Genomic DNA, 134,515 nt, shown 5'->3' with positions numbered 1-134,515 from the left:
GTGTCTAAAAATTAAATTAAAATTTCTCCTGGTTTGAAAGTTGTTGGAAACAGTCGGGATAATGTAAGTACACAACTAAAAAAAATATATAACAGAGATATAGTGATTTTTGCTAATTTTAAAGCAAAAAAGTTACATACTGTGGCATTAAATGTCCAGCCCGCAGAAGTCACACTTACCCTGAAACTACATGAACAAGAGTATATTTCTCCAGTATTTAAGCAAAAGTTGCAATAGTTTTAGTTCTCAGTGCACTTTTGTTAAAAGAAAGTCCTGTATAAATGCACAGATATGCACCTATAATTTTAAAAGCCTATATGTATTGGTATACTGTTATTACAAAAAAGTTTGTAGTGTATGTTCTTGTTAAATTTCTCTCAAATGTGAGATTGTTGTATCATAATTGTAGAATAAGTAACGCTTAGTTCTAAAATATTGACAGTATAAATAATTTGTTAATTCCTCTGGTTATTACCCCTTTATTCCTAAAACTTTACATGTTGTAGGTACACTATAATTACAGAAAGTTACACTGTAAATTAGTTTTAAATATGCACTTCTTTGCGGGCTGTAATCTAAAGCGTTACCAAGCAAACTCCAGCAGCTCGAGCTCTTACTAGAACCAGGAAGTGTGATCATATTAGCCCGGCTCTGTCAACACTGCGTTTGCTCTCTATCAAACATTGCATACATTTAAAAATCCTGATGATTACTATAAACTACTATTACTAAGATCAGAGTTTAGAGTGGCTGAAATAAACAATATCATAAAGCAACAAAAAGAATTTTTTTTCTTTAATTTAATTTTGTCATTAAAAACAGGTGAATCCAATAGTCTATTTAACCCTTTCACGCGTGATTCTGACTGGGTGAGTTTTTTCAAGGCGACATTAATTTTAAAACGTTTCCACATTATTGTTTCCATGGCGAACCGTCATGATCTTGATTTAAAATGTGAGATGGCGCCGCCATGTTTGTTTGTGCCGCAGTTCAAATTGTCTGAAGAGTTTGAATCTGACAGTTATGTGACATCACTGAACATTCCAAATCCCAAATGTGGGACCGTATCACTCAAAAGGTTTACTCACTGTAGACATCGAGATGAATACTCTTGATCTCACTGTTGATCTGTAGTTTATAATATCCAGTATGTTCAGATCTGGTGTTTGTGATGGTCAGAGATCCAGTTTGATTGTCCAGCTTCAGTCTGTCTCTGAATCTCCCATCAAGAACATCATCATATACTGTGATTCTGTCGGATGTTACATTGATTTCAGCTATTAAAGTGTTTTCATCTCCAAACCTCCACTGAATCACATCATCATCCTTCATTTCAGTAAGACCAGAGTTTAGAGTGACTGAATCTCCCTCAATCATGCGATCACCAAACACTCCTGAAGAACAGAGTTTTTCACAGTTTAAAGCTTTAAAATCACTTGATGTTGGTTTGATGAAGCTTCACTAAAATACTTGTAATCGTGTAAATGTGAAGTGATTAATATTCTGCAGCAGTTCAAAGACAAAAGATGATGAATGAAAATGAGAAATAGTTAAACAAGTTTTATATAGTCAATAACTGCATTAAAAACAGTGACTTTAATCTCAAATAATTTTTTTTCTCAGCAAAATCACACATTATTTGTTTCTATACGAGAATAACAGTGAATGTTGATCCTTTCTAACTAATTTAACCAGTAATTTATCACATCAGAACAGAAACAACTGAAACCAGAAAACCACATTTAAAACTCACCATCCAGACGCCACAAACACAAACAGAGCAAAACTAATTTGAGGAACATTTTCTTCATCGGTTCACTGAAAAGCCCACGATAGTAACTCTTAATGTCTGAAACACTCAGATTGCTCTGAAAGACTGAACTGAGATATTTATCTGGTTGTGTGTGAATCCTCCCCCAACCTCAGTCAGTTTCCGCTCACACATCCGTCTCCTTTAACATCACGAAAATCAACAAGCTTTTGCTGATCTTACATTTTCAAATGAATTCTGGCCCTGAATGAAAACTAATAACAGAAGAGTGAAATATTGGATTAGATATCTGTATCTACTGGTGTGTTATTTAGTGCTGTGAGCTGTCAATCATATTTGACCTCTGACCTGTGACTCTTATTTGACTGTTGATGGATTCACTTTATTTCAGTGTAAAGATGTTTTGTGTGGAGTGGAAGATTGTGAGCTTCTTATTAGCAGGAGAGAAAATGAAGAAACGCTTCAGCCACAAACTACTGACACACACAGAGACGACAAACATCCAGCAGAAGCTGTTTATCCACCGACAGATCAAACCAGTCACACAGATGTTTGTACAGATAAAATAAAAGAGAAAAACCATTGCAGGGTTAATTTGACGCAAAAGCTAGTAAATTACGTCATTAAGTAATTTTTGCTTGTGTTGCTACAACAAGAGTCAGAGTTAAAGGAACACACAGTAACCTGTAAATGTAATTGTTCATTTAGAGAAATTAGCATCTCTGATGATATTATTATACTTGCTCCAAACCAACAGACACATGATCAGAGACGACATGCAGTCTAGCGGAGGCTCGTAGACTGTGGATTGACACTCAACATAATACAATGTGAACAAGCTAGTGTTCATGGGAATGTTTCTTTCTGAAAAGGGGATTGACCGACCGCTGAAAGGGTTCATGCTGTGGTTGAGGCCAGAGAACCAGAGAAACACAGAAGTTTAAGTGCCTTAAAACAGAAATCAAGCATTCTGCGTCTTTCTTATGCTTTATCACTATGCATTTTTGTGGGTCTGCTTTATCAATTCATTAAGTATTAACCATACACAAGGTTTAATTCCTAGATTTTGTACAGCAGCATGTATACAAATTCAGACTGTATGTTAGCGAAATTCATCAGCAATATATCGCTAGCAGATTTTGCGGTTTTGTAGACACTGTGTGTTTGCTCAATTATTTGCACATTATCATGATTTATTATGCAAACAATGTATTCTAATATAATTATAAAAAACTTTTAAATGAAGTTTTTTCGTGTTTAGTTTTTGAGGTAACGAGCGCGTTCGCGTTCCATGTGGAGATTAGCATGTGAATCTCTTTTGCGCGAGTGGGCGTGGTAAATTAAAAAATAATTAGGAAGCGTTTGAGAAGCTGGACATCTTGTTGGTTTTATACAAATTACTTAAACAGAGAATATTTGTTTTCAGTTTGAATCCGATCATTTAAAAGGACACACTTAAATGTTTATAAAGGTATATGGCTCATAAATGTGTGACAAGTATTCGCTGAGTTTTGTTTCAGTTTATAGACGTGCTCAAGAAAAAAAAGTTCACCGCGACGGAGAGGCAGAACGCACACCCTGTTTATTTTCTTTATTTTACAAAAGCACAATGTTTTGATTTGATTGTAAGTGGACACATACAAAAGAAATATCACATATTCTTTTTTTATATTTCTTTTTTCTGTATGACCATAAATGACGGAGTAATTTAAGTTTATAGTGCTACAATGTGAAGAAAATCCGGCAAAACGCGCCGGCGCGTTTGCCGACCTCAGAGGGTTAACGTTAGTGCTTCACAAATGATTTTTATTTCCCCTCATAGACTTTGGTAGGTTTGTCCCTCACTTTCTAGAGAGAACTCATTTTTAACGAGTTTTGTTTTTCTTTGTTTGATTTGTTGCAAATGGCATGATGTCTGATAAAACACTGCAGCTCGTTAACGAGTTTGACAAAGTTGTAACGTCACCAATTTTACCTCAAAAACAAAGCACCAAACTTCATCAGTCTCTGCTTTTCGTCGAGTTTGGAAGACATACTGTGAGATAAAGTCAGCTTACATTGGATTTACCTCAGAAGAAGAAGAACGCGATTTGAAGACAAGAAAGATGTAAGGTAAGAAATGTATTCTGAATTAATATTAATATTAATGTCATTGTTGCATAAACTTCACATTGCAGTTGAACTGTTGCTAGATATATGCTGAATATTATAATGTTTAGACCCGTGTTCACTGTTAAATACTGTGTTTGTGGATATCTGCTCAAACGTAGATATGTATATGGTTACAATAATGTTTCATAGTTTGGAGCGGCTCGATCGCTTCAGTAAATAACGCGCTGTGCGTTTGAAAAGCAAAATGGACTTCAATGGCAACCAACCATTCAATTGTTCAAAGAAGGTTCAAATGTCTGTCTCAATGCAGCTTCAAAGTCTCGACACGATCCCAGTCGAGAAATAAGGGTTTTATATAGCGAAACGATCGGTCATTAAAAAAAAAAACTAAAAACAAAAACAATTATATACTTTTAAACCATAAATACCCGTCTTGTATCATCTCTGAGATGAGCCACGTTGAAAAGGTCACGAAAAAAATATATAATAATAATGATTTAAAACAAAGATGTCAGACGATTTTGAAGTTGGAGGAGGAAATGAGATGGAGTTTTTCGCCCTTCCCTACCTTTTTGAACCAGAGGACACAGACACAGAACTCAGACAGATGGTGCGAGACGTGACCTTTCCAACGTGATGACGCAATGCGTGGCACATCTCAGAGATGGTACACAATGGGCATTTGAGGTTAAAAAGTATATAATTAGATAAGACCCTTATTTCTCGGCTGGGATCGTGTCAAGCCTTTGAAGCTGCATTGAGACTGACATTTGAATCTTCAAACCGTAGAAGTCCATTATATGTGATGCGATCTGGGAAAACCCACCACATGGTGAAATTTTACCTATTACAGGTTTTGATATCATGTGGAAGCTGGTATCAAGCCCTTTCCAAATCTGTTTTTATTTTTATCATAGCTTGTTGGTAGCAAAAGTTATGTTTATCTGAAGTCGGCCGATCGCTATGATTTTCTGGAACGGAATTTTGAGAAAAACAGGTTTAATTAACTGTCACCGTCGGGACGTCGCGAGATTGTTATAAAACTGCGTGACGTTATAGTTTAAACAGGATTGGCGCGAAATGCGCACTATACACATTCACTGTACATGTTATGTGGTTTATTTTAAAGGTAAACTATCTTTGTAGTGTTAAGAGACGGACAGGTGTATGGGATATATGGCGATTGTTTTTTTTTTTCCTCTGCCGGGCGTTAGAGAAAATGGTCGCATAGAATGCATTAGAGAAAGAGAGTATTTTCAACTTGACACTATAAATCGCTGTTTTTCTGCACTAAACAAGGGAATTTTGCCAGGATATTTTCAGAGATAAGAGAAAAGATGTTATAGAATAATAATTTAATGGAAAAAATTTTGACAAAAAAACTGACATTCAAACTGTTTTCGAATTTACTGAAAACGGCCCAGCGCGACATCCGACGGGTTTTCCCAGATCGCATCACATATGGAGAAAAATCCTGGAATGTTTTCCTCAAAAACCTTAATTTCTTTTCGAGTGAAGAAAGAAAGACATGGACATCTTGGATGACATCGGGGTGAGTAAATTATCAGGAATTTTTTATTTGAAAGTGAGCTAATCCTTTAACATGTGTTGGTCCATACTGGTATAATTCTGTAGCAAAATGGAAGACAACTGAAGACATTCATTTAAATACATTTAAAACTCAACAAACATAACTAAACTAATTTTAGAAACATTTTATTCATCGGTTTTCTGAAAAAAGCCCATGATAGCAACCCTTAAAATGTCTGAAAACACTTGCTATCAAACACGACTGAACTGAGATATTTATCTGGTTGTGTGTGAATCCTCCCCCAACCTCAGTTAGTTTCCGCTCACACATCCGTCTCCTTTAACATCACGAAAATCAACAAGCTTTTGCTGATCTTACATTTTCAAATGAATTCTGGCCCTGAATGAAAACTAATAGCAGAAGAGTGAAATATTGGATTAGATATCTGTATCTACTGGTGTGTTATTTAGTGCTGTGAGCTGTCAATCATATTTGACCTCTGACCTGTGACTCTTATTTGACTGTTGATGGATTCACTTTATTTCAGTGTAAAGATGTTTTGTGTGGAGTGGAAGATTGTGAGCTTCTTATTAGCAGGAGAGAAAATGAAGAAACGCTTCAGCCACAAACTTACTAATGATTCTTGCCTCATATACTGTTTTTTCTGTTGTTTACTTGTCGCTGTGCCCTGTTTATAAATGATGCCATTGTTGATCTCTTGCACTTTATGAAATTACACTGTCGATTGATGCTCTAAATGTAATCTCTTTGCACCATTGCAATGACAATAAATAAATAATTATTATAAATTATTATTACTGACACACACAGAGACGACAAACATCCAGCAGAAGCTGTTTATCCACCGACAGATCAACCCACACACACAGATGTTTGTACTGATAAAATAAAGAGAAAAACGTTCATATGACTCAAAAGCCACTAAATCACATGTATAATGTTTGCCTGTGTTGTTGCAACAAAATTCATGAGTGACCATTAATGCAAACATACAGTAACCTGTAAATGTAATCGTTCATTTAGAGAAATATAATTTGGTTGCCAGAAAGTTTGGGACTTTTATAATTTTATGAGAAAAGCTTGAGTTCATAATCAGATATTTTGCTTTTGATTGCAGACTACCAGGTATTTCGGTGATTCTGAGCAAAATAACTCTTTTAAAACTGTTTTAAAAGTTGAAACACATGTGCTTAGCTAAGTGCTAAAGCATGCTATTATCAGCATAAAACAGAAAGTTGTTGTAACTCAAGCATGCAATGTGCAATCTCCCTCACACTTCACATGTTTAATGAATGCCCTGGCCTGAAGACACATACATGCCTAAATGTACACCCGTCGCTATGGGCGGGCCATAGGGGGCCGGGCCCGCCCCCAGAAATGCTTGTGCCCCCCCACTTGAGGCACAGATCTCTTAAAAAAATTACTTTATATTTTATATTATCATAGTTGCTAATTTTGTGTTGCATTAATGTTGTATTCTTTATCATTAAAACATTAAAAATATAAAGAATGGTGTGATTTTGTTTGATTGATGGGAATCTACACTGCAACAGCCTATCACGGACTTGCTAAAAAGAAAGTTAGGCTACGTACGTGACGTAGCCTACGTCAGTGTAGCCGCTCAACAGTGACCGCACATTTTTGAAAGCTGGATGAGTTTTCGTCAGCTTACTCGCTTCAGTTCGTCATGGATATCCGTGTTGAAACGCTGCTGTCAATCACAAATCGTGGGAGGGGCGTCCGACCGTGTGACGTCACTAGGTCGAACGGCTTGATTTTAGAGATTGGAAAACATATAAGGAGATTAAAAAAAAAACACTGGATGGATTTTTATCATTTTATGATGGTTGTGTACAGGCACTGCCAAAACACATTTCAGTACAATCAGCTTGTAAAAGTGCATGTACCATTATATGACCCCTTTAAGAAAATATTTTAGTTTGTCTTGTATATTTTTTTTTATTAGATCAGATAACATTTTAAGATGTCATATGGTCATGTTACAATGTACCCCACCTATGGGGCATGTTGTCACAGTTCACTTCCATTCTTTCGGGGTAATTCAAGAAAAAAGTATATATTGTATTAATAAAACAAAACCACATAATTGTACTAGACATGTGGGAAATTAATGTGGGAAAAAATAAATACTTAGTAAATAATAAAATAAATAGATTTACAAAAAATGAGAAAGTCAAAAAGCGTTACTTTGTGCCACGCTCTCCCCTACTATATTAGGCAATTATTTCACAAAGTACACCTCAGGAAAATACCGTGGTCCAGACCTCGGTGACCTCATAGCGGCTACGGCCATGTCTTTGAGGCATAGCTGGGGGTTGCCAACCGTTCCGGATAATACGGAATCGTCCCGTATTTAAGGCATCAATGAAGTGTCCAGTATGAAAGCCATACGGAACGCAGTTTGTCCCGTATTTTCAGGCATACGCTCTAAATTGAGAATTAACCATTTTTTTGAGACAAATCTTTGTATGATTTTGTCTGAGAACCTTTTATACATCTTTTGTTCACATATTTAACTGCAGATGCTGAAATGAAATGCACTGACTGTGTGGTACAGTACAAATATTTTGAGTGTCCCTTATTCTGTGCCTTATTTTCCTATAAAGAACCACGATTGTCCTTTATTTTCCTTTCCATAAGTTGGCAACCCTAGTTGGCTGGGTGTAATTTATTTAGAAATGTATAATTTATCATTTATTTAGTCTCACAGTGTAAAGGAGGCCAACTAGTAAGAGTTAGTAGAGGTCAGCTGCGGTCTTTAGTGTCCTTGTTAGTGTGCCCTCCTCCCATGTTGGAGACGCTGGTTCGAAACTTGCTCGAGCAGGCTGAGGAGGACCGGTCACATGTGGTGCCGTGACCCGGATGGGAATGAGGTTTGGGGGGGCGAGTGTAATGGAGGCAAGTTAGTAAGAGCTGTGAAAGTAAAGCCCCTGGTCTCGAGGCGACTGATGATAGAGACTGCAGTCTTTATCGCCCTTGTTAGTGTTCCCACACACATCCCACGAGTGCTGTAGTTAGGACGATAAGGGCCCAGCAGAACCACCAATGTTTTTTTCCATTTTGAAAATTTCAGAAGTTCCGTAATAAAATGTATAATGTTTGATTCATTGAATTGGTGCATATCTTCAGTAAAATACAGGTTTGTGTACATTTTATTTTATGTATAACATCATTACTTTGCTGTAAATCATTTCATTTTATGCAAAGCATACAGGGACACAACCTAAACGAGTGTTGCTTCAGTCTTTTCACGTCATGGAAACACCTGATGCCTTGCATAAAATAAATCATTTTATTGGGTAAGATACTAAATCTAAACACTTTGGATGATAAAATAATTTAATAAATGCTAAAAAATAAAACTATTGCTTTAGTGAATGAGACCCAATGTTTAAAATAATGTAAAGTTTTATAGCCTATGTGGAGTAGTGCAGAAATTGTTTCAATACATAAAGTTAATATTCCTCCAGGGGGCGCTCAACATAATGTAATAAAACATGGAGAGACTCTTGAACCTCAGAGTGAGAAAACTTTATTGATAAAGGCAAGCAAATACATATGGCAAATGGACAGCAGTATTATTGTCTTATCTGAGAGAAATATGTCATGTTCAGCCAGTAGAGGAGCTTCAGTATTAGAGACATCTGATCTGTACAATAATAACACTACAAGACATGTGAGAACCTTTCAAAATTAAAAAGGAAAGCAATGCGAATTATATTAACTAATATAGAGTAAGCAACGCAATATTTGGTAATCAGTATTTATCACGACTAACACTCACATTTGACACTTTTGAGTATTAATGAGAAAATATGTTGCCGTTTCTTCTCAAATTATCTTCTAGGGTGAAAATGAGCCACCTAAAAAAAAAAAAAAGTAAATGCCAACAAATTAATATAAAAAGTCATTACAAATTAATGAAGGCTAATAAATGATGAGAAAATATTGTAATATGAGAAATGCCATCATCAATCATGTACCTGATGTGTGAATATGTGCTTGATCTCGTTCAGCTCTTCTGGATCTGATCTCATAAACCACAATAATGACAGTAGCCACGCCCACCAGAGCAGAGAGGACCAATCGGATCACAGCTTCAGTAGGACCACACCAGTGGACAGAGTCTGAGGAATAAACACATCAAACTGAGATCAGATCAGTCAATAAACACTAATATCAGTGCTGACATCAACTAATATCAGCGCTGTCGTACCTGCACATGTGTGACAGAGTGTGTTGATGTCCAGATGTGTGGTCTGGTTGCTGATGGGATTGTTCAGCACACAGCTGTAGGTGTTTTTATCCTGATATTCCACCTCCAGAGGTAGAGAGAGACTGATGCTGAGATCAGACGCACTGATGCTGGACAATACACTGATTCCTGCGTACCAGGAGAGAGTCACATGACTCACATTCACCACTGATGAACACACCAATGAACATGAAGATGATGAAGAACAGTCTCTGCTGATGACAGGAACTGGCAGACGAGCTGGAAAACATGAGAGAATAAAGACAAATGAGAACGAATAAAGACATTCAAGCAGAGGAATAAACGTGAGGAACCAAGATTATTAAAAGTAGAGCATTTAAAACAATCTGAAATAGAAAGTTAAATATTAACCTGAAAAAAAAGCTATTTAGACATTTTAAGTAATTGAATACTTCTTCAGATTTGCTTTAATGTTGCAATAAATAAAAGAAATGAAAACAATAATAAACTCACCAATGACAGCGAGACTGAAACCCTTGATCGCACTGTTGATCTGTAGTTTATAATCTCCAGCATGTTCAGTTGTGGTGTTTGTGATGGTCAGAGATCCAGCTTGATTGTCCAGCTTCAGTCTGTCTCTGAATCTCCCATCAAGAACATCATCATATACAGTGATTCTGTCGGCCCGTTTATTGATTTCAGCTATTAAAGTGTTTCCAAACCTCCACTGAATCACATCATCATCCTTCATTTCAGTAAGATCAGAGTTTATAGTGACTGAATCTCCCTCCATCACTGATATTTCACCTGTATCATCAAACACACACACATGAAGAACAAATGGAAAAAGGGTTTGTCACAGATTAAGACTTTTAAATGACTGAATATAGTTTTTAATTTAATTTCGAAATGAATAATATAAAACAACAGAAAGAAGCAAAATGGTGTGTGGATTAATATTGTATTTTGTAATTAAAAATAAAACATGGTGAAACAAATATTTAACTCACTATAGACAGTGAGATAGAAATCCATCCTCATATGGTAGATCTGTAGTTTATAACGTCCAGCATGTTCAGTTTTGGTGTTTGTGATGGTCAGAGATCCAGTTTGATTGTCCAGCTTCAGTCTGTCTCTGAATCTCCCATCAAGAACATCATCATATACAGTGATTCTGTCAGCCCGTTTATTGATTTCAGCTATTAAAGTGTTTTTATTTCCAATTATCCTCCACTGAATCAGATCATTATCCAGAATTTGGAGAAAAGGCATTTTGAGAGTGACAGGTTCTCCCTGCTTCACTGACACGGACATTTGTGCACCTCTGGAAGAACCTGCACCCGAAGAACAAACAGAGTTCATCTCAGATTAACAGTTTTTATATATTTATTTTATTTTTTATTTTATTTTATAGTAAATAGTTTTAAATATAAATTTGAAATGAGTAACATAAAACAACTGAACAAACAAAAAGTTAAATGGTTAATTACAGTTTGTGGTCATTGAAATATAAAACAGGCGAAGCAAATATTTAACTCACTAATGACAGTGAGACTGAAACTCTTGATCTCATTGTTGATCTGTAGTTTATAAAGTCCAGAGGCTCTAGTTATAGTGTTTGTGATGGTCAGAGATCCAGTTTGATTGTCCAGCTTCAGTCTGTCTCCGAATCTCCCACCATTATATACAGTGATTTTGTCGGCCGTTACATTGATTTCTGCTATTAAAGTGTTTTCATCTCCAAACCTCCACTGAATCACATCATCATCCTTCATTTCAGTAAGATCAGAGTTAAGAGTGACAAAATTTCCCTCTCGCACATACACTGACTTCACTTCATCATCACCAAACACTCCTGAAGAACAGAGTTTTTCACAGATTAAAGCTTTAAAATCACTTGATGTTGGTTTGATGAAGCTTCACTAAAATACTTTTAATCATGTAAATGTAAAGTGATTAATATTCTGCAGCAGTACAAAGAAAAAATCCATAAAAACACATTTAAAACTCACCAACCAGACGCCACAAACAGAGCAAAACTAACATTTTCTTCACCGGTTCACTGAAAGGCCACAATAGTAACTCTTAAAATGTCTGAAACACTCAGATTGATCTGAAACACGACTGAACTGTGATATTTATCTGGCTGTTGCTTCAGTCAATGTTTCCGTTCACACGTCCATCTCCTTTAACATCATGAGAATCAACAAGCTTTTGCTGATCTTACATTTATGGGCCTGTATGAAAACTAAGAGTAAACTATTGGATTAGAAATCTGTATCTACTGGTGTGTTATTTAGTGTTGTGAGCTGTCAATCATACTTGATCATGTTTTCATGTTTTGTTAACAATTTTGCTCAATGCATCAAATATATCACGGACAGCTGAATCCTGGAGCTTTTCAAATTCTGTGTGGTTAGTTTGCAGCAGTGGCAGAAATTAACTTTCCCATTATGGTGAAATAGATTTGTACCTTTTTTGGGCATTTTTACCTCTATAAGGGTATTTTATGTAAACTTTTATGTAAAATTCTTTACATGAAAACTAAACACACTGAACATACTGTGACTGAACGCCCTCTCCCGGTAGGCGTGACCTCGCGCCGTAACAAGAGAAGTGATCTAGGGATGGAGGTTACTTTGGATGTGGCCGAGGCGAAGCTGCAGGCAAGGAGGCAGGAGATGGTGAAGAGATGGCAAAGGGTGGGCATGCCGGCAGAGGAAGCTGGAGGAGGTTTAGGCAGAGGACGGCTGACTGGGAGGAGACGGAACTGAAGGGTTCAAGGTGGTTCAGAATATGTTGATGGGATGGTGGTGAGTGGACGATGATCCCCTGGCGGTAAAGGTGGAGATAGTCCGCTAGCACAGACCCAGAGCTTGCCAGTGCCGACAGCCCACGGCGGAGACGAGGGACGAGGAAGGGAGGAGTCCAGGTGGTGTTGAGGCAACAGAGATGTGGATCCGCAGACACAGAGCCGAAGGAATCAAGCAACATCGCTGGCACTGGAGGCGATGCCGCGGCGACAAACGTTGAAGGTGGATCCAGAGAACCCGAGGGCTGAGGTGGAGCCGGTGTGATGGAAGACAGAGGCGACGTCAAGGGGAAGGAGGAACCCGCTGCAGCCGTAGGTGAGGAGGGACAGAGTGTAGCAGGTGGCCCACATGTCCGTGGCAGAAATGGTGTGACGACTGACCAAGGGGGAGCCGGCAGGACAAGGGAACACGGTGAAGCCGCAAGTCCGAGGGTCTCAGGTGGAGTTGAAGGTGGGAGGAGCCAAGATGGAGCCGACAGGTTGACGGGCCGAGATGGAGCGAAGAGAAAATGGTCCAGAGGCGAAGACGCAGGATCCTCTCGCACAGGGCTGTGGGACTGGCTGAGCTTCGCGGTGCCACTGAACTTGACAGAAAAACATTTAGAATAGCACAGTCCATGTAGATTGAAGAAATTATTAAATCATAGTTCATAGTGCTGTCTAGAAACAGCGATGATGAAGGTGCCAGGTGGGATAGGGTGGAAGTTGAAACTTCCTTCTTGAAGTCTATCAGCCAGTCCTCATTCTTCGTACTCACTGTTCCCTTGTCCGCTGATGTCGCTGGCTCACCCCTCTGGTCAGAAAACACCAGCCGTGCCGAATCGTACCACACACTGGAAAAGCAAAGCGAGCCGAGCTGAGCCATGCAGTGGAAAAGAGTATGTCCCAAAACAACCGACTGATTCAGGAATGAAGCAAGTGACTGCATTTAATAATGGTCTTTGAATCATCTTTGACTCACCCAATTTGTTAAAAAATACAGATTCAAACAAAACACTGCTGTGTGTGTGTTTCTCAGAGACGCGTGACTGCTCTTCTGTGGATTTGTTTGTAGTCAATATGATATAACTATATTCTTTGTGAAAAAAAAAACAGACAATATTGTGTCTAAGATGTCACTCAATGTTAACTTTTAGTTTGTTGAACTTTTACATAAAATCAGTATCACATTTACAATCATGCTGATGTTCAGGAAAAACAGCACTCTTTCTCGTGTGGTATTGCTTAACATGGTCTTACAACATAAGTGTAAAAAGATGAAAAGTCATCCAGATTTTATCCTCATATCTTGATGTTTGGGGGAATTCACACTGCATTATAAGAGGCTACATCACGCAGTGAAAGCGTGCACTCTTAAAGTGCACAAGCAGGAGTTTATCGTACTTAGAGAAAAAAACGTTCCACAAACATCCAGCAGAAGCTGTTTATCCACCCAACAGATCTAACCACATTTCTGTAAATATAAAACTAAGATGAAAACCATTGCAGCATCCATTTTGATCCCGAAACCAGTGAATAACATTTATAATGTTTGCCTGCATTGTTACAACCAAACTAATCAGCGAATAATAATGAGAAAACACAATAACCTAAATAATTGTTCATTTAGAGAAATTTACATTTGGTTACCAGAGAGATTTGGTGTTTGGAAAATTTTATCTAGAAATACTTGAGTTTATAAAGAGATCTCTTTTTTTTTTAAAAAAAGACTTTACCACACTTTGGCAAATATGAGTAAAATAACTCTTTTGAAACTAACACATGTTCCTTATCGATACGGTTCAATCGTGCTGCGTCATACATTCTGCCATAGGAACTCAGATGCCTATCCTGCTATCAAGCTGACTGATCGGCGCTCTGCAAGCAAGTTCCCGTGTGCCTCACTCTCAGGTGCTCTACTACCGCGCAGTCAAGCGCCCCTCTTCTGGCACGAGCGGCCTGGTCTCGTTCAGGGGATCTGATCTCCCTGATGACAGCATGTCATTGGCGGCTTCAGACATGGAGGACTGGTCGGGCTCGCTGGATAACCCCACCCCCCTGCCGTCTAGAGATTCGAGTGACGCTGTGTAGCTGGGCTTTGACCGCTACATGAGCTTAACCTACCAGATTCCTTCCTTGTGGTTCCGGCATACGGTCTGAGTCTCTTAATGTTGAGTGATTACCTCGCCCTACCTAGCTTTGGTGTATTCTCTGGGCCTTTATTCAAGCGTCCTGGGCCAAGGCCTTTGAAATACTGCCGTTACGCAATTATAAGCAGAGCGATTAGACTGGGTCAAGTGACGCATTACGAGTGAACTGTATAGATAGTACGTTCTAACGTAACCTCATTTCCAAGATAACAGGAATGAGCACTGCGTAACTTGCCTTGCTATCATGCTGCACACTTCAGTCGAATTAACCTGAGTTCCTATGGCAGAATGATTGCATTATATTATAGAGGGGTAGTGTTAACATATCATATCTATTCTATAGAAAAGAATTGTAGAAGTAGTTTGAATACTATACAAGCCATATGTGTTTTTGCATATGTGACTACAAAGGTCAACAAGAGAAGTGTGCAGCCACTGAGCAGTTTTAGCTTAGTCAGGGATTTTCCAGTAAACAACAGGTGATGTGAAAGATTAAGATCATTGTTAAGAGATGTCACGTGAGAGACTGTTCAAAACAGGAGAAACAATCAAAACAGTTGTTATATTACCTTGGCATTAAATTACAAAAGAAAAACTAGTAAACACTGCTGCGAGGTTGTTTCTGAGGGAGTGACGGTTAATTTGACATCTTTCTCTCTTCTGATTGCTGTAATCAATCTCTCTATATTTCCCCTTTTGGAAAGTCGTGGAAACGCTATTGGATCAAATGAAAACTCCAAAAAATTATACTTGCTGTAGTCTTGATGTTTTCATTTGAGCTCCATCAGATGAGGCCGTTTACTGCCGTTTTTCAGGGACTTATTCACAATACAGCACACTAATTGCTTACATAAAATTACTATTCCTCCAGGGGGTGAGAAAGCTTTATTGCTAAAGGCAAGCAAACAGAGTAAATATACAGCAGTCGTAGTAAATTGATATCTGTGTCTTGTAGAGAAATATAAACAAAAAAGCCTTTCAAATTGGAATTTTTTTAAATCTGACACTGAAAGAGAGAGCACAAGCACAAATAATCATCAGTATTTATGACAAAAACACTAGAGGAACAAGAACACACTTGAAGTTCAGTGTTCTGCTTTAGATTTCAATACTTTCTGAAAAAGATAAACATAAAAGGCATAAATTATTAAAACTCACAAATATATATGAAAAATTGGTTTGTGAGAAATTACATCAATTAGGTACCTGATGTTTGAATTTGTGCTTGATCTTTTTCAGCTCTTCTGGATCTGATCTCATAAACCACAATAATGACAGTAGCCACACCCACCAGAGCAGAGAGGACCAATCGGATCACAGCTTCAGTAGGACCACAACAGTTGTTCTCAGAGTCTGAGGAATAAACACATCAAACTGAGATCAGCTCAGTCAATAAACTTTAATATCAAAAGTAAAGCATTTAAACAACTTGATATAGAAAGTTAAACATAAACCTAGATGCTACTGATGTAAAATATAATGCTAATTAGTATTTTTAACTAATTAATCATGATAAGGTGACTTGACTTGTCACGTCTCATGCCCAGCAATTGTGAAAGGCCGTCCTTATCCTCATCCTTAAGGCTCCCCAGAACACAGCAAGGGACGAGAAGACGTTGTCCACTGCAGCGTGTGGATCATTATAAGTGTAACATAATGACCCACATGGGGTAAATAATCAGGCGCAAGGCGGTAGTACAGCTTTAATAAACAGGCACATTTTTATTCAAATAATTCAGCATATTAAAAAGGTGTAACAGATCGTCAATGCAAATACCCACAAAGGAAATAATAATAAATAAAAAAAGAAACAAAACAAAAACAAAATCAACCAACAGATAGCCACGGGTTACCTATATCGTGAAGACAGAGTGGCATTCAAAATGCTCTCACCACAACAACGCTCACAGCAATCACACTGCAAACCTAGAAAAAAGAAAGAAACACAAATAAAGTGACCAAACCACCACACGATCCCAGCCACCTCACCACCGCCATCCACACAGTGAGGATAACCCAGAAGCCATTGTTGGTTTGAAAAGAAATCTACAAAAAGAAAGAAAAACAAATTAATTAACAGTGGGTAATGCAAGTAGAACAAACCAGTCAGCACCATAAAACCATCCTTTTATGGTCTAGATTTTCCTTATACAATTATGGTCCAACATCCAACAAAAAAACAATAAATAAACCAAAGAAAATTAAATCTAAAGTAAACGGTAACCGTGCATCCCTGTAAGGGGAAACACAGTTAATTACAACAAAGAATTATTTACAACATAAAAAACACATCAATAAAATAAAACATTCAAAAGTTCCCTTCGAATTAAACAATACCTCTAACATCCGTTATTTTGACGGAAACTCAGGCAACAATCAGTCAGGCAATAATCCGGCCAAAACACTAAAAACAAAAGAAAATAAAATCATTAAAACATAATCCTAAAAACAATTTCATAAAATTATAAAACTACTACCTCCTTCACGGTGTGTATCATATATTCAGCTCTTAATAACGCTGCACCAGCATTTAACATAACTGCTCGTCTGCTACTCTTCTTCTGAGGTGATCAATCTGCCGCGACATTATTCACACATGACTCAATCAATGCAACAAAGAGGACACGAGAGAGCAAACCAATCTCTCTACCTACCATCAGTTGAAGTTTTAGATGTGCCGTGACATCCATTCATCCACAAGTCAGTCAAAAGCAGGAAGCGAGAGCGCAAACAAACCTCGCTACTTCCTTATATAGCGCTAGGGCTGATGGGACTTGTAGTGCCCCAACCATATCTCATTACATAAGTCTTGCTTGATGATAGGCTTCTTGCAGAAGGTTGACTGAAGGAAAAGTTTCTGAGTGAATGAAGTTCAAGCTCCACCTTATACAGTGTGGGAAGCCCGTCCATATTTCGGGTGTTACCGCTGTGATTAAATACACTGTAAAGCTGAACAGTGGGCTACTACGTCACAGTTACTCTAACCAATGTTATCAGAAGAATCCATTCAACATTGGCGAACACTCGCAAGCGACCGGAGCAAACTTAATGGAACAACTTGTAAGTAATTCAAACATCTGTGAACATTTCTTATATGCTTTTTGATTGTTTGAATATCATGATGAAAACATGTTTCAATCATTGGCAAACGCTGTTTTTACGCAGAACAGTAAAGCTGTGCTTCCCCAGTGCTTTTGATTGCACATTTTGAATGCTATTTTAGAGTCATTGCTTAGAGTGTAATTTTAACGTCAAAGCAGGGCAATAATGTTAACGTCTTGAGACTCCCCTGCTTCACAGAATAATATTGATATGCTAAAGCCGTCTGCACGTTCAAAATGTGAGTATTCTGAACTTATCGGGTTTTAGTACTTGGAGGAAGGGGTTTTCCATAAGAAAATGCAATGCCGAGGTGAACCGAATTGAAAGAGAAATGAAATTTAACTCACTGTAGAAAGTGAGAATGAAAATCATCTTCATATAGTTGATGTCAAGTTCATAAACTCCAGAGTCTGTGGTTGTGGTGTTTGTGATGGTCAGAGATCCAGTTTGATTGTCCAGCTTCAGTCTGTCTCTGAATCTCCCATCAAGAACATCATCATATACAGTGATTCTGTCGGTCCATTTATTGATTTCTGCTATTACAGGTCCATATTCAAAACTCCACTGAATCCGATCGTCATCCTTCATTTCAGTAAGATCATTGTGTAGAGTGACACAATCTCCCTTATTTACTGATATTTCCTTCAATACTGTCTCACAAAACACACACAGAACAAACAGAAACAGGTTTTTTTTTTTTTTTTTTTTATGTTTTACTAAAATAAATAGTTTGAAGTTTAAATTGGAAGTGAATATCATCAAACAACAAAAGCAAAATGGAGTTTGGAATAATAATTGTATTTCTGTACTGATTAAAACATAAAACCGGTGAAATAAATGTTTAACTCACCAGAGACTGTGAGATCGAAACTCTTTCTTGCACTGTTGGTCAGTATTTTATAATATCCAGCATGTTTCATTGTGGTGTTTGTGATGGTCAGAGATCCAGTTTGATTGTCCAGCTTCAGTCTGTCTCTGAATCTCCCATCAAGAACATCATCATATACTGTGATTCTGTCGGACCGTTTATTGATCTCAGCTATTAAAGTGATGCTATATCCAAACTTCCACTGAATCAGATCATCATCCTTCATTTCAGTGTCAGAGTTTAGAGTGATTGAATCTCCCTCTTTCACTGACACTAGCCAAACACCATTAACTCCAAACACTCCTGAAGAACAGAGTTTTTCACAGATTAAAGCTTTAAAATCACTTGATGTTTTAATGAAGCTTCACTAAAATACATTTAATCATTTAACTGTGAAATTAATAATATTTTGCAACAGCACAAACCAGTAGCGGCTCCTGGCTGTAAATTTAGGTAGGGCAGATTCCGGGTCTTAGTTTATGATAAACACTTTGTAAGCTTTATATCCAAATCGATGAACACATCAGAAACACACTTTTGGCAGAATTCTAATGTCCTTGTGTTATTCCGCCTGAGGGTGGCGCTCTAATGATGACTGACAGACTTTACACACGACAAACGCATAGAAATGCCATTATGTAGTATTTATTGCGTCCAAATGTTGTTTTAGAAAATTACAAGTTGTGTAGCCTAATTCCAGTGAGGAAAACAAAGTCATGTTTATTCTCAGAACAAACATAAAACAAACACAAAAGAACTGCTGTAAATAAAGGCTATTCACATAAGCTGGTTTAAATTAAAGGGTTTTAATTTCATACTGTATGCTACTCCATATAAAAAGTAATTGTTTACGTAATGCATGTTTACATCTGATTACATAATGCACATTACTTATAATGCATAACTTAACTCATAACATCAACAAAGTAATTTGATTGCGTTGTGTATGTTACTTGTAATGCGTTACCCAACACTGCTCATTTCAAATGAGATTGAAAACACCTGATCGCTTGGTTTTCTCAGAGGAGAGCTATGCTAGAAATGTGTCCATCTTGAACATAATCAGAATTAAGGATAATTAAATTTACCCAGAATTAAGGGGAATAAAGGCTAATAATGGTAAATTGACATACTCCGGTAAACTGGAGGGAGCATCTGAGTGGTTTCTACAGTTGTACCTTGACAGGCTGTAGAGATCTCTGATGAAATCACGTCCTCATGTTCTGATATCAAAGATACGTGAAGTTCAACTTGTATGAAGTTCAATTGGCTAAAGGCTGCTTCTGTTCTGTTTACTCTAAGTGGGGTTATTGCTGCTCTTATCCATGCTATCGGCTGCACGGATGCGCAGGGAGTTCTCGCCCAGAACAGAACCATACCGCCAATCCAAACTATATGCTAATGCTCTATCGTATTTGATGATAGTGGTCCCTCCTGACAGAAATATTTTATTTAATGAAATCAATCCCTAATAACTGAGTATAAACCTGAATTTAAACTTTTAATAAAAAAAATTAAAAATGTCAACAGATTAATTACTTCTATATGAGAATAACAGTGAATATTTTTTTAACCACATGATATCAGAACAGAAACAACTGAAGCCATAAAAACACATTTAAACTCACCATCCAGACGCCAGAAACACAAACAGAGCAAAACAGGGAGAAACATCTTCATCGGTTTCAGTCCACAAATATGAAAAGACAAACTCTTCAAAACTGGTTCAGTGATAAACAGACGCGCTGATGTGAAGCTGCTCTGTAGTAAAGTGAAGTGAAACTCTACCATCAGCTAAAATAACTGACACTCAACATAATACAATGTGAACAAGCTAGTGTTAATGGGAATGTTTCTTTCTGAAAAGGGGATTGACCGACCGCTGAAAGGGTTCATGCTGTGGTTGAGGCCAGAGAAACACAGAAGTTGGCTTCACCATCACAGGGCTAGAGATTCACAGCTTGAGGTGGAGGACCAAGATCTGATAGGACAAGAAAAGACCAAGATCCATAAACTATTGTCCAAAAAGAAATTATGTTCATGATATAAGAGTAATACCATGTTTGTGAAGAAATTATTTAGTGAGAAAGCAAACGACCCTCCAGCTGAACAGCAAAACCAATCAGACAGAACTAGTCGAGTCAGTGACAGAAGAGACTGAGCAAACAACTCCTGATAACATGTCAGTTCAGGGTGAGCCACTAGGTGGCGCTCTGCTGAAATTGATCAAATATACATAGAGTTGGATTTCCTCCAGGAGGCGCTGGACATAATAAATGTAATAAAACATGGAGAGACTCTTGAACCTCAGAGTGACAAAACTATTGATAAATTCAATATCACATTTGCAATCGTGCCAATGTTCAGGAAAACAACACTCGCTCATGTGATATTGCTTAACTTGGGCTTGTGACATAAGCATAAAAATATATGAAAAGTCAAAAATATTTTATCCTCATATCTTGACTTTAGAGGTCATTCTAACTATATTATAATAGGCTATATCATGCAGTGAAAGCGTGTACTCTCAATGTTTCTTTTATAAACTTATATAACAAAGTTTCAGCATTGTGATTCTATTTGTACACAGTAGTTACAGGTCTACACTCTTTCATAAACTCAATACACCTAAAAAAACGTATTAGGCCTATTCAATGCATTACTTCTATATAGATTTATATATTAAAGGGATGGTTCGGAGTAATTTCAACCTAAGGTCCAACCACCATGACCTCGAGCCAAACATGACGTTTTTCACATTGGTCTGCAGAAAAACAGTGACGGGCCGAATGGAAATGTAATGGACTCTCTGACAGTAGATGGCGCTTATGGATCAGCAGAAATAAAGCTGTTTCACTGGTAACCTCTGAACACAATGCAGCGTTGTGCTTATAAAAACACAGTCCAGCTCAAAAGATTGCTTTAACTTCACTGTAGTTTGCCAACATACAAGCTAGCTATAGTTGCAATGTGTTATTTAGCTAACTTCTAAACTTCTACGCTTTCATCTGAGGACGTTTCGCCCGATGCCTTTTTATCATATGACTGAGATCTGAGGATGTCCTAAAATGTAGATCGTACTGTCAAATAGTGCCATATTTAAGGGAAAAGGGTTTTGGATTTCGGACACAGCCATGATCAAGATGATCTGCTGAAGTTCAAACTGAGCGTCAGAACGGGGAAGAATGGAGATTTAAGTGACTTTGAACGTGTCATGATTGTTGGTGCCAGACGGACTGGTCTGAGTATTTAATTAACTGCTGATTTGCTGGGATTTTCACACACAACCATCTCTAGGGTTCAGAGAGAATGGTCAGAAAAAGAGAAAATATCCAGTGAGCTGTTTTTAGTTTGAGTTCACTCCTGGTATCATGTTTTGTTCAGTGATTAGAATAAAATATTTCTCAGTGCAGTTTCAACATGTCTGGTTATTTTCTCTGAACACTTCAACATGTGGTTTTATTCTTCATTACTCGTTTCACAGTATTCATCACATAATACTGAACACAGCGCCATCTAGTGGCTTTCTTGAGTAACAGACACAATCACTGGATCTCATTACAGAGACTGAGTAAATACCTCCTGATAACATGTGAGTTCAGGGTGAGCCACTAGATGGAGGTGTTGCTCCTCAGACAAGACCACAGAGACAAATCACACTAGAGATTTAAAGACTTTATCGTTCCCTGTTGGAGGAAATGGAGCATCGATATGTTGTGTTTATGTATTTCACTGTGATCTCAAAGTATATTATAATGTGTCCCAAATCAGTATTTTCTCAGGATAAAGGCCCGTTCACACCAAGCACGATAACTATAAAGATAACGATAAAGATAACTATATATGCGTCCACACCAACGACCGATAACGGCCTTTTTATTCTAAGAACGCGCGCGCCCGGAGGATCCAGATCCATTTTAAATGCACGAGACCTTTAAATTAGAATGGATTCTGATTGGCTGTCAGTGTTTTATCGTTCGACAGCTGGAAAAAAATCGTTCTGAAAGTGATCCCAACGATATCGTTCCTCATATCTTTATCGTTATAGTTGTGGTGTGAACTCTGTTATTCTTTAATATGGAGAACGATTTTTAGAATTATATCTTTATCGTTATCTTTATAGTTATCGTCCTTGGTGTGAACGGGCCTTAAAGGAGAAGTTGGGGGAAGTTGTTTGTTTATTATTGTGGATAGAAGGACAAAATGAAATTAATGAGCTAATAATGTAAACATTTAGAAATAATGTTTTAAATAATATTTTAATAATGTAAAGCTTTATATGTTCCACACTTCTGAAATCTTTAAACTGTATAAAGTCTGTATTCCTCCAGGACGCACTGGACATAATAAATGTAATTAAACATGGAGAGACTCTTGAACCTCAGAGTGAGAAACTTTATTGATAAAGGCAAGAAAAAACATACAGCAAATATACAGCAGTAGTAAAGTGAGATCTGTGTCTCTCTATTCACTTTTTTCATTCACTTTCATTCACATCCGACAGAGATATAAACAATAAAGACTTATTTTTTTTAAAAATCCCAAAATAATCAAGCTCAAATATTCAGTATTAATTATGACCAAAAAAACCCCCACTAAAACAGAAAACACACTTGAAGAACCTTTAAATTTCAGCATTTTGCTTTAGATTTCAATACTTCCTGAAAAGATGATCATATTAAGGCATAAATATATCTGACATACATTAATGTATGCAAAATCAGTCTGTGAGAAATTACATCATCAATTACCTGATGTGTGAATATGTGCTTGATCTCGTTCAGCTCTTAAAACACAATAGAGCTGGTAAGTCCTGCCCCTTCCGCTAACCCCACTGGACCTCTAGGTTGAAAAATCGTCAATGCAAGTGAATGGGAGAAAATAATTATTTTCTGGTCCCGTTTGAATTTTGGCATGAATGTGAACATATGTTGTCTGTGAATTTTTGATATAACTTTTCGTGTAAAAAATGCTACAATTTAGTGGGTAGAAGTTTGATACGGTTAGACTTTGTGTGAGAGCACTTTGTGGACTACAACTCTCGACGCGTTTGAAACGTCACCACCACTCGCACACCGACACTAGCTCACGGATCCCGCTAAACATGGCTGTGTCTTTTGTGCACTTCACCGCCTTCTTTCAGGGAGAGGACAAAATCGTTGAGGTTGGCGAAAACCACGGGTAAGTCAACTTTATGGGGTGACGTCACATAGGCGACATGTAGTCTTTCTCGTTATGTCTTTTCCACAACTGCTAGCCGAAGAATCATACCATATACTGTCAAACTCGTAACATGAAAAATTATATAAAAAAATTCACAGACAACATATGTTCACATTCATGGCACAATTCAAACGGGACCAGAAAATAATTATTTTCTCCCATTCACTTGCATTGACGATTTTTCAACCTAGAGGTCCAGTGGGGTTTTACGGATGGGCGGGACTTACCAGCTCTATAATGACAGTAGCCACGCCCACCAGAGCAGAGAGGACCAATCGGATCACAGCTTCAGTAGGACCACAACAGTTGTTCTCAGAGTCTGAGGAATAAACACATCAAACTGAGATCAGATCAGTCAATAAACACTAATATCAGCGCTAGGGGTTGCACGACTACTGATTTCTGCAAGTCGATTTCTTATCAAAACAATACTCGAGTTACTCGACTACTCGTGTTTCATGCGACTGTAAATAAAAAGACATAATTGAAATAGTTCTTGTCAATAAATGTTTATTAGCCCAGTTCATATCCTTGTTTTTCCAGGCGAAATGAAAACATCTTCTCAACTTTTCAGAATGCCACAAGCGCACCGCAGGTCATGACACAAAAACCAACTGATAAGCTTGCATTTCCGTAACAACATCGAAAGCTCGGCCGAACAGCTGATCATAGCCGTACAGGGTGGGTTTTTATTTCTCATCTCTATAAATATATCTAGTAGCCTAGTAAAGCTAATGCAAGAGCTAGAAATCATTAATCCTTTTGCTGATACTTCCTCGTCATCATGGAGAGCGCAGTTCATGGTTGCATAGCAACAACAGACGCCATGAGAGCTCAAGCACGTGTGGAAAGAAGGAGAGCGTTTTTAGACGCGATATGTGAACGGCCCCTTACAGAGTTGGCAAATTACGATATTTTTGTCATCCTTGATGAAACACTTCCACACATCTGATGTGTGGTGTCTGTTGGTGATGTTCGCAATTTTGAATTTATTTATGGCTAATGGGCGCTTGAGTAGTCGATTGTTTTCCGACAGCGCCGAATAGTGGTTGAAGTAGTCGATCTCTCGACTAGTCTGTGCAAGCCCTAATCAGCGCTGACATCAACTATTATTTCTGAATACACAGAAATATGATCAAATCTAATCAATAATCTTATATTCCAAGTGAGTTTTTATACAGTCTGTCATCTCAAACTATAAAATGATTTAAAGAATTCAACATGTAAATACTAGTAAATAAAAATATTTGAAGGAGAAGACAAATGATCTCTACTCGTCATAGACAGAAACTCTGAATGCTTTTGATGAGAATCTTCTTCTTCCTGAATACATCTGTAGTTTATAATCTCCAGCATGTTCAGTTGTGGTGTTTGTGATGGTCAGAGATCCAGTTTGATTGTCCAGCTTCAGTCTGTCTCTGAATCTCCCATCAAGAACATCATCATATACAGTGATTCTGTCGGCCGTTTATTGATTTCAGCTATTAAAGTGTATTCATCTCCAAAACCTCCACTGAATATGATAATAATTCATTTCAGTAAGACCAGAGTTTAGAGAGACTGAATCTCCCTCAGTCACAATCACATCAGCAAACCCTCCTGAAGAACAGAGTTTTTGACAGATTAAAGCTTTAAAATCACTTGATGTTGGTTTGATGAAGCTTCACTAAAATACTTTTACAGTAATAATTTAAATGAGAGGTGAATAATATTCTGCAGCAGTTCAAAGACTAATATGATGAATGAAAAGAGAAATGGCAGCTCTAGCTCAAGTTCTACCGGAAGACTCAAACGTCACTTCATTCATTAACCACAGATCTAGCCAATCGTCACTCAACATATGCAGTATATAAGTCCTGTTAACACCCATTACTACGTTCACAGATACCTACCCCGGCGTTCACCCTCATCCTTCCCATAACCATCAAGTAGGAACCAGTCCCTCACATGACAATCACCGGAGAACCTAAAGTCATTCTTGCCCCTGCCCATCGATTTTCCTGCAACAAAGAACCTTATCATTTCATCTATTTGATACTAATTTGCATACAACCGTTAAATAAATCTTATTCATACGTTCTCTTGCCTCCTGAGTCTTTCTGGTAGAACTATTTATGGAACAATGACTAAAAAAGAGACTTTTATGTAAAACTAATGCTGTTGAGTCTCTGAGCTTCATATTATTAATAATATTTTATTTAATAAATCCATGAAGAGCTGAATTCAAGCTTGATCTCAGAGTAAAATCACAATTTAATTATTTCTATATGAGACTAACTGTAACATGTTTGTTCTGTTTAGGTTTAGTTTTCTCTCAGTTTCCATTTGCCTGTGTTCTCTATCATTAGTTCATTAATCTCAGACCTGTTTCTGTTCTTCTGATTATCTCCCTGATATTTAAACACTGAGTTCTGTTCAGTTCATCGTCCGGTATCGTCTACGACGTTATGTGTTTGTGTTTCTCCTCATGATTCTCCTGTGTAATGTGTGGATTATTAGATTAAAGACCGAGTCGTGAGCTTCACTACAGCCACCGTTGCTGACACTAATAGTGAATGTTAATCTTCTCTAACTTTTTCACAGATTAAAGCTTTAAAATCACTTGATGTTGGTTTGATGAAGCTTCACTAAAATACTTTTAATCATGTAAATGTGAAGTGATTAATATTCTGCAGCAGTTCAAAGACAAAAGATGAAGAATAAAATTGAGAAATAGTTAAACAGTTTTATATAATCAAGTGACTTTAATCTCAAATAAGAGTGTTTTCTCTCAGCAAAATTACACATTATTTCTATATGAGAATAACAGTGAATGTTAATCCTTTCTGACTAATTTAACCAGTAATTTATCACACCAGAACAGAAACAACTGAAACCAGAAAAACACATTTAAAACTCACCATCCAGACGCCACAAACACAAACAGAGCAAAACTAATTTGAGAAACATTTTCTTCATCGGTTCACTGAAAAGCCCACGATAGTAACTCTTAATGTCTGAAACACTCAGATTGATCTGAAAGACTGAACTGAGATATTTATCTGGTTGTGTGTGAATCCTCCCCCAACCTCAGTCAGTTTCCGCTCACACATCCGTCTCCTTTAACATCACGAAAATCAACAAGCTTTTGCTGATCTTACATTTTCAAATGAATTCTGGCCCTGAATGAAAACTAATAGCAGAAGAGTGAAATATTGGATTAGATATCTGTATCTACTGGTGTGTTATTTAGTGCTGTGAGCTGTCAATCATCTTTGACCTCTGACCTGTGACTCTTATTTGTATAATGTTTGCCTGTGTTGTTACTGTAAAGGCCCTGAATGGTTTCGCTCCTCAGCACTTGAGCTTTTATCACTTTATAGTCCTTCACATCCACTGCAGTCTCACAGTTCTGGCCAGTTGATAATAACTGGAATATCAAAATACACTGGAGGCGGTAGATCCTTTTCCTATTTAGCGCCAAACACTGGAATAGTCTTCCTAGCTTTGTGAGGCAGACACACTCTGTCAGTTTAAATCTAGAGTAAAAACACATCTCTTTAACCTGGCATACACATAACACATTATCACATCGTGATTGCTATCGATTAGATCTACAGGACGTTGTGGCCGACTGGAGCTCAAAGTGGTGAAGCTCAGATGACATGAAATAATCAGTAAAACACATCAAAACTGTTAAAATACACATCTGCATGTACAGTGAAAGCCAGTGCAGATATAAAGCACACTGCTGCAGCGACCCGCATCTCTGCACTGTTAAAGGATCTATATTAAGATGAAGATCCTGATATAATAATGAATGCTGCTCGAGCTAATGCTCAGTGAAATATGGCTCGGTTGTGTTCCTGCACAGATGGCTGAGACTCATTGGCCGGATGCGCAGCCAATCAGAGGAGCCCATGAGTGAAGAGTCAGCGCTGTGGGCGGGGCTTCTGTGAAGCACGTGATTGGACCACGGAGGAAGTCAGTGGCGGCTTGTCCATAGGGGGTGCTGGGGCGCCGCCCCCATCAACATTTCAGAAATTAACATGTGTAAAAACATTTTATTAAAATGAAATAAAAAAAATAAAATAATAGTTTACTCATGTGCCGGCTGATAGTAAGAGCCTCAGAATGTAATAAAAACTGTCTTTAATCAATTAACTATTTACTATGTTTTTCAATACGTTTCATGGGCGAGGGACGCCGGACACATGGGTGTCTATGTGAGTACACAAATTCTCGGGCAGCATGTGACCTGAAGCTGGTCTCTGATTGGTTTCTTAAAGATCCTCCTCGGGGCGCAAGTCGTTGCGTCCCTGGCCAATCATAATTGGATACATGTTATTTTATCCAATCTGATTGGTTCTCGTCACCTGTCATTCAACTGTACGCGGCGGAAAATAACCAACCTTGCTTGCTACTACGCTGATCACTTTTTATTACGCAATGGCAGCAGTTAATCCAAATTCTGTTATTTATTAACAAAAAAAAACCCTTTCTCAATACTTTCGCTTGAAGAAAAAAAAAAAAGATTAAGGATCTCGGACCGGAACAACAAGATTTACACATCCAGCAGCAGGCAAGTGACAGAGGACGAAGCATGGTAGCGTTAAGTGTGTGCGCCATGGTGATGAAGGATTGACTGACAGCAGATGAACTCTGACACGGTGGGCATCGCAGTACAACAGCCACGTTACAACAAACAAATGCTAACTTATGAGACGAGAGACAGGAATATGATGGCAGACATCGCAAACATATGTTTCAATGTGCAGTTTTTTTACATATAACGTACGTCGTCTTTTTGTCTGGTACTAATAATCTTCACTAAGTTAGCTAAACACTAAGTTAGCATGAGTTTTATTTATTTAATATTTATTTGACAGGGACAAATGCATAGAAAATTGCTTTATGAAGAATACAAAGTAGATGCCATGCAATTCATAAAGCTTTTCTGCTGAAGGAAGCATGAAGTGCTCTAATGTCCTGCAAGTCCAGAGTCAACGCAGCCGTCTACCAGGACATTTAGAGCACAACAGGCTTCCTTCAGCAGAAAAGCTTTATGAAGATGCTTTCTGAAGATGAAGATGATTTTCAGCAGGATTTTCACCTGCCCACACTGCCAAAATAACCAAAACCTGGTTCAATGACCATGGGATTACTGTGTAACTACTACAGTGTGATTTCATGTAATATTCTAATTTTCAAAAATTTTGATTTCGTGGGTTCCATAAGCTGTAAGCCATAATCATCAAAATTATAACAAATCAATGCTTATAATATCTCACTTTGCAAGCAATCAGCCTTTTTTATAAAATTAGTTTCACATTGAAGAATTCCTAAAATAATTTAACTTTTCCATGATATTCTAATTTTTGGAAAGGGTCTGTATAAAGGAGAGCAACATTATGTTCAAGTAGGAAACATGCTTTTTGTTACTACTTTGTTGGTCTGAAATGTAAATAAAAAGAGATCAAAATAGCTTTTTAGTTTCTGCTTTGTATTTTGCCCCCCCCCCCCCCCCCCCCCCCCCCCCCCCCCCCCCCCCCCCCCCCCAAAAAAAATGCGCCCCCCCAAAAATAATTATCACCAGCCGCCACTGGAGGAAGTACAAGCATTACTTTCATGGACTCTTATAATAAAGTCACGTGTGGTACAGCGTTTTAGAGTGAACATGGAAGATATTTGTGTTTTTTGTCAAATTTAATCTACTTATCTATATATTATGATATATTAAAGCTGCAGGCGGCAAGTCTGGCAGATTGGGTCGGCTTAGCCAAAATTTTGTTTACAACTCTTATGCCCCTCCCCCACTACCAGAGAGCACCCTTCCATCGAGGTCGTGCTCGTCAGTGCGTGTGTACCTTATTTTCTGTGAACGCGTCCGTCTCTTCAGCATCAGACTCGGAGGTAGGCTGCCCTGGCTAATCTACCCAGATAGCAATAATCGAGGAATTGGAAGCTTGTTAGTAGATTTTCTCTCTGCCATCACGCTTTGTGCAATCTTCAGGCGTGTCGTGTGCATGTGATATTGTAACGTGCGCAAGGGAGGGGGGATCTGTGGCGTGTGCACGACCTGTGATTGACAGTCAGATCTCAGACTCACACCCCCCTGATTGGACCCGATGATCCGGGAGCGGTGGATTTTTGCAAAACAAATAACACGCTCCCGGGGCCGTTCTTCTTACGTTGCTTAAAACATCCGAGATCAAATTACACATCCAAGATGATATTATCGTGCTAATCATGATCTGGCTAATTAGGTTCTTCAAACACACCTGCCGGATATGATTAGTATCGCTGGATTGAGTTATCTGAGATAACTGCGCGTTCATGCGCTGGCTTAAAAGGGGATATATCGATAGTAGAAACATTGATCAGCAACGCTGCTATTGGCTGCTCAGCGTGGCCAAAGAGCGCGCTCAGTTTTTCTCTGAGAAAAAAAATAGAAAAGATCTTAGTAGCCTACACTGTAAAATAATTTTTGCTGCATTAATTTAAGGCCGTATAGTCATTTCAACTGTTAAATCTTGAGTAATGATGAATTGCTTTGACTTGTGAAAGTGAAAAATGATAAACTTATGTTAATGTAAAAATATTTTGCATTGAGTTATTGATCATATTTTTCCCGAGTGTAGTTAATTGTAATGACATTGTGTTTTCCTCTTTTGTGCACTTTTACATAATACACCAACACTTGTATCTGTTCCCAAGAAAGTGGTGGCTGAAATATGTGCAGTAAGTGGACATTTTCTAACTTTCCAAAGGAAAGAAAGTATAAGACTTTGTAATGTCTATTTGTTTCCATTGCACTGGACAGTGAATAAAGCCTTCATATGGAGGAACTAGCCTACCTGCAAGTGCATAAATAACTTTACTTCATTTATACTTGTATGCTTTATGGCTGCAATATAAGTTGCAGGATTGCACATCTACAGAAAGGCCTACAGAAGAGTCTGCACAGACAGAGGAGACATAGGCCTACAGGTGGGCAGTGTATAGCCAACTTTTCCTTTTTATTTGTTGCATGAGGCATGTGTCTAATATCTCTTGTTGCAGGCACTTGACCACTGGCTTTTCTTTACAAAGAACAATTGAAATAAAACTCAAGGAACTAAGCTTTGTCTTTTATTAAACATTTAATGAAAAGTGTTTTTTTTTTTTTTTTTTGCAATGTTGTGTAATATGGCACATGCAACAATGTCACAGGCCCTGTCAGGTGTGCAACCCTCAGTCTTCTCAGACACTGAAATCTTCCCTTTAGCCAAAGTTCATTTCATTGTGTGCCCTTGTCTAGAGCTGCATTGTAACTGGTTTGGGTCAGGGAATGGGGTCATAAAACACCTGTCTGCAGGCAGGAACATGTCATAATCACCTATGAAAAAATGCAGTTCTGTTAGGATCAGCATAAGTGTATGTAATACAGTGAGCTTGATATTTAAAGGAGAACTCCGGTCAATTTTAACATTGAGCTCATTTTTTTGTACATTTGGAGTGCTGTCAATACAGAGAACAACGACAAAAATCGGTGTTGCCTACACCGAGTTATTCTATTTTTAAAATTTGCACCCTATTGACTTCAATGGGGCAAGTAGTAAGCCTGCTTTTTAGCCTCTTAACATCCTTTAAGTGTCATTACAAGTGCACAGAAAATGTGAGTGATTCCTTCAGAGTGAACACGGTGAATCTGACTGCAGTAGATGTTAGAGATATTAATAAAAATGAAGTTAATTCAGCCAGCGCTCATACCTGTGTTTACATCCTGTTTTCGGTGGAAGGCCATAGTAATCGATTGTCGAGTTCACGCGCGTGATCATAGGCACTAAACCTATGCGCGTGAACTCGAGAATCGATTACTATGATAAAAAACTTTTATCTATAAAAAACTGCTTTACAACATTGGGTCTTAAAGCTGCAGTAGGGAACTTTTAAAAAACGTTGACTTAGCCTGAAAATTTGAACAAGCACAGCTTACAGGTCACTCCCCCTCGCTCTCTGCTGCACTACAGCCCTCCCTCCACAGCTCCTCCCCCACAACGGAGCCTGCCGTGAACGCGCAGGCTAGTAAACATGCAGGGCCACTGATGACGGCGGATTTAGTTATCGCACATTCACTGGTAGGGACGAAACATCAACAATATGCTTTACATTGACTATGGCCTGCCCATACTTTGACTACAAACTTGGTCCTCAAATCATTACGTATTTTGCAATACATGTAATGTAACTTCATAACGTTGCACTCTTTCTATAAGTTATAAATAGCTAGCAAGATAATATAATGGTAACGTTACAGTATGTAAGTAATTATTCTAGCGATGTGTAATGCTAAATAAGGTTTGCTAGTACATTATTTCAGCAACATGACAAGCCAGTGAATTAGCAGGTTTCAATTGTTGCTTTGCACAGTGCGTGACATTTTATCTGTATGTTAAGCGGCTAGAGTTTTGACACTGATCAATGGGCTCCGACAGGCTTGTTTGTCGTCATTGGTCTTTTTCCGTTTACCTGTCTTTGTTGCATGAGCAGGTGCCACTCGAGAAATTGGCAGTTTTGGTTGTTTGTCCGCCATTAGCACAGCTGCGGCACACCGGCTATCTTGATTTTGAACGACTGTAGGCGCTGTGCGAGAGAGGGGGGTGATCAGCGTGTACATGAGCTTGATTGACACTGCTAAGACACTCCTCCTGGCTCTGATTGGTTGTTTCTTTCCGGGAGCGGTGTATTTCTGCAAATGGCAATAGGATCACTGGGAGGAGCCTGAGGAGCTTGATTTTTTCACAGATTATCTGTCTCATATTCTACTGTCAGGACATAATGACAGTTTTAACAAATATGTAAAAAATACATTTTTTACAGAAGTTACCAACTGCAGCTTTAAGTGGCTTGGAAATGCCACAAAAAACCTAAAACTGTTTTTAATCCTAAAAGCGCCAGGTAAACTCCGAATGACACGACAGACAGCACTTTCCATCAAGTTCTCCGCATCTCCAATAGTGTAAAGGAAAGAGCCACTTGCATATAATCTTAGGGCAATGCAAACAGTTTGTGCTGTAGTTAAAGCCAGACTCCGACAAGTCGAAAATAAATGTGCGTTTCCAACAATTTAATAATGTAAACGACAATCTCACGAGTCACGAGAAAAAATATATCTCTCAGAAAGTGCACTATCGCACTGCGCTGGACTTCCCATATCAGCTCCGCTTATGAAGCCGCAGTCTAATCCTGTTAACATGAAATAAGCTGCTCCCGAGCAGGTTTAAGCTTGTGCACCTGTTGCTATGACAGCAAGTCCAGGATGAGCTTCGAAGAACCAAACAATCCAAGATCATGCCAAATCGCCAACAATCAAATCCAGCTAACTGAGTTAGCGACGTACGAAGAACGGGCCCCCGGTGGAGTTAGAAGCTCGGGTTTTTTTCTAAAACCACCTTATTTATGTTGTTCTGTCGGATTATAGTGTCGATTTCACTGAATATGATAAAAAAAAAATGTTGCCGACGGCAGCTTTAATCATAATTTAATCATGATCACCATTAATCCATTTAATCACCATTAATCATGACCCACATATTTTGGAGAGAACTCAGTAATTACTTACAAAGAAAAGCTGTGATTCCTGTTAACTTTGAAGAAGTTGATGTTAAAATGTTTTTCATTTGATGGTGATATAAATCTTTTGTTTATATTTGATTTAATTACTATGATTGCCTGTTACTATATTCATAAAGTCAAATGGAATGGAAAAAATGCCAAATCGTGAGATCCTTGACGTAATAATAAACAAGAACAATGTATGTATATTCTGCATGTGATGTATAACACGAATTTAACACGTATTGTATATTTTTCTTGCAGTAAATCTACAACTAGAAAATGTAACAGAGTTAGTTTTATGAGTTAATACAATTTAGAAACTTTTTTTAAAAATAATATTTTAGCTGTATGTTGTTTACCGGAATATATTGCAAAAACAAACTAATTGGTAATATTAAAAATAAATAAATAATGTTTTTACAGATAGGCTATAAGACCTTTGAAAAAAGTACAAATAAAGCTGTGTATGGTACACTGCTGAAATATTTAAAATATACAAAAAGTTTGTATTCCTCTGAATAAATCATGAGAGACTCTTGAACCTCAGAGTGAGAAACTTTATTGATAAAGGCAAGAAAATACATATGACAAATATACAGCAGTAGTAAAGTGAGATCTGTGTCTCTATTAATTATTATTATTATTTTTGTACTTGAGAGAAGTTATAAACAATAAAGTGAAATATAAACAATAAAGTGACACTGTTAAAATCTGACACTGAAAGAGAGCACAAATAATCATCAGTATTTATTATGAAAAAAACACTAGAAGAACAAAAACACTTGAAGAACCTTTAAAGTTCAGCGTTCTGCTTTAGATTTCGATACTTCCTGAAAAAGATGAACATAAAAAGCCATAAATAAATAAATCTCACAGATAATTATATATGCAGTATCAATTTGTGAGAAATGAGATCATCAATCATGTACCTGAAGTGTGAATATGTGCTTGATCTCATTCAGCTCTTCTGGATCTGATCTCATAAACCACAATAATGACAGTAGCCACGCCCACCAGAGCAGAGAGGACCAATCGGATCACAGCTTCAGTAGGACCACAACAGTGGACAGAGTCTGAGGAATAAACACATCAAACTGAGATCAGATCAGTCAATAAACACTAATATCAGCGCTGACATCAACTAATATTTCTGAATACACAGAAATATGATCAAATCTAGTCAACAATCTTATATTCGGTTCCAAGTGAGTTTTTATACGGTCTGTCATCTCAAACTGTAAACGATTCAACAATTCAACATGTAAATAGTAGATTAGAATATTTAAAGGAGAAGAAAAATGATCTTTACTCACCATAGACAGAAACTCTGAATGCTTTTGATGTGAATCTTCCTCCTGAAATCATCTGTAGTTTATAATCTCCTTCATGTTCAGTTGTGGTGTTTTTGATGGTCAGAGATCCAGTTTGATTGTCCAGCTTCAGTCTGTCTCTGAATCTCCCGTCAAGAACATCATCATATACAGTGATTCTGTCGGCCCATTTATTGATTTCAGCTATTAAAGTGTTTTTATTTCCAAACCTCCACTGAATCACATCATCATCCTTCATTTCAGTAAGATCAGAGTATAGAGAGACTGAATCTCCCTCCTTCACTGACACTGACTTCACTTCATCTGTCAAACACACAGAGAACAAACAGAAACAGGGTTTGCAGAGATTAATACTGTTAAATAGCTTTATAATGGTTTACTAATCGAATAGTTAAAAATTGACATTAAAAATAAACAATATAAAATAACAAAATTGTGTATGAATTCTTTTTTTTTTTAAATCATTAAAAAACAGGTGTAAACTTTTTTGAACTCACCAAAGACAAAGAGAACTAATCTCTTGATCTCACTGTTGATCAGTAGTATATAACCTCCAGCATGTTCAGCTCTGGTGTTTGTGATGGTCAGAGATCCAGTTTGATTGTCCAGCTTCAGTCTGTCTCTGAATCTCCCATCAAGAACATCATCATATACAGTGATTCTGTCGGCCGTTACATTGATTTCAGCTATTACAGTGTTTTCATCTTCAAACATCCACTGAATCACATCATCATCCTTCATTTCAGTAAGATCAGAGTTTAGAAGGACTGAATCTCCCTCCATCACTGACTCCAGTCCTGAATCACCAAACACACACACACACACACACACACACACACACACACACACACACACACACGCACGCACGCACACGCACACACACACACACACACACACACACACACACACACACACACACACACAGTGTTCGTCACAGATTAAGACGATCAGTTAATGATTTATAAAAGTAAATAGTTTGAAATTTAAAACCAAAAATTATTGTATCTTTGTGCTGAATAAAATATAAAACAAGTAAAACTGATATTTAACTCACTAAAGACTAAGAGCCTGAATTTCTTGATCTCACTGTTGATCTGTAGTTTATAATCTCCATCATGTTCAGTTGTGGTGTTTGTGATGGTCAGAGATCCAGTTTGATTGTCCAGCTTCAGTCTGTCTCTGAATCTCCCTTCAAGAACATCATCATATACAGTGATTCTGTCGGCCGTTACATTGATTTCTGCTATTAAAGTGTTTTCAATTCTCCACTGAATCACATCATCATCCTTTATTTCAGTAAGATCAGAGTTTAGAGAGACTGAATCTCCCTCCATCACAAACACTAACTCACCAGGCACACCTGAAGAACAGAGTTTTTCACAGATTAAAGCTTTAAAATCACTTGATGTTGGTTTAATGAAGCTTCACTAAAATACTTTTAATCATATAAATGTGAAGTGATTAATATTCTGCAGCAGTTCAAAGACAAAAGATGAGGAATAAAAAGAGAAATAGATTTATAAATGGAACAATAACTAAAAAAGACACTTTAACTTTAATGTTTAATGTCACACTGAAACTAATACTGTTGAGTATCTGAGCTTCATATTTATATTATTTTATTTAATCAATCCATAATAACTGAGTTTAGAGCTGAATTCAAACTTGATCTGACAGAAGAGAAAAATAAAAGAAAGTGTTAGTATTAACTTAAAAAGTGATGTCACGTGTTTTTTAGGCCAAAACATTTTTTGTCACATACAGCAAACATCTCCTCACCATCCGCTAGCTGCCTGTCCCCTGAACACACTGTAAAAAAACACGGTCTCTGTAGACACCCCAGGCTCCACAAACGGCAAGAAAAACAAACTGGGCTCACCCGCACCACAAAACATAAACTGTCAATAACCGACAAGAAAACTTTGGGGGCTTAGTGCGCGGATGAGGAGGAGGAGGGAGGGTCTAGCTATAGCCTCCATTTTGTTTGACAATACTTTAAATGTCAACAAGAAGTGACATCACCCAACATCACTTAGAGCACCTTTAATGGAACAAAAGAGTAACAAGCACCACTTAAATGTCCAGCCCGCAGAAGTCACACTTACCCTGAAACTACATGAACAAGAGTATATTTCTCCAGTATTTAAGCAAAAGTTGCAATAGTTTTAGTTCTCAGTTCTGTTAAAAGTAAGTCTTGTATAAATGCACAGATATGGACCCTATAATTTTTTAAAAGCCTATATGTATTGGTATACTGTTATTATAAAAAGGTTTGCAGTGTCTGTTCTCACTAAATTGCTCTCAAATGTAAGATTGTTGTATCATAATAGTAGAATAAGTAACGCTTAGCTCTAAAATACAGACAGTATAAATAATTTGTTAATTCTTCTGGTTATTACCCCTTTATTCCTAAAACTTTACATGTTGTAGGTACACTATAATTACAGAAAGTTACACTGTAAATTAGTTTTAAATACGCAGTTCTTTGCGGGCTGTAATCTAAAGCGTTACCAAGCAAACTCCAGCAGCTCGAGCTCTTACTAGAACCAGGAAGTGTGATCATATTAGCCCGGCTCTGTCAACACTGCGTTTGCTCTCTATCAAACATTGCATACATTTAAAAATCATGATGATTACTATAAACTACTATTACTAAGATCAGAGTTTAGAGTGACTGAAATAAACAATATCATAAAACAACAAAAAGGTTTCATTTAATTTTGTCATTAAAAACAGGTGAAACCAAGAGTCTATTTAACCCTTTCACGTGTGATTCTGACTGGGTGAGTTTATCAAGGCGACATTTATTTTAAAACGTTTCCCCATTATTGTTTCCATGGCGAACCGTCATGATCTTGATTTTAAATGTGAGATGGCGCCGCCATGTTTGTTTGCGCCGCAGTTCAAATTGTCTGAAGAGTTTGAATCTGACAGTTATGTGACATCATCACTGAACATTGCAAATCCCAAATGTGGGACCGTATCACTCAAAAGGTTTACTCACTGTTGACACGGAGCCTGAACCTCTTGATCTCACTGTTGATCTGTAGTTTATAAACTCCTTCATGTTCAGTTCTGGTGTTTGTGATGGTCAGAGATCCAGTTTGATTGTCCAGCTTCAGTCTGTCTCTGAATATCCCATCAAGAACATCATCATATACAGTGATTCTGTCGACCGTTACATTGATTTCAGCTATTAAAGTGTCTTCATCTCCAAACCTCCACTGAATCACATCATCATCCTTTATTTCAGTAAGATCAGAGTTTAGAGAGACTAAATCTTCCTCCATCACTGACTTCACATCACCAAACACTCCTGAAGAACAGAGTTTTTCACAGATTAAAGCTTTAAAATCACTTGATGTTGGTTTGATGAAGCTTCACTAAAATACTTTTAATCATGTAAATGTGAAGTGATTAATATTCTGCAGCAGTTCAAAGACAAAAGATGATGAATGAAAATTAGAAATAGTTAAACAAGTTTTATATAATCAATAAATGCATTAAAAAGATCGACTTTAATCTCAATAAGATCTCAAAATCACACATTATTTGTTTCTATACGAGAATAACAGTGAATGTTAATCCTTTCTGACTAATTTAACCAGTAATTTATCACATCAGAACAGAAACAACTGAAACCAGAAACACATTTAAAACTCACCATCCAGACGCCACAAACACAAACAGAGCAAAACTAATTTGAGAAACATTTTCTTCATCGGTTCACTGAAAAGCCCACGATAGTAACTCTTAATGTCTGAAACACTCAGATTGATCTGAAAGACTGAACTGAGATATTTATCTGGTTGTGTGTGAATCCTCCCCCAACCTCAGTTAGTTTCCGCTCACACATCCGTCTCCTTTAACATCACGAAAATCAACAAGCTTTTGCTGATCTTACATTTTCAAATGAATTCTGGCCCTGAATGAAAACTAATAGCAGAAGAGTGAAATATTGGATTAGATATCTGTATCTACTGGTGTGTTATTTAGTGCTGTGAGCTGTCAATCATATTTGACCTCTGACCTGTGACTCTTATTTGTCTATTGATGGATTCACTTTATTTCAGTGTAAAGATGTTTTGTGTGGAGTGGAAGATTGTGAGCTTCTTATTAGCAGGAGAGAAAATGAAGAAACGCTTCAGCCACAAACTACTGACACACACAGAGACGACAAACATCCAGCAGAAGCTGTTTATCCACCGACAGATCAAACCAGACACACAGATGTTTGTACAGATAAAACAAAAATGAAAAACTCAACACCGCATACATTTTAAAATCCTGCTGATAACTAACAAATCCCTGAATGGTTTCGCTCCTCAGTACTTGAGCTTTTTTGTCACTTTATAGTCCTTCACATCCACTGCAGTCTCACAGTTCTGGCCAGTTGATAATAACTGGAATATCAAAATACACTGGAGGCGGTAGATCTGTCACAGGTCGGGGTGGGCAACTACAAGGAGATGACCCAGCCGCACCCCTCTTGAATTTGGGACACCACTGTGAGGAGCCGATACCACGGGCACACAGGCAGACAAAGGACAACCAGACTGAATAAGATTTAAAAAGGTTTTATTTAATTTAAAAAAAAAAAATACTAACTAAAAAGAAGGAAGGTTTCGACTTCTTGCAGCTAGCCCACACTGCACTGGCTTGCTCCTCTTCATGGGGCTCAGGCGGACAGAGAATGGATATCGTTGCTTCAACAAAGCTGAAGCGGGCGCTGCTGGAGACATAATAATACCAAAAGCGGTGAAAAGAAAATCATCCACTGATTCATCTAGTCAAAGAAGTAATGGAAAGGAGTTCACCACTGGTTGATCTCATTCGTTGGATTCCGAGACAGAAAAGATATTATTTTCATAAACGGGCTGGATCTCCTCGTGCCTTCGCTATGCACTCCCACTCGTGTTTCACTACAATCCACACAGAACAGCACACGTGATTATATCAATATATAGCACTGCAAATCTTCATAACTCACAGCTTAGGGCATTGGCAGGAGCTTCCAATCCTCAGTTCTTCAATACAATCTCCTTAACATCCACAATAAAGCATAAGGTGTCCAATCCTCTCCAAAAGACAAGTTATAAGTCGTAAAGTTTCATCGTACCTTCCAAAACATCCATCACATCACAATCCAAGCAATATATAACACTTATCTCTCCTTAATGATGAATTCCTGCTGATAGTTCGATCTCCATTCTCCAAGTATCCAATTCCTCTTCCCATCCAGAACAAACACACTAGCTGGAGCACCCGACTGACGAACCCACGTTGGCAGGGACACAAACGGCTGAAGCACACACTGGAAAACACACACAGAAGACGATCCAAAAAGAACAACTTCCAGCCAACACTGACCTCGAAGGCGACACCCCCAAAAACCAGCACCACTGATCAGAATATAAAGCCCTTTTGAATCTCTTCCTCTCACTGTGATTTCCAATCACCGCTGATTTGCGTCCTTCTCACCACTAGCGGCGCCAGGATTTTGATTGTAGGTGGGCCTCCAGAAAACTGGATGGGCCAGTTAAAATAAGCCAAAAAAAAAAAAAATCTCCGTTTCAGCGCTTTTCTGCGGCACGTAGGACAGCGACTCATAGCCTACCTGAATTTAATGCGTAATACAGGTTTAACCCTCTGATGGTCTTCGTTTAGCAGTCACACTGGGGGCCTTCCCGGTCATAAATGACCGGACACCTAAAAATGAAACTTCCTCCATCCCAGTAAAAACCAATGCAATTTATTTTTGTTCTATAATATTTATTCTTTTTAATTTAGAATTTTGAGACAATTTGATTGAACTTATTAATATTTATGCAATATTTATAGTCCATTTTTTGACATTGAAAATAATGATTTTTTTTTTTTTTTATTTAAAAAAAAAAAAATTCTATGCAGTATTTTCGGGTAAAATAGAGACTAGGCTTTCAGAAAAAAAATAAAATAAAAAAAAATTCATCAATTTATTAATCATAAAATTAAATAAAACATGTTATTGCATGGGTTTACCACTAGATGCCTGTATAGCTCTAAATGGAGATGTTTGTGAATTCTAGTTGTTTTTGGACCAAATTGCTTACTTTTAAGATGTGGATTGAATGTATTTTTTTAGAAATTCTCAAATAATACTTTTTGCCAAGGTTTATAACATTTTATTAATTATTATTTTAATAATTTTAATAATTATTATATTAATTATATATACATATATTAATTATAATTATTAGTTATGTTATGTTTTTCACTCTTGATGTTTTAGAGCTTCACCCCTTCATTGCTGAGCATTTTTTTTTCTGCATCGTGGCTGATTTGTAGAGAATTTTTGTGTTTTTGTCAATTTCCCATTCATTTCCTATGGGGGTAATTTTGACCGAAGACCAAAATCATAACTCATTTTTTTACGACCACTTAGCATGCTCGGATCATGAACTCAATTTTTTTGTGTGTTCACATACCTAATGCCAGAAAAGTCACCAAGTTTCGTAACATTCTGATGAAGCTGTGATTTTTAAAAATTCAAAACAGATTTTTGTAATCTGAATTTATTGGTGTGTATGTGTATAAACGTGTGTTTGTATGTGTGTGTGTGTGGGTGGGTGTGAATTTTTTGCACTCTTGATGTTGTAGAGTGTCACCCCTTTACTGCGGTGTACTTTTTTTTTAGAATCGTGTCCAATTTGTAGATTGTACAGACAAAAATTCAGAGAATTTTTGTGTTTTTGTAAATTTCCCATTCATTTCCTATGGGTCGGTCATTTTTGACCGAAGACCACGAGTGTGACTATTTTTTTTACGACCACTTAGCATGCTCGGATCATGACCTCAATTTTTTTTTGTATTCACATACCTAATGCCAGAAAAGTCACCAAGTTTCATAACCTTCCGATGAAGCTGTGATTTTTAAAAATTCAAAACAGAAAATTATTCGGTCAGAAATGACCGAGGACCATCAGAGGGTAAAAAAAAAAAAAAAACTTAAACAGGAATTTTTTGTTGCTTTTTTTAATAAAATTACAATTTAATTGAATGTTTAATTGAAATATTTTTAGTTTATTAACAGCAGCAACAGCTGTAAAGATGAAGTTGTCGATCGTCATCTCCGTGAACGCGCCTATAGAGAGAAATGCACATCATGGATTGCATAATCAGAGAGTAGGCCTAGCCTTTTTCTTTTCGTTTTAAATTGTTAAAAAGACATTTCAAGCTTTAAGATATATTTCATGTCTGTGAGGCATATGCTGAGTTTCGTTAAGTTAGGATTAGATGCGCTCCTGTTCACGAGCAATGCAAGTGACCGCGCGGGCGCCTCTATGATTATATTGTCTCCTATATTTATCCAGGCAATTGGTTGATAAAAAAAATATTAAAATTAAGATACAATTTATACAAAACGAAATTCACTTAAAAAAGGGCTTTCTAACTTAATTAAGTGGTCAAAATCATGTCTGACCCGCTCCATGTCTCTTATTGATCTTACTCGTGCGGTTCACTTTTCATAATCAACTTAGATGAAAAAATAACATTATAATATTTTAACAAATATGAAACTAAATGAGCTTGATGGCTACAACACATATAGGCCTACAGACTCTCTATTTATACAAATTGCTGCACATTAATTTTATTCTGAATTTTGCACACAAGGCATTTGTTTGTGCATGCATAGTAAAACATATCTGCAACATTTATCAAGTTCACTGATAATTATGCGTTTATTATTATCTTAATGAATAATGTAACAAGGACGAATGAAGGCTAAACTGCGTTGTTTGTTTAGAATGGAATGGATCGCAAATAGATCCGAATGAAGGAATGTACAAAACCATAGTAGAAAATGGGTGGGCCCGGACCTAAAATGGGTGGGCCCAGGCCCACCCGGGCCCAATGGTAGCGCCGCGGCTGCTTCTCACACCTGGAATCAATCGTCAGTTAATGCTTTTGCCCGGAGTTACAGGAACCGGAGGCGATATTTTTTTTCCCAGGATGGTAGGGGAAGACTCATGAATATTCATTAGGGAAGTCATCCCTGATTGGTCTTAACCCCAGTGACGGGTAGGTTTAGGGGCGGGGTTGGGGTAGGTCATCACATAGACCCCAGTGACGGGTAGGTTTAGGGGCGGGGTTAGAGTAGGTCATCAGACCAATCAGGGATGACTTCCCTAATGAATATTCATGAGTCTTCCCCAACCATCCTGGGAAAAAAAATATCGCGAACCGGAGCGCTCTCGGGTCCCACGCCGGAAGCGCTCCCCCCCGGAAATCATGACCGTGCACAAAGGTTCCGCCCTTTCGAACAAAAGTTCCGCCTCTTCATTCGTCACCCGTGACAGATCCTTTTCCTATTTAGTGCCAAACACTGGAATAGTCTTCCTAGCTTTGTGAAGCGGACACACTCTGTCAGTTTAAATCTAGAGTAAAAACACATCTCTTTAACCTGGCATACACATAACACATTATCACATTCCTATAATTCAAATCCTTTAAAGAATTGTTAGGCTGCATAAATCATCTCAACCGGAACAGGAACACTTCCCATAACATCCAATGTACTTGTAACATCATAAGAGGAACGGCATCTACACTAATATTAGTCTGTCTGTCTCTTTCTTTATCCCGAGGTTACTGTAGTCGGCCGGATCTGGTCCGTATCCAGATCAGATGGAGGATCTGCACATAGATGAACACAACAGCCCTGAATGTCAGCAGAGATCGAGACAACTAGACGAGGCCTAGAGACAGACCGCCTGTGAAGACCTCGTCGACTAAACATCTTAAAATGGCAGATGTGCTGATGTGAAGCTCTGTGGTAAATTCATGAGAAACTCTACAATCAGTCAAATCATCATTTAACAGTTTTGATGTGTTTTACTGATTATTTCACGTCATCTGAGCTTCACCACTTTGAGCTTCAGTCGGCCACAACCCCACTAGATCTGATAGATAGTGTTATTTTCACAAGTGCCTCATAAAGTTTTCACGGACTAGAGAAGTTAAAAACATCTTAAAGCAACAGTTTGATCTTGTCATGAAATCCTGTGAGTGTTTCTCTCTAAACGTTCCTGTAGCTGACTGTATTCTGCAGGTGATTCAGACATTTTATAAGAAATTAACAACGAACGACCTGAAGACAGTCACATATTAAAATGTGCACTCGAATGTCTGTGTTTACTGCATTGCAAATCTGTTCATCATATAAAGCCATCATGTCTCTTTAAAATCATTTGATGTTAATTTGCTGAATTTGCTGAATAGGCCGCTGTACGTGAGCTGTATCGTTCAGTTTCGTTCCGACAAACGGGGCACTCATTTTTCTTTTGCTCAATATGTTCAACGTTAATAAAAGGTATCCAAGCAAAAAGTTCTCCACACATTATCCTGCAGTTAATGAGAAATTGTAATTTATTGGCGCACTATATTGACTGCGTATTGAGACATATAAAACTGTTGAGCTAGATTTTCAACCAATCAGCATCGAAAATGTAAGTAGGTCACAGCCGAAATCAAGCCAATATCACTACGCACATGTAAACATGGAGGAGGACGTAAGCAGCGCATCTTCATCTGATAGCGGCGATCAAGCTCGATTAACACCCGTAAAGTGTATTCTTCATGTCGGAAAAGATGGTGGGAAAGGTCCGCAGCCCTTTACTGAAGTCCGATGGGAAAAAATCAAGCATGGCTCAAAACATCGGACACTACGGAGCTAACGTTAGCTATTAATAATAAATATGTTGCCCTCCTGGTGGCGGGAGTCGATTTCTGAAGAAGACCTCTAAAAATGCCACAGAAGACAGACAGTCGTCCGCTCCTAGTGGAACTCCTGCAGAAATGGATGAATTTAAGTTCATACCTCAACGTAGTTCACAAAGCACGGCTTTGAGTGGACCAGTGCTCATTGAGAACCGCATTCGAAACCAGAAAAGCAAAGGTGACGGTGACCATACACACCTCTCAGAACCACAGGAGACGTTTATCTGTCCAGTCCAGCAGCGATCTGAGCATTACAGGGACTCGCTTTCTGAAGAAACCGCTGTCCGCACCTCAAGAGGAAAGGGTTCCTGAGAGAACCATTGGTCTAAATGAATATAAAGTAAGGAGAGTCAGTTTAGACCGCGACGAACAGGACATGCGAAAACTTCTAGGAGATTCTTTTAGCCTATCAGAGAGTTCCTTGCAAAATGCAGCGAGGAAGACGAGTCCTCAACCAGTTAAAAAGGTATTGAACCAGTTAAGGTGTTAGTTGACCACACATTTGACTCACCCTCATGTCCTTCCAAGCATGTATAACTATTTTTCTGCTTTTCTCTTTCTCCAGTTTGTTTTATGGTGTGTATCCCTAACCACCTTCTACCTTATTTTATTTATTCTCAGGTAAGGTAAAGTAAGTCAAATTCGATCTAAACATCAAGTATAAATTTATATACTTACAGTTCAGTCGAAAGACTGCTCCGTGGTTTAGTTCAGCTCAGTTCTTTTCTATAGTAGAGACTCAAAGCAGGCTGGTTCTTTTACATTGATTATTTGTGTTTTTATTATATCAAAATCAACTGGGTTACATACTAGTTAATAAAGAAATAAAACAAAGACCAAAACAAAAATAGACAGTTCACAAGCTTCAGCTCCAGGTGGCAGGCTTAGACCATTGAACTGAGGAGAGGCCGATGGGGTCTGTCCAGCGTCTGACGTTGACATATTACACTGTGCTTTTATACTTCGTTTCACACCCACTTATCACATATTCAATCGTTCAAAGATAATTTATCCAATCCAAAATCTTGATCTATTGTTAACCCTTTCAACTCCTTCAAAAGCTTCTTATAAAAAGCCTTCCTTTTCTTTGTTCTCCTTTTCTTCGCTCGGATCCTTTGTCGTCTTCTACGCTTGGTCTATAAAGAAACAGGTAATACTTTCCAATTCTACTTCTCTTGGATATATGTTTTTCACTACTTAATGTTACTTCTATTTATTGATTAAATACTTAAACATGAGTACATTATTGCATGCATTATTACAATAAAGATTATTATAGAAACAAGATACAATGTTTCTCTAAATACAACAGTTCAATAATAAAGACCTTTACAAAGTCGTTTCCATTGTCTTTCTTAATAAAACAATTTCACAATAAAGGCTTTTTACCAAACAATTTGCATTGTCTCTTTCTTAATAAATCAGATTCACCAATAAAAGACTTTTACAAAACAATCTGCATTGTCTCTTTCTTAATAAATCAGATTCACCAATAAAAGACTTTTACAAACAAGTTGCAGTGTCTTTTCTTATACAACACTCTATTCTACTTGGTTATACAGTTAGTTAGTAACATACATATTCCATATATGAAGATCACAGATTAATACAGAATAAATTGCATATATATATTTCACTTCTAAAACTACAATGGTGATTAATATCATATCAGCCCATATATATGAGGCGTTCTAATAGAGTAAATTGCATGTTTACTTAACAAGTTATACAAGAAGAGCAGTGAATCTTCGACAACCCCTGAAATACACAAAGTTTCTCCATCCCCCAGCAGGCCTGAGTCGCGCGTGATCCGGTTCACTGAACAGTCTGTGTCCTCTGAATCTGATCACAGTGAGATCCGGTCTTTGGATGATCTCTTTCCTGTAGACTCGGATGACACTCTGAGCGAGAGGAGTGCAGTATTGGATGGTAAAACACCTGTCGATTTAACATCTTGCAATCATCTAAACTATTCTTTAAGAATTTTATGGCCAAAAATATAATGTATGCCCAAACATTTTTTTACTCAGATTTCAAACTCAACGTAATGACACTAGATGATCTTGCCCCCATACCTTTTGCCGCAGCTGAAATATCACAAGAAAAGGTTTGTTGAATGTCTAATGTTTTTTTTCTAAAACCCCCTTTAGTCAATAAGTTTATCATTTGATCACCAAAATGACATATTTAGAATGTTTTTTCCTTGAAAAATATGATTCATGCCTTAAAATACCTTAAATGTATCTCTACACCCCTGCCTCATTTAGTATAAGCAGTTCTATGAATATGCAAATTAGCTCCGCCTCCACTCACTCACTCAGCTCAGAGATCCACTCGATTGGTTACAAGGTAGTTTGTGATGGAAGAAGCCTCGGCAGCCTACGAAAGTGATTTTGAGAGCGAGATCCCATCAGAGATGCCATCAAGTGCCAGTGAGATCTCAGAACGTCTCACAGATGAAGCTAAAGATGCCTCATTGGCAGTGTTTGGAATAACGCCGTTTAAAAAAAAAAGTTAGGCGTTAGGTAACGACGTTATTTTTTCAGTAACGGAGCAATCTAACTAATTACTTTTCCCGTCGTTACAACGCCGTTATCATTACTGGACATTAAATGCGGTGCGTTACTATGCATTGACTGAATACACTGTGAAATCCGAACGGCACCCCTGGCTCGCACAGCTAGTGAGGAGGTGGGTTAATAACGAGTTAAGCGATTATGATTGGCTAAGGCAGAGTCATGTGTTTCATGGTAGCCAATCAGAGCCAGTGTTTTTACACACATGCCAGCACACGCGCCAGCGGCGCCACACACACACACACACACACACACACACACAGCTAAACAGAGATTCGCAGCAGAGATGGCGAGTCAGGAGCAATCCGAGGAAAAGTTGGCATTTTCAAGGTGGAGATATAAGCACTACTTCAAATTCATTGAGGTAAAAGGCAAGAATGTGCATGTAATGTGTACATTATGTCCAGGAGCGAAGACTTTGTCGACATCCGTTGTAAGCAACTCTAATTTAATGAAGCATCTTTCAACGACACACGCATCTACAAAGCTAGTGGCCAAAAACACTGATACCTCCACCACAGATGATAGCTTGCCATCCACTAGCAAAGAAGGACTCGGAGCAAAGTCCTCCAAGCAGCAAAAGCTAGATCTTTCTGCCTTACAACAAAAACCTATGACACAGGCTGAAGTCAACCGTATGATAGGCAGGTATGTTGTTAAAAGTATGTTGCCATTATCGACGGTGGAGGATGATTCATTCCGAGCCATTATTGCAAAAATACCTAGAAAAGCAGGGGTCTGTACGCCATGCTCAAAGACGTTTGCTAAATACCTAGATGCTGAGTATGCCCAAATGAACACAGAGCTTAAAAAGAGTTTTGAAGAGTTGGAGTTTTTGTCTACAACTGCAGATATTTGGACTGCGCACAATCGCAGTTACCTCGGCGTGACTGCCCACTGGTTAGATCCACACAGCCTAGAGCGAAAGAAAGCAGCCTTGGCCTGCAGACGTTTCAAGGGCCGTCATACGTATGACAGCATTGCTACTGAACTGGACAATATCCACTCATTCTTTAGTATTTCTAACAAAATCACAGCTACTGTCACAGACAATGGTTCGAATTTTGTGAAAGCCTTTAAAGTTTACCAGCCAGTTCAGGGTGATGACTCTGGGGAGGAGGAGGATGATGATGATGATGTGACTTTTGTCGACCTTCATGATGCCTTACAAGACATGAATGTGGAAGAGGATGTTGTGACTTTGCCACCACACCACAGATGGGCATCGCACACAGCAAACCTTATTTCATGCTCTGATGTGGACAAGTGGCTACTTTCAAGGCCAGACATAAAAGCTGTGTACAGAAGTGCCACCTCCAAATGCACAGCTTTGTGGAACAAGGCCAGCCGTTCCACAGTGGCTGCAGAGCTCGTGGATGAAGTCCTTGAGAGGAAGCTCATTGTCCCATGTACGACCAGATGGAACTCCTTTCATGATGCCATTGCTCGTGTCTGTGAATTCCCAATCGCCGAGCTGAACACCATTTCCTACAATTTTGGGTTGAAGGCCATCACAGATCGGGAGTACCTGTTCCTCAGGGAATACTGCACAGTGATGAAGCCACTAACGGTAGCCCTTGACATTCTTCAGGGCGAAGACAATTGTTTCTATGGCACCCTTCTACCCACACTGGAGACATTGATCTCCAAGACCCTGGACTTGAAGACTGGCCTCCAAATCCTTGGTGACCTTCCAGAGGCTGTTGTCAAGGTAAGAGCTAGTATTTCTTCAAATACATTGAATACATACACCCATACATGAAATATGTATTAATTATGAAATCTAAGTAAAAGAGTGAGAGAGTGTGTGTGTGTGTGTGTGTGTTCGTTCGTTCCTGTAGCTCAACAGTACTGTCTGTGTGTGTGTGCGTGTGTGTGTGTGTGTGTGTGTGTGTGTGTGTGTGTGTGTGTCTGTGTCTGTGTGTGTGTGTGCGATTCCCAGGGAAACAAGGAACTGATCGGAATGTAAATGTTTACCTTGAAATGCAATGTAAGTCGCTTACTCGCTTTGGATAAAAGCGTCTGCCAAATGCATAAATGTAATGTGTGTGTGTGTGTGTCTCATTTCAGGCAATCAGAAACAGATTTTCAGAGGTGCTGGAAAGTGAGACTGCCGTCTTGGCTGCGGTGACACTGCCCAGATTTAAACTACGTTGGCTGCGGACACAGGAAAGGAAGGACAACGCCAAGGCAAGTCTGCTGGCGGAGTGCCGGAAAAGTGCCCAAGAAGACCAGCCAACAGGTACCAACGCACCAACGCACAGCCTCAGCACCGACTCAGCCATAGATGAATTATTTTCCTTTGAGGATGAGGAGGACACCTCTGCTTCTGTGGAAAGCCAAGTCGCTGACTATTTAAAATCAGGAGCACAAGGGATGGGCACTCTAAACGGATTCCCACTAATAAAGAAAATTTCAATCAAATACAATGCAGCCACTCCATCCAGTGCCCCAGTAGAGAGACTATTTAGCCTGGGGAAGCTGGTCTTCACCCCAAAGAGAAACAGGCTGACAGACAAGAGGTTTGAAATGCTGCTGCTTCTTAGATACAATCAGTGGTTTGAAGGGTAGGAGGCTACATGGGTTAGTTGGATACAAAACAGACACATGAATAGATGTGTTTTAGAAGGAGTGTTTGGATGGGTAGATGAATATCTAGGAGCTAAAGTTCAATCTTTAAAAGCACTTCATCTTGTTAAACTGTTTACTTTTTTAATGAAGATAAAGAAATACAGCAGCCTATGTCTTCCAGACTATTTATCTCAGGTTGTTAGAGTTTGATTTATTTAATATGCTACAGTTACTGCAGTGCAAACACACTTTATATTATTTAACTGTTTACTTATTATTTAAGAAAATAATTGAAGTACAGAATGTCTACCAGACCAGTTGTCTGATATTGTGAGTTTGAGTTATTTAATTAAGAATAAGACTACAGAGCTAAACACACTTTTTTGTTGTTTAAAAGTTTACCTTTGTTGTGAACAAAACTCTTGGAAGTTTACTTTTGTTGTGAACAAAATACTTTGAAGTACAGGTTGTTTACTTGACCAGTTGTCTCAGGTTGAGAGAGTTTGATTTAATTTGCTAAAGTTAAATGCACTTTATATGGTGTAACTGTTTACTTTTCTTACATAGATAATACTTGAAGTTCAGGACAAAACTCTTGCTGTCTGTTGACGTGCAATAATAAATATTGAAAGTTATGTACGAACACCTGTCTGTTCTACTCATTTCAACTGACTTGTAAAAACTGCTCAAAAATACAAATTCTTTGACATATAGAAACTTTTTTTTTTTTAACAGTAACGCAAATAGTTACTTTCCCTAGTAACGAGTTACTTTTATTATAGAGTAATTCAGTTACTAACTCAGTTACTTTTTGGAACAAGTAGTGAGTAACTATAACTAATTACTTTTTTAAAGTAACGTTCCCAACACTGCTCATTGGTCAGCGAGCTCCAGTACAGCTCGTACAAATCCCAGGTTGACGACAATGATGATGATCGTACCTTATCACAATCATCACTGTCATCCAGTCGCCACTCAGACTCTTCCTCGAGGTCTAGCTCGTCCAATGCGACTGTAACCCACGGCCCCAGTCCTGACCGTCACGTAAAGGAGGTTGCGGTACAGACGCAGATGGATGGATTTGCCTACACGTGGTCTTCTGGCAGGTTTCTGTAATCGGTTATTTGAGCAGTTTCTTTGGGGCGTCCCTCAGGGTTATAGTTGAGGGCCACTTTTGTTCTTGTTTTTAGGACACGCATGTGGGCGAATCTCAGAAAAATAAACTCAATAACACGTCGAAGTCATATTTCGAACTTAAGGCAAGACATCCCAAGTGAATAGGATAAATAAAATTAACTTATATCACCATTATCTCGTTAATTGATTACATTAATAATCGCAAAAAAAATTGTATTACTAGTTTTTTTAAATGTTATGTTTAAATATGCAAATGAGGTGTTATCGATTTAAATATGCACAAATTTGCATAAAAGTTTAGAACAAAAATCTGAACATTTGGTTAAAGTCAGTTTCAAAATTCTTGTTTCATTTTTTTTTTTTTTTTTATGTATTAGTCAAAGATTTTTACAAGCCGCGTTTCCATTACCTTTCAAATTGCGCAAATTGAAATCGCGAATTGAAACACGTCAATGTCGCAAAAACTCCCCATTTATCGCAAAAAAGTTTTTACGCTCGCATGAGGAGGTTTTCAGGCAATTCGAAAAATAAATATTTCGCAAAACTGCAATGGAAACAGTTTTTGTGCATTTACAGGTCACCTGACGTAGATGTCGCGGTGTGTTTATGGACAGACTACGAGACAGACTTCTTTATTAAATTCATATAAGACAAAAGAATTACAGGAATACTGGATTCTAATCCTCAAATAAATGCCACAATCAAGACCTCGAAGCAGAAATGAGGGAGAAACACCCAGAAACACCTCATATGTGCCGCTCACAAGTATAATAAGGGTCGTTCCTTCCATTAATGCTTGGAAAACACACATACGTCTCCTTCGATTAATAATAATGGCCAGTGCAGTGGCTGGGATATAGTACATAAACCTACCAATGTCCGTTGCCATGGTTTTTGGAATGATTTTACTTAGCGCGAGAGGAAAAAATTAAGTTTTAGTCACATAACATCGGTTAATGGAAACGCCGTCATCAAACGTAGTTTTTTGTCGACATTTATTAAAATTTTTTTTTTTTTTTTTTAAATTGCAAAAGTTTTGCGCAAATCTGTAATGGAAACTTGCCTACAGAGGGGATTCAGGATATCTCTATTTATCACTCCAGAAAATACTGTCTACAGTAAATTCACCTTTTTTTAGGAATAAAATGTTGTATAAAATCAGGAAAATTATATATGAACAAACCCTATGTAAAAACCTCCAAAGTGGAAATTTCTGACTCAGAATAGGAGAAAAAACGAATTTTGAGAAAACGGCCTTTAAAGATATATACTGTAATGAAAGCTACACACATAGATCAAGTGCTCTAAAATATACAGTTAAAAGTGTAGCAAAATAGCAGGGTATTCAAATACTTATTTTCCTCACTGTATATATATATATATATATATATATATATATATATATATATATATATATATATATATATATATATATATATATATTCCTAAAATGTTTCTATCATAATATCTTTCATGTTTGCTAACAGGAATTTCTTTATTCTTCCTGTAGTTCATCCGCGCTCACAGGCCGCCCAAACTAAGTATTGAAGACGCTCTAGAAGAAGTTCTACAGGAAATGCAGGACTATCATTACATGTAAATAAACAGATCAACGTTTTGGATGCATCGTTCATAAATCGTAAACAGACAAAACTTTTCAATCATTGTAAATGCTACATGTGCCTAAATAAAACAGCTTTTTTTACTACCTGTTCATCGTGCTTCACATTTATCAAGACATAAGAATTCATACATTACTTAAATGCTTAGGCACAGTGTTTATGTTTTTTAAAATGTCTTTATTTTGCTTGTACACAGTCTCAGATTAATCAAACGAAAGGGTTGTGATGATGCTGACATTTCCATGAGTTACAATATGAAGCTTTGATACATTTTACTACAAAAATGAACTGAGGGTGAGAGAAAACATCCAAACAAATGTGGAAAACAGCTTTGACATCTACAGTAAAAAAAAAAAACAGACCACGTGTGACGGTGATCACTCTGTGCTGGAGGGCTCCTGTGGGTCTCTGCTTACTGAGGACGAAACACAAACACATTCAAATTTGGTCATAAATATAAAATATGTAAGTGTGCAAAGTTTAATATTTAAGATTAATGGTTTGATCAAACCCCTAACCCCAAGTATTAGCATCAATAATACTAATGCTTGACTTGGCTATTATAATAGGGGACCTATTATGACCTTTTTCCAAAGTCTTGATTTTGTATTTTTAACTAGAACAGGTTTTCCTGCTTGAATGTTGATTATTTTCCCCATATTCTCCATTGTTGCAGCTCCTCTCTTCCCAGTCTGTCAGTAACGCTCTGTTTAGTTCCTGTCTCTATGAAGCCCCTCCTTCTGAAAAGCACACTGTGCTCTGATTGGTCGGCTGGATCAGTGTTGTGATTGGTCGAGTGTTTTGGGGAAATGTCCCGCACCTTACCATAACTGCCAGTTTAACACACTACTAACTAACTCAACCAGGCCCCGCCCCTTTATTCTGCGTATTAATTATTTAAATTAGGAATATTGTGACGTGTTCGTTCCCGGAAGAAACCCGAGACTACAATGGAGGCGTTTCAGGAGTTCAGAAACACTGACACTGATATAGAGAAGAACTCAAACAGCAACATTACACACTAAAGAAAGATGAAGATGGAAAACATCATAACAGGAACGATTTTTAAAACACAAATACCTTTTTCTCGTGCTTTCATCCTTGCGACAAAATTGTAGCTTTTGTTCCTCCTGTAGTTCACGTACGGGTCGTCCAGCGCGACTCCCACTCCTTTATACTGGTCCCACTTGTCCCGGATGTCTCCCCCTTTAATTGGATCTTGAATGCCCTGTTCTTTAACACCAAGACCTCCTGATCCGCTCCAGCCTGCAGGACGAACGGGACAACATTCAGCGCCGCATCAGTGGAGGCATCGGCTCATACGCAGTCTTCTGGATCACTTACCCATCTTCATGAGCATCTGATGGCCCTTGTTTTCTTCGCCCAGCCTGAGGTCGACGGGGATCGCGGCTGGAGCTGAACCCAACCCAGATGTGGAGCTGCGGAGAGACGGGGTTTCATGTCAACAGCACGCTAAATCAATATTTAAACTGGATTAATTTCATTAATTTTGTATCAATTTATGCATTTATTTTAAATTAAATACATTTTCTTTTTATAATAGATGGGATGATAGGGATGATCATTCAATCGCCACCAGTTAAAAATTCAAAATGTTTAAAATAAATGTGAAGCAGCATCAAATCATATATTTTACAATCTGGATGGGATTAGATTTAGAAAACACGTAATCTGCTCTGTAATTTTTCTTAAAGTCCCCCTGTGGTGAAAATTAAGTTTTTAATGTTGTTTATATGTCTATGTGGTGTTTTTAATATGCTTTAAGACAAACCATGTGTAAATTCATAAGTCGACAGCATTGCTGAGTCTTTTCTTCTTAAAACTGCAGTGAACCAAAGACAGTCTCAAAAACACGCTTTGAAATCGCTGGTGTTTCTGATGTCACAAACTACCTTGTAACCAATCAGATCAACGTGTGATCGTCAACCAGTGGATCTCTGAGCTGAGTGAGTGGAGGTGGGGCTCATTTGCATATTCATAGAACCTTGTGTACTAAATGAGGCAAGGGTGTCGAGTTACATCCAAGCTATTTTAAGGCATGAAAATATGTAATATTACATTTAAATATGTAATTTTGGTGATCAAAGATGAGTTTTAAAGGATAAAATTGACTACAGTGGGATTTTAATATATTTTGACAAAGGTTTAAATTTGCAATTAGGCTTTCTGAATTAAAGGGACACTTCACCGATTAGCATTAAGCTTTGCATCAGTAGAAACCCGGTAGTATTTTCGAGTGACTGTGCTTCCCTCCCTCATGTCCCCCTGAGACGAGAGATTTCTGTATTGTGTGTCTCGGAAAATAAACTCAGATGACGCAAAAATCGTCATTTAGCTCATCAGAGGCTTTTCTGTCCAGAGGCGAGAGACTACAGCCAGTAGGAGGAGCTCGTCCCGCATGTCTTCAACCCGCCCATAGGGGGATCTCACCATAAAACACCGTCTTTTCAGTTTCGAGTCGACTAGTAGCCTAGTTGCATCATTTCTCCCGATACTGTTGATTTATAGGCTATTGACAACTTTGACGCTGCCGTTGTTTATGCTCACTGGGAAACGCGAAGCTAACGTTATCTTGCTAATATTGCGTCCTTGTATGGGAGCTATAGTTATAGTTATATAGTTATAGGTGGCGAAACGATTTTAAGATAATGTTTCTCTTTTTCTGCATTCTGTTCTGCAGTATATAAAAGCATTTATCTAACTTGGCAACATTACACATTGAATGAAGTATCAGTAAAACTCAACTTTGTTTGTAGTGACTACTTTGACTTTTCTTTATGCCGGAAGGGAGGGGGAGGAGGGAGGGTCTAGCTAGCCTCTGTTTTGTTTGACAACAATTCAAACGTCAACAAGAAGTTACGTCTCCCGACATCGCTTAGAGCACCTTTAAGAATCAGTGGATAAGATTTATTTACAACACTTTTCCAGAACAGTAAATCCCAAATGTTCATGTGTGTGAAGTGTATTTTACGGAGGACAGTTTCTTGAACCCGGAAGAGTACAAGACCGGCTGTACACGAGATATTTCTAAAAACAATAAGGAAATTCCAACTATTCTGAATCAAGTGAGTATTTTTTGTTGACCATATCTCCATTTTTATGCATTTTTTCCAACTCCAAGCTGTATAAACCTGAATGCTTATTGGATTTAAGCATTTCAGATGATGCGTTTTTATGTAATGAGGGAGGGTGTGGCCTAAGGAGATCAACACCCAATATCAAGGTGTGAATAATTATTAGACAGCTTCTTTTCCGCAGGCAAAATGGGCCAAAAAAGAGATTTAACTGACTTTGAAAAGTAAAAAATTGTAAAAAGTCTTTCAGAGGGATGCAGCACTCTTGATATTGCTATAATATCGGGGCGTGATCACAGAACCATCAAACATTTTGTAGCAAATACTCAACAGAGTCGCAAGGAATGTGTTGAGAAAAAAAAACAAAAAAACCCCGCAAATTAACTGCTAAAGATTTGAGAAGAATCACACGTGAAGCTACCAGGAACCCATTATCCTCCAGTGCTGTCATTTTCCAGAACTGCAACCTACCTGGAGTGCCCAGAAGTACAAGGTGTTCAGTGTTCAGAGACATGGCCAAGGTGAGGAAGGCTGAAATCGACCACCACTGAACAATAAAGTTTTATGTGTTGATAGAACACACTTTTTTCAAGACCGAAGGTAAGCTGTACCAGAAATATTTTATTCTTACAGTTTTAACTAAATGTTACACTGGTTCAGTTCTATACAGAAGAGAACATGACATTTTTCACATTGCTCTGCAGAAAAACAGCGACGGGCCGAATGGAAATGTAATGGACTCTCTGACAGTAGATGGCGCTTATGGATCAGCAGAAATAAAGCTGTTTCACTGGTAACCTCTAACACAATGCAGCGTTGTGCTTATAAAAACACAGTCCAGCTCAAAAGATTTCTTTAACTTCACTGTAATTGCCAACATACAAGCTAGCTATAGTTGCAATGTGTTATTTAGCTAACTTCAGAACTTCTACGCTTTCATCTGAGGAAGTTTCGCCCGATGCCTTTTTGTCAAATATATGACTGAGATCTGAGGATGTCCTAAAATGTACATCGTACTGTCAAATAGTGCCATAACACTTCAACATGTGATTTTATTCTTCATTACTCGTTTCACAGTATTCATGACATGATACTGAACACAGCACCATCTAGTGGCTTTCTTGAGTAACAGACACAATCACTGGATCTCATTACAGATACTGAGTAAATAACTCCTGATAACATGTGAGTTCAGGGTGAGCCAATAGATGGAGGTGTTGCTCCTCAGACGAAACCACAGAGACAAATCACACTAGAGATTTAAAGACTTTATCGTTGGAGGAAATGGAGCACTGATGAGACCCAAACTAAAAAATCTGTTGTTTATATTTGATTAAATTATTATGATTGGCCGATAATATATACATAAAGTCAAATGGACACATTTGGAATGAAAAAATGCCACATTTTGAACAATTTAAAATCGATATTAAAATATATTTACAAACAATAAAAACTTAAAAACAAGGAAAACTACACAGCAGTTTAATAGATTCAAGGTTTTTTTCCTGTAAAATGACTTTCTTTTTCTCTCTTTCTTTCTTCCTTTCCCCCCTTGTTTACCCCTGACATGTATGGTTATATGTACTCCTGTATGTACATTATGTTTTGTTGTTATTGAAATGCATCAAATGTTTTAAAAACAAGTATCGTGAGATCCTTGATGTAATAATAAACAAAATATGTGGCGCTGCATGTGATCTGTAACACGAACTTAACACAGTATTGTATATTTTCTTGCAGTAAATCTGCTACTAGATAATACAATTTAAAAACATAAAAAAAATATATATATATATATTAGATGTATGTTGTTTATACTAGAATATATAACAAAAAAATCAAATTGGTAATATAAAAAAATTATGTTTTTACAGATAGGCTATAAGAAGCACCTGTTAAAAAAGTACAAATAAAGCTGTATATGGTACACTGCTGAAATATTTCAAATATACATAAAGTTTGTATTCCTCTGAATAAATCATGAGAGACTCTTGAACCTCAGAGTGAGAAACTTTATTGATAAAGGCAAGAAAATACATATGACAAATATACAGCAGTAGTAAAGAGAGATCTGTGTCTATTTATTATTATTATTATTATTATTATTATTATTTTTGTATTTGAGAGAAATATGAACAATAAAGTGACACTGTTTAAATCTGACACTGAAAGAGAGCACAAACTCAAATAATCATCAGTATTTATTATGAAAAAACACTAGACGAACAAAAACACACTTGAAGAACCTTTAAAGTTCAGCGTTCTGCTTTAGATTTCGATACTTCCTGAAAAAGATTAACATAAAAAGCCATACATTAATAAATCTCACAGTTAATTATACACGCAGTATCAGTTTGTGAGAAATGAGATCATCAATCATGTACCTGATGTGTGAATATGTGCTTGATCTTGTTCAGCTCTTCTGGATCTGATCTCATAAACCACAATAATGACAGTAGCCACGCCCACCAGAGCAGAGAGGACCAATCGGATCACAGCTTCAGTAGGACCACAACAGTGGACAGAGTCTGAGGAATAAACACATCAAACTGAGATCAGATCAGTCAATAAACACTAATATCAGCGCTGACATCAACTAATATTTCTGAATACACAGAAATATGATCAAATCTAATCAACAATCTTTTATTCGGTTCCAAGTGAGTTTTTATACGGTCTGTCATCTCAAACTGTAAATGATTCAACAATTCAACATGTAAATAGTAGATAAGAATATTTGAAGGAGAAGAAAAATTATCTTTACTCACCATAGACAGAAACTCTGAATGCTTTTGATGAGAATCTTCCTGAAAACATCAGTAGATCTGTAAACATCAGTAGTTTATAATCTCCAGCATGTTCAGTTGTGGTGTTTGTGATGGTCAGAGATCCAGTTTGTTTGTCCAGCTTCAGTCTGTCTCTGAATCTCCCATCAAGAACATCATCATATACAGTGATTCTGTCGGCCCGTTTATTGATTTCTGCTATTAAAGTGTTTTCATCTCCAAACCTCCACTGAATCAGAGTATAATCCTCTATTTCAGAGTCAGAGTTTAGAGAGACTGAATCTCCCTCCTTCACTGACACTGACTTCACTTCATCTGTCAAACACACAGAGAACAAACAGAAACAGGGTTTGCAAAGATTAATACTGTCAAATAACTTTATAATGGTTTAATATAAACAATATAAAATAACCAAAACAAAATGTTGTATGAATTGATTTAAATTGTTGTCATTAAAAACAGGTGTAAACGTTTTTGAACTCACCAATGACAGCGAGAATGAACCTCTTGATCTCACTGTTGATCTGTAGTTCATAATCTCCAGCATGTTCAGTTCTGGTGTTTGTGATGGTCAGAGATCCAGTTTGATTGTCCAGCTTCAGTCTGTCTCTGAATCTCCCATCAAGAACATCATCATATACAGTGATTCTGTCGGCCGTTACATTGATTTCTGCTATTAAAGTGTTTTCATCTCCAATCCTCCACTGAATCACATCATCATCCTTCATTTCAGTAAGACCAGAGTTTAGAGAGACTGAATCTCCCTCCATCACTGACTTCAGGACTGAATCACCAAACACACACACACACACACACACACACACACAACAAACAGAAACAGGGTCCATCGCAGATTAAGACAATCACTTGATATATTATAAAAGTAAATATATTAAAAGTTAAAATTGAAATGAATATCATCATTAAACACCAGAAACAAACTGAGTTTGAATTATTAATTGTATCTTTGTGCTGATTCAAATATAAAACATGTGAAACTGATATTTAACTCACCAAAGACATAGAGACTGAATCTCTCTCTGATCACACTGTTGATCTGTAGTTCATATTCTCCAGTATGTTCAGTTCTGGTGTTTGTGATGGTCAGAGATCCAGTTTGATTGTCCAGCTTCAGTCTGTCTCTGAATCTCCCATCAAGAACATCATCATATACAGTGATTCTGTCGGCCCGTTTATTGATTTCTGCTATTAAAGTGTTTTCATCTCCAAACCTCCACTGAATCACATCATCATCCTTCATTTCAGTAAGATCAGAGTTTAGAGAGACTGAATCTCCCTCCATCACTGACACTGACACATCAATTAACACAACAATACGCCCTTCTGAAAAACAGAGTTTTTCACAGATTAAAGCTTTAAAATCACTTGATGTTGGTTTGATGAAGCTTCACTAAAATACTTGTAATCTTGTAAATGTGAAGTGATTAATATTCTGCAGAAGTTCTTTAAAGAAGTTTTTTAAAAGCCTATATGTATTGGTATACTATTATTACAAAACGGTTTGATGTTGAATGGTATCATGATAATGCGTTTTACATTCTGGAAAATTAAGAATAATTTTCTTGCTTCAGTATTCTCGGGAAAAGGAGTTTTCCCGTAGCGTAAGCTGAACTTATGCAACACGAGAGTACTCTCGTAAGAGAACTAAAAAAGACACTTTTACTATAATGTTTAATGTCACACTAAAACTAAAGCTGTTGAGTAACTGACCTTCATATTTATATTATTTTATTTAATCAATCCATATTAACTGAGTTCTCTTACGAGAGGTCTCTCGTACTGCGTAAGTATCTTACGCTAGGGGAAAACCTCTTTTCCACGAGATATTGAAGCCAAAAAATTATCCTATAATTTTGTATTAATGCAAAACGTGTTGCAGCAGCATGCAGACATGGGCGAGACAGCTCGTGCGCCCATTGGCTGCTCTGCGGCAACTGCATCAGCCTACTGAGCGAGGCCTATAGTGACGTCAGACCAATGAGGGCGCTTCGCGCCCACTGCGTCATGTCCCACCGAAACGGGCGTGGCTTAGGCCTATAAAAGGAGGCTCGGGGGCAGCTGATCCCTGATTTTTCATCTCTTCAGCGAAGCTCACGCATCGTTGGATCCCGAGAGAGAAGCCGCACCATCTGAAGAAGCCTTTCAGCGGGACGAGCCATCATCTGAAGCCGCTGGCCACGCCGCCTTCTACTGCCGCTCCCGCTGCGCTATCCGGCGCCTGTATCCTTTTGCACGTAAACCAAGCAAAAGAGCTAGCATCGAGATGGAACTGATGCGTGTACTCGCGCTGGCCGCGGTGAGCCTCGGCCTCGAGTGGTCTACGCCTGAGCTTCCCTCTCACAACCGGCTGGATGGTTTCTTCCTTCCTGGGAAGCGTGCTTCGCCTGAGTCCAAACCGGCACCCTTTCTTCCTGAGTTACACAAAGAAGTTGCCAAAGCTTGGAATGCTCCTTTCTCAGCTCGAATGCGCTCGTCTGTTTCTCCAGCATTCTCCACTGTTGACGGTGCTAAGAACAGAGGATACCATTCACTTCTGCCGGTCGAAGAGGCGATAGCAGCACACCTTTGCCCGCCCTCTGCTGGACGGCGTGCAAAATCGGTTCTGCCCTCTAAAGCCTGCCCCATGACGTCAACACTGCTCGGTCGCGCTTTCTCCGCCGCTGGGCAGGCTGCGTCAGCGCTGCACACGATGGCCACTCTGCAGATTTTCCAGGCCGATCTCCTCCGAAAACTGGACGAGATGGGACCAGATGCAATCTGCGTGGCAGACTTGAGAAGCGCTTCGGACCTCGCTCTCCGCGCTACTAAGTCCGCTGCAAAGGCCATAGGACGGAACATGGCTTCTCTCACCGTTGCTGAGAGACATCTATGGCTGAGCGCACCGCGTTCCTCGACGCCCCACTTTCTTCTGCTGGCCTCTTCGGATCCTCTGTCAACGACTTCGTGGAGAGATTCGCCGAGGTGCAGAAAGCGTCACAGGCCTTTAAGCACTTCCTCCCGAAGCGCTCCAGTTCCGCAGCAGGCCGTGCAAAACCACCCACTCGGAGCTCACAGCCACAGCCTCCGCCTTCTGCCGCTTCATCGCAGCGTCGACAGGATCGCAGCTCGAGGCCTCGCTCTCGCTCGACTAGCCGCCGCCCTGCTCCGCGTGTGCCACGGCCAAGGATTGCGGTGAAGCCTGAAGCCCCGAAGCCATCCTAGCACGCCTAGGAAAGCGTCGGTGTTCGAGTCCCGCTGTGGCCGGACTTTCACCGAAGCTTGTCGCTCGTTCAGTTCCAGGAAATGTGACTGTTTCAGCATATTCTGCAGTGTACAAGCCGGAACAGCTGCCCGCTTGCCTGCACACAAAAGCCATTTTTACGGCTACCCAGATAAATCCCATAAAGAGTGTATTTTCTGGTGTCCCGGCCACGGCCGATGGTGCTATAAGTGTAGAGAAGATGCCCACTGCCCAGTGCCCATCCCTGCACACATGCACAGCCCTTCACACAGGGCCCGCGCTCATAAAATCGACTCAGGTCGATCGCGCACCCAACATAGTAAACGTGCCCACTGCCCAGTGCCCACAAACACTATGTTCTGCATGTCTCACGGTTTCTCGGTTAAACACCGTTGCGGGGTCAAACTCCCGCTACGCATTCTGCCCGCTTTGATCAGCGCGCTCCCCGCCTCAAATGTCACAGGCATAATGCCTATGTTACAGCGCACCGAAGCGCCTCTGCCGCCAAGCGAGCAGAGCGAGCTTCGCATTCAACCCCTGGCCACCCATGCAGATGCGTGGGCAGTGCTTCCCGGGGTTTCGGAATGGGTGCTAGACATTATAAAAGGAGGCTATTCGCTACAGTTTTGTCGACGCCCTCACCGTGTGACGGCGCGCGTCGAAACCACGGTAAAAACAGAAGTAGCACACCTACTTCGAGCCGAAATATCAAAACTGTTGAGAAAAGGGGCAATAGAGCCTTTATCTCAAGCTCAGAGCGAAGGGGGGCTGTACAGCAGATACTTCCTGGTACCGAAGAAAGACGGGGGTCTCAGACCCATACTAGATCTAAGACATTTGAACAAAGCATTGGCGAAACGCCGATTCAAAATGCTCACGACCAGAAAAATCCTCGCGCAGATTCGCCGAGGAGACTGGTTTATGTCGATAGATCTGAAGGACGCGTATTTTCAAATACAGATAGCGTCACGTCACCGGCGATACTTGAGATTCGCCTTTGAGGGCCAGGCTTATCAGTACACAGTCCTACCGTTCGGCTTGTCCCTAGCACCCCGTACATTTACGAAGTGCATGGACGCAGCGCTCGCGCCCCTCAGACTCCGGGGCATGCGAGTGTTGAACTATTTGGACGATTGGCTGATTCTAGCTCAATCTCACTCAGAGCTCGTAGAGCACAGGACCGTTTTACTCGAACACCTCGAGAATCTAGGTTTAAGAATCAATTGGGCGAAGAGTTCTCTGATCCCCAGTCAGAAGATACCATTTCTGGGCACAGAACTGGACTCGCAGTCTATGATAGCGCGGCTGTCATCACAGCGCGCACTAGACATTCAGCGCGCAGCGTGCTTTTTCCGCTGTAGCGTGACCGTCCCGCTCAGGAAATTTCAGAGGATGCTGGGTCTCATGGCCTCAGCATCATCAGTTCTTCAGCTGGGCTTGCTCCGCATGTGCCCCCTGCAGTTCTGGTTAAAAGCGCGGGTACCGCACAGAGTGTGGGCATCCGGTCAGCTTCGTCTCAAGGTCAATCAGACTTGCGTTTTAGCTCTGAAACCTTGGAAAGCGAATGACTGGTACCAATCAGGTGTAAGCCTGGGGACTTCCTCGAGGGTGAAAGTGGTGTCGACTGATGCCTCCACCTCGGGATGGGGAGCGCTGCTCGAGGGCAGACCGTTCTTTGGCCAGTGGTCAGAATGGGAAAAGCTTCAACATATAAACTGCCTAGAAATGCTGGCAGTGGACAACGTGCTGACGTGCTTCTGTCCTCAGATAAAGGGCCACCACGTCTTAGTCCGCTCGGACAACATGTCGGTGGTGTCCTACATAAATCGCCAGGGCGGTCTCAGATCCCGAAACTTATACAGGCTGGCGGAACGCCTCCTGTTATGGGCTCAGCGCAACCTGCGCTCGCTGAGAGCAGTGCACGTGCCTGGGCTACAGAATTTGGGGCCAGACAGACTGTCCAGGAACAACCTTCCGGCGAGCGAATGGTCTCTACACCCACATACAGTCGAACTGTTGTGGGAGAGATTCGGCAGAGCGAAAGTGGAACTGTTCGCGTCTCACGAAAACGCTCACTGCCCGGAATTTTTCTCCAAGAGCAAGAGCGTGCTGGCCCAAGCGTGGCCGCGCTGCCCGCTATATGCTTTTCCCCCCGTCTCTCTCCTGCCTCAGGTGATAGAACGGATCAGGGAAGTGAGATGCTCAGTGCTGCTCGTAGCGCCGCTCTGGAAGAACCAACCGTGGTTCCCAGTTCTGATGCAGCTAGCGGAGACTGCCCCATGGCCAGTGCCAGTGCCTCTCTCAGGCCAGGGGTTCGATTTGGCATCCTCACCCGGAGCTGTGGTCCCTTCATGTATCCCGCTGACCTCCCAGTGGGAGTGCTAAATACTATCACTCAGGCTAGAGCCCCATCTACCAGACGGCTCAATTCCTCAAAGTGGTCGGTATTTTCTGGCTGGTGCACAGCTCGGGGCTTTTCACCCTTAAACTGTGGGGTGACGGAGGTTCTCTCCTTCCTACAAGAGCTGCTGGATAAGGGCAGGGCCCCCTCCACGCTCAAAGTCTATGTGGCAGCCATAGCAGCGTTTTCTAAATCAACGCTTGGTCAGTCAATAGGAAAGAACGATTTAGTCATCTGCTTCCTCAGGGGAGCTAGGAGGCTGAATCCTCCCAGACCCCCTTCAGTCCCTGTGTGGGACCTTTCTACGGTGTTGGAAGCCATGAAAGGTGACCCATTCGAGCCTATCCAAACGATTAACTTCAAACACTTGTCTTTCAAAACAGTGTTCTTACTGGCTCTCGCTTCAGTGAAGCGCATAGGTGACCTACACGCGCTCTCGGTGAGCGCGGCGTGCTTGGAGTTTGGGCCGAATGACTCGAGAGTCATACTCAAACCTAGGCATGGTTACGTTCCAAAATCCCTCAACACACCGTTTCGGGCTCAGGTCATTTCCCTGTCCGCCCTACCGGTCTCTGACGAGGAAGGGGACGCAAGCTTTCTTTGTCCAGTTAGGGCGCTAAGAGCTTATGTGTCTCGCTCGTCTGCTTTTAGACAGACAGAGCAGCTGTTTGTTTCGTTCAGCGGGCGATCCAAGGGACTACCTGCTTCAAAACAGAGCCTATCCAGATGGATAGTTGACGCCATAGCGCTGGCATACACTGCCTAGGGCTTACAGTGCCCGTTGGGTGTCAGAGCGCACTCCACGAGAGGCGTGGCCTCTTCGTGGGCTTGGTCTAGCGGGATTTCCTTGCAAGACATATGTATGGCGGCGGGCTGGGCCTCACCGTCTACATTTATAAGGTTTTATAACCTGTAGGTTCCCGCCTTACAGGCCAAGCTTTTGTCGGTGTAAACGAATCAGTGCTGTCTGTTTCGCTGATTCAGGACACTGAGGTCGCTGAAGCGCTGCGCGCTGCCGACTGTATATGCTATGGGCAAATTGCGTAAGACCCGCATCTTCCCACATCAGTTCAGGCCGGATCCCGCCCTGTCTGTGTGATGTCACAATAAACACTTGCGTCTATGAACGCTGCTGTATATGGATAGAGTGGTTCCCCCTCCTCTTTCCAGGACTCTCTGTGAGTTCCCTTGGTGATTATGCACTGTGAATTAGAGGGCTGCATTGGGATTGAGTCCCGCCGGGTCCCGCGGGACCCAACGCAAATCTCGCGGGAGCGGGCGGTTTGAACTTTGCTGCGGGCGGGAATGGGCGGCTAAAAAAAAACACTGCGGGATCGGGAGGTAGCCTAGCAACATGATGGAGATGTCAATAATGGCGCTTTTCCACTACACAGTACCGGCTCGGCTCGACTCGACTCGCCTCGACTCGCCTTTGTTTGGTTTTCCACTGTGTAAAAGTTGTAACTCCAGGTACTTTTTTTCGTACCACCTCCGGCGAGGTTCTGGGCGAGCTGAGGCGATACTAAAATGTGACGTGAAAACACGGCAGACTGCTGATTGTTCAGAGAGAATCATCACCATTCACTGTCATCATTGCACGCGCCAGACAGAGTATCCTGAATAAAAAAACAGCAAAAACGAAAACAAAACCATCCAAAAACAGCATACACTCGATTTCCTCCATTGTCCTGGGTGTATGTGTCCAGAATAGCCTACATGCCGGCCAGGGAAACGAAACAAACAACCCCATGAATCTCTTTAATAATAGCAATACAAATACGTGTTTTTTCCTGCGGGACGGGAGAAGACACAAAATGAATGCATCTCTATTATTGTGCGGGAATAAATTCTCAGAGTTTTGCGGGTGCGGGCGGGAGTGGACATACATATTGCGGGAGCGGGCGGGAGTGTAACATACGTTGCGGGAGCGGGCGGTAATGGTCAGAAATTCAGCGGGCGCGGGATGAAGAAAACAGTCCCGCGCAGGGCTCTACTGTGAATCCTGGGCTTCGCCATCAGGTTTATTGGTGTTAGATCCCAGCACGCACAGCGTTTTGCATTGGGTCCCCTAGCGTAAGATACTTACACAGTACGAGAGACCTCTCGTAAGAGAACGTACTCGGTTACTAACGTAACCTCGGTTCTCTCTAGAAGAGGGAACGAGTACTACGTATCTTGCCGTGCATGCAACACACTCTGGTTCGCTTCGGCGATGAAAAACCAGGGATCAGCTGCCCCCGAGCCTCCTTTTATAGGCCTAAGCCACGCCCGTTTCGGTGGGACATGACGCAGTGGGCGCGAAGCGACCTCATTGGTCTGACGTCACTATAGGCCTCGCTCGGTAGGCTGATGCAGTTGCCGCAGAGCAGCCAATGGGCGCGTGAGCTGTCTCGCCCATGTCTGCATGCTGCTGCAACGCGTTTTGCATTAATACAAAATTAAAGGATAATTTTTTGGCTTCAATATCTCGTGGAAAAGAGGTTTTCCCCTAGCGTAAGATACTTACGCAGTACTCGTTCCCTCTTCTAGAGAGAACCGAGGTTACATTAGTAACCGAGTACGTTTTGAATTCAAACTTGATCTGACAGAAGAGAGAAAAGAAAAGAAAGTGTTAGTATTAACTTAATGGAGAAAAAGAGTAACAAGCACCACTTGCAGTTTTTTCCGATTGCTAAACAACAGTGAGCACAACTGGAGCTACATGTGCAAAACTCTAACTACAGTCTGCACAACCAACAGTCACCTGAGCTAAACAGTTCACATCACCTGCAAAACTCACTCCAAGCAACACAACTCTTAACACATGGCTCAAAACAAGCTTGTGCATAGTGTTTGGCTGCACTCAAACAGTGCAGCCAAATACTATGCACAACCCTCACTGAGATAACACCAGAGGTGGAAAGAGTACTAAAATATTCTACTCAAGTAAAAGTACTATTACTTCAATGAAATTTTACTTAAGTACAAGTCAAATTACAGGTCTAAATATCTACTCAAGTAAAAGTAAAAAATAGCTAATTTAAAATTTACTCAGAGTAAAAGTTACTGAGTTACTTTTTAAACCAGGGGGGCGGGGCGGAGTGGGGGACTCTCCCAGGTTGTAGATTTTCACAGTATGATAACCATCTCAGAAATGATCACGGTTTACAGTATTAATCAATTATTAAATAAATAAATAAACGGTATTATATGGTTGTTTATCATCAGTTAAATTAATGAAAACAGGGTTTTTTTTGGTTGAACAAATGCTTTTATTATAACAAATTCGAAAACCATTTGGGCCCGGTTTCCCAAAGCGTTCTTATCTCTAAGTAGTTCTTAACCTATTCCTTAACCTCTCTCTTAACCTTATGGCACGATTCCCGAAACGTTCGTTCGCTAAGTATATCTTCTGTAAGTCACACTTACGTAAGGTTGGTCTGGACCACTCTTAGCTTTACCTTATCACTGTTGCAGGTCTATATTCATATAATTCTTAAGTTTTAATACACCCAGACAGTATTAAATTAGGCTAATTCAAGTGTTTTCATGCAAAGAATAAAACTGTCATTACACTGATTGTTATTCGATTTTTAATTATATTATACAATATTATTAATTTAATTAAAACGCTCTTTTAAAGGCCAGTGAAAGCATAGGCTACTGTCAGTTAAGTCCTATTCGGATGCTAATATTGTTTCTCATGGGCCCGTCTGGTATTTTAAACATTTACAGGGGTAAGTCGGTGATTTTAGTGCCGTCCGAAACCATAATATCAGTGTTTTTCTCACCCAACCCGCGTAAAAATCCCTGGCCAAATTAGTACCTTCTGTTTTTTGACAAACAGGTCGTGTGGTAATTTAATTGCCATCTGAATCCACATCTCTGAGTTTACAAGAGATTCAAAATTCACGGTTTAAATCCTTTTTGATCACTGCCGAGCACCGTACGCAAGATGTAAACTTTTATTACTGAAATGCTGGAAAGTATTTACAAGAACAATATTTCATCGCAGCTCCTCCTCAGCGCACAAAAATGGGAAAGAGAAGAAGGCACGTACATTTTTGAAAAGGCTATTGTGGCAGCAATATATGTTACAATTTTAAAATATGTAGGCTAGGCTATTATAGGCTATTATAATTTGGATTATTTTTTATAATATCCAATAATCATAATAAATTGCAATTTCAACTATTTCTGAAGTGCTTCATTTACAAAGATCACCGCTTTCTCACATAAACAGCCCCTGCACGAGAGAATAATTGATTCTCGAGCCATCGATATCAAACAATTCAGCACCATCGCCACGGACAGCGCCGGGTAACGTCGCACGTAAGAAGGTATATCTTAAGCAGCTTCCTAAGGTATGGTTCGGGGAACACACTTAGGAACATAAACAACTTTGGTAAGATATATCTTTTGAGCTTTCTTAGCGCGCTAAGAGTGAGCGTTATCGGGAAACCGGGCCCAGGTTTGTTTTGTTTATTAAAATTTCAATACAACTTGTCTAACCAACTAAATTCAATAATTGATAATGAATCAGATCAACAACTTATTTTTAACATTAATAATTTATTAAAATATTTAAGAATAATAGAGTCCTATGAAATTTATTTTATCCAGAAAACTATTTTTTTTTTTTTTTTATGAATAAATACAAATATATTATCAAAAACAGTGGTAATCAAATGTTTAAACAAACTTTTATGCTTTTATTTTTTGGGGAAGTGCTGCAAAACAGATTTACTAAATCAAATCATGGACAAAAAATGTTCCTTAAATAATATTTAAATAAATTGTCTTATTATTATTGTTGTTGTTATTATTCTGTGAAGTGCTTTGTATTGAAGGTCTACAATAATATTATATTTCTTTCATAATTTCTCCTAATTAAACCTAACTTTTATTTTGACGGGTTGCAGAGAAGACCTGTTCCAGAGTGTATTTGACAATGGTTTTTCTCAAATAAAATGATGAAAATGCTCATTAGGCGTTCTCTCAGAGCAGCTCTGGAAATGTCCATGTATTCATGTCCTCGTATTGTATGTGAGACACTGAAAACACCTTGAGCTTGAGTACTGTGTGTATAGACGAAGCGGCGCAGCTCATTCCCACAGAGACACGCAGATCAAGCGAGTATATAGCAGTCTTTTCGTGCTTTAATATTCACAGACCATGTCGCGATTTGATTTAGTGCACAGCTCTACTTTCGATTTATTTATCCATCCATCAGTTTGCGTCTTTTACGTGACATCTGCTTTAAGGTCCTTGCACACAGAGTCCGAAATTCGCAACCGAAATTTTCGCATGTTAAAAAACAAATAGGCTACGACCTCACGTCTTGATTTTCTGCGTTTTTCGCATTCGTTGCAAACATTTTCAATGGTGTTTGACAATTCGTAGCCACCGAATGACGAATACAAAAAAAAGCATATGAAAATTTTGGACTCAGTGTGCCAGTAGCATAATGTAGATTCAATTTGCATGACTGGATTCCGGGATTCCCTCTGCATCTAAATATAAATGGGACATACATTTATATGCGCAGAGGGATGGTGTTCTGTGTTTCCTCCTTTTTGCATCCACACTTTTTGCAAATTGTATATCTATCCTCGAGGACAACCACGCGCAGTCGTTTACTGAAACGTACTTAAGTAAAATTACAGATTTTAAAACTACTTAAAAAAGTAGAAGTACACAAAAAAAACTACTCAATTACGTAATGCGAGTAAATGTAATTCGTTACTTTCCACCTCTGGATAACACACACTGTCACTCAGAACACACTGAGAGGAAAAACACTAGCATCAAACAGCAATACAGAAAATACAAACTTTTCATCTTTACAGTTTGAACAATTTCAGTGACTTCATACAAAGTAATATTTTCTTCAAAGAAAAGAGTGACATTCTTTCACATGATTTATTTAAATTTTTCTTCATAACAATTCTTTAAGGTAAATGAAAATTAGCAGTTTGCTTCAATAGTCTGTAGTAATTTACGGAATTACAGTAATGAGAAAAAAAAAGGTAGAAACTAAAAGTACATACTGTAATTCAAACAAATAATTGAGGGGCTAATCCTGCCTCTCTCTAGCATCAGGCCACAAGTTTTCATCAACATCACATCTAATGTTCTCTCTTGCCATGCACCTGGGGAAGAACCTTCTGGAGTGCCTTATCCATCCCTGAAAGTCCTCTGGACTCGTGTCCTCATATCCGGCACTCATGGCTTCCAAAAGAGACATTTGGTCATGTGGGTGGTGACCAAACACTTTCCACCTCCACCCATACAGAAAAAAAAAATATTGAAATATATTTTACAGTAAAGTGTCAAAAATATATGTGGCATATATTCCAAATACATTGAAATATATTTGCATTGTTGGTCACTTATATTTATCATTTATCTTAATGATACCAATTGAACCAGTGGTTCAACCTTTTTGAAATAGAGAAAATCGACTGAAATGTGTTGAAATAAAATATCTTTGTATAAGAAACATATTAAAATATATTCTGAAATATAACAAAAATATATGATGTTACTGTAAGTGTGAAATATATTTACATATATTTACATATATTTAACTAAAATATATTTATTGGGCCAATTTTGAATATTTGCATATATTCCAAAAATATATTTCAAATATATTTCGTTTGTGTATGGGAGCCTTTCAGCTGAAATTGCAGTCAGTAGTGTTTGAAAGGCACAAGGCTGAAATCTATTCTGTTTTGAATGTGTGGTTCACAGTTTTGACAGCAGTGTGTTAGCATTTGAACAAAGTGCTGTAAATCCACAGTGTTGTGCAGGTTGTGGTTAAAGTCATGGGATAAATGTGTATAGTTTTAAAAACTGTGTTCAAGTAATGAAAAACGAACTAGAGTTTGGTCCACATGAACTGCTGCTGTGCAGACTGTAGTTAAGAGTTTTGCACATGTGACTCCAGTTGTGCCCACTGTCGTTAAGCAATCAAAAAAACCTGTAAATGTCCAGCCAACAAAAGTCACACTTACCTTGTAACTACATGAACAAGAGTATATTTCTCCAGTATTTAAGCAAAAGTTGCAATAGTTTTAGTTCTCAGTGCACTTTTGTTAAAAGAAAGTCCTGTATAAATGCACAGATATGGACCTATAATTTTTTAAAAGCCTGTGTATTGGTATACTGTTATTACAAAACGGTTTGCAGTGTATGTTCTCGCTAAATTGCTCTCAAATGTAAGATTGTTGTATTATAATAGTAGAATAAGTAACGCTTAGTTCTAAAATACCGACAGTATAAATAATTTGTTAATTCTTCTGGTTATTACCCCTTTATTCCTAAAACTTTACATGTTGTAGGTACACTATAATTACAGAAAGTTACACTGTAAATTAGTTTTAAATACGCAGTTCTTTACGGGCTGTAATCTAAGGCGTTACCAAGCAAACTCCAGCAGCTCGAGCTCTTACTAGAACCAGGAAGTGTGATCATATTAGCCCGGCTCTGTCAACACTGCGTTTGCTCTCTATCAAACATTGCATACATTTAAAAATCATGATGATTACTATAAACTACTATTACTAAGATCAGAGTTTAGAGTGTGTTGAATGAGATGATGATTTTGCAATTATGCTGTCATGATTAATGCTTGATTTGCTTTAATATGATGTAACCTGAATAATAATAATGCTTTTGCTTGAATAGATATATGTAACCCTGTTATTGATGCCGGAAAAGATATGTGTTGTGTGATTTTATTGTTATTAAGAAAACTACTTACTTGCATGAAATGTATGTATTGACTGATTTAGAGTAGAAAGTACTTATGTATTAGAAATAGTTTTTATGATAAATGGGAAATGTACTAGTTAAAGTATGTGTTGCAGACAATTAGGAGAAGAAAGCAGAGAAAGAGAAGACGGAGGCGCCGTGAAGGGATACGCCGTAAACAACTGAGAGCCGTGTCGAAGGAGTTGGCAGAACTCCATTTGATGACGTCAGAGGAGAGTCTGGAACCTGCATTTCGAAGTCTGCGTATAAAAGACTGAGAGAGAGACTGAACCGGTTGGAGACTGAATAGCGCAGTGTCCCTCGACGCCTGTAACCAGCTGATTGTTGAAACTTATTATTGTAACCTAACTGTAACTTTGATATAACTATTGTTAACTTTAATAAAACTTATATTATATTATTGGCAAGAGATTGTCTGCCTGAGTTATAATTTAAGAAGCCTTAAGCAAGAACTGTCCACAGGGAAGTCTGCTGAACTAATTGTAAGTATTTTTGAATGCTTATAGTTTTGTCCAGATTCGACTTTCCTTACCTACCTGAGAATAATAAATAAATAGGTAAAAGGTGTAAAGGTTAGAAGATACACCATAAAACAAGTGACTGAAATAAACAATATCATAAAACAACGAAAAGAAAAAATGTTTGGGTGAGTTTAATGAGTTAAATGAGTTTAATTTAATTTTGTCATTAAAAACAGGTGAAATATAAATATAGGCTATATAACCCTTTCACGCGTGATTCTGACTGGGTGAGTTTGACCAAATCCCAAATCCCAAATGTGGGACCGTATCACTCAAAAGGTTTACTCACTCGATCTCTTGATCTCACTGTTGATCTGTAGTTTATAATCTCCAGTATGTTCAGTTGTGGTGTTTGTGATGGTCAGAGATCCAGTTTGATTGTCCAGCTTCAGTCTGTCTCTGAATCTCCCATCAAGAACATCATCATATACAGTGATTCTGTCGTCCGTTACATTGATTTCTGCTATTACAGTGTTTTCAATCTCCAAACCTCCATCATCATCCTTCATTTCAAAATCTCCCTCTCGCACAGACACATCATCATCATCACCAGACTCTCCTGAAGAACAGAGTTTTTCACAGATTAAAGCTTTAAATCACTTGATGTTGGTTTGATGAAGATTCACTAAAATACTTTTAATCATGTAAATGTGAAGTGATTAATATTCTGCAGCAGTTCAAAGACAAAAGATGATGAATGAAAATGAGAAATAGTTAAAACACTTTTATATAATCAAGTGACTTTAATCTCAAATAAGAGTGTTATCTCTCAGGAAAATCACACATTATTTGTTTCTATACGAGAATAACAGTGAATGTTAATCCTTTATAACTAACTTAACCAGTAATTTATCACATCAGAACAGAAACAACTGAAACCAGAAAAACACATTTAAAACTCACCATCCAGACGCCACAAACACAAACAGAGCAAAACTAATTTGAGGAACATTTTCTTCATCGGTTCACTGAAAAGCCCACGATAGTAACTCTTAATGTCTGAAACACTCAGATTGCTCTGAAAGACTGAACTGAGATATTTATCTGGTTGTGTGTGAATCCTCCCCCAACCTCAGTCAGTTTCCGCTCACACATCCGTCTCCTTTAACATCACGAAAATCAACAAGCTTTTGCTGATCTTACATTTTCAAATGAATTCTGGCCCTGAATGAAAACTAATAGCAGAAGAGTGAAATATTGGATTAGATATCTGTATCTACTGGTGTGTTATTTAGTGCTGTGAGCTGTCAATCATATTTGACCTCTGACCTGTGACTCTTATTTGACTGTTGATGGATTCACTTTATTTCAGTGTAAAGATGTTTTGTGTGGAGTGGAAGATTGTGAGCTTCTTATTAGCAGGAGAGAAAATGAAGAAACGCTTCAGCCACAAACTACTGACACACACAGAGACGACAAACATCCAGCAGAAGCTGTTTATCCACCGACAGATCAAACCAGACACACAGATGTTTGTACAGATAAAATAAAGAGAAAAAAAACATTCTTATGAATAAACAATAATGGAGAAACGTTCTAAAAGTAATCTCGCCTTGAAAAAACTCACCCAGTCAGAATCACGCGTGAAAGGGTTAAATAGACTATTGGTTTCACATGTTTTTAATGACAAAATTAAATTAAACTCCATTATTTATTTTCGTTGCTTTATGATATTGTTTATTTCAGTCACTCTAAACTCTGATCTTAGTAATAGTAGTTAATAGTAATCAGCAGGATTTTAAAAAGCCAGTAAATCACATTTATAATGTGATTTTCATCTGGAGAAACTGAGAAGTGTAGATCTTTGATGTCAATCTTTCTTTTTAAAGTCACATTTCTTTCTAGAACCAGTAAGTGTGACCATATTAGCCGGTTCTGTCAACACTGCATTGGCTCTCTATCAAACATTGCATACATTTTAAATTCCTGCTGATTACTAACAAATCCCTGAATGGTTTCGCTCCTCAGTACTTGAGCTTTTATCACTTTATAGTCCTTCACATCCACTGCAGTCTCACAGTTCTGGCCAGTTGATAATAACTGGAATATCAAAATACACTGGAGGCGGAAGATCCTTTTCATATTTAGCGCCAAACACTGGAATAGTCTTCCTAGCTTTGTTTGGGAGGCAGACACACTCTGTCAGTTTAAATCTAGAGTAAAAACACATCTCTTTAACCTGGCATACACATAACACATTATCACATTCATATAATTCAAATCCGTTAAAGGATTGTCTGTCTCTTTCTTATCCCGAGGTTACTGTAGTCTGCCGGATCTGGTCCGTATCCAGATCAGATGGAGGATCTGCACATAGAGATGAACACAACAGCCCTGAATGCACAGATGCTTCATACTCTTTCTCTGTGGAAGGCCCTGGTATCACCTCGAGTCCCACGCTTGTGTTGCCGTCGCTAGACTACCTCGACAGACACCACAGTCACGGGTTGGGCTGCGGTTTTAAATAGCCATCTAGATCAGTAAATTCATGAGAAACTCTACAATCAGTCAAATCATCATTTAACAGTTTTGATGTGTTTTACTGATTTCATGTCATCTGAGCTTCACCACTTTGAGCTCCAGTCGGCCACAGCGTCCACTAGATCTGATAGATAGTGTTATTTTCACAAGTGCCTCATAAAGTTCTCACGGACTAGAGAAGTTAAAAACATCTTAAAGTAACAGTTTGATCTTGTCATGAGATCCTGTGAGTGTTTGGCTCTGCTCTCTCCTGTAACTCTTCAGGACGTTTGTTGCTCATTTCTGATCAATTGTCTTGATTGTTTCTCCTCTCAGACTGATTTCAGAGTTTCTCTAATGGTTTTATGGAGCAGGAACAGATCGCCTGCTATAACTGTGTGTATGAAAGTGTCCTAATCTTCATATGATTAATATTCAACAGCTATGGATAATGACGCTGATGTGATGCTCTAAATGCTCACTTTGTTCAGAGTCAGAGCCGGATTATCCATAAGGGCACTTGGGCCAGGGGCACCAACCATTCACAACCACTAGGGGGGCACCACATGACACAAGCTTTAAAAATATTTTTCGTAAATTGTTATATTATTAACTTGAAATTCTTTAAAGACCATACATAACTTGTTTATGAACACTAATTTAACATTAATAATAATAATAATAAAAAATTATAAATAAATAAAGATTACATGACCACTATCACTCCCCCCCTCCCTCCCCAATCTGTCAGAGTTGAGTTGGTCCACAACTAGTACGCACAAATGTGTCTTTTTTTAACGGCTACAGAAAATTAATCTAAATCCAAAATGGACAGATGTCAATTGAGTGGTTTTGCAGTTGTTATATGTGTTAAAGATTTTATTTGGGATGTGTTCATTGTGATTATATTGGCTGGGTTTATAAAAGTTTATCAAATTGAAATGATCTTTGCTTGGTGCATTTGGAAACAAATCTTGTCTATTTCTAAATGTAATCGTGTGCATCACTGATGATTATTATACTGTCCGTGTGTTGACAAAAACTTTGATTAAACACACTCGTCTCGCAACCAAAGCGGAGACGTTACAATTGCCAGTGCACTGAGCGGAGTTTTGCCGCTTTAGTGGACACGCACCGTTACTGCTAAGCCTACTTGGTGTCGGCGATGACCGCCAGGCGAATGAGGATATTCTTCTTTGGGGAGACAGGAGCGAGGAAGAGGACATTAATGAAGGTTTTTTGGGCAAACGTGAATTGACGCTGTCAATTAATTGATGTACATTTTGAATTGAGACATTTGAATATAGTGCTCACTGCTTATATTCCTACATGTATGTAGTTGGACAAGTTAGCAAATTACATTTGAGAAACAGGGGGGGGGGGGGGGGGGCTTTGAGGTATAGTGCCAACTGGATCAACTGGATCTTACAGCAGAGTCCAGAGGAATCACAACATCTGCTGTTCATAACGGGACATATCGATACAAGAGAGTGTGTCGTCGGCCAGCGAGCAAAATCAACATGAAGTCACATCAGCACTCGCAGGTATTGAGTTGGTCCACAACTAGTACGCACAAATGTGTCTTTTTTTAACGATGAACTAGAGGAACTAACCAGCACTATGAGCACCATTCTCTCTGGGAAATTGGATATTGTTGCACCTATGAGACTAAAAAAGGTCAGAGAGAAAATTAAAGCACCATGGTACAACAATACTACGCGTGTTCTAAAGAGAGAAACCCGTAATTTAGAGCGTAAATGGAAACAAACTAATTTAGAGGTTTTTAGAATCGCTTGGAAAGACAGTACGTCACGTTATAAAAAGGCCCTAAAAGTAGCCAGGGCTGAGCATCTCCGCAAACTAATAGAAAACAACCAAAACAATCCTAGGTTTTTATTTAACACCGTGGCTAGACTAACAAATAAACAAGCGTCACCTGAACAAAATATTCCGTTACAGTTTAGTAGTAATGATTTCATGAATTTTTTCACTGAAAAAATAGAAAACATCCGAACCACAATTGTAAACGTTCAATCCTCAATCGCGCCTTATAATTCAGCCTCGATTACCCCGCAAGAACAATTACAGTACTTTACAACTATAGAACAAAAAGAGTTAATTAAACTTATCACTTCCTCTAAAACAACATGTTTATTAGATCCTATACCAACTAAACTACTGAAAGAAGTGCTACCTATAGTGGAAGAGCCTCTCCTCAATATTATTAACTCATCTTTATCTTTAGGTCATGTTCCAAGAACTTTTAAACTGGCAGTTATAAAACCACTCATTAAGAAACCACAATTAGACCCAAATAACCTAGCAAATTATAGACCCATTTCAAATCTTCCTTTTATGTCCAAAATACTAGAAAAAGTTGTGTCCGCCCAACTAGGCTCTTTCTTACAAGAAAATGACATCTATGAAAAGTTTCAGTCTGGATTCAGGCCGCATCATAGCACTGAAACTGCGCTCGTTAAAATCACAAATGATTTACTCTTAGCTTCTGACCAAGGCTGTATCTCAATATTAGTTTTACTTGATCTTAGTGCTGCGTTCGATACTATAGATCACACAATACTCTTAGATCGACTACAAAATTATACTGGTGTTCAAGGACAAGCATTAAGCTGGTTCAGATCATACCTATCTGACCGATACCATTTTGTCTATTTAAATGGAGAAAAATCGATCATAACTCCAGTAAACTATGGAGTGCCGCAAGGATCTGTGTTAGGCCCTCTATTATTCTCAATATATATGCTGCCACTTGGAAATATTATAAGGAAACATGGAATTAGTTTCCATTGTTATGCTGATGACACTCAAATCTATATTTCATCACGGCCGGATGAAAACGCTAAATTATCCAAATTGACAGAGTGTGTTAAAGATATAAAAGATTGGATGACGCGCAATTTTCTTTTATTAAATCCAGACAAGACAGAGGTAATACTTATCGGTTCAAAAAACCGCCCACAAAACCTCTTACAATACAACTTTAACATAGTAGGGTGTCCTGTTACTTTATCCTCTACAGTAAAAGACCTGGGTGTTATATTAGATTGTAACCTGTCTTTTGAAAATCATATTTCATATGTTACAAAAACAGCCTTTTTCCACCTTAGAAACATTGCTAAGCTACGTAATATGCTATCTGTTTCTGATGCAGAAAAGTTAGTTCATGCGTTCATGACCTCGAGACTAGATTACTGTAATGCTTTATTAGCTGGTTGTCCTGCATCCTCAATAAACAAGCTACAGTTAGTCCAAAATGCCGCCGCTAGAGTTCTTACTAGATCAAGAAAATTTGACCATATAACACCAATTTTATCATCACTACATTGGCTACCTATAAAGTTCCGTATTAACTACAAGGTATTGCTACTGACTTATAAAGCCCTAAACGGCCTAGCTCCAGTCTATTTAACGGATCTTCTATCGCCCTATAATCCATCGCGCTCTTTAAGATCACTAAATTCAAGGCTTTTGGTCATACCTAGGATATCCAGATCAACCAAAGGAGGGAGATCATTTTCACATTTAGCTCCAAAACTCTGGAATAGCCTTCCTGATACTGTTCGTTGCTCAGACTCGCTCTCCCAGTTTAAAACTAGACTAAAGACGCATCTCTTCAGCCAGGCATTTATATAATATTTTTAATCATACAGTTAAATCCGGTCTCTACTTCATAAACGCCAGAGGAGAACTGGCCCCCGACTGAGCCTGGGTTCTCCCAAGGTTTTTTTTTTCTCCATTAGGTCACCTGATGGAGTTTTTCGGTTCCTTGCCACTGTTGCCTTTGGCTTGCTCAGTTGGGGATACTTAATTTAATTTAATTAATCAATCAACAATACTATTGATCAGCATTAACAAACGTGGATGTTTTACACTAGAAACAAACACTGATGTACTATTTTATCTAATTCTGTGAAGCTGCTTTGATGCAATCTGTATTGTGAAAAGCGCTATATAAATAAAGTTGACTTGACTTGACTATTGAGGGAGTGGAGAATATCTCTGATGAAATTATTATACTTGCTCCAAACCAAGAGACACATGATCAGAGACGACATGCAGTCTAGCGGAGGCTCGTAGACTGTGGATTGACACTCAACATAATACAATGTGAACAAGCTAGTGTTAATGGGAATGCTGCTTTCTGAAAAGGGGATTGACCGACCGCTGAAAGGGTTCATGCTGTGGTTGAGGCCAGAGAACCAGAGAAACACAGAAGATTAAGTGCCTTAAAACTAGAGGTCGACCGATTAATAGAGACGATTTTTGGCATTTTTTAATGAATCGGCATCAGCCGATAGTGCCGCAAATTAGGCCGATTAATAGGCGTTTCGAGTCTATCGACTTAGGTGTAACGAATGGACTTAATCCAAAAAGCTCTAGACATCATAAAACCTTCCCCCTCTCTCCTGTTGTCATCGGCCCTCAAACCAGTTCTCTTGAAAGACCATTATCACCTCTGCTCTCCTGAACGATCTCAGCAAGAGACTGTACCTGCAACAGAGTCCTGCACGGGTCCGATTTTGTAAATCCGCACCCGCCCGTACCCACAGTGCTTAAAACCGCATCCGACCCGTTATCCATCAACAGCACTAATTAAAATCCGCACCCGACTCGACCCGCTTAAAATAGAACCGACACCAAACCCGCACCCGAAATAAAATCAGTTTAGCCAATCACATAGACACACTTACAAAAATGTTAGTCGCCAGGTCATACAGAGGTTACTACAGGACAATTAACACAAGGACAACTTCAGCCGAAACTGTAAAAAGGCCGGTACATGAAGAACATGGCTAACTACAAAACTGAGTAACATTTTACCAATCGAACAGACGCGGCTACAACAATATGCCACGCAGTTTCGTCTAGCTACATTTGACATTTTTGGGTTCAAACATGCCCTGCACACCACACATACTTAACAGTGTTAAATTTGAAAAATACTGTTCGATAGAACTGCTTTGTTACCACAGTTTCTGCGTGCTTCCTCGACGATGAAGTTTCACATTTGCGGCTATCCAACACGAAAATGCAGCAAGCCTTTCACAATATTTTCTTCAGATAACTCCAAATTTCTCCCACACACTGGACTTCATTTTTGATGACGTGTTGTCGACAACTTTACAATCTCCACTAGCTATTCTTTTCTTCAACTCCTCAGCATCCATCTCGACGACTGCAAGCAGATTGCGCGCACGTGGTTATGAGGAATTTTTAAAAGTGAAAGTAGCCTAAGTAACGATATAGATCCTGGGAGGGCGTGGGCACAAATAAACTGATGTGGATTTTAAATTATTTTATTAACTTGAAATAAAGGCATATTTTTGTAGATGTGTTCCTAAAAATATGCATATATTATTTTTACGTTTACATGTGATTGTTTTAAACCCTTGTTTAGACCCGTGTTTTCCGTGTCCGACCCGACCCGACCCGCACCCGTATCCGACACGGTTGGATATTTTTCACCCGTTTGAGCAAAATTTGCGGGTCACCCGTCGGGTACCCGAACCCGTGCAGGACTCTAACCTGCAACCCTCAAAAGATAGCACAGCAGACCAGACTAGACCCCGAAGCCGCCGCCAGGCGCCGCCATTTGCGCCATTTAGAATTTCAGCCGCCGCCAGCCAATAATTTCGTAAGCCAAATTGAGCCGCCATCTGATAAAGTTTGGCTGAGCCGGCTAGAATTATTTGCATCAAATAATAATTCTATCACATAGAGACATACACACACGAAATATAAACAATACATGAGATCTATTTTCTCACTGGATTCATAACAGCACAGTCTTGTGCTCGTTGCTACGATACACAGACTCACAGTGAATTGACGACCAATTAAAATTGCTCGTTTTCCATACAGAAGAAGCGATGCATTTTTTTCTCGCACTGAGGTGAAATGGTGGAAAGAAGCAAGCAAGGTAATTTTGATCTCACTTCTCACATACTTTCCTAATTCCTACTTACTTTTTTTTTTAACTTAGGCCTACCCAGACTTTTGTTAAATCTTCAGGGCACGGTTGCACAAACACCTGAATCAAAGATTGATGTTATGAACCAAATATTCTGGAACGGAGATTTATAGCACTGAACGTGATATTACTGCAGTAACAAACCACTGTTTCTAATTCACGACGCATGCTTCAGTGTAAATTGAAGTGAAATGTGCAAAACTTTGTCCAAAATAATACTGATAACAGTGTGTGTTTATATTAAGGCGAGACACGGCAGGCATCGTTTTTTTTTTTTTACTGGTCAATTTTGAGATTTTTGGATATTTGTCTTCAATAACATGTCCTCTTTCAGACTTGTGGTGAAAAAAAGTCCGAAATACACATTTAGGTCTTTATTTTACTACACTTCGTCTGTTTGCGTCTGTAGATTTCTCATAAATTCAACAAAATTTTGCGTTCTTAATCAACATACTTCTCCGCGATCTCTGCCGTCACCCTCTCACATGCACCGTTAGGAAGCTCTCTCTCTTCTGTACAATTCTGTTGGATCCAAATATGGATCACTTGCTCCTTCAAGGTGTAATATGATAAGCTTCATCCATGATAATGCCAAGTTATTGTATACAACTTAGCCTACATACATTTAGCCTAAACACAACACATTGTAGGCTATTTGAAAATGTTTAGTAGCATACAGACTACAAAATAAATATGTACATACGTTGTGAAAGTAAAATCTGGTGTTTTCTTTATTACATTGTATTGCATTTTGTAGAAATATAGTGTAAAATATAGTGTAAGCCATGCATTGCTTGGAAATATTGAGATCTAGTAAATCAGTATAACATAGACATCTGTAGACATGAAGTGGCAGCTTCAGCCATTTGCAGCTATGAAAAGTTTGGCGGCTGCAGCAGCCATTTAGGTTTTGGCTGAGCCGGCTAGCCAGCCAATAACTTCATCAGCCAGCCATTATTCTCAAAACAAATGGCTTCGGGCTCTAGACCAGACGGCGCAAGCCATTTGGTCAAAGACAAACTTCCAATACACAAAGGACATTTACTCCATTCTTACCCACAAACTTTCCCAAATGTTTATAGTATTTCTCCTGTGTTTCGTGCATGTCCCTATGTTTTATTAGTTATGACTAGTTATGATTCTTTAGTTATGTTAGAGTGACTTCAAATGTTGATATCCAAAGATGATGTATCACTGCTTTAACATCTTCAAATCCCCTCTTTCCTGGTATCAAAATAATCCTCGTTGGATTTTATAATCAATGGTGTACGATATGTTATGATAAATTGCATCATGATATTTTTACCATACTTTTGTGTAAAGACTGCACAACTTCTCCATGCCAGCATGAACATGCAAATGGGGATAAGATAGACAAAGACTTTCTCCCGGTCATCTTTGATTGGTCGAAGAATTTCTTATCTTTATTTACATTGGGCGGGTAAGTCCATGGAGGCTTCCATATCATTCCGCCATTTTGAAAAATTATAATAGCAGAGAGGGACAAAAAGCACTAGCCTACCTCAACGCGTTTCCACAACACGTTTTCATTCAGAGCCAGCATTACATGACTGAAACCAGCTGAAATGGACAAGGAGAACAGTAAGAGGCGCTTGTCACTGCCCTGGCATATTTGAAAGGCAGCCCTGCATGGTACTTCATAATGCAGGATCATACTTATGCTGAGCCACAGGAGAAGGAATCCTCATCGCCAAAAAAGCAAACAATTTTATTAAAAAGGAAACGTGACAGACGAATTAAAAAAACGAGGGTAAATAACGAGATAGCTTTTCCCAGGTGGAAAGAGCTAATGAAGGAGAAAGACTTTGAAAGGGACGCTGAAGTTGCCTGCTTTCTTCTCGACAGGTAAGTCAATGTTACGGTCTAAATTACAAGCTTTTTTTCATTTGTTGGTTGTGTAATTCATTATATAGGCAGCGTAACAGTAGAACATGCAGTTAAACTCCATGAAGGGCTATTGGGAGAAATGTTGTCAAAGCTTCAGGTACATAACGGCTACCGTAGTTGCAACACTAATTTGAAAAAGCGAGGAGCTAGAGAGCACTATTCGTTTGAATGCAAAATACAAAATTCCTACACAGTGTACCTTTAACACACAGCAACCCCAAACATCCAGCAGAAGCTGTTTATCCACATGCCAGATCAAACCAGATTTTTGTACAGATAAAACAAACAGGAAACATTTTGCAGGGTCCATTTACAATCCAAAACCAGTGAATAACATTTATAGTGTTTGCCTGCATTGTTACAAAATTAATGAGTGAATGTTAATGAGAAAAAACACAGTAACCTGTGATGTTATTGTTCATTTAGAGAAATTTGTATTTGTTACCGGAGAGATTTGGGGTTTGGAAAATCCGGGTTTACAACAAGATCTCTAGGTTTTATGATTGCAGACTTTGGTATTTTGGCAAATCTGAGCAAAATAACTAGGGTGACCAGACGTCCCGAAAAATTAGGGACAGTCCCGAAATCTAAGCTGTTGTTCTGAGTCCCGAATCTGGCCCTAATTGTCCCGAAAATTATACTAAAGCAAAATCTTGAGTAGTTATTGTCTGATAAAACATTAAAAACTGTCAGTGGAGGCGCGAATTTCTATGCATTGATAAGTGAGTGCAAGTTGCAGCCGCCACGAGGACAGTGAATGTGCAGGCAGTCGTAAAGGAGCGATTGATTGGTCGCGGCACTGTGTGCAAAAAAATACTTTGGCCTGCTGTCTGATTACACAAAGCAAATCATCTAAACAATTATTTAGTTTTCTTATTTAATGACTGACAATTTAGTTGTAATAATGATTTTGGCATAAGGCTTATTAGCGTTAGTCTATAGTAGGGCCCTATAATTTCCGCAATCGCGGAATTGGCAAATTAACGCGGAATCTAGTGTAGCGGATTGACTGGGTTTTTGCTGGGGTGCCAACTTATAAGTAAAATTTAAATTTCAAAGTCAATCATACAAAGGATTCAACTTGTTACCTTTTGAATCCTATTGAACATTAGACAATTTCCCAGATAACAAACAAATTTGTATTGCAGGATTGTTTTATATTCATACTGCTCTTCTGATTTATACACACACAAAAACAAAAAACAATTTCAATTAACCATTTGATAAGAAAATTATTTGCAACAACAAAACATAAATTCTTGTGGTGTTAATTCAATTTCACTAATACAATTTCTAGAGGTACCTCTCCTACACCTGATTAATTCATCCAAATCTCTGCTGACCTTTTAGCATGAATAATACAACTGGCATAACACTCTTGTGGAAACACTACAGCATTAGACCATATTGGTTTAATAACAGTGGATCAACACGCATTGATTCAAAGTACACAATTCAAACATGCAATGATTCAGTGATTCAAAACTCTTCATGATTCGTTCAACAGTTCAAATATTCAGGAACTCTCACTGTTCAATGATTCAGTGTCTCATTTCAACGATTTCATGACTCAGTTCAACGAATCCATGACTCAGTTCAACGATTCAATGACTCAGTTCAACGATTCAATGGCTCAGTTCAACGATTCAATGGCTCAGTTCAACGATTCCATGACTCAGTTCAACGATTCAATGACTCAGTTCAACGATTCAATGACTCAGTTCAACATTTCAATGTCTCAGTTCAACGATTCAATGGCTCAGTTCAACGATTCAATGACTCAGTTCAACGATTCATTCAACAGTTCAAAACATTCAGAATATCTCACTGTTTGACGCTGCAGTGACTCAATTCAAACGTTCCTCAGCCACGAAAACAAGAAAAAATGCTCAAAAAATAAATAAACAGGGAAATACTTGAGTGACGTCTTCCTTCAGGGTTCAGCAGTAATGGTAAACCGGGAATTGCAATTCAAACCAGCCATTTTGTTGCCATCTCTCGTCTAGCTGCCAGCGTTAATCCATAAACGGATGTCCGTAACAATTGGGACAGACTCAATCACTGTGTTTAGACCTCCAGTGTTAGTCCATTTTCAGTCCTTTAACCTCCGACATCAGTCAAAGTTAGCATTTCAGGTTTGTGTAGAGAGAGAGCCTATTCTAGCTCTAGCTAACGTTACCTCCGTTCCATTTTTCTTTGCCTTTATACTCACAACTCTCTATCACAACATCGCCCTCCTGTGGACATTACAATCATTTTTGATGACAACATCCAGTTCGTCACACTAGTGTTAACGCAGAATTTCACGGAATATTACATATTTGCAATAAAATTCTGTTTTTGTGTGGGAGAAAAACGTATGTCTGAGGAAAATGTATACCGGGGGAAGCAAATCTGGGCGACACAACCCCTCCCGTTATTTCAGCTCCCCTTTCAAAACAATGAAAGCATGGCGAAGCGGCTCTCCACGGCTCTGCTTTCGTCTGGGAAAAAGTTAAGGCCGGCGACACACTGGCTGCGTGGCGTGAGCATCTCAGCTGTGTGGCGTGTCCGTTTTTATTTCGGCACCCAGAAATAAATAGAGCTTGCACACTGCCTGCATGACACGCGCATCTCAGGTGCGGCTCGAAAACGCGTGTATGCTAGAAATAGAACCGACGCCTATTTTTCAAATGCAAAGTAAATGTAATTTAAAAAAATATTATCGATTTTCAAATACTGCACCTGTCAATACAGAACGAAATATTCTATAGCCTATTTTGCCGTCAACACTGCCGACGTTGTCTTTGCTGCTATATATTTATGTTTAACATGAAGTATAGGCCTTCCACAACTCTCTCCCCATATGTCCAATATATCACCAATGAGGCTTATCATATGCCACCTAGCAGAAGCAGCGCCGCGTCAGACACGCTTCTGGTGTGCAAAGACATGGAAAACGCCACGCATCTGACACGCAACAGAAACGCCATGCTCACGCCACGCAGCCAGTGTGTCACCAGCCTTGATGCTAAGCCCTCAGTACCGAGCCGGGCAGTTCCCACGTTTTATGTCTCAGGCGAACTTGTTTTGTCAACATTCCGTTGACTGGAAGCGCAAAAATACATGCACTGACCACCTGTTATCCAAAAGCCATGTGAAGAACAAGGAGAAGTACAATGATAACGCTATTAAGGCCACCACGTCCCTACAGATGTGCATTACTGCTGCTGCATTCAACTTGGCTGTTACATGATGACAAAGTCAACTTTAATTTCATAACTCAGGGAGTAGGCCCTACTTGCTGTATTTTGCCTTGTTTTTGATGCACTTTAATGTACAGTATGGAAAAGATGATTCTTATAAATTTGGTCCTATTTTTTTACTTGAAAGAAAAAGCTAATGGAGCACTTTTATTTAAACTTATATAAACAAACATAATTTATTTTACTGGACAGTATAAAGCTCATTACCATTCATATTTTGTTGTTACTGAAAAGTACTGAGTAAATGTGATGTTTACTCGATGAGTGATGAAATATATGACATCAATAAATTTAACCCTTTCACGCATAGTGGTCACTACAGTGGACAGCTATTAAAAAAGCATTTTCTTGAATTTGCACGGGTTTTTATGGCAAAGTTGCACATCAATCTCTTCATTGGACCCTGGTGCATCATCCTATAAATTGCAACCAAGTGGCAAGCCTTTGTGTTTCGATTTTTTCCCCCTCCAAACCAAGATGGCCAAGGGTCAGTCAGACATGCCAAGTTGCTCCAGAATATCCACCCATTCCTTCTATCCTAGAAGACTCTTGTAGGTAAAAAAAATATTGCAGCATAAAGCAATATCTAATGAGTCATATCACAGTAAAATTTTCCAAGTTTTGATTTTAGATTGAGAGAAAACTCTGATTAATCACATGTCCACTGTAGTGGACGTCATGCATGCAATGGCTATATTTCAGCTACAATTCATAATTATAATGTGAATATTGTTTTTGAAATTTAAAACTTAAAAACTTAATATGCATGGACTTTTTCTACTGTAAATAAATGTATTTGTATTATTAGAATGTAATTTTCATTGACATCGAAAAAAGTCATGTGATTACATAATGTATGACACTTGTAATGCATTACTTTACTTGTTAGATCAAAAAGTAATCTGATTTTATAATGCATGTTATTGTAATGCGTTTTTTTTACTAATAACATCAAAAAGTAATCTGATTACGTAATGCATGTTACTTTTAATGCGTTTCTTTACTCATAATATCAAAAAATAATCTGATTACATAATGCATGTTACTTGTAATGCGTTTCCTTTCTCATAACATCAAAAAGTAATCTGATTATGTAATGTGCGTTATTGTAATGCGTTTTTTTACTCATAACATCAAAAAGTAATCTGATTACGTAATGCATGTTACTTGTAATGCGTTTCTTTACTCATTACATCAAAAAGTAATCTGATTAGGTAATGCACATTACTTGTAGTTAATTACTTGTTAGATCAAAAAGTAATCTGATTAGGTAATGCATGTTACTTGTAACACATTACTTTACTTGTAACATCAAAAAAGTAATCTGAATGTGTTATGCATGTTACTTGTAATGCATTACCCCCAACACTGATCATTTCAGATGAGATTGAAAAAACGTATCGCTAGGTTTTCTCAGAGGAGGGCTATGATAGAAATGTGCATGTCCATCTTGAACATAATCAGAATTATCAGCTAATAAGGGTAAATCTCCATACTCTGGTGCACTGGAGGGAGCATCTGAGTGGTTTCCACAGTTGTAGCTTGACAGGCTGTAGAAAATTCTGATGGAATCACGTCCTCATGTTCTGATATCATAGATACGCGAAGTGCAACTTGTATGAAGTTGTATGAAGCCATTGCAATATTTTGCATTTATATTTTTTGTATATATTTTATAGTTTTCACATTATTTGATATAATTGCATTGATTAGTTTGTTAAATTCACATACTTTATCTGTTTGATTATTGTCTTATATTTAATACAGTATATCTTCAGTTTAAACCAACCGCATGCTGTCCACTCAAGTGGACATCTGAAGATCTCTTTGAAAAATTTGTAAAAAAATAAAATAAAAATCAATTATTGTTTTTCATGCCCTAAGAGCAATAAAAACACATAGGAAAAAAATCCTGACTGAGGTTATCATAATTCATGCATGAAAGGGTTAAGGTCATTCCTATTTTATTTGTGTACATTTTAATCATTAACATTAAAAGCACTGTTTTTACGACTAAAATAATAGTAAAGGGTAAAAAAAAAAAATAATTCCCAAAAAATTAAAACGGAAAAAAAAGAACTTGCAAAAATAAAAACTTGGGAAATTTGGGAAAAAATAAAATGGATTTTATAGGGCCCTACTATAGCCTGAAAGGTCTGATTTACGCACTGTAACAAAAGTCATTATTTTGTTGTTTTTTTCAGAATCACATTTGAGTTTATGATTTTAATGTTGTTTTTTTGTGGCAGACTAAAGACTAATGACAGACTGTTGATCTTTGAATAAAAATATGTTTGGTTCAGGTTTTAAATTCATTATCTTTTATTACAGGCTATGTAGTCTTATATCATTGAAGGCCTACTCATGCTCAGGCCCTTCATGACAACTGTTAGGGGGGTGATTATATTAAGCCTTAAAGTTCTGCATAATTAAGGGCGTGGCCACTTGAGGGACAGGTTGATTGCCGCTGCTGTCACTACTAGCCGTTTGTCTGCTGTTAGCCGTCATGTCACCTCAGCTAATTCCAGTCGCTGAACTTGGCATCTCTGCAGTGTTTGTGCTTTTTTCGGGATTATTTCATACAGTTTAATTCATGCATTATACCTTCACCCACGCCGTTGGATTCCGTCGTTGTCGAGTATCGAGAGAACAACCAGCGCTGTATTTCAGTTGTTTTCCTCTGTGAACATGCACTAATGACTAATGGATGCCTGACAATTTTGTTGCTTTTTGGAGTTCAGATTTAAAAACGTCTATAGATATAGAGACTACCCTCGTTCTGCGGTACCGTTGCTCTCATGGAACAGATAGACTATATGCTTATTTAACTGTTTAGTGTTAAATAAAAAGTACCGCCAGATGAAATCCTGCAAGTGTCAGTGCTTTCTCTCCGTCCATGCAATAGATGCACACTGCACACCCTTGAATGAGCGCGGATTTCTAGTGAATTTACTTGAACTTCTGAGCTAATATCTTTGGTTAAACCCATTTGTGACGGCTGGCTCCGCCCACTTTAGGCTTCAAAAACACTCTTCAGAAACCTACGGGTGACGTCACGGACACTACGTCCATATTTTTTTGCAGTCTATGTGAAATACAAGTATGGCAAGCGTACACTATGATCCTGTATACTAACAGTTACAAGGCTCAGAAAAAAACATTCGAAAGATTAAGTCTAAATATTCCCACATTTGAGTGAACCAAGTCTCCAAAAAGACAAAAAATAAATAAAAAGTCCTCTGACCCACTGAGCGCCTCATGCTGGATGTACTGTTGATCTATCAAAAAAAATAATGTAGGCTACAACTGTAATGTTGCAGGGCCGGCTCAGGAGACTCGGCTGACAGATTTACTGTTGTGGTGAGATCTGGTATTTATCTCATCCTCCTGATTAACACCTAGTATCACAGTTGCTAGGTAGTCTTTTACTGTCAGGTCAGAACAGGATTAAATCCTCACTAGCTTGTTTAATTTATACCAGTAAATCTAGGTGTATTCCCTACACTCTCGTGAAACAATAATGATCATATGGATCAAATTCATGCTTACCCTCCTGCAGAATCGTTCCTGGAACCTTTGTTGTCCTTGGTCTTGCAAACATTATTATAATGCTCTGTCTATCACTAATAGAACTGTCTTTGTAAGCTGAAGTGAAACGTAACAGTGTTTGTCTTTATGAAATAAAATTTATTTAAACAAAAGATAAAATACTGGTTACATAAGGATTAATATTTCTAGCAAATCATCAAAAAGTTGCAGGTTATAAAACTTCAGCTTATCCAATCTCAACAGGGCAGTCCTGAATGAGTGGATATTACACAGGCTAATTACCTTATATGCAGTTCAAGAAATAGAAGTAAAAATATCTTGTTCTCATCTGAGGTCTTCAAGTTAAGATAATACATCAGAGCAATATAAGCAAAAAAGAATCTCAGTTAATAAACTGAGCTAGAAGAGAACTAATTTATCCCCAGGGATGCACACGATATCAAAAATGCAACAACTTAAAATCAAAGAAGCAGTCATATATATATGGAACTGGGTTACACTAGCCCCGTTTACATGGAGCATTGTATTCCGATTATAACCAGTCTAAAAGTCCAATCAGAATGAAAATGCTCCATGTCAACACCTCAATCGGAATAAAAATGCTCAAACCGATTGAAATTTCAGTCGGATTGAAGGGGGTGGAATAAACCTTTTCATGAACCGATCAAACTAAAGATTACACCATGTAAACGAGCTGATCCGATTACTTTGAGCGTACGTCTTTCTGCGCATGCCTAGTTTTGCGCCAGATAATTCTGTCAGCTAACATAATGCATTCTGTTTGTGATCCGATGTGGATTCTGATCACCGTATAAGGTAGGAATATACCCGATACAAAAAACTATGCACGCTAACCATTACCATAGTAAACATGGTAAATATACGCTTGAAGAAATCAGACAAATCATAATCCTGTTTTTATTTTATCTGTCAGTAGCCTATGTCTCGGACTATCCTTTTTCTCTGACTGAAAATATAACTGTATCCTTCTGGGAGAGAGTGCTAAAGCTCCTCAGGTCATATTTTTGCTGGCATATTTGTAGAAATTATGATGTCCTGTAACTACCAAATTAACAGAAACAGACGCGTACGTTTGTCCTCTTTCTTTTGTGAACGTTCACAAACGTCATAAAAGGTAAATAAACCACTTTATTTCTGTGTGACTAATGTGCAATTTTGACACAAATTAATTTATTATGATCAATGTATCGCTTTTTATTGTAAACCTGTGGTAAAACATCTATTCTTGGGTTTTAAATATTCAATTAAACAACAAAAATGCCAGCAGTCGCTCTTGTTTTGCGATCACGCTGTTTCCAGTGATTTCTTTCTGATCAGTTTTCTGATAAAACCTCCTTTTTTTTCTTCTTCTTTTTTTTTTTTTTTAACAATAATGATATATATTTAATTATATGCTATAATGAGTGTGATATGAGTATGAGAATGAAAAACTGATGCAAATACAAAACAAGACAATAATAAACAAAGAACAATACACAATACAATAAAACTTGGAAATAATGAGCTTCCAGATTCGGCAGACAAGCTGTTTGTGCGCATGTCAGAAAATTATTTCGATTGAAAGCGTCAGCACATGTAAACACCAGATCGGTTTAGATAACATCCCATGTAAACAGTCAACCGGAATCCGTCAATCAGAACGATCTCAATCAGAATAGCAAAAAAGTGTGCATGTAAACGGGGCTAGTGTTCCTATGCAATTTTTTATTTATTTTTTCCAGAGGAAATAAATCTTGTGATATCAACCTTCTATTGCATCAGTCGAGGGGATTTTTGGTGACAACACAGTTTATCAGAAATTGACATTCTTGCGTCCTTTCCGTCCTCTGCGCTTTGGGCTTCTTCGTAAGTGTGTGCGTGCATATGTATCTGGAAGTGTGTTTGTAGGTCCAAAATTTCTATTAAAATTCAAATAGTCCACAACACTGTAAAACAGGATAAAGAACAGGAGAGTCTCGTCTGGTCTTTCACAGCTCCTCTGCTGATATTTGTAATTTTACAACCAGTTAAATTCAGTTACACACAATTACTTTTAAAGCTTTTAAAGTCTCTGTCTGTCTTCTATCACTGTGTCAGTCAACAACATAATAATAAATCATCTTTTGTCACTCTTTTGCCTCCTTTCTTCATTTCACATTCTTTATATTAATATTGACCAACACCAAGATAATTAGAGTGAATTTACTAATAATATTCAAATGCGATTATGTGTATTTCATGCTGTACTTGCTTCTTAAAGGTAATATTCAATCATATATCTCCACCAAAGGAGTGGATTTATAATGGATGCAGATTCACTTTCCTCGGAGTCTGATCACGTGACTAGTACGCGATCACAGAGTGAGTTTCCACGAGATATTTAACGCCATCTATTAACTCTTTAACACAAACAAATAAACATTTTGTAACCCAAAAATAAAAAATACAACACTATAGTTAAATATAATGATATTAAGCATATTAAATCATTTTCTTCATGTTAGCGTGAACATCATAAATCAAGAAAAACAGATTTGTCCTCAAACTGCTTCACCAATAACAGTTTACATTCGCTGTACATTGTAATGGTGTAATCACAGATCCATTTTTAATGGTTTCTCTATTAATTCCCGTGTTTTTACCTGTAAAGCAGGATAAAGTCAGAAGAACAGGAGAGTCGCGTCTGGTCTGTCACAGCTCCTCTGCTGATATGAGGACGCATGCGCAGTGCGCGATTCTCTCTCTCTCTCTCTACATTGTGTTATATTACCTTGGCATTAAACACTTCTGTGAGAGTGTTTCTAATACAGATGCTGAGGGAGTGACGGTGAATTAAACATCTTTCTCTCTTCTGACTCAATCTCATCATTCTCTCTATATTTTTCTCTGTTTTTGAAAAGTCGTGAAAACAATGTATTGTTGGTGGGTTTATGTGTGTATGTGTTTTACTCCAGAAAATCTGGCAGAGGCACAACATAATTTAATAATAATTTAAAAAAAATTAAAAAATGTTTGAAGAGTGGTAGAAGAAGAGTATTATTATTAAATAAAAACTATTTATTATTATATTATTTCATATCATTGATATTATTTAAATAAACTATTTAACTCAATGTAAATATTTACCATTTTTAAATAATGTTTTAATAATGTAAAGCTGTAAACAGTGTGTGGCACACTGCTGAAATATTACATAAAGTTGTATTTTCCTCCAGGGGGCGCTGGACATAATAAATGTAATAAAACATGGAGAGACTCTTGAACCTCAGAGCGGGAAAACTTTAACAGTAGACTTTAAAGACTTTATCGTTGGAGGAAATGGAGCACTGATGAGGCCCAAATATTTTGGAGAGAACTCATTATTTACTTACAAAGAAAAGCTGTGATTCATGTTAACTTTGAAGTAGTTGATGTTATACTAAAATGTTTTTCATTTGATGGTGATAAAAAAAAAATCTTTTGTTTATATTTGATTTAATTATTATGATTGGCCGACACTATATTCATGAAGTCAAATGGACACATTTGGAATGAAAAAATGCCAAATTTTGAACAATTTAAAATTGCCTCAGGCGTGACAGGTGTCTGAAATCACTATCAAATCACGCCAATCACATTGACTAGCGACAGCGCTTGAATCATTAACGTGAATGATTAACGTGCGACCTGCAAGTATAAAAGGGCGCCTTGCAAACATGACAATCACCTTATCGTCTGAAGGGACTGTTTGGTAGGCAGGCCACGAGGCATGGCAAGGAGATGCAGGGTCTCGTTCCCTGTTTCGCAGGGAACATAGGTTACAGTCGTAACCTGAGACGTTCCCTTTCGAAAGGGAACTCGCACTGCGTCGAATGACGCTAGGGGAATGATCGAACTTTGCGTTACTCGACCTGACGCTTTACGAACTGACTTGCGGAAGGTCTCTCCAGCGAAGTAGTACAACAAGGGATTGAAACAACTGTTGGATGCCGCCATGCACAGCGAGATGACCAGAACTTTCAGGAGGTACTCTCTGGCCTGGCAGTCCTGGCTCGAAACAATGGCATGAAGATGGACCGTGCGGATGACGTGATATGGTAGGAAACACAGCAGGAACGTGCTCAGGACAACCACGATCAAACACACAGAGCATCGGCGGGTGATCTGCTTTGGATCCCCGATTTTCCGCCCTTTGACGAGTTTGTAGAAGATGCAGCCGTAGCAGACCAGTATTATAATAAACGGTATGACAAATCCAAATGAAAGCCCCACATAGTTCAAGATAAATATGCGCTTCCATGACGTGATGTTCCCGGGTTCAAAGCAAATAATCTTATCCTCCCGTTTTAAAGTACCTGACATGAGGAACGGCGTTGACAAGAAGGCCACAAATATCCAGATCACAAAGCATGATAGACTGGCTCGCCGCACCGTGGCCAGGGTCTTGTGGCGAATGGGGTGAAGCACAGCGAAGTACCGTAGTACACTAAAGCCAGTAAGGAACAATACGCTTGTGTACAGGTTCACGTAAAAGGAAAATACACACCAGCGGCAAAACCAGTCTGGGAAGTCCCAATGACCGCCCCTGAAGTAGTAGACCAGGCGGAAGGGCAAAGTCAAGGAGAAGCTAGCATCTGAAATGGCCAAGTTGGTCATAAAAACCGTGTTGGCAGACTTCTTAGGGGTGAAACGCAGGAACACAATCAAAGCCACAAAGTTGCTGATGAATCCAATAGGGAATACAACACTGTACGTGATAGTGTATGCCATATATTTGAAGTCGTCACTGTTCCTACGTGTCTGGTTGATGCATGCATGTTCTTGGGTGGCGTTGAGCTGAAATGGAGTTTCCAATGTAAACGTGGGAGCTGGAGACAAAAAGAGAATTAGTTAGATATAGGCTTTAAGCATGGGAAGCATAGGCTTTTTTGGAAAGTCGTGAAAACAATGTATTGTTGGTGGGTTTATGTATGTGTTTTACTCCAGAAAATCTGGCAGAGGCACAACATAATTTAATAATAATAAAAAAAAAAAAAAATGTTTGAAGAGTGGTAGAAGAAGAAGAGTATTATTATTAAATAAAAACTAATTATTATTATATTATTTCATATCATTGATATTATTTAAATAAACTATTTAACTCAATGTAAATATTTATATGTTCCTACGTGTCTGGTTGACGCATGCATGTTCTTGGGTGGCGTTGAGCTGAAATGGAGTTTCCAATGTAAACGTGGGAGCTGGAGACAAAAAGAGAATTAGTTAGATATAGGCTTTAAGCATGGGAAGCATAGGCTTTTTTGGAAAGTCGTGAAAACGATACTTGGTTACTCACGTAACCTCGGTTCTCTCTAGAGAGGGAACGAGTATTGCGTAAGCTTGCTTACGCTGCGGGAAAGTCTTCTTTTCTCGAGATACTGAAGCCAAAATTATCCTTAATTCATATTTTGTCAACGCAGTGCAGCTGCGGGCAGCTGAGCTAGAGCGGCATACTGCACGCTCATTGGCTGCCGCGCGGCAACTGCTTAAGCCTACCAGTGAGCCTGGCGTGACGTCGTGACGTCGTGACGTCGCGCCCTCGCGCGTCACAGCCCGCCAGAATGGGCGGCGTCAGAGCGTATATAAGGAAGGCTCGTAGGCTATATTCTCTGTTTTCTGTCGAATGAAGCGACACGAGCTATAGGCTTTAAGCACGGCAGGGAACGCAATACTCGTTCCCTCTCTAGAGAGAACCGAGGTTACGTGAGTAACCAAGTATCGTTCTCTTACGAGAGGTTCTCTCGTATTGCGTAAGCTTGCTTACGCTGCGGGAACCCCTTGTCCACGCCGTGCGCGCCTAACGATCACATATGACTCTTTATGAAAAGCATAGAGGTGAAATGACAGGTGGCCAGCGGTGCGGGCCAACACATGTTCATAAGCAGACCTAGGGAACACAAGAACGGCACGGCCGGTCTATGCATACTGATACCCTGAGCGTGCAGCTCAACAGACAAGCTAATCGATAATACAGCCTGCGCACATGAGCAGGACATGCACACGACTAGACTGACAGAAGTTTAGCCTGCAGGGCGGGAACTTCCAGGTTATAAAACCTAACAAATGTAGAGGGGGATGCCCAGCCCGCCGCCATACAAATGTCATGAATGGAAATCCCGCTGGACCATGCCCACGATGAGGCCATGCCTCTGGTGGAATGAGCCCGTATGCCCAACGGACATTGCAGGTCTTTTGATGCATATGCTGCTGCAATAGCATCCACTATCCATCTGGATAGCGTCTGTTTCGAGGCGGCGCGACCCTTAGCGCGCCCTCCAAACGAGACGAAAAGCTGCTCTGAGAGCCTGAAGGCTGCAGAACGCATGACATAACACCTTAACGCCCTGACCGGGCAAAGGCGGTTAACACCCTCCTCGCTGCCGGATGACGGCAGGGCCGATAGGGTAATGACTTGAGCCCTAAAGGGAGTACCTAACACTTTGGGGACATAACCGTGCTTCGGTTTGAGAATGGCTAACGAGTCGTTAGGTCCAAACTCGAGGCACGACGCGCTGACGGACAGCGCATGCAAATCACCCACTCGTTTGACTGAAGCCAGAGCTAGCAGAAAAACGGTTTTAAGCGTCAAGTATTTCAACTCCACAGAGTCCAAAGGCTCGAAGGGATGCACTTTTAGGGACTCTAGGACCAGAGACAGGTCCCAAATAGGGACTGACGGGGGCCGAGGAGGGTTCATCCTCCTGGCCCCGCGCAGAAAGCGGGTAATAAGTTCGTTCCTGCCCAGCGAGCGGCCGCGCGCCGATTCGGCGAACGCTGCTATGGCCGCGACGTACACCTTGAGCGTGGAGGGGGACCTGCCCGCGTCCAACATCTCTTGAAGGAAGTTTAACACCTGTGGGACTCCACAGGACTGAGCATTAGAACCCTTTTCCACACACCATCTGCTAAACACCGACCATTTAGACGCATAGAGCCGCCTCGTCGAGGGGGCTCTGGACTGCGTGATTGTGTTAATTACCCCTTCTGGCAGATCAACGAATATCCGTTGATTTCCCACGCATGCAGAGACCAGTGCTCTGGATGGGGATGCAGAATCGATCCTCGGGCTTGAGAGAGAAGGTCTCTCCTCACCGGAATCGGCCATGGGGCTGTGTCTGCCAGTCTCATTAGCTCGGGGAACCACGGCTGGTTTTCCCAGCGCGGAGCTATGAGGAGCACCGCGCAGTTCGCCTCCCTGATCCTCGCTAGCACTTGAGGCAGCATCGAGATTGGTGGGAACGCATACAGCGGAACGCTGGGCCAGGTCTGGGCCAGCGCGTCCTCGTGTTTTGAGAAAAACCTCTGGCACTGAGCGTTCTCGCTCGCGGCGAAGAGGTCGATCTCCGCTTCGCCGAAACGACGCCAAAGCGTTTGTACCGTCTGGCGGTGTAGAGACCATTCCCCTGGGGGAACGTTGTCCCTGGACAGTCTGTCCGGGCCGTCGTTCAGACGACCGGGTACATGAGCTGCCCTTAGGGAGCGCAGCGGGCCCTGAGCCCAGGATAGGAGGCGCTCTGTGAGAGCGCGCAAGGTTCTGGATCTGATTCCGCCCTGGCGGTTCACGTAAGACACCACTGACATGTTGAGCGAACTAGCACATGGTGTCCCCGTAGAAGCGGTAGAAAGTGCTTCAGCGCTTTCTCGACCGCCAGCATCTCTAGACAGTTTATGTGAAGGCTTTTCTCCGTGTTCGACCATGGGCCGCAAATCGGACTGCCCTCGTGAGTCGCTCCCCAACCCATGTTGGACGCGTCTGTCGAGACCACTTTGCGGTGTGCGATGACCCCCATCGTCACTCCCCGCTGATACCATTCGGCCGCCAGCCAGGGCTGCAGGGCTGAGACACAGCGCTGAGTCACTCTGACTGGTGCACGGCCCGAAAACCATGCATTGCGGGGCACTTCCGACTTTAGCCAGCATTGAAGCGGGCGCATTCGAAGTAAGCCCAGCTGCAGGACCGCTGCGGCTGACACCATATGGCCCAAAAGCCTCTGAAAAGTTTTCAGGGGAAAAACTTTCCCCACTTGAATGGAAGCGGCGAGGTGTCGAACACAGCGCGCGCGCTGTGTTGACAATCTGGCCGTCATCGCCGCCGAATCCAGATCTATACCCAGAAAAGTGATAGACTGGCTGGGGGTTAGAGACCTCTTGTCCCAGTTTACGGAAAGACCCAGGCTTTCCAAATGACTGAGAAGCGCTGTCTTGTGAGAAACTAGTTCCTCTGTTGAGTGCGCTATAATGAGCCAATCGTCCAGATAGTTCAGAATTCGCATTCCCTTCGATCTCAGGGGTGCGAGAGCCGCATCCATGCACTTCGTAAATGTACGGGGTGCCAGGGACAGGCCGAACGGCAGGACGGTGTACTGATATACCTGACCGTCGAAGGCGAATCTCAAGAATGGCCTGTGACGGGGAATAATCTGAATCTGAAAATACGCGTCTTTCAGATCGAGAGAGATGAACCAGTCCCCCGGGCGAATCTGCGCGAGGATTTAACTGGTCGTGAGCATTCTGAACGGTCGTTTCATGAGCGCTTTGTTCAAATGTCTCAGATCTAATATAGGTTTGAGCGCTCCGCCTTTCTTGGGTACGAGGAAATAACGGCTGTATAAGCCTGCCTCGGTAACCGGCGGGTGAACTCGCTCTATCGCCCCTTTGTACAACAAATTCGCTATTTCTGCGTGAAGCAGATGAGCTGCATCCGCCTTCACTTGAGTCTCGACCCGGCACCAAAGCGCGGGGGGCGGCGAGCGAATTGGAGCAAATAGCCCTTTATCACTGTGTTTAGTATCCACTTCGACACTCCCGGAATAGCTTTCCATGCATTCGCACTCATAGCTAGGGGTCGAATCGCCTCCGGGTCCCACCCGCCGTACAGCGCGGGACAAGGAGCCTGTGGCGGTATGTGCGCGAGTCGCGCAGTGGCAGTGAGGGGAGACGGGGGCTCGCTGATAGCGGCAGCCGGCTGAGTGACGCTGTGAGAGAGCGTTGTGTGTGACGGCTCGCGGCGCGGAAGCGGGGCGGGCTCGTGAGTGTTCACATGAGAGTGTGCGTGCTGTGTAGCGGGCACAGGGCTCTTTATTAACACACAGTCAGTGACGGGTTGCTCTGGACCCCGAATGTGTGAGACAGAGCGAGCACTGTGTAGGTGTGAGCACTGGGGCGCGGGCACGTGACCTACAACTAACACTCGAGCGGCCGTAGCGCGCTTTATGTGAGTGCACTCTGTGGGGTACACAGGGGAGATTGTGCTTGTGTGTAGCAATGAACACTGGGGCGTGGGCATGTTTACTACACTCATAACACTGACGGCGTGAGCCGAATGACCAGATTTTACACTCTTTATTTGACTTATCTGGGTCGCCGTAAAAACGGCGTTTGTGTGCAGGCGAGAGAGTTGAGAAACTGGCTCGTTGGCTGCGGTGGACACTACTGCAGTAGCCTTTATCAAGGGGACTGGCAGAGGGATACAAGTTAGCTTTGAAGAGTGGTAGAAGAAGAAGAGTATTATTATTAAATAAAAACTAATTATTATTATATTATTTCATATCATTGATATTATTTAAATAAACTATTTAACTCAATGTAAATATTTATATGTTCCTACGTGTCTGGTTGACCCATGCATATTCTTGGGTGGCGTTGAGCTGAAATGGAGTTTCCAATGTAAACGTGGGAGCTGGAGACAAAAAGAGAATTAGTTAGATATAGGCTTTAAGCATGCAAAATTATGCTCGCTTCTGTTTTTACTAGTTAAAAGAACAAATAATAATGAAAATAATAAATTGTTAAAATCTACATCAACAAACTCTATCGAGCCAAGAGGCCAATCTGCACTGGTCAAGCATCTTTTGGCTACGCAAATTTGCTGGTCATTCAACTTCAGCTGTTGTAGCAAATTTTAATAAAAACTCTTTACATGTGTTTGCGATTATACTCTGAATGTATGTGAGTCTAGTGAGGCCGCACCAAAAAGACAATCAACAATAGCTTACTAAACCAGGAAAAACACAGGTTTAAAAACTCCCCTCGGTTTTCCAGGTTAAAAATTTATATTGCCATGGAGGTTTGATATACAGACAGCAGGGTTGTGTTTCTTAAAATGCAAAGTAGGGGAGAGCGGGGCACAAAGTAACGCTTTTTGACTTTATCAGTTTGTGTAAATCTACTTATGGTTCAGAGTACCGGTATTTATTTTTTCCCACATTAATTTCCCACATGTCTAGTACAATTATGTGGTTTTGTTTTATTAATACAGTATATACTTTTTTTCTTGATATACCCCCCGAAAGAATGGAAGTGAAATGTGACAACATGCCCCATAGGTGGGGTACATTGTAACATGTGTGGGGCACATTGTAACATGACATATGGCAGCTTAAAATGTTATCTGATCTAATAAAAAAAAAATAAAAAAACAAACTAAAATATTTTCTAAATAAAATGCAATTAAAAAACTTTTTCATATAAAATAATGGCAATTTTTAATAATTAAATATAAACTCATTTTTGAGTTTTGACTACGAACATACGAACACATGAAAACACAGCTATACAACATAGTTCAAAACAAATAAATAATTAGTAATTTCTGAACATTGACTCTCAGTCTTTATTCACCTTTTTCTCACGTTTTCTCAATAAAATTAATAAAAGTATAGAATATAATAGCATATTTCTAATAGGGGCACATTGTAACGCAGTGTTACAACATGCCCCGCCTGCACAACTGGGATTTAAACCCTGCTAGTGTTTTCTGCTAGTTAGCGAAGCATTAAAGAACTATCTAAACTGTTAAATAACATATTGGAGATTAAAATAATATCAGATTTGTCTTATTTTAAATAAACACAAAAAATAGAGATGAAAAATTAACTTAAGTAAGAAATTTACTTTTGCTATGGTTTAATAAATGTCTATGGATATCTTCCAAAAAAAAATAAAAAATTGGCGGAATTTTTTTTTCTATATAGTGTTGATATGGCAACTAGTAAATACACAAAGTTTCGTCATCCAAGCATGTGCGGAAGTATTTAAAACAAGCGTGTTACAACTAGCCCGCGTTAGGTTGTGCCCCGCGCTCCCCTATAATATGCTTTATTTTATATAAAACTATTTTAGACAAAACATTTCTAGTCTTGTTTAATTTTTATGCACGCTGTTTTATATTTAATAATTTATATTAATATTTTATTTTAAAAAATTATATTTGAATACATTTGAATGAAGAAATAAATATTGAATGTTATGTAATGTTATTTGTCATGTCCGTATTATTTTTCAACTACCCAAATATCGTTATTTTATCAAGAGGTCTGTTGTTTCCAGTTCTCCCTTCCATAGTTCATGCAAAACATATGCAAAATAATATTCAGTGGGTGAAATGAAAACTGTTGCACACTAACAATATTCAAATGACAGCTGTATTCATAGACACCTGCAAAACAAAACATGAACCGTTTTTCTGCATAAAGAAAGGCATTGTTAATTATTAATGTGCTCATTAATCCAATGTTCTGGAAGTAACTAAACAGATCTGGTATTGTCAAAGTAAATGGACTAATACACTAAAGCTGATTAAACTGGAATAACTCATGGAACAAGTTTGCCCACAAGTCGTATTAAAAGTACCAAAGGTATGATCATATTTTATACATACCATGGTAATTCCTTACAAAAAAAAAGGTAATGTGAAGAGGATACCATGGTACAGAGATGGTAGATGATACTTTATATACCATGGTACTTAAATAGTAGCCTATTTATGTTAGGCTACTTGAAGATAGTTCCAAGAATATCATGGTACTACCATAGTGCAAGTCCAAAATAAAGTTTTTCGACATATTCTTGGATTATTTACAATTTCAAAAAGGTACAAATAAATAATATGGTATTATTTGTATCCTGTAAATAAATACCATTATAAATTAATTTCAGATATAGAATACATCCACTGACATTAACATGTAAAACCCAATATGACTCGTATGAGGCTGTGACTGGAGTTTTACTCACCTGTCATTCTCTTTTACCATCATTCCCCTCATCATCAGCGGACTGATGAATTCGTGTGAGTCAAGATTTTTGTATTGAGAGCGTTATGTAAAAAAATGTCTTGAGTCCCACGCTTGTGTTGCCGTCGCTAGACTACCTCGACAGAAACCACTGTCACAGGTTGAGCTGTGGTTTTAAATAGCCGTCTAGATCAGTAAATTCATGAGAAACTCTACAATCAGTCAAATCATCTTTAACAGTTTTGATGTGTTTCACTGATTATTTCATCTGAGCTTCACCACTTTGAGCTCCAGTCGGCCACAACCACTAGATCTGATAGATAGTGTTATTTTCACAAGTGCCTCATAAAGTTCTCACGGACTAGAGAAGTTAAAAACATCTTAAAGCAACAGTTTGATCTTGTCATGAGATCCTGTGAGTGTTTGGCTCTGCTCTCTCCTGTAACTCTCTTCAGGACGTTTGTTGCTCATTTCTAGAATTTTAAACCTACAATTTATTACTTATAACTTATTCTTATTATATTATTTATTTTATTTATGTACGTTTTTTTGCACTAAAACTTTGACAGTCTACATTTTTGATGACCTGTTTTGTGTATTTAATATTTAACGTATACATCATTTTTTAATTTATTTTATACAAGTGCACCGATTGGAGGGGCTTGTGTTGTTCAATAAATGTTTAATTAAAGCAATTTTCTTTATTACTTCTTATTAATGGTAAGATTTTATCAGGTGAAAAAAAAAAGAATAAAAGGAAAACCGTCCAAACATATCAGCCAAAAAAAAAAAAAAATTCAGCATCATATATCGGCCATCGGCTGCCCCAATTTCTAAATATCGGCATCGGCCAGAGAAAAACCCATATCGGTCGACCTCTACTTAAACAGAAGTTGGCTTCACCGTCACAGGGCTAGAGATTCACAGCTTGAGGTGGAGGAACAAGATCTGATAGGACAAGAAAGGACCAAGATCCATAAACTATTGTGTCCAAAAAGAAATTCTGTTCACCATATAAAAGTAATATGTTCGTGAAGAAATTATTTAGTGAGAAAGCAAACGACCCTCCAGCTGAACAGCAAAACCAATCAGACAGAACTAGTCGAGTCAGTGACAGAAGATACTGAGCAAACAACTCCTCATAACATGTCAGTTCAGGGTGAGCCACTAGGTGGCGCTCTGCTGAAACTGATCAAATATACATCAAATATGTTTTCCTCCAGGAGGCACTGGACATAAATGTAATAAAACATGGAGAGACTCTTGAACCTCAGAGTGACAAAACTATTGATAAATTCAATATCACATTTGCAATCGTAATGTTCAGGAAAACAACACTCTTGCTCATGTGATATTGCTTAACTTGGGCTTTTGACCAGTATAAAAAGACATGAAAACTAAAAAAAAAATGTATCCTCATATCTTGACTTTAGTGGTCATTCTAACTATATTATAATAGGCTATATAAAGCTGTGAAAGCGTGTACTCTCAATATTTATCGTACTTGGAGAAAAAAAATATTCAGAAGATTGAGTCAAAATATTTTAGTGAACCAAGTGTCTCCAAAAAGACAAAAAAATAAAAATAAATTCCTCTGATCCACGGAGTTGGATGAACTGTCGATCTATGACAGATTAACTGATGCCTGTAAAACAGGATAAAGAACAGGAGAGTCTCGTCTGGTCTTTCACAGCTCCTCTGCTGATATTTTTAATTTTACAACCAGTTAAATTCAGTTACAGACAATTGCTTTTGAAGCATTACTTCACATTCCTTTGTCTGTGTCTCTATTCTATGACAGTGTCAACAACATAAAAATAAATCATCTTTTGTCACTCTTTTGCCTTCTTTCTTCATTTGATCTTCTTTAGTTATTAACATTTGAGCAGACCTCTTAACAGCATATATTAATATTGACCAACACCACGAGAATGAATGTGTATTAACTCATAGTACACAATGTAATTATGTGTTCTCCAATTTGTACTTGTTTCATAAAGCTAATTCACTCTTATTTCCCGCATAATGGATGCACAGATTAGGCTTGTTTGAGATGCGCCTTGCCTCGCCTGAAATGTATGCGAGAGTAGGCGGCTGCAGTGAGAGGAGGAGTGAAAAAAGTGCAGGCAAGCCGGACAGTTCTCTCTTCTCGCAGTGGATCTGACACCTGTGAGATCAAAGATGGATATCGCGGGATTCACGCTCGTGCACAGTGTTGCTAATAAACTGGATGTAATTGACCCTTCGCTAAGCCACGCCCGAAAACCGCCACAGGCCAATCGTGACTTAGCAACCGTAACTAGGCGCGGGAGGTCTGGCAAGCTTTCGAGCGATGGAAACATGCCGAAGCGTTGTGCGTATGGATTGTGCAAATCTGATACCCGGTATCCTAAAATTTTGGACGGGGTGGTGGATTTTGTTCCCTTCCCGAAACGTAAAACCCAAGGGGAGAAATGCCGGGCGTCATCTTCATTTATATAGCGCTTTTAACAATTTAGATTGTTCCAAAGCAGCTTTACATTGATAATAGGAAATTAAAAGTAAAGTGTTTTGGCTTTATAGCAGCTCTAGAATAAAGTTATTGTCCAGCTCGTGGATCAAGCAGTGTGATTAAAGGCAAGACGGAGGCTCACTGACATAACTTAACGGTACTTAAAAATATATTTCAGCATTTTGTTAATCGACGGCCAAACCGTTAACGTTACCCCAATCCGATCGCGACTCTCCCGGTGTTAGTTCTAGTAAAAGTAAAAGCAGGGAACATCACGGGGCTTGCCGGAGATCTCCAAGGGAAAGTTTGGTATGCAAACTTAATCAGTTCATAACAGTAGTCACTATGTGACCCACGACGTGTGAGTAGTAACGTTAGCCTGGCGCACTACAAATATAAGCGGGAGAATGTTATCATTGCAAAGTGGTCAGGCTAATGTCTTGTGTTTATTCCACGATACATATGGATAAGCTGTTTGATTTATAAATATTAGAATATTTTCACATTTCACTTACCCTGCTGTGCACAAAGCTGTTCCTCAATTTGTGTGTTTCCCATTTGAATGGTCAGCGTATGAGGCGCTGCTGCTTGCGCTGAGACCTAACGTTATAGACTTTAGCTTCAATTTTGATGAAATTATTCTCTAATCATTTGCATATTATGTCGTGGATATAGCCCTCGAATGCATACTGCAGTCTTGCTCTCTCAAATTTTCACCTGTCTGCTAAAAATGACTAATTATCTCAATAGGAATGTCTGAAACTAGTGCATACAGACTGTAATAGACGTGCCAGGCGCAAAAGCTTGACAGGCGTAGCAACAGTAACTAAGGAGGGCGGGGCTTAGCGAAGGGTCAATTCAAGTTCTGTTGCTTTTATATGAAAATAAATAAAATAAACAAGACACCCAAAGTACTTGTTATTTAATTCCATTCAATATTTTTTTCTTTAATACAGACATATGTGTTTTTATTTTTTATTTTATTTTTTATAAAAATTAAATTGCAGAACCCAAAGAGATCGCACTGTCTGATAGTTTGGGAATATTCACACATAACATATACACATAAAACATGATATTAGAGTTTTAAAATCAAACATTTTAAAAGAGAATCACAGTTGTTTAAACCAATGAGCATTAAGCTGTGTCGTCAGCAAGTCGTTTCCCATCGTGCTTTTGATCAGCGCAGTCGGTGGAGAGCAACTGCGCTCGACTGCAGAATCCGACACATGCGCCTTGCGCTCGCGAGAGATTTTTGACATACGTCAGCATGACATCAGAGCAAGTCGGACCGCCCTCGGACACATTTCTAACCGGCATGCATCTCGCGCTGATCACCGGTGATCGGTTCTGCGCAGATTTTGCTCATCTCAAACAAGCCTATTCACTTTCCTCAGAGTCTGATCACGTGACTAGTAAGCGCGCCAAACGCGATCACAGAGTGAGCTTCCAAGAGATCTTTAACGCCATCTATTAACTCTTTAACACAAACAAATAAACATTTTGTAACCCAAAAATAAGTAATACAACACTATAATTAAATATAATGATCACTGGAGCATATTAAACAATTTTCGTTAGACTGAACATCATAAATCAAGAAAAACAGCACGTCCTCGAACTGCTTCTCCAATAACAGTTTACATTCAGTGTACATAGTAATGGTATAATCACGGATCCATTTTTAATGGTTTCTCTATTAATTCCCGTGTTTTTACCTGTAAAGCAGGATAAAGTCAGAAGAGCAGGAGAGTCGCGTCTGGTCTGTCACAGCTCCTCTGCTGATATGAGGACGCATGCGCAGTGCGCGATTCCGTATTCTCTCTCTTTTGTCCATGTATTTCAATGTACATTCGTTATTTTACACATAAGCTCTGCATAAAAGAAATAAAGCAGCGTAATCAGTAAATAGCATTTTTTTGTGTGTATCACATGACACTATAGGCTACATTATATTACCTTGGCATTACAAAGCACATGTAAACACTTCTGTGAGAGTGTTTATAATACAGATGCTGAGGGAGAGACGGTAAATTAAACATCTTTCTCTCTTCTGACTCAATCTAATCAATCTCTCTATATTTTTCTCTGTTTTTGGAAAGTCGTGGGAACAATGTATTGTTGGTGTGTTTATGTATGTGTTTTACTCCAGAAAATCTGGCAGAGGCACAACATAACAATTTAGTAATAATAAAAAATAATGTTTGTAGTGGTAGAAGAAGTATTATTATTATTAAATAAAAACTATTTATTATTATATTATTTCACATCTATAGGCTAATTTATATTATTTAAATAAACTATTTAACTCAATGTCAACAATTACCATGTTTTAAAAAATGTTTTAATAATGTAAAGCTGTATACAGTATGTGGTGCAATGCTGAAATCTTTAATGCTACATAAAGTTGTATTTTCCTTCAGGGGGCGCTCGACATAATAAATGTAATAAAACATGGAGAGACTCTTGAACCTCAGAGTGGGAAAACTTTATTGATAATGACAAGCAAATGCATATACAAATATACAAAAAATATGCAAATATATACAAAAATATGCAACTATGCATTGTGCAACAATCAGTGTAACAGTCATTGAGGGTAATGTGGAGTGAAGTGGTTAGTGTCTCATGTATTGTTCAGGAGTATAATGGCTTGTGGATAAAAACTAAGTCTTTTTGTCCTTGATTTTTCACTCCTGTATCATCTCCCAGACAGCAGGAGTGTGAAGAGGTTGTGTTGTGGATGTTTATTGTCCCTGATGATGTTGTGGGCCGTCCTGATGACGCTGGAGCTGTAAATATCCTGAAGTGATGGGAAGGCTACTCCACAAATGAACTGTGCCTAGTGAAATCAACTAGTTGCTTTTATCACACGCTGGAGAGCTTTCCTATCCTGATCAGTGCAGCTTCCAAACCACACCGTGATCGAACTGTCAATCACACTTTCAACTGAACATCTGTAAAATCACTGACAAATAATGGTTTCCTGCCAAATGTCCTCAGCCTTCTCAAGAAGTTCAGTCGCTGTTGGGATTTCCTCAGGAGCTGCTGAGTGTTGTGAGAACAGGTGAGATCCTTGCTGAATATAAAGGTTTTCACCCTCTCCATCTCTGTCTCGCCAATGTAAATTTATTTATGCTGCTCCTTCCTCCTCCTCTCATAATTGATAATCATCTCCTTAGTCTTATGTACATTTAAGAAGAGATTATTTTCCTAATACCAGGCCATCAGTCCTGCCACCTCTCTTCTTCACTTCACTTCACTTCACTTCACTTCACTTCACTTTATTTACTCATAAAGCACTTTAAAACTGCACCTGCAGACCAAAGTGCTGTACAATCAGCAGCATTAAAAAAACACATAAAAACACAATACAACTTACTATACAGATACTAGCCCAACCTCTCAAAGGCTTAAGACAAGAAGTACGTTCTATCAAGAAAAACATTTCACGAGTTCACACTTACATATAATTTGAAGGGGTAAGGTTTAATGCGTATTTGGCGTGCTGTCCGGAGGGAGGGCTCCGAGCTCGGAGTTCGGCCCGAACCCAGAGTACTCCCCCCGTATGTAAGTGTTTAGGACTAGAAGCGTGGAGAAGGGGTGGTGGAGGGATGCTGCAAAACTGTCAATGGAATGAGGTGAGACTGCTGAGTATATATACACCTCTTACCATTGATTGCTGAGTGCTCTCCACTTGTGTTAATTATCTGAACGTGCTCCTCCCGAACCTTGTTAATAAAACATAATTTAAAGATGTGATCTCTCTAAGTTCTGCAACAGCAAAGGCCTGATGTTTTTTGAGATAGAGGGACAGAAAGAAATGACTTATTATTTGATCATAAAGACCGAGGTGCTTGATGAAGAGCAATAAGTTCAGATACATAAGCAGGAGACATCACATGTGTAAGAGGGTTAAAAAACGTTACTATAAATGTCTTTCACCAAAATTACTGGATCATCTGCCAGTAGACACTGCTTCAGACTTTTCTGATATTCAATTTTCTGAGAGCACACCTGCACGATCGAGCTTCTGTCGATATATGAGTGGAAACACAGAGTTGGTCGTCAAACACAAGCCCCAGGATCCTTGCTGTCCTGGTTGGTGTTAGTGTTGTGGACCTCAGTTACACAGTGAGGTTGTGGTCAACTGATGGGTCTGTAGGAGATACAAGGATCTCCATCTTTGCACGGCTGACCTGTAGATGATGCTCCTTCATCCAGGCAGAAATGTCTGAATACAAGCTGACGGGATCATCAGGTGGAAATTACAGATAGAGCTTCATGTCTTCTGCATAGCAGTGGTAGGAGAAGCCATGCGCATGTATGATCTTTCCCAGTGAAGCTGTGTAAATGGAGAAAAGAAGAGGAGCGAGCACTGAACCTTGAGGCACTCCAGTGACTAGATGATACCCCTCCTCTCCATGAAACCATGGAAGATCTAAGACTGAAGCCACTGAAATACCGTACCAGTGATGCCCGAGTCAGAAAGGGCGGACAGGAGGATCTGGTGCTTTAGTGTCAAAGGCAGCTGACAGGTCTAGTAGAATAAGGACAGATGATCTGGCGTTCGCTCTTCCCAGCCGTAGAGTTTCAGCAACGGTCAGCAGGGCGGCTGTGTCAACTTTTGAAGCCAGACTGGTTGTCATCAAATAGGTTGTTCTGTGACAAAAATGCAGAGGGCTGATTGAACACAACTCTTCCAAGAGTCTTTGACACAAAGGGAAGAAAAGAGACTGGTCTGTAGTTGAGGGTTGGCTTAGGGAAGGGACACACTAAACCCTTGCCAAAGAACTAGTGCTGATAAAGGCCGACTGTGTTGTTACAATATTTTATTCTTACAGCTTTAACTAAATGTTACACTGGTTCAGTTCTATACAGAAGAGAACATGACATTTTTCACATTGGTCTGCAGAAAAACAGCGACGGGCCGAATGGAAATGTAATGGACTCTCTGACAGTAGATGGCGCTTATGGATCAGCAGAAATAAAGCTGTTTCACTGGTAACCTCTGAACACAATGCACCATTTGTTGTAGCAAATTCTAAGTCCTCAAATCGGGTCGAAGTTGAGTCAAATCTCTCAAGAGTCGAAGTTCCAGGTTTCAGAAGAAGTAACTTTATTGACAAGCAACAAAGTGAGATCTGATCTGCAATGGTCGGAACCTCAGGTCTTATACCTTTTCTTATCACTCGGTAGCCAATCAGCTATCTTTCTCTTCTTGCTCCACCTCAAGATATCGCTACCGTTAGCATCATCTTTCCCGGAGACATCTATTGGTGGGAAAATCTTTGGCCATACCCATTTTTAAAGGATATCTCGGATCACATGGTTCTCTGCACCTGCAGTGTTCTAGTGCCATCCATCATTTTTAATTAACATTTTTAGTACCATCTTATCAACTACCTATACACATCTTCTCTCTGAGCTTGTTCGGTACTTTTCCATCCTCACAGACCCCTTGACCTAATTTAACCTGATTTATCCTGACTTAACCTGGTTTCTGACTGAGACACAGCAATGCAGACTTTTACATGAGGCAAAGGAAAATCTCCAACACGTGCTTATAAAAACACAGTCCAGCTCAAAAGATTTCTTTAAAGGGTAACTAAACCCTAAACCAACTTTTTTTAGTTAATGATCTGTAAGAATGGGGCTTTATTAGTGCTTCATTGATTCGAGTAACTTTTTTGACATTTGGGTATAAAGTGTTTTAATTCTACAATATATGGTGTAAAAACGTCTGAGTGCTGCCCTCTTCAGGTTGAACGGTGGCTACTGCAGTTGAATTTTCCTATTGGATGTTGCGGTACTGCGTGACGTAAGCAGGTTCCAGCTCACCACGCCCTCCCTTGGTACGAGCTCACCACGCCCTTGAATGAGCTAGCGTAGATTTATCTGTATTTAGTACAGTGGTAGGTGTATTGTTGCTAGTGGCAACAGCACTGCTGGACTGCATAGCTTTCCAGCAGACTTGGAAATTAGGCGCCAGTGTTTGCATGCACTTGGCCTGGAAGACCGTGAGTGTGAAACCTGCATTTTACGCGGAATTGCTTTTCCAACGCAATAGAGGTGGAAATGGGCTTCTCCACACAGCTCGCGCTGAAAAGCGTCGCAGTGCCAAACGCTGCTCCTCCTGCATGGACTCCACCACTGCCGCGGCGTCTTGATGTGAGTGATCATATATATTTTAATCACAATTTATGGTTAGGCTAAAGTTAATCCTCTGGGGTCGACAAACGCGGCAGCGCATTTTGCTGGATTTTTTCACATAGCGGCAAAATATGAAAATGCCTATAGAGAGCGCGCGCTATTGACATCAACTCGATAAAACTCATCAGATGCATGTACTTTACGTCGTCTTGCGACCCTGTGAGTCACTCTCCATTTTAGAGAGTCTGACAGCAGGTCTCAGGTGCACGCCCCCCCGCTCACGGTTCGTCCCCTCTATCTCCGCTGGGGTCTGCCCACTTTTCTAGCATTTTTCAAATATTGCCAGTGGGTGGAGTCAGGCTCTGACCAGGGGTTTAGTTACCCTTTAACTTCATTGTAGTTTGCCAACATACAAGCTAGCTATAGTTGCAATGCGTTATTTAGCTAACTTCAAAACTTCAACAGAAGATATTTGTGTTTTTTGTAAAATTTCCCCTGAGACTATTAATCATCTATTTTAGGAGTGTCCCAAGACCCAAATATTTTGGGGAGAACTCAGTAATTACTTACAAAGAAAAGCTATGATTCCTGTTAACTTTGAAGAAGTTGATGTTATACTAAAATGTTTTTCATTTGATGGTGATACAAATCTTTTGTTTATATTTGATTTCATTATTATGATTGTCTGTTACTATATTCATAAAGTCAAATGGAATGAAAAAATGCCAAATCTTAATCAATATAAAATTGATATTAAAATATATTTAGAAACAATATCCAAATGTAAAAACTTAAAAGCAAGGGAAACTACACAGCAGTTTAATATGTTCAATATGTTTTTTCTGTAAAATGCCTTTCTTTTCCCCCTTGTTTACTCCTGACATGTATGGTTATATGAACTCCTGTATGTAAATTATGTTTTGTTGTTATTAAAAATGCATACAATTTTTTTAAAACATGTACCGTGAGATCCTTGACGTGATAATAAACAAGAAATACAGGTGTTGGTCATGAAATTAGAATATCATCAAAAAGTTGATTTATTTCAAGAATTCAACTTAACAGGTGAAACTAATATATTATATAGACTCATTACATGCAAAGTGAGATATTTCAAGCCTTTATTTGTTATAATTTTGATGATTATGTCTTACAGCTTATGAAACCCACGAAATCAAAATCCCAGAAAATTTGAATATTACATGAAATCACACAGTAATTACACAGTGATACCATGGTCATTGAACCAGGTTTTGGTTCTTTTGGCAGTGTGGGCAGATGCAAATCCTGCTGGAAAATGAAGTCAGCATCTCCATAAAGCTTGTCTGCTGAAGGAAGCATGAAGTGCTCTGGAAATGTCCTGGTAGACGGCTGCGTTGAGTGGACAGCACAGTGGACCAACACCAGCCGATGACATGGCTCCCCAAACCAACACAGACTGTGGAAACTTCACACTGGACTTCAAGCATCTTGGATTGTGTGCCTCTCCATTCTTCCTCCAGACTCTGGGACCTTGGTTTGCAAATGAGATGCAAAATTTGCTCTCATCAGAAAAGAGGACTTTGGTCCACTGTGCTTTATTAAATCCAGAGTCAACGCAGCCGTCTACCAGGATATTTTCAGTTTACTTGGAAATGTAATTGCTCACTGTTATAAGTTACCCATTATAAATGTGGTTTGGATTACTTTATTTAGAGTACTTTATCAATGCAAAGCAATTTCCTTTTAATTTTGATTAGTAACTAATTGAATTACACATTTTACCTCAGTAATACAACTAAATACAATTACATTAAGTTTGTAATTTAATAACATAATTTCATGACATGTAAGTCGCTCCTCAACCCTGCATACATTTTGTTCTAAAATATAGATAATGATAAAATTCTTGAAATAAATTACCCCCTCAATGTAGTTTAATTAGTTTTGTTTCAATGTTATTTTCATTTCAAACTAATCAAATAACACAAAGTTCAAACTAATGTAATTTATAGAATATGTAATGCAATCATATCTGAAATATATTGTAAGCTTAATTGTTAAACACTGCACTTTTCAATTCAGGAGTCATTCTCAATTCAATTCTGAATTGTGCACAAGCTTAACACGGTATTGTATATTTTTCTTGCAGTAAATCTGCAACTATAACATGTAACAGAGTTAGTTTTATGAGTTAATACGATTTAAAAACATTTAAAAAATAATAATATTTTAGCTGTATATGTTGTTTATACCGGAATATATTGCAAAAAAAAAAAAACTAATTGGTAATATTAAAAATATATTAAATAATGTTTTTACAGATAGGCTATAAGAAGCACCTGTTAAAAAAAGTAGAAATAAAGCTGTATATGGTACACTGCTGAAATATTTAAAATATACAGTTTGTATTCCTCTGAATAAATCATGAGAGACTCTTGAACCTCAGAGTGAGAAACTTTATTGATAAAGGCAAGAAAATACATATGACAAATATACAGCAGTAGTAAAGTGAGATCTGTGTGTCTCTGTATTCATTTTTTTTTTAATCTGAGAGAAATATAAAAAATAATGTGACACTGTTAAAATCTGACACTGAAAGAGAGCACAAACTCAAATAATCATCAGTATTTATTATTAAAAAAAACACTAGAAGAACAAAAACACACTTGAAGAACCTTTAAAGTTCAGCGTTCTGCTTTAGATTTCGATGCTTCCTGAAAAAGATGAACATAAAAAGCCATAAATGAATAAATCTCAGATAATTATACATGCAAAATCAGTTTGTGAGAAATGACATCATCAATCATGTACCTGATGTGTGAATATGTGCTTGATCTCATTCAGCTCTTCTGGATCTGATCTCATAAACCACAATAATGACAATAGCCACGCCCACCAGAGCAGAGAGGACCAATCGGATCACAGCTTCAGTAGGACCACAACAGTGGACAGAGTCTGAGGAATAAACACATCAAACTGAGATCAGATCAGTCAATAAACACTAATATCAGCGCTGACATCAACTAATATTTCTGAATACACAGAAATATGATCAAATCTAATCAACAATCTTATATTCGGTTCCAAGTGAGTTTTTATACGGTCTGTCATCTCAAACTATAAAACGATTCTAACAATTCAATATGTAAATAGTAAATAAGAATATTTGAAGGAGAAGACAAATGATCTCTACTCACCATAGACAGAAACTCTGAATGATTTTGATGAGAATATTGGTAAAAACCTCAGTAGTTTATAAACTCCTTCATGTTCAGTTGTGGTGTTTGTGATGGTCAGAGATCCAGTTTGATTGTCCAGCTTCAGTCTGTCTCTGAATCTCCCATCAAGAACATCATCATATACAGTGATTCTGTCGGCCGTTACATTGATTTCAGCTATTAAAGTGTTTTCAAACCTCCACTGAATCACATCATCATCCTTCATTTCAGTAAGATCAGAGTTTAGAGAGACTGAATCTCCCTTCTTCACTGACTCCAGGACTGAATCACCAAACACACACACACACACACACACACACACGCGCGCGCAGGGTTCATCAAAGATTGAGACGATCAGGTAATGATTAATAAAAGTAAATAGTTTGAAATTTAAAATTGAAATAAATATCATCATTAAAAACCAAAAGCAAAATGAATGTTGCATTATTAATTGTATCTTTGTGGTGAATAAAATATAAAACAAGTGAAACTGATATTTAACTCACCAAAGACAAAGGGAAAGTACCTCATGTTCGTGTCACTGTTGATCTGTAGTTTATAAACTCCTTCATGTTCAAATCTGGTGTTTGTGATGGTCAGAGATCCAGTTTGATTGTCCAGCTTCAGTCTGTCTCTGAATCTCCCATCAAGAACATCATCATATACAGTGACTAACCGTTTATTGATTTCAGCTATTAAAGTGTTTCCAAACCTCCACTGAATCACATCATCATCCTTCATTTCAGTAAGACGAGAGTTTAGAGTGACTGAATCTCCTTCATTCACTGACTCCAGTCCTGAATCACCAAACAGTCCTGAAGAACAGAGTTTTTCACAGATTAAATCTTTAAAATCACTTGATGTTGGTTTGATGAAGCTTCACTAAAATACTTTTAATCATGTAAATGTGAAGTGATTAATATTCTGCAGCAGCTCAAAGACAAAAGATGAAGAATAAAAAGAGAAATAGATTTATATATGGAACAATAACTGAAAAAGACAATTTTACTTTAATGTTTAATGTCACACTAAAACTAATGCTGTTGAGTATCTGAGCTTCATATTTATGTTATTGTATTTAATGAATCCATAATAACTGAGTTTAGAGCTGAATTCAAACTTGGTCTGATAGAAGAGAAAAAAGAAAAGAAAGTGTTAGTATTAACTTAACTAGTGCAAAATGCCCTTGCAAAATCAGTTTTTGAGTGTGTTTTTAGTAATTGTTGGTTTGTTGTGTTTGAGTGCTCATTGTTACAATTACACAGCAAAAGTTCAGTGACTTTTTTTTTTATTTGTGCATGGTAGAAAGCACACAGTGAACTCCGAGAAAACGCTATGCTTGAGCAAACAGTTTGTGAATAGGCAACTACAAATGATGCCCGTGAAAGAGACTGTGAACGCATTGAATAGGATATGTTTAGTTGGTGAATAGCATAGGCTACTATTACACAGTAGCGATAACGTTAAGCGCACCAGAATGAAATATAATATTCAGAAGTAAACAGCATAGCTGACTTACAGATTCAGTTAACATCCACAAATGAATAAGCACGTCGATTCAGGGAGCAGTGCAAAGTGCCCGTGCAAAATCAGTTTTTGTGAGCTGACCGCAGTCAAAAAAGTTTAGGAGATATTTCTTAGCAATGGCTGATTTCAACAGTTTCAATATGATAAAAAATAACTTTTATACTGTTTCAATGGATTATTTGCATTTTTGGGAAAAAATAATCCGTTTTTATAATAAATATTTGAAAATCAAAATCTGGATTTGAATTTTTTATGTTATTATAACCTAAAGATGCTATGTGAAAGTTTTAAACAGAAATTTATCACGATTTGGAACCAAACTATAATATTCAGAAGTAAACAGTGTAGCTGACTGAGTGTTTATGTCAGAATGTTTATTTTTAAACCACAACCTTTTAAAAATGATATATTTAACGATATCTTTAGCATTTATCATCCAAACAACGTCAAACTTGGCACTGCACTTACTCGTGACCGTAGCAAGACACCGTGTCGAATTCGAAATCCATCGGACTAACGGCTCGTGAGATATTCGAATAACAGACACACACACACAGACAGACAGACATACAGACACACACACAGACAGACGTTTATGTAATTTATAGATAGATGGAGGAAAAGAGTAACAAGCACCACTTAAATGTCCAGCCCGCAGAAGTCACACTTACCCTGTAACTACATGAACAAGAGTATATTTCTCCAGTATTTAAAGGTCCCATGACATGCTACTTTTTGTAGGCTTTAATATAGGCCTTAGTGGTCCTTAGTACTGTATCAGAAATCTCTTTCCAAAAATGCAGCCTCTGTGCAGAACTATAGCCACTACAAGCCAGTCCCAGAATCAGCTTCCTTCAGACGGGCCGTTTCGGTGTCTGTAGCTTTGAATACTAATGAGGAGGAGAAAGGCGGCGCAAGGTGGAGGGTGGGTGTGGCCTTGACCATCTTGCGCAACGTTACCATGCATGTTTACATTGGATATATTGCAATGGCACGAAGACACGCAGTCGTTCAAGCATTTCAGTTTGACCCAGAATCTGATCCAGATGGAGAAGCAACGGATGAAGAAGTTGCAACTCAGCGGCTCCAGCAGGACGTTTCCGAATGGTTAGTTTAAAATATTATGTCTGGATACAGTACTTTATTCGGATGGTTTACAGTTATTATCATGTAGCTAACGCGAACCTACTGTTGCCTTTACATGAGAGATCTGTAACATCAATCTTTGCGATCTTGAAATGCGGATATCGCGTGCGCCATATAACCAACAGGAAAACGGTTATCCAAATAACAGAGAAATGTACAACACTCGCGTTACAGTGTGTGTAATTTGATGCTGTCTACATTTACATTTACATTAGCGCAAGTAACTGCATAGCTGCATAGCTAATGTGACAGCCACATTCTACGTGTAACAAGCTAGGTAACCATAAACAGTAAAGCAACACACTTATATATAATGAGTTGACTTACTTGTCCGAGGAGTGTAGCTGTGTGTACCCTTCGGTGTTCATTTGTACATCCAATTATTAGGGCTGTCAAATTTAGTCGTTTAGTCGACTAATCGGTCGATGCCGTCTTGGTCGACTGACATTCTCATTGGTCGACCAGTTGCATTTTTTTTTTCACCAATAAAGAAATTTTCATTGATTTACTCCTTGATATTTATTCCTTTATAAGCAGTTATATATTACTGTATTCTAAATATAATTAGCCTATGTTTTATCCCCAACTTTAAATGAAACTTTAAATTTTGCAACAGCCACAGTTTAGCGCACCACGTAGAACACTCGTGAACCGCACCTGTGGCTGGCTGCACTGCTGCTTCGCGCTCAGTAAGGAATAGCTACAGTAGGCCCTATAGGTAGTTTTGCTGTATTCATTCAGTTAGAACGCTACTTGGCTTTAGTCGACAAAATGTCCAAGAAATCTAAATCTTTTGTCTGGCTGCATTTTACAAAAAAAGACGACAAGACTGTGGAGTGCAAGCTATGAGAATAGCTAAATAATGAGGAGAGATATCCACGACTTGCTCGGGCAACCAAACGCGTGCTCTGCATCCCTGCAACCTCCACTCCTGCAGAGCGCATATTTTCCAAAGCAGGATTTAGCCTATTGTTAACAAGTCGAGGAGCTGTCTTTTACCCAAGAATGTGGACATGTTAGTGTTTTTGGCCCACAACATAAAAAAGGTGGACTAGGCCTGCAGATCTGCAGATCTACCGCGCCGCGCTCTACGCCTCATTCGCGCCGCAGGAATTTTTTACGGGCGTCTTTGCATTGACTTAACATTGAAATCACTCGCGCCTGACACGCTATTCGCGTCCGGTGTGAACGCACCATAACTAACGGCTTTATTATGCTGACTCAATAGATCGTGTTTTCTTATGTTTTTGTTTTTATTTGTACACTTGACGCGTTTGAAAATAGCCTAAATAATGTAACAAAACGAAAATAAACCTATAGGCCTTCCTGCTACTATACAGCCTATTATTATTAGGATTGTTTTTAAGGCTATTTGGGGTTTTTGTGTGTTTGTTTTAAAACGCCTAGATCGGCTGGACAAAAGTTAACCCATAGCTTTTGAAAGTAAAGAAGAATATACAGCCTGTATAGACGATAGCTTTTGTTAGGATTTTGCATTATTTGGCAGTTTTAGCAGTTATATTTTTTGTAGCGTGTGGTGTGGTCAGGTGCGCGATTGTGACTATAGACCTAGGACAGAGCTCCTCACTTTACAGTTAAAAAAATCACTTAATTTTTAAAGAATTGTATTATTATTATAGTTTTATGTATTATTGATGTTTTTTCGTTGTTGTTTTATAAATGCTCTATGACAATTATAAATGTTCAATCAAAATGCAAAACATCGCGTCTTTTTTCTTTTCTTTTTTTTTAGTCGACTAATCGTTGCGCAGGACAGGACTTTGGTCGATTAAGCATTCTTTGGTTGACTACAGCCCTACCAATTATTGAGCAATTATTATGCTTTGCTCGCTCAAAAGCCATGATATCTCTCGTGGACAAACTAAAAGCGCGCATTCTACTTCCTAGCTCATTTTCTCATGGCCGAAAAATATTCTCTGGGCGGGCAAAGCAGAGAAAGGGGAGGTAACATTTCTCCTTATAACGTCATAAGGAGGAGATTCAAGATCAGCACGGTTGAGCTTCCATTTTCTCAAAGGCAGAGAAAAATAGCAAAAGCTTGATTTACACCGATTAAAATTTCTAGAAACTTTGGGACCATATACAGGCTAGGGGAATATTAATGTTAAAAAACCTCAGAAAGTGGAAATTTCATGTCATGGGACCTTTAAGCAAAAGTTGCAATAGTTTTAGTTCTCAGTGCACTTTTGTTAAAAGAAAGTCCTGTATAAATGCACAGATATGTACCTATGTGTTCTTTTAAAGCCTATATGTATTGGTATACAAAAAGGTTTGCAGTGTCTGTTCTCACTAAATTGCTCTCAAATGTAAGATTGTTGTATCATAATAGTAGAATAAGTAACGCTTAGTTCTAAAATACTGACAGTATAAATAATTTGTTAATTCTTCTGGTTATTACCCCTTTATTCCTAAAACTTTACATGTTGTAGGTACACTATAATTACTGAAAGTTACACTGTAAATTAGTTTTAAATACGCAGTTCTTTGCGGGCTGTAATCTAAAGCGTTACCAAGCAAACTCCAGCAGCTCGAGCTCTTACTAGAACCAGGAAGTGTGATCATATTAGCCCGGCTCTGTCAACACTGCGTTTGCTCGCTATCAAACATTGCATACATTTAAAAATCCTGATGATTACTATAAACTACTATTACTAAGATCAGAGTTTAGAGTGACTGAAATAAACAATATCATAAAGCAACAAAAAGAAAAAAATGGAGTTTAATTTATTTTTTTCATTAAAAACAGGTGAAACCAATAGTCTATTTAACCCTTTCACACGTGATTCTGACTGGGTGAGTTTATCAAGGCGACATTTATTTTAGAACTTTTCCCCATTATTGTTTCCATGGCGAACCGTCATGATCTTGATTTAAAATGTGAGATGGCGCCGCCATGTTTGTTTGCGCGGCAGTTCAAATTGTCTGAAGAGTTTGAATCTGACAGTTATGTGACATCATCACTGAACATTGCAAATCCCAAATGTGGGACCGTATCACTCAAAACGTTTACTCACTGTTGTGAGTGGCGACATATAGATCAAATCTCTTGATCTCACTGTTGATCTGTAGTTCATATTCTCCATCATGTTTAATTGTGGTGTTTGTGATGGTCAGAGATCCAGTTTGTTTGTCCAGCTTTAGTCTGTCTTTGAATCTCCCATCAAGAACATCATCATATACAGTGATTCTGTCGGCCGTTACATTGATTTCAGCTATTAAAGTGTTTTCATCTCCAAACCTCCACTGAATCACATCATCATTCTTCATTTCAGTAAGATCAGAGTTTAGAGTGACTGAATTTCCCACCATCACTAAATCATCAATCACCCCTGAAGAACAGAGTTTTTCACAGATTAAAGCTTTAAAATCACTTGATGTTGGTTTGATGAAGCTTCACTAAAAATACTTTTAATCATGTAAATGTGAAGTGATTAATATTCTGCAGCAGTTCAAAGACAAAAGATGATGAATGAAAAAGAGAAATAGTTAAACAGTTTTATATAATCAATAACTGAATTAAAACCAGTGACTTTAATCTCAAATAAGAGTGTTATCTCTCAGCAAAATCACACATTATTTGTTTCTATACGAGAATAACAGTGAATGTTAATCCTTTCTGACTGATTTAACCAGTAATTTATAACATCAGAACAGAAACAACTGAAACCAGAAACACATTTAAAACTCACCATCCAGACGCCACAAACACAAACAGAGCAAAACTAATTTGAGAAACATTTTCTTTATCGGTTCACTGAAAAGCCCACGATAGTAACTCTTAATGTCTGAAACACTCAGATTGATCAGAAAGACTGAACTGAGATATTTATCTGGTTGTGTGTGAATCCTCCCCCAACCTCAGTTAGTTTCCGCTCACACATCCGTCTCCTTTAACATCACGAAAATCAACAAGCTTTTGCTGAGCTTACATTTTCAAATGAATTCTGGCCCTGAATGAAAACTAATAGCAGAAGAGTGAAATATTGGATTAGATATCTGTATCTACTGGTGTGTTATTTAGTGCTGTGAGCTGTCAATCATATTTGACCTCTGAGACTTATTTGACTATTGATGAATTCACTTTATTTCAGTGTAAAGATGTTTTGTGTGGAGTGGAATGACTCAAAAGCTCTAAATCACATGTATAATGTTTGTGAGTGACAAAATTCATGAGTGAACATTAAGGTGAGACACGGCAGGCAAAAACACCAGGTTTTTTTTACTGGTCAATTTTGAGATTTTTGGATATTTGTCTTCAATAACATGTCTTCTTTCAGACTTGTGGTGAAAAAAAGTCTGAAATACACATTTAGGTCTTTATTTTACTACACTTTGTCTGTTACTACTGTTTTGTCTGTCTCTTTGTCTGTCGTCTGTAGATTTCTCATAAATTCAACAAAAGTTGGCGTTCTTAACCAACGCCAACACTCCGTGATCGCTGTCTGCTCCCTGTCATCACATGCACCGTTAGAAAGCTCTCTCTCTCCTGTACAATGCTGTCGGATCCAAATATGGCCTTTTCCTTTTTATCAGCAACCAATCGTGAAAGTAAAAGGGCTGAATGCGCAATCTCATTGGCTGATGATAAATCTTTAAAGCCCGTTTTCTCAAAATGACCTTTCTCTCATACTCCAAGTCCGAATTCTCCACTTCAGTAGCACCTATATACACCAAACTTTCCAGTCTTGTACCTAGTTATATTATGAAGACATTTACAGAGGGATTTGTAAATATATTATTCCTAGCCTGATTTATATAACATTTTATTCCAAAAAACATGGCGAAATTTTTTTTTAAGGCTATTGACAGTATATTCTAATTTACAGGATAACAAAAGTAGATATCCATAAATCCCTCTGTAATTTTTTTCCCCATCTAATATGTGAACACAATGAAAAAAAAAAATGTTAACCTGGCTTTATCCAATACTCAGATTTCCTTTTTTTAAATATATGCAAATTAGCGCATATTTAATTAGATATTGCCTAATTTGCATATTTAAACATTAAATTACAGAAAACTTGTAATACATTTTTTCTCATCTTAATGTAGGTAATCAACTGGGAAAGTTTCATGGTGATATCTGCTAGTTAAAATTTTTACCCTATTCACCTGTAGTGTCTCGCCTTAATGCAAACATACACCTGTAAATGTAATCATTCATTTAGAGAAATATAATTTGGTTACCAGAAAGTTTTGGTCTTTGGAAAATTTTATGAGAAAAGCTTGAGTTCATAATCAGATTTTGATTGCAGACTTTGGTATTTTGGTGAATCTGAGCCAAATAACTCTTTTAAAACTCTAGTTGAAACACATGTGCTTAGCTAAGTGCTAAAGCATGCTATTATCGACATAAAACAGGAAGTTGTTGTAACTCAAGCATACAATGTCCAATCTCCCCCACCTATATACACTAGATGTCGCCTTGGCTACGGTTTCGTTCCAATGAACTGCAGTAGCCAAGGGGACATCTAGTATATATATATCTATACCCGCCCGCGCCCTCAGATCATTTGGACGCGGCTGTGTTCAAGAGGTAACAACGATATAAACACTGTTCGTTTTCTCACACAAACCGCTCTTTCATGTCTTAGGCCATCAATGTGTACTTACGATGGGGAATTGTTTAATTTGGACGATGGGGAATTGTTTAATTTGGACTTTGTGCATGCTCTTTGAGACAGTGACCATAGACCTGCATGAAATGACTGACAGACAAGAACGGTTTGACCTAAAAATATCAAAATTGAAACTACTGCGGAAAAAAGACACCTACATCTTGGATGCCCTTCAGGTAAGCTAAAACATACCAAAATTTTATTTCAAAGTGAACTATCCCTTTAAGAGGCTAAATTTAAAACTGGCCCCGTTGAAGTCAACAGGGTGCAAATTTTTAAAAAAAAAGAGGATAACACGGTGTAGGCAACACCGATTTTTGTCGTTGTTCTCTGTATTGACAGCACTCCAAATTTACAAAAAAAATGAGCTCAATGTTAAAATTGACCGGAGTTCTCCTTTAAGGTTTGGAAATCATAACCTTAAGAGTAACGCGGACAAAAATAAGACGACATGGCTGAATTTATGGAACCAGCTGAAGATCATTATGTGCCAAGAATAATTTTTAGGCATAAGGAGAACCCTTTGGACCATCTTAGCGATAAAAAATTGTTGCAGGAATACCGATTTGATCGACGCGCAATATTAGCGGGAGATGTTTTCCATGTGCATAAATCGTCTGTCAGCAGAGAGGTTCACCGGGTTGCGGGGGCTTTCCTGTCTTTTAAACGCAACGGTTAAAAAATTGTTTTTCTTTTACCATATTCGTCAAGAAGAATGCATTTGTCCTCCTCTGTCCAATTAGGCTTTCTTTTTTTGTTTTCTTTATCCATTCCGATATCCTAGCCTACTTTATTTGATGAAACTGCGAAAGTGTTTTGCGTATCTATGGCAACAACAGACTTTTATAACGTGAATCCAGAATCGCTGTCGTGAAACACTTAAATGTTTCCCTTACCTAAGATAACCGTTTAAGAGATTATATGCAACACCCTTAAGTTATTCTCTTAGGTAAGGGGAAATCACCTCTTAAGTATCATACTTAAGGGAAAAACTTAAGGTGCTTTATGCAACCGGGCACAGGGACTTATGTGAGGAACCTGTATGTGGACTTCAGCTCGGCCTTCAACACCATCATACCAAACATCCTCCTGTCCAAATGAACCCAGCTCCCTTTGCCCGCCCTGACCGACAGGCAAAATCCTCATCCAGCTCCTGCATAATCAGCACTGGCGCCCCCCAGGGGTGCGTTCTCTCCACTGCTCTTCTCCCTGTACACCAAAGACTGCACCGCAAAAGACCCCACTGTCAAACTCCTGAAGTTTGCAGACGACACAACACTTATCGGCCTCATCGAGGACGGAGACGAGTCTGCCTACAGACTGGAGGTTGAACAGCTGGCGTCTGGTGCAGTTTTAACAACCTTGAGCTTGATGGAGCTCCACTTCCAGGACGAGGGGCAGCTCTGTCCTCAGGCGGGGGGTAGCTCTCCGTCTGCGGGGGACTCACACTATTTCTCCACGGTCGATGGTGGTGATTCAGGCTCTGGGTCTGGCTGTGTTCTGGATCGGGGAAGGACGCTCTCCAGACACCGGATGATGGCTTCTTTCCAGTACTGACCGGTGGTGTCTGGGAGGTCGACGGGATGATGGTAATTTACCCTGATCCAGAACAGTGACTCCAGGGTCTCATCATCGTAGGGGCTGGTGATGGCGAGATAAAAAAAAAAAAAAACTTTTTAAAGAAAAAGACAAAAAAAATCGATGCTCTCAAGAGCCACAGCAGCAAACCGAGCTGCATAATCCATATCTTGATTCGGACTTCAGTCACTGGTGTGTGCAGGCAGTCGAAGACAATTTCTTTGTTCCAGACAAAGTTTAGTAGTAAATCCTAAAAGGCAGACAGACAGATAGTGCAGACTGACAGACTGTAAAGGGAGAACTTAAATAGTGACTCAAACAAGATGATTAATGACACAAAGCTGATGCAAATGATCAAGGAACATAGAAGATGAATGAAAACAAACTAAAAGTCCATGAAAACTAAACACACTGAACATACTGTAACAATAATGTTGAAATTGTTTTGAATTAGTGCTGTCAAACGATTAAAATATTTAATCGTGATTAATCGCATTAATGTCATAGTTAACTCGCGATTAATCGCACATTTTTATCTATTCTAAATGTCTCTTGATTTATTTTTGTCCCATTATTTTTTTTCTCATTTTAATGCTCTTATCAACATGAAAAAAGCGGATTGGCTTGCTTTGTGCAGATTTTTTTATTATTGAAAACAACATTGGCAATACTGTGTTCAATTTCACACTAACATTCTCACTTGGAGCAAATAATCTCTCACACAATGTAACACTGTCTATCAATAAAAGGGTGAAAGAAATCCTGACGAGGTCCTGATATTGACGAGGGTTTGGAGAATTCGCATCAGCTGTCTGTGTGTGTGTGTGTGTGTGTGTGTGTGTGTGTGTGTGTGTGTGTGTGTGTGTGTGTGTGTGTGTGTGTGTGTGTGTGTGTGTGTGTGTGTGTGTGTGTGTGTGTGTGTGTGTGTGTGTGTGTGTGTGTGTGTGTGTGTGTGTGTGTGTGTGTGGCCATCATCAAGTGGTGATAGCTCAGTTCACAACGACAAAACACACAGATCACTTTGGTCTAGTCAATGGAACCATTTGGCAACTTTTTAAAAGTAAACTTTCCATTCAGAATCTTATTGGCATACATTTCGGCGTCTCGCGCTCGTCATCCAGTCAAAACGTAACGTTAACCTACTATTTGGCCGGCTCGCAAGCCCAAACAAGTGTGTGCGCGTGCCTGCTGTTTTGTTTCCGGTCTAGCTAGATCCGCTTGCGCTTTGGTCGACGAAGCAACAAAATGTCCTCGCGCGGCGCAAGCCATTGAAATGAATGGGTTTCATAGAGCAGCGCCGCGCATGCCGCGTCCTGTTGCAAAAGCATGTGAAAAAAACTACAAAGTTTGCTAGGCCAAAAAGACCGTTAATCTCGCGATAAAAAAATTGATCGCGTTAAAATGGGTTTGCGTTAACGCCGTTAATAACGCGTTAACTGACAGCCCTATTTTGAATACAACTTGAAAAATATTAAAACAATAAAAAATATTTAAAAAAATATGACACTAAAACTACCAGTATGTGGTGGCAAGTCACTGTCTTAATGAATAAGTCACTGAATAATTAATTCAGCCGATTCGTTCAAAACAACCGACTGATTCAGGAACGAAGCAAGTGACTGCATTTAATAATGGGTCTTTGAATCATCTTTGACTCACCCAATTCGTTAAAAAATACAGATTCAAACAAAACACTGCTGTGTGTGAGTTTCTCAGAGACGCGTGACTGCTCTTCTGTGGATTTGTTCGTAGCCTATATGATATAACTATATTCTTTGTGAAACAGAGCAAAAACAGACAATATTGTGTGTAAGTCTAAGATGTAATATTGTGTCTAATACTGTTAACTTTTAGTTTGTTGAACTTTTACATAAAATCAGTATCACATTTACAATCATGCTGATGTTCAGGAAAAACAGCACTCTTTCTCGTGTGGTATTGCTTAACATGGTCTTACGACATAAGTTTAAAAAGATATGAAAGGTCATCCAGATTTTATCCTCATCTCTTGATGTTTGGGGGAATTCACACTACATTATAAGAGGCTACATCACGCAGTAAAAGCGTGCACTCTTAAAGTGCACAAGCAGGAGTTTATCGTACTTAGAGAAAAAAACGTTCCACAAACATTCAGCAGAAACTGTTTATCCACCCAACAGATCTAACCACATTTCTGTACATATAAAACTAAGACGAAAACCATTGCAGCATCCATTTTGATCCTGAAACCAGTGAATAACATTTATAATGTTTGCCTGCATTGTTACAACAAAATTAATCAGCGAATAATAATGAGAAAACACAATAACCTATATAATTGTTCATTTAGAGAAATTTGCATTTGGTTACCAGAGAGATTTGGTGTTCGGAAAATTTTATCTAGAAATATTTGAGTTTATAAAGATATCTCTTTTTTTATTGCAGACTTTACCACACTTTGGCAAATATGAGTAAAATAACTCTTTTGAAACAAACACATGTTCCTTATCAATACAGTTCACTCGTACTGTGTCGTACTTTCTGCCATAGGAACTCAGACTCCTATCCTGCTATCAAGCTGACTGATCAGTGCTCTGCAAGCAAGCGGATTGACAGCACTCTGCACTCGAGCTGATTCAGCGATCTCTCCTGTGGCCATTCGGCGTTTCTAAAAGAGCAAATTTCAAGCGGTGTTGTTGCGAATGCTGCACCACGAGTGTGGCACATTCAGGACACCCCTGCATCCATTTGATGAGCACAGTGAGTGCGTCACCTCTCTGGGGAAATCCCACACAGAAGCTGCGCTCACTGAGACGAGCTGTTCTCACTGCAAGAGTATGAGTCTCACCTCTCTCCGCTCGTGGACTGCTTAATTTCTAGACAATGGTCCCGCCCCTCACGCTCTCCTGTTCTCTTCCTCCCAGGAACCTCGGAGGAAGAAACAGCAGAGCCAAAGGCCTGAGAGATCGGGCACATGTGAGCTCACGTTGGCACAGTTCCCGTGTGCCTCACTCTCCGCAAGAGGATTCTCAGGTGCTCTACTACCGCAGTCAAGCGCCCCTCTTCTGGTACGAGCTGTCCACCTTCGCCAGATTTTATAACATGGACGTCCCTGCTCTACAAGCAAGGGCCCTATCTGTGTAGCTGGGCTTTGACCTCTACATGAGCTTAACCCACCAGATTCCTTCCTTGTGGTTCCGGCATACGGTCTGAGTCTCACAGTGTTGGGTGATTACCTCGTCCTACCTAGCTTTGGTGTATTCTCTGGGCCTTTATTCAAGTGTCCTGGGCCAATAATGCCTTTGAAATACTGCCGTTCCGCAATTATAAGCAGAGCGATTGGACTGGGTCTAGTGACACATTACGAGTGAACCGTATAGATAGTACGTTCAGTCAGTTACTAACGTAACCTCAGTTCCGAGATAACAGGAACGAGTACTGCGTAACTTGCCTTGCTATCATGCTGCACACTTCAGTCAAATTGACCTGACTTCCTATGTCAGAATGATTGCATTATATAGAGGGGTAATGTTAAAATATTTTATAGAAAACAATTGTAGAAGTAGTTATATAATATAATATACAAGCCTATGTGACTGTGACTACAAAGGTCAACAAGAGAAGTGTGCAGCCACTGAGCAGTTTTTTTTCCAGTAAACAACAGATGATGTGAAAGATTAAGATCATTGTTAAGAGGTGTCACCTGAGAGACTGTTGAGAGGAGAAACAGATATATTACCTTGGCATTACATTACAAAAGAAAAACTAGTAAACACTGCTGTGAGGGTGTTTCTGAGGGAGTGACGGTTAATTTGACATCTTTCTCTCTTCTGACTGCTGTAATCAATCTCTCTATATTTCCCCTTTTGGAAAGTCGTGGAAACGCTATTGGATCAATTGAAAACTTAAAAAAATTATACTTGCTGTAGTCTTGATATTTTCATTTGAGCTCCATCAGATGAGGTTGTTTACTGCCGTTTTTCAGGGACTTATTCACAATACAGCACACTAATTGCTTACATAAAATTACTATTCCTCCAGGGGGTGCTTGACATAATAAATGTAAGAAAACACTCTTAAACCTTAGAGTGAGAAAGCTTTATTGCTAAAGGCAAGCAAACAGAGTAAATATACAGCAGTCGTAGTAAATTGATATCTGTGTCTTGTAGAGAAATATAAACAAAAAAAGCCTTTCAAATTGGAATTTTTTAAATCTGACACTGAAAGAGAGAGCACAAGCACAAATAATCATCAGTATTTATGACAAAAACACTAGAGGAACAAGAACACACTTGAAGTTCAGTTCTGCTTTAGAGTTCAATACTTTCTGAAAAATATAAACATATAAAAGCCATAAATTATTAAAACTCACAAATATATATGAAAAATTGGTTTGTGAGAAATTACATCAATTAGGTACCTGATGTTTGAATGTGTGCTTGATCTTTTTCAGCTCTTCTGGATCTGATGTCATAAACCAGAATAATGACAGTAGCCACGCCCACCAGAGCAGAGAGGACCAATCGGATCACAGCTTCAGAAGGACCACAACTATGGGGCGCCGTTTGTAAAGCGGCTCACTCTGAAAATAACAGCAACATTTTGTCACATTTAGCTTCAAACTATGTTTAAAAAACTGGTATGAATTTTTGACGGTCACTTTTTAGCACATTTACAACAATATTTATCAACTTAGAGATATTTTAAATAGTTAAATATAAATATTAAATGTTACACCTAAATGTTAAATGTTAAATCTAAATGTTAAATCTAAATCTAAATGTTAAATCTAAATCTAAATGTTAAATCTAAATGTTAAATCTAAATCTAAATCTAAATGCTAAATCTAAATCTAAATGTTAAATCTAAATCTAAACCTAAATGTTAAATCTAAATGTTAAATCTAAATCTAAATGTTAAATCTAAATGTTAAATCTAAATGTTGATTCTAAATGTTAAATCTAAATCTAAATCTAAATGTTCAATCTAAATGTTTCGGGTGAAACTAAATATATAACTAATATGCAAATTCAAAATGCCGGTAACCGGAAGTGCCAAAATAAAAGCGCGAGGAGGTCAGTGTGTGTTTATAGCACGGTTTAGTGTCAAATAACGAATAAAAACCATTTCATCCGAGGAAATGGTCTCTTGGACATTGATTATCGTGATAATAACTACATAAAATAATAATCACGTTTGGAGAAACTGTATTTGTATATGATGACAGAGTGATGACATGACATTCAATCAAAGTGAGCCCCCTCGTGGCTGACTATTATAGCTACAGGTCATAAGTCCCGCACCTTTCATAAAAGTGACACTAGCCTACTCAAATACAGTTTCTCCAAACGTGTTGATTATTTTAGGTACTTATTACGATAATCCATGTCCAAGAGAGACCATTTCCTTGGATGAGATGGTTTTTATTCGTTATTTGACACTAAACCATGCTATAAACACACACTGACTTCCTCACGCTTTTATTTTGGCACTTCCGGTTACCGGCATTTTGAATTTGCATATTAGCTAAATATTTAGTTTCACCCGAAACATTTAGATTCAACATTTAGATTTAGATTTAGATTTAACATTTAGATTCAACATTTAGATTTAGATTTAACATTTAGATTTAGATTTAGATTTAACATTTAGATTTAGATTTAACATTTAGATTTAGATTTAACATTTAGATTTAGATTTAACATTTAGATTTAACATTTAGATTTAGCATTTAGATTTAGATTTAACATTTAGATTTAACATTTAGATTTAGATTTAGCATTTAGATTTAACATTTAACATTTAGGTTTAACATTTAATATTTAGATTTAACTATTTAAAATATCTCTAAGTTGACAAATATTGTTGTAAATGTGCTAAAAAGTGACCGTCAAAAATTCATACCAGTTTTTTAAACATTGTTTGAAGCTAAATGTGACAAAATGTTGCTGTTATTTTCAGAGTGAGCTACTTTACAAACGGCGCCCCATACACAACAGTTGTTCTCAGAGTCTGAGGAATAAAAACATCAAACTGAGATCAGCTCAGTCAATAAACTTTAATATCAAAAGTAAAGCATTTAAACAACCTGATATAGAAAGTTAAACATAAACCTAGATGCTACTGATGTAAAATAAAATGCTAATTAGTATTTTTAACTAATTAATCATGATAAGATACTCTTTAGATCAACTTTAAAGCTTCAATAACTAAAAGAAGTGAAACATCTATGGTCCCTGAGACGAGGGAACGAGATATTGCGTTTGCTAATGCTAATGGGGAAACCCCTTCCTCCAAATACTACAGAAGCCTTAATTAATCACGCCAGTAACACTGGCCAATGGTGTTCAAGAGCGCAAAATATGGGGGGGCTTCCACCACTATACAAGGTGGCACTTGAACATCATTTATTAAAAATTTTGATTGAAGCAACTTGATATTGCAAGATGCCGAGCTAGGTGACACAGCAGTATATGCAATGTACTGTTCCTTAGTCTTAGGGAAGTTAGGTGAGTAACTGGAGACGTTCCCTTTCGATTCAGTTCTAAGTTCGCCTGTACGATGCCCACAAGAGGCCCGAGAGTCCAGAGACTCATATCTCCGCAGTGGGGGCAATCCGATCTCACATGACACTTTATTAACAGGAAGAACAACTCGTTCTACGTGTCATATGCCATTGCACATGCGCAGTCCTTTCAGTTTCGGTTTTCAGTACAATCAAGTGTTTACATGTGCTCTCGATCGGATTAGAAAAGGAATAAACCACCCCGATTGATTAAGGTGTTTAGATGAAGGCTTATCTGTCCGATTGAGCCGTCAATCCGTTTACTAATGGATTGTTTGTTTGCATGTAAACGTATTGTCGATCGCAGATAGTTCTTCACGAGTTTGATACACTCGTGCTCATTATGGTGCGGCGTCCTCTATTTTCTGGCAGTGGCAGTATTTTCTGTGGACCCCCGACTGAGCCTGGTTTCTCCCAAGGCTTGCCACTGTCGCCTATTTCGGCTTTGTCGCCTTTGGCTTGCTTAGTTGGGGACATTTAATTTAAAAATTAAAAATTTAAAAATAGGAATACGACGCCTATCACTGTATTCATATATAAGCTCCTTCAGTATTATCCACAGCTATCGCATTTCTCAGGAGTGAATTACCCTCCTCCCTCCCCAGCTCCACCTCTCGTCAGTCAGGATTTGGCCTTCTAAGTGCCCTTTGAATCAGAATAAATTCTCAAATGATGTACTTAAAATCTTGAATGAATGATATCTGCAATACCTTCATGTTGGTTCTGTTCTGTTTACCCTAAGTGGGGTTATTGCTGCTCTTATCCATGCTATCGGCTGCACGGATGCGCAGGGAGTTCTCGCCCAGAACAGAACCATACCGCCAATCCTAACTGTATGCTAATGCTCTATCATATTTGATGATAGTGGTCCCTCCTGACAGAAATATTTTATTTCATTAAATCAATCCCTAATAACTGAGTATAAACCTGAATTTAAACTTTTAATAAAAAAAAATAAAAAAAATGTAAACAGATTAATTACTTCTATATGAGAATAACAGTGAATATTTTGTAACCACATGATATCAGAACAGAAACAACTGAAGTCATAAAAACACATTTAAACTCACCATCCAGACGACAGAAACACAAACAGAGCAAAACAGGGAGAAACATCTTCAGTGGATTCAGTCCACAAATATGAAAAGACAAACTCTTCAAAACTGGTTCAGTAATAAACAGACACACTGATGTGAAGCTGCTCTGTAGTAAAGTGAAGTGAAACTCCACCGTCAGCTAAAATAACTGCACATCTTTAACTGTTAATGGGTGTGACTGTCTAACTCTTTCTTAGCTGATAAATTCACACACTGAACATTGTCAATTTGTCACTTTGAGCTCCAGTACGCCTCAAATTCATTTAAGTCAAAGGTGACACTTTCAACAGAAATAAACTGACCAATAATGTGTTAAAAACATCTTAAAGCAACAGTTTGATCTTGTCATGAGATCCTGTGAGTGTTTGGCTCTGCTCTCTCCTGTAACTCTCTTCAGGACGTTTGTTGTTCATTTCTGATCAAATGTCTCGATTGTTTCTCCTCTCAGACTGATTTCAGAGTTTCTCTAATGGTTTTATGGAGCAGGAACAGATCGCCTGCAATAACTGTGTATGAAAGTGTTCTCTGATATCTTCATATGATTAATATTCATCAGCTATGGATAATGACCCTGATGTGATGCTCTAAATGCTCACTTTGTTCAGAGTGAACACGCATTAGTGAGACGCTCACACAAAAACACTGAAACTGTTCCAATAATTTCTCACACGGCTCAGACAAGCTGCTAAAGACAGACGTCAGAGCTGACAAAGATAATCAGTTACGAGATGCTGTTTTGAGCAAATGTTTGGATATGAGGCGAGCAAATAAAGCAATGATTCATAGCCGATGGCCAATTTAAATCTAGACGAGCTTCTTCAAGGTATGAACGGCTCCACTGTGTTCAGTAAGCGTGATCTGAAATGGGGTTTTGATCAACTGGATCTTACAGCACAGTCCAGAGGAATCACAACATCTGCTGTTCATAACGGGACATATTGATACAAGAGAGTGTGTCGTCGGCCAGCGAGCAAAATCAACATGAAGTCACATCAGCACTCGCAGGTATTGAGGGAGTGGAGAATATCTCTGATGATATTATTATACTTGCTCCAAACCAACAGACACATGATCAGAGACGACATGCAGTCTAGAGGAGGCTCGTAGACTGTGGATTGACACTCAACATAATACAATGTGAACAAGTTAGTGTTCATGGTAATGTTTCTTTCTGAAAAGGGGATTGACCGACCGCTGAAAGGGTTCATGCTGTGGTTGAGGCCAGAGAAACACAGAAGTTGGCTTCACCGTAGGGCTGGGCGATATATTGCATGACATTGTTATGCGCATCTCGTCAGTAAAGCTGGTTTCTTGTGTAACGTAAACGACTCTGGGTAAATGCGAATTAGCTCAAGGATATAGGGAATTTTGGAAATATTAATAATTATAACTCATGGTCATAATAATTCAGAAATCGCATGTACATTTATTTTATCAATTATCGAGATTACCTTGTTCTGTAACTGGTCTGGTCATCAGTCATTCGTCCAGCGAATAAATGTGAGATTATCACAGTTAAGAAGGGGTATCTCTTTACAAACTCCAAGAAAGTTTTATCTTCTGGCCACGAACATCAAACTTTCTGAGTTTATTAATTAAAACTACTCAATGTAGTCTATAATATCGAGCTTGTAGCTTAATTAGATCTTTTAATTTCATTGACTTTAATAAGGTGGGTTTTCAAACACAGAGACAGTGAAAAGTATAAATGAATTTTAATAAATGCAAACTAGAGAGATTATATGAGCTACGAATATAAACGTACATAAAAATGCAAACAATAAAACACAAACATTTAACCAGACAAGAACATAAAACATAACATGATCAGAATAAATGAAAGAAAGAAAGAAAGAAAGAAAGAAAGAAAGAAAGAAAGAAAGAAAGAAAGAAGGATATAGAGAGAAGGGAAAAGCTAGTAATTATTACATACAGAAACCTAAGAGCCAGACACCTGAAATCAGCTTTAGAGAGATCAAAAGATACTTGCAAGTCTGTTCTCTGTTCGGGTGAGGCTGAGACAGGAAGGAAGCGCGGACGGTGTCCTGTTTCTGCTGCGTCTTCCGGTGTCGCGGGAAGCTTAAAAGGCTCACTGAATGTAACGTTTACCGGAAAATGAGATTCATCTCCCGTGAAGGAAGAGGTAAAATATAACTTAGTTGCAAAGAACGGCAGCTACGACTCGAACATGTGTTGGTCCGAGGAGAAGGCCGGAGCCTTCTTCAGATGTTCCTTGGAGAAGCGTTGCGCCGGGGAGAAGAGGAGGAAGGGTGAGAGATCAGGGTGAGAGCAAGAGATGAGAGAGGAGAAAGAAGTGGGGGTCTCTTCCTTTTAAAATACATCTGTTTACGCCCTCTTTTTGAGACAACAGCAAATCAGGTCTTCTGATCTGAAGCGGGAAAAAGTTTCTTTGTGTGAAGAAGAAACGCCTACCTTGACCACATGTCTTATGAGAAAAAGAGTTCATATTTCCTCTTAAGATTGTACACACAGAACAATACATTTTACTGTAATCTCCTATGTGTGACTGGTTGAATTAAAACAGGACGGTCAGACAGATACCAAATATGACAAGTAAAGGTAGGGGAAACATAACGTTACATTTATATGCATAATTTCACACAAATAAAGTTTGATTAAACACACAATAAAATTGTCAGTGTTTCCGTTATGGCAAGTGACGACACTTGAGAAACACAGGAATACATATCAACATTTAGTGGCTTGTTATGTGGGGATATCTGTTTCAAAGTCCAAAGTGTGTTTGTGTGTGTGTGCGTTGGAATGTCACGGGGCTGTAAAGTCAGAGGAGTTCACGCTGAGCTGGGGGGGATCCCAGCCACACGGGCGCTGGAAAATGATCCCCGAGAGAATAATTAACCAAAGCTGCCTTCCTAAGGACAAAGACGATGTGTTCGACACCCCCATGATTCACTTAATGTGAAAAGCAGATGTCATTGTTGCTACACTTGATTAGTTGTAAATCGCCATCACCTGCTTTCAGATGGAGCGGCATTTACTACACAGAGCCGTGGTTCACTGACAAGCTGAGCCATATCGCATTAATTATCGCAGGCAATACAGCCGTGAATATATGTTTTTGGAAAGTCGTGAAAACAATGTATTGTTGGTGGGTTTATGTGTGTATGTATTTTACTCCAGAAAATCTGGCAGAGGCATAACATAATTTAATAATAATAATAAAAAATAATTATAATGTTTGAAGAGTGGTAGAAGAAGAGTATTATTATTAAATAAAAAATATTTATTATTATATTATTTCATATCATTGATATTATTTAAATAAACTATTTAATTCAATGTTAACATTTTTAAATTTTTAAACCAATAATGTTTTAATAATGTAAAGCTGTAAACAGTGTGTGGCGCACTGCTGAAATATTACATAAAGTTGTATTTTCCTCCAGGGGGCGCTGGACATAATAAATGTAATAAAATATGGAGAGACTCTTGAACCTCAGAGTGGTAAAAGTTCATTGATAACTGCAAGCAAATACATATACAAATACCTATACAAAAATATGTAAATATACGTTGTGCAACAATCAGTGTAACAGTCAGTGAAGGTAATGTGGAGTGAAGTGGTTAGTGTCTCATGTATTGCTCAGGAGATTAATGGCTTGTGGATAAAAACTAAGTCTTTTTGTCCTTGATTTCACACTCCTGTATCGTCTCCCAGACAGCAGGAGTGTGAAGAGGTTGTGTTGTGGATGTTTATTGTCCTGATGATGTTGTGGGCCGTCC

At 38.8% G+C, this 134,515-nt stretch overlaps 7 protein-coding genes and 1 long non-coding RNA gene across 12 annotated transcripts in view; all 8 read right to left on the bottom strand.

Moving 5' to 3' along the window:
• The window catches only part of LOC311085405 (uncharacterized protein), a 5,330-nt gene extending 3,449 nt beyond the window's left edge, over positions 1–1,881 (bottom strand). The window contains exons 1-2 of the mRNA XM_084117914.1: positions 1,754–1,881; positions 1,089–1,394 (exon numbers count right to left, since the gene is read on the bottom strand). Coding sequence (XP_083974040.1) covers positions 1,089–1,394; positions 1,754–1,811 — 364 coding nt within the window. The 5' untranslated portion in view covers positions 1,812–1,881. The remainder of the gene's footprint in view (positions 1–1,088; positions 1,395–1,753) is intronic.
• Positions 1,882–8,978: 7,097 nt separating this feature from the next.
• On the bottom strand, positions 8,979–12,128 carry LOC311085406 (uncharacterized protein). Its single transcript, XM_084117915.1, has 7 exons — positions 11,685–12,128; positions 11,213–11,527; positions 10,683–11,006; positions 10,186–10,479; positions 9,673–9,951; positions 9,440–9,583; positions 8,979–9,319 (listed from the first exon to the last, which is right to left on the bottom strand). Exons 1-7 carry the CDS (start codon positions 11,716–11,718, stop codon positions 9,300–9,302), a joined length of 1,410 nt encoding a protein of 469 aa, XP_083974041.1. The 5' UTR covers positions 11,719–12,128; the 3' UTR covers positions 8,979–9,299.
• Positions 12,129–15,493: 3,365 nt separating this feature from the next.
• Positions 15,494–20,383, bottom strand: LOC311084261 (uncharacterized protein). 4 transcript variants are annotated; one of them, XM_084116181.1, is made up of 5 exons: positions 20,212–20,383; positions 18,566–18,886; positions 18,063–18,365; positions 15,820–15,966; positions 15,494–15,728 (listed from the first exon to the last, which is right to left on the bottom strand). In XM_084116181.1, exons 1-5 carry the CDS (start codon positions 20,372–20,374, stop codon positions 15,712–15,714), a joined length of 951 nt encoding a protein of 316 aa, XP_083972307.1. In that variant the 5' UTR covers positions 20,375–20,383; the 3' UTR covers positions 15,494–15,711. The 4 variants fall into 4 exon arrangements, 3 of the variants coding, with proteins under 3 accessions (XP_083972307.1, XP_083972308.1, XP_083972309.1); XR_014606477.1 differs by lacking the exon at positions 15,494–15,728 and adding an exon at positions 16,467–17,017 and having other exon boundaries at positions 15,860–15,966; XM_084116183.1 differs by lacking the exons at positions 15,494–15,728; positions 15,820–15,966 and adding exons at positions 15,985–16,659; positions 16,951–17,017.
• Positions 20,384–52,540: 32,157 nt separating this feature from the next.
• LOC311084267 (calcium homeostasis endoplasmic reticulum protein-like) lies at positions 52,541–92,019 on the bottom strand. The gene is made up of 4 exons (XM_084116189.1): positions 91,986–92,019; positions 53,729–53,823; positions 53,465–53,650; positions 52,541–52,799 (listed from the first exon to the last, which is right to left on the bottom strand). Exons 2-4 carry the CDS (start codon positions 53,742–53,744, stop codon positions 52,762–52,764), a joined length of 240 nt encoding a protein of 79 aa, XP_083972315.1. The 5' UTR covers positions 53,745–53,823; positions 91,986–92,019; the 3' UTR covers positions 52,541–52,761.
• Positions 57,605–72,748, bottom strand: LOC311084258 (uncharacterized protein). 2 transcript variants are annotated; one of them, XM_084116178.1, is made up of 6 exons: positions 72,479–72,748; positions 59,283–59,410; positions 58,753–59,052; positions 58,251–58,583; positions 57,867–58,010; positions 57,605–57,767 (listed from the first exon to the last, which is right to left on the bottom strand). In XM_084116178.1, the coding sequence occupies exons 3-6, from the start codon at positions 59,036–59,038 to the stop codon at positions 57,751–57,753; spliced, it is 780 nt and encodes a 259-aa protein (XP_083972304.1). In that variant the 5' UTR covers positions 59,039–59,052; positions 59,283–59,410; positions 72,479–72,748; the 3' UTR covers positions 57,605–57,750. The 2 variants fall into 2 exon arrangements, with proteins under 2 accessions (XP_083972304.1, XP_083972303.1); XM_084116177.1 differs by lacking the exon at positions 72,479–72,748 and having other exon boundaries at positions 59,283–59,606.
• A 1,026-nt stretch (positions 92,020–93,045) lies between the features above and the next one.
• Positions 93,046–96,760, bottom strand: LOC311085214 (cysteinyl leukotriene receptor 2-like; the record flags this gene model as incomplete). The annotated part of the gene is made up of 4 exons (XM_084117648.1): positions 93,046–93,119; positions 93,234–94,190; positions 94,491–94,562; positions 96,454–96,760. 4 exons carry the CDS (start codon positions 96,758–96,760, stop codon positions 93,046–93,048), a joined length of 1,410 nt encoding a protein of 469 aa, XP_083973774.1.
• A 16,077-nt stretch (positions 96,761–112,837) lies between these two features.
• On the bottom strand, positions 112,838–122,302 carry LOC311085212 (uncharacterized protein; the record flags this gene model as incomplete). Its single annotated transcript, XM_084117646.1, has 5 exons — positions 112,838–112,956; positions 113,199–113,501; positions 113,726–114,034; positions 118,928–119,242; positions 122,230–122,302. The coding sequence occupies 5 exons, from the start codon at positions 122,300–122,302 to the stop codon at positions 112,838–112,840; spliced, it is 1,119 nt and encodes a 372-aa protein (XP_083973772.1).
• Positions 122,303–127,164: 4,862 nt separating this feature from the next.
• On the bottom strand, positions 127,165–127,615 carry LOC311085537. The gene is made up of 2 exons (XR_014606866.1): positions 127,509–127,615; positions 127,165–127,415 (listed from the first exon to the last, which is right to left on the bottom strand). It is a non-coding gene; the product is annotated as an uncharacterized lncRNA (long non-coding RNA).
• Positions 127,616–134,515: the final 6,900 nt, after the last annotated feature.

Source organism: Abramis brama (genome assembly GCF_963993115.1).
Source record: "Abramis brama genome assembly, chromosome: 6".
NCBI classification, from domain to species: Eukaryota; Metazoa; Chordata; class Actinopteri; order Cypriniformes; family Leuciscidae; genus Abramis; species Abramis brama.
Note: the sequence above shows the minus strand (reverse complement) of the source record. Positions and strands in the feature narration are given on the sequence as shown.

Excerpts from the sequence above, each read along its gene's own strand:
- LOC311084261 (XM_084116181.1), bottom strand. The coding sequence starts at position 20,374 with ATGGTAGAGTTTCACTTCACTTTACTACAGAGCAGCTTCACATCAGCG. Across the intron at positions 18,366-18,565 it reads TTTCGATCTCACAGTCTCTG|TATTGAAGGAAATATCAGTA; the intron begins GTGAGTTAAACA and ends TTTGTGAGACAG. Across the intron at positions 15,967-18,062 it reads TTTCATTCTCACTTTCTACA|ACTCTGAGAACAACTGTTGT; the intron begins GTGAGTTAAATT and ends TTTATTCCTCAG.
- LOC311084267 (XM_084116189.1), bottom strand. Across the intron at positions 52,800-53,464 it reads GATGAAAGCACGAGAAAAAG|TAAGCAGAGACCCACAGGAG; the intron begins GTATTTGTGTTT and ends TTTCGTCCTCAG.
- LOC311084258 (XM_084116177.1), bottom strand. The coding sequence starts at position 59,571 with ATGGAGGGAGATTCAGTCTCTCTAAACTCTGATCTTACTGAAATGAAG. Across the intron at positions 59,053-59,282 it reads ATTCAGTCTCTATGTCTTTG|TCCTGAAGTCAGTGATGGAG; the intron begins GTGAGTTAAATA and ends TTGGTGATTCAG. Across the intron at positions 58,584-58,752 it reads GTTCATTCTCGCTGTCATTG|ATGAAGTGAAGTCAGTGTCA; the intron begins GTGAGTTCAAAA and ends TGTGTTTGACAG.
- LOC311085406 (XM_084117915.1), bottom strand. The coding sequence starts at position 11,718 with ATGTTAGTTTTGCTCTGTTTGTGGCGTCTGGTTG. Across the intron at positions 10,480-10,682 it reads TTTCTATCTCACTGTCTATA|GTGAAATATCAGTGATGGAG; the intron begins GTGAGTTAAATA and ends TTGATGATACAG. Across the intron at positions 9,584-9,672 it reads ACTCTGTCACACATGTGCAG|ACTCTGTCCACTGGTGTGGT; the intron begins GTACGACAGCGC and ends TTTATTCCTCAG.